This window comes from Salvelinus fontinalis, chromosome 7 (genome assembly GCF_029448725.1).
Source record: "Salvelinus fontinalis isolate EN_2023a chromosome 7, ASM2944872v1, whole genome shotgun sequence".
NCBI lineage: Eukaryota > Metazoa > Chordata > Actinopteri > Salmoniformes > Salmonidae > Salvelinus > Salvelinus fontinalis.
The window spans coordinates 61,996,075-62,140,253 of NC_074671.1; the positions used below are offsets into that span (position 1 = coordinate 61,996,075).

At 44.6% G+C, this 144,179-nt stretch overlaps 5 protein-coding genes across 9 annotated transcripts; 4 read left to right on the plus strand and 1 right to left on the minus strand.

Annotated features, from left to right (window-relative positions):
* Positions 1-447: 447 nt before the first annotated feature.
* Positions 448-19,201, plus strand: ace2 (angiotensin I converting enzyme 2). The gene is made up of 18 exons (XM_055930246.1): positions 448-690; positions 992-1,150; positions 2,991-3,084; positions 3,773-3,919; positions 4,857-4,969; positions 11,064-11,169; positions 11,276-11,373; positions 11,559-11,731; positions 13,307-13,533; positions 14,829-14,973; positions 15,198-15,296; positions 16,167-16,289; positions 16,398-16,576; positions 16,826-16,884; positions 16,998-17,098; positions 17,297-17,413; positions 17,707-17,901; positions 19,064-19,201. The coding sequence occupies exons 1-18, from the start codon at positions 499-501 to the stop codon at positions 19,158-19,160; spliced, it is 2,424 nt and encodes an 807-aa protein (XP_055786221.1). The 5' UTR covers positions 448-498; the 3' UTR covers positions 19,161-19,201.
* A 91-nt stretch (positions 19,202-19,292) lies between these two features.
* Positions 19,293-76,105, minus strand: LOC129859966 (uncharacterized). 3 transcript variants are annotated; one of them, XM_055930247.1, is made up of 9 exons: positions 75,996-76,105; positions 50,315-50,758; positions 49,985-50,097; positions 47,796-47,916; positions 34,638-34,786; positions 33,814-34,013; positions 31,307-31,444; positions 30,923-31,062; positions 19,293-19,980 (listed from the first exon to the last, which is right to left on the minus strand). In XM_055930247.1, the coding sequence occupies exons 2-9, from the start codon at positions 50,324-50,326 to the stop codon at positions 19,762-19,764; spliced, it is 1,092 nt and encodes a 363-aa protein (XP_055786222.1). In that variant the 5' UTR covers positions 50,327-50,758; positions 75,996-76,105; the 3' UTR covers positions 19,293-19,761. The 3 variants fall into 3 exon arrangements, with proteins under 3 accessions (XP_055786222.1, XP_055786224.1, XP_055786223.1); XM_055930249.1 differs by lacking the exon at positions 75,996-76,105 and having other exon boundaries at positions 31,346-31,444; positions 50,315-54,545; XM_055930248.1 differs by lacking the exon at positions 75,996-76,105 and having other exon boundaries at positions 47,796-47,892; positions 50,315-54,542.
* zgc:113276 (uncharacterized protein LOC553748 homolog) lies at positions 56,469-76,304 on the plus strand. The gene is made up of 10 exons (XM_055930255.1): positions 56,469-56,558; positions 58,953-59,140; positions 59,663-59,853; positions 60,826-61,041; positions 66,278-66,617; positions 68,665-68,801; positions 69,734-69,973; positions 71,232-71,402; positions 75,481-75,570; positions 76,014-76,304. Exons 2-10 carry the CDS (start codon positions 58,960-58,962, stop codon positions 76,188-76,190), a joined length of 1,743 nt encoding a protein of 580 aa, XP_055786230.1. The 5' UTR covers positions 56,469-56,558; positions 58,953-58,959; the 3' UTR covers positions 76,191-76,304.
* Positions 76,305-76,393: 89 nt separating this feature from the next.
* Positions 76,394-106,689, plus strand: pir (pirin). 2 transcript variants are annotated; one of them, XM_055930252.1, is made up of 10 exons: positions 76,394-76,622; positions 77,116-77,272; positions 77,405-77,497; positions 81,782-81,862; positions 90,593-90,799; positions 102,557-102,641; positions 103,673-103,717; positions 105,990-106,072; positions 106,155-106,221; positions 106,320-106,689. In XM_055930252.1, the coding sequence occupies exons 2-10, from the start codon at positions 77,180-77,182 to the stop codon at positions 106,436-106,438; spliced, it is 873 nt and encodes a 290-aa protein (XP_055786227.1). In that variant the 5' UTR covers positions 76,394-76,622; positions 77,116-77,179; the 3' UTR covers positions 106,439-106,689. The 2 variants fall into 2 exon arrangements, with proteins under 2 accessions (XP_055786227.1, XP_055786228.1); XM_055930253.1 differs by lacking the exon at positions 103,673-103,717.
* Positions 106,690-107,948: 1,259 nt separating this feature from the next.
* Positions 107,949-118,116, plus strand: vegfd (vascular endothelial growth factor D). Of its 2 annotated transcripts, none has more exons than XM_055930250.1 (7): positions 107,949-109,061; positions 113,388-113,640; positions 114,134-114,324; positions 115,207-115,340; positions 115,447-115,565; positions 117,337-117,525; positions 117,761-118,116. In XM_055930250.1, exons 1-6 carry the CDS (start codon positions 108,975-108,977, stop codon positions 117,471-117,473), a joined length of 921 nt encoding a protein of 306 aa, XP_055786225.1. In that variant the 5' UTR covers positions 107,949-108,974; the 3' UTR covers positions 117,474-117,525; positions 117,761-118,116. The 2 variants fall into 2 exon arrangements, with proteins under 2 accessions (XP_055786225.1, XP_055786226.1); XM_055930251.1 differs by lacking the exon at positions 107,949-109,061 and adding an exon at positions 110,862-112,695.
* The last annotated feature ends 26,063 nt before the right edge of the window (positions 118,117-144,179 follow it).

Here is a 144,179-nt window from a genome sequence, read left to right on the forward strand (position 1 = left end):
AGACAGACACACACACACACACACACACACACACACACACACACACACACACACACACACACACACACACACACACACACACACCTACAACATGTACATATTCACTGTCTCAGTGCAGAAGTTACAGCAAGACTTAGAAACTGTCAGTAACTTCAAGACAATGTTATAGTTGTAGAACAAAGACAATGTTATAGTTGTAGAACAAAGACAATGTTATAGTTGTAGAACAAAGGCAATGTTATAGTTGTAGAACAAAGACAATGTTATAGTTGTAGAACAAAGGCAATGTTATGTTTGAGATAGTAGCCCGTCCGCCGTGCGATAGCTGGCCCACTGACGTACACTGTACCCTTCTATCCACCAATCTGGGTATAAAGGACAAGATAAACCCTGGAGTTATGACTCTGACCAAAGGTCGAGGACAGCCATTAGAGTTAGATATACGTGAATAAGAAACTGAAGTGGTCTCAGTGTGGCCGTAGGGGATATTCATACAGGATGTCTATGACCAGGCTTCTTCTAGTGGGGCTGATTGCTGTGGCCTGTGTGGCAGCACAGTCGGACTTAGAGAGAAGGGCACAGGAGTTTCTGGACCAGTTTGATGGGAACGCTACTCATCTCATGTATCAGTATTCCCTGGCATCATGGGCGTACAACACAGATATTTCCCAGGAGAATTTAGACAAACTGGTGAGTTTTCTGGTCGATTTAAAGTGGCATTAATGAAAGGCAGAGTTTCAAAGCCATCTTCAGAGACCCCTATGGCCTATAGCTGGGGTCCACAAGACTGGACTGACAAACACGGTGGATCTATGGTTCTGGTTCTGAACAATGTTAATAATGGTATATTGCTGTCAATTTTGGATTGGTAGGCTACATCTCAACACATAACTCCAGACAGACAACTATTTATTTTATATTGTCTAGTGTATGGTATTGTTAATATTATGAATCAAATGTCATTTCTGTCAATGTTTTGTTATGGTTTCAGGGTGTACAGAGCGCAATCTGGGGGGAATACTACAGCAAAGTATCCAAGGAGTCGGAGAACTTTCCAATCGATCAGATCAGTAATCCATTGATCAAACTCCAGCTGACTTCCCTCCAGGACAAGGGCTCTGGGGTCCTGTCCGCAGACAAAGCGGCGCATGTAAGACACATTCTTTACTGCTGTCTCTGATCTTTTTCTTCTTCTTGATTTGAATGATTTAACCTTTTAAAATCACAATTCACCAACATGCGGGTACAATGCATTTAAAATCATTGACTAGAGGACTTCTTTCCATTGTGGTCCTCTTTCAGTCCACATGTAAGATAGCTTTGTTTTCTGTCCTCATCTCTTCTATTAGTCTGACTGTCCTCATCTCTTCAATTAGTCTGACTGTCCTCATCTCTTCAATTAGTCTGACTGTCCTCATCTCTTCTATTAGTCTGACTGTCCTCATCTCTTCTATTAGTCTGACTGTCCTCATCTCTTCTATTGGTCTGACTGTCCTCATCTCTTCTATTAGTCTGACTGTCCTCATCTCTTCTATTAGTCTGACTGTCCTCATCTCTTCTATTGGTCTGACTGTCCTCATCTCTTCTATTAGTCTGACTGTCCTCATCTCTTCTATTAGTCTGACTGTCCTCATCTCTTCTATTAGTCTGACTGTCCTCATCTCTTCTATTAGTCTGACTGTCCTCATCTCCTCTATTAGTCTGACTGTCCTCATCTCTTCTATTAGTCTGACTGTCCTCATCTCTTCTATTAGTCTGACTGTCCTCATCTCTTCAATTAGTCTGACTGTCCTCATCTCTTCTATTAGTCTGACTGTCCTCATCTCTTCTATTAGTCTGACTGTCCTCATCTCTTCTATTAGTCTGACTGTCCTCATCTCTTCTATTAGTCTGACTGTCCTCATCTCTTCTATTAGTCTGACTGACCTCATCTCTTCTATTAGTCTGACTGTCCTCATCTCTTCAATTAGTCTGACTGTCCTCATCTCTTCTATTAGTCTGACTGTCCTCATCTCTTATATTAGTCTGACTGTCACAGTAAATCTGTATAAAGGCCAAATACTAACGGGAACAGGCTAGTCAAATACTCACGGGAACAGGCTAGTCAAATACTCACAGGAACAGGCTAATCAAATACTCATGGGAACAGGCTAGCCAAATACTCACGGGAACAGGCTAATCAAATACTCATGGGAACAGGCTAGCCAAATACTCACGGGAACAGGCTAGTCAAATACTCACGGGAACAGGCTAGCCAAATACTCACGGGAACAGGCTAGTCAAATACTCACGGGAACAGGCTAGTCAAATACTCACAGGAACAGGCTAGTCAAATACTCACGGGAACAGGCTAGTCAAATACTCACGGGAATAGGCTAGTCAAATACTCACGGGAACAGGCTAGTCAAATACTCATGGGAACAGGCCAGTCAAATACTCACGGGAACAGGCTAGCCAAATACTCACGGGAACAGGCTAGTCAAATACTCACGGGAACAGGCTAGTCAAATACTCACGGGAACAGGCTAGCCAAATACTCACGGGAACAGGCTAGTCAAATACTCACGGGAACAGGCTAGTCAAATACTCACGGGAACAGGCCAGTCAAATACTCACGGGAACAGGCTAGTCAAATAGTCACGGGAACAGGCTAGTCAAATACTCACGGGAACAGGCTAGTCAAATACTCACGGGAACAGGCTAGTCAAATACTCACGGGAACAGGCTAGTCAAATACTAACGGGAACAGGCTAGTCAAATAGTCACGGGAACAGGCCAGTCAAATACTCATGGGAACAGGCTAGTCAAATACTCACGGGAACAGGCTAGTCAAATACTCACGGGAACAGGCTAGTCAAATCATTGTGATACCACAACATAGCATAACTTGTTTGTGTTGTTGTTGTTGTTGTTGTTAATGTTGTTGTTGTTGTTAATGTTGTTAATGTTGTTGTTGTTAATGTTGTTGTTGTTGTTGTATTTCATGTCAGCTGAACAAAGTGATGAATGAGATGAGCTCCATCTACAGTACAGGCACGGTGTGCAAGAGAGAAGACCCCTTCGACTGTCAAACTTTGGAACCAGGTAAAGGCCGGACTCCCACATGGCTCTGGGTGAAAGTAGGACACTAAGTAATGAAGTGGGTGACATTTGGTATGGGTACAAAGTACCAACTATCAGCAGCTGTGGCAACCTGACTTTACGACCGACTGCCCTTTTACGGATGTCCAAGGTAATTGACTGAGTCCCAAATGGCACTCTATTCCCTATATAGTGCACTACTTTTGACCAGGGCCCGAGTAGTGTCAAACGTAGAGCAAAATATAGGCTCAAAAGTAGTGCACTATTTAGGGTCAAAAGTAGTGTACTAAATTGTGTACCAGTGGGATGCAGACCCTAGACTTCTATAAAAACGGTAAATCTCAAGACTACTAGTCACTCTGTCAGATACTTCAACAACAAAAAGCCCTGCCAAAAAACTCCCCTAGTTTTGAAGGAATAGTATTTCTTGTAAAAGGTGTCTCCTCACTTCAGGTTTTGGTGCTTGGATGTCTTGGTGAGGGAGGTGGCTTCAGAAATCTGAGGTCAGATAGTGGTTTAATGTTGTGTATGAAAAAAGGAACCCCAGCTCAATGATATTCCTGTATGCGAGTACACATAAAAGAATAACAAAAATACAAGGGAATGGACAAAAATACTGGTGTACTGAGGTTCTATATCAAATATGAACTATCCTTATTTCAACTGGTTTACTGCTGTGTCTAATGTCTAGGGCTGGAGAGTGTAATGGCCAACATGGACAGTGACTACTATGAGCGTCTGCATGTATGGGAGGGCTGGAGAGTGGAGGTAGGGAAGAAGATGAGGCCTCTATATGAAGACTATGTGGACCTTAAGAACGAAGCTGCCAAACTCAATGGTAGACCTACTAATACTACTACTACTACCACAGCACCTCTACTATACTACTACTACTACTACTACTACTACTACTACTACTACAGCACCTCTACTATACTACTATTACTACTGCTATAATTACTACTACTATTATTACTATTACTACTATACTTATACTACTACTACTACTACTACTACTACTACTACTACTATACTACAGCACATCTCCTATACTACTATTACTACTGCTATAATTACTACTATTACTACTACTACTACTACTACCACAGCACATCTACTATACTACTACTACTACTACTACTACTACTACTACAGCACATCTACTATACTACTACTACTACTGCTATAATTACTACTACTATTATTACTAGTACTACTATACTTATACTACTGTTACTGTTACTACTACTACTACTACTACTACTACTACTACTACCACAGCACATCTATTATACTACTACTACTACTGCTATAATTACTACTACTATTACCACTACTATACTTATACTACTATTACTACTACTACTACTATACTTATACTACTAATAATATTATTACTACTATATCACTGCTACTACTACTACTACTACTACTATATTACTATTACTAATACTACTACTAAAACTACTACTACTACTGCTATAATTACTACTACTACTATTATTATTACTACTATACTTATACTACTACTATGACTACTACTAATACTATTACTACTATATTACTGCTACTACTACTACTACTATATTACGACTACTAAAACTACTACTACAACTACTATATTACTATACTACTACTATCTTACTATACTACAAATAATATATTACCAATATACCACTACTATACTACTACTATATTACTACTATACTACTACTGCACAACTACTATACTACTACTACAAACCTGTCCAACTACTACTATATCTATCGCCACAGGTTATGAGGACTACGGAGATTATTGGAGGTCCAACTATGAAACTACCGATGAGAGCCCGTACAACTACGCCAGGGGCCAACTGATGATCGATGTGAGGCGCATTTACAAAGAGGTATGTTGTCGACTGTTGGTGGTGGTGCTTCAACTACGCTGAGCTTTTCTCACATACAAATTAAATGTATCGTATGTAGCAAAAACACTGTTAATAAAATATTATTGATACTATTTTGTATTATTGGATGTATTTGTTATTGTATATATTACTTTTATTTATTTATTTTACCCCCTTTTTCTCCCCAATTTCGTGGGATCCAATTGTTAGTAGTTACTGTCTTGTCTCATCGCTACAACTCCCGCACTGACTTGGGAGAGACGAAGGTCGAAAGCCATGCGTCCTCCGAAACACAATCCAACCAAGCCGCACTGCCTCTTTAACACAGCGCGCATCCAACCCGGAAGCCAGCCGCACCAACGTGTCGGAGGAAACACCGTACACCTTGCGACCTGGTTAGCGTGCACTGCGCTAATTTTGACTCTGCAGCTGGCCCATATACCTGAAATCGCTCAGTTCTGCCTCCAGGACAAGACTCATCCCAATAAACGTCAACCTGCTTAAGCGGCATTAGAAGACAAAAAATAATATTACCTACTGAACAACATCCATTGCAGGATAAATCAATGTTAATGTTTACATAGCTCGCCATATATGGATGTTACATTCTACTTCATGGGTTGGTTATGTAGGCTTCTTTTAACCCATTGCTTTCTACTACTGTATAGATAATAATAGGATTAGGCTATATTTTTACATTAAACACCAGAGTCTGACAGATTTCCTGTCATTCCAATTCATTTAATACCCCTTGATCTTAAAGAATACTGATTGGGCTTTCTCGTGGTCATCTTAAATTATTTATTTATTTGACAATATGTAGAAAAATACCACGGGGGCGTTGAGAAGGGAGGAACTGCCTCAAACTTTTATTCCATAGGCTGGGATCCGCACTATGAAGCGGTTGCAAGAACGCATTTTATACTGGCTGTATACTGGAATATTCATTACGCCTATTCTGTTGCAAAACGTTTCTTAGACGGAAGCAAACTGGACGAAACGGGGAGGGACCTACCTGAATTTGTCCAATAGAAACTATTGTTTTGCTCTGTTTGCTTCCGTTTGGTTCTGTCATAAAAACCACGATTTATAGGCAGCTTAAACTTCTTATATTCAACCATTATTGGGTTAAAATACACATATACATTTGTGAACAGCCACCCACAACATCCACATTCACAACAACCACAATCCGTAAGGCGCTAATAGCTAAATGAGAGCGCAGCAGTCTATGCGCTATGCAGCCTAGATATCAGTAATAAGTGATATCCGTATCGCTGTAGACTACACCACTACTACTCAAGTTGGACAACCTTTGGATGCCGACAGCAGTCACTACATCGGAAGACATAGTTTGGACTGTAGCCTACAAAAGCATATTCCTGCGATCCATCAAACGCATTTGTTGTGTCATCATAGTGGTCTCTAATTTGTGGTCAGACTCGCTCAGGCAGAACAAATAAAAATGACCGAGGTAAAGACAGTTTCAAGTTGGATATTCGACGGATATTCGCGCATTCAAACCTCAATAGCTTTCAAATTACTTGAGCCACAGACTCCAAATAAGTGTCATGATGTTGGAAAAATTGCGCACACTAGATTTGGACATTAATTCGCTTTCCAAAGCTAATAAACATGTGGAAATGTGAGCAGCATTTTGTATTCCTAGTTGAATTAGTTAGGGAGCATAAACAAAGTACAAACTTTTTTTTTTTTTTTACATTTGAATTTCAATAGCTCCTTGGTCATGTGACCTACTGACTTCAAACAAGATTCAGGATGTCCACTCAGTGGGCCTACACATTGCACACCCTTTAGTTAGTCCATTTTCATCTCACATGTTTTTACATGAATTTTTCCAAATTTAAAATGTCAATAGCTCCTTGGTCATGTGACTTAATGACTTAAAACAAGGTCCAGAATGTCCACTGAAGACCCTTCTATATCGCACACCCTTTAGTTTGTCCATTTTCATCTCACAAGATTTTTCATACATTTTTCTAAATTAAAAATGTATATCTTACAGGCCTACATCTTCTCTCATTTCGTTGGGGTGTCACCTCACCAAATCTGAATACCATGATGTTGACATATTTGCTATATTTGCTAGGCCTTTTTTGTAATCTAAACATGTATTTCGATTTACACAACTGAAAGGTGCAGGTGGCCGAGGCACAGAAGTAAGGTGAGGCTTTTTTTCGGCTGTGACTAGCTTTGATATGCTGGTATTTGAATTCCAAGGTGCAGCATGGATTGACCTTATTAAATTCAGAATACAGCACGTCTGTCCACGGCTGTTGTAGATTTGAGGGACCTGGTAAGGGCTTTATTTTCTTCCACCTGTCCATCTTAATGGAAATGTAAAATGACTTTGCCCCTGGTCTGGTCATTGTTTTAGCATCACTCACTTGTTCTGGCCCTCTGTCTCTGGAGTACTCTTCATCACGTTGTGCTTGTATGTCATCTTTTCTGTCCTCTAGAGCCTCTTCCTCACCTTCTGGCCCTCTGTCTCCAGAGTACTCTTCATCACGTTGTGCTTGTATGTCATCTTTCCTGTCCTCTAGAGCCTCTTCCTCACCTTCTGGCCCTCTGTCTCCAGAGTACTCTTCATCACGTTGTGCTTGTATGTCATCGTTCCTGTCCTCTAGAGCCTCTTCCTCACCTTCTGTCCCTCTGTCTCCAGAGTACTCTTCATCACGTTGTGCTTGTATGTCATCTTTCCTGTCCTCTAGAGCCTCTTCCTCACCTTCTGTTCCTCTGTCTCTGGAGTACTCTTCATCACATTGTGCTTGTATGTCATCTTTCCTGTCCTCTAGAGCCTCTTCCTCACCTTCTGGCCCTCTGTCTCTGGAGTACTCTTCATCACGTTGTGCTTGTATGTCATCTTTCCTGTCCTCTAGAGCCTCTTCCTCACCTTCTGTCTCTCTGTCTCCAGAGTACTCTTCATCACGTTGTGCTTGTATGTCATCTTTCCTGTCCTCTAGAGCCTCTTCCTCACCTTCTGTCCCTTTGTCTCCAGAGTACTCTTCATCACGTTGTGCTTGTATGTCGTCTTTCCTGTCCTCTAGAGCCTCTTCCTCACCTTCTGGCCCTCTGTCTCCAGAGTACTCTTCATCACGTTGTGCTTGTATGTCATCTTTCCTGTCCTCTAGAGCCTCTTCCTCACCTTCTGTCCCTCTGTCTCCAGAGTACTCTTCATCACGTTGTGCTTGTATGTCATCTTTCCTGTCCTCTAGAGCCTCTTCCTCACCTTCTGGCCCTCTGTCTCCAGAGTACTCTTCATCACGTTGTGCTTGTATGTCATCTTTCCTGTCCTCTAGAGCCTCTGCCTCACATTCTGGCCCTCTGTCTCTGGAGTACTCTTCATCACGTTGTGCTTGTATGTCATCTTTCCTGTCCTCTAGAGCCTCTTCCTCACCTTCTGTCCCTCTGTCTCCAGAGTACTCTTCATCACGTTGTGCTTGTATGTCATCTTTCCTGTCCTCTAGAGCCTCTTCCTCACCTTCTGGCCCTCTGTCTCTGGAGTACTCTTCATCACGTTGTGCTTGTATGTCATCTTTCCTGTCCTCTAGAGTCTCTGCCTCACCTTCTGGCCCTCTGTCTCTGGAGTACTCTTCATCACGTTGTGCTTGTATGTCATCTTTCCTGTCCTCTAGAGCCTCTTCCTCACCTTCTGTCTCTCTGTCTCCAGAGTACTCTTCATCACGTTGTGCTTGTATGTCATCTTTCCTGTCCTCTAGAGCCTCTTCCTCACCTTCTGTCCCTCTGTCTCCAGAGTACTCTTCATCACGTTGTGCTTGTATGTCATCTTTCCTGTCCTCTAGAGCCTCTTCCTCACCTTCTGGCCCTCTGTCTCCAGAGTACTCTTCATCACGTTGTGCTTGTATGTCATCTTTCCTGTCCTCTAGAGCCTCTTCCTCACCTTCTGTCCCTCTGTCTCCAGAGTACTCTTCATCACGTTGTGCTTGTATGTCATCTTTCCTGTCCTCTAGAGCCTCTTCCTCACCTTCTGGCCCTCTGTCTCCAGAGTACTCTTCATCACGTTGTGCTTGTATGTCATCTTTCCTGTCCTCTAGAGCCTCTGCCTCACATTCTGGCCCTCTGTCTCTGGAGTACTCTTCATCACGTTGTGCTTGTATGTCATCTTTCCTGTCCTCTAGAGCCTCTTCCTCACCTTCTGGCCCTCTGTCTCTGGAGTAATGATCTAGTTGGTGTTGACTGAATTTCTGGCCATCATCAATATTTCCCTTTCCATTGTCATCTTTATTTGCCAGTTTCATGACACGCTCTGTTTCCAATGTGTTGTTAACTCAATAATTTTGTTGTTGTTGTTGTATGTTTTCTGTAATGACATTAAAAGTGAATTATTCACTATGTCGATACCTTTACGTCACTCAGAAATACAAAAAACTATAAAAATGTAAGTTGATCACTGTGTAACAGTACTGCTGCCGTCCCTCTCCTCACCCCTACCTGGGCTCGAACCAGGAACCCTCTGCACACATAGACAACTGACACCCACGAAGGATCGTTACCCATCGCGCCACAAAAGCCACGGCCCTTGCAGAGCAAGGGGAACAACTACTTCAAGGTCTCAGAGCGAGTGACGTCACTAATTGAAAGGCTATTAGCGCGCACCACCGCTAACTAGCTAGACATTTCACATCGGTTACAACTGCACAGGAAAAAAACTGTAGTTTCAAAGTGTAGTTGTGGTGTGAATGTTATACATTTTGGTGTTGCACAAAATATGTAGGAATGTATTTTTCCAGTTAGAAATAGTAGGCCATGCATCACATAACTATTTTCATCAGCAAAACGAACCCTCAAATGCACTATTGCATTTTGTAAGTTGTCTGCAGGTGGCTTGTTGTGAATGCACTCAGAAATCAAGTCATTATCAGGTGATGTAAACTGTGTGCTAATCCTCAACGTAGAAGGATTTGTCTTAATGTACAGTATATGAAAGTGATGCTACAAAAAGGATTCTTTCACATTATCAAGCTCACTCTGACTGACAAATCACTGCCTATTACTGTGATTAAAAAGAGCATATGAAACGTTGTTTTTCATGAGGTCTTCCTGTGCGCCTTCCTTTAATTTAAGCACCTCTGTTTGAACACCTCTCCTGTCCTTGTTCCATACCACATACAGCCATTTGCGGATATTTTCAGTGTCCATGTGAAAGCTAGTTATTGAGAGGCTGGAACATTTGTTAACTTCAAATTTTTTTTTTAACACCGATGTAAAATGAAGACCTGCAAAGCTTACAGATTTAATCTAATAGCATGAGATGAAACTAGACAAACATCAGAGTGTGCGATATGAAGGCAGAGTCAGTGGACATTCTGAACCTTGTTCGAGGTCGGTAGGCCACATGACCAAGTAGCTATTGACATTTTACATTTGGAAAAATTCATGTAAAAACGTGTGAGATGAAAATGGACAAACTAGAGGGTGTGCAATATACACGTGTATTCAATGGACATTCTGAACCTTGTTTAAGTCAGTAGGTCATATGACCAATGAGCTATTGAAATTCAAAAATGTAAAAAAATAATAAAAATTTAAAATAGTGCGAGATGTAAATCGACAAAAGAAAGTGTGTACAATGTGTGTCTATGCCATCGGGTTAGCTACAATCAGTTTTGAACGTTTTAGCAGTAATGGTTAAAGAGCTATTGAAATGTGAAAAATGTGATTTGTCACTATGTAGACGGTCCCTAATTGCTGTTGGTGGACTAAGGAAAACTACAGGCGAATATCCATGGAATATCCAACCTGAAACTGGCTTAACCTCGGTATAAAAATGTGCCCCTTTTATCAATGCTGATTTGAATGTCATTGAGAAACAAAAAGGTGTCAAATAATTTGTTTGTTTCCTTTCTGAATTTAAAAGTAATACTAGAAGTAATCATATCGGTATCGGTAATCTGATTACAATATTCTTGCTGGGAACATAACGAATTAGAGTTAGATTTTTGGAATCCGTTATATGTAATCCGTTACTCCCGACTTGCCACATGAATCCGACTTGCCACATGAAAGAAATTGTGTTTTTATGTTATATTGCACCTCTATTGTGTCTGTCCAGATCCTCCCCCTCTACATTGAGCTGCATGCCTATGTGAGGGCTAAGCTGCAGGCCAAACACCCTGAACACATCCACCCAGAGGGAGGCTTACCTGCACATCTACTGGGTAAGGTCACTGGACAGGGGTCAGCTTTTGCTCCAACACTGCTGGTACATGACGGATTCAGTTTATGAAGGTCTTCTCTCTCTCTCTCTCTAATGACCTTTTTCAGGTGACATGTGGGGAAGGTTTTGGACAGGTCTTTACCCCATCTCAACCCCTTTTCCAGAGAAAACCGATATTGATGTGACGGACACTATGATCGCACAGGTTGAGTGAAACTAAATAATGATCTGCTATTTTATGTATCCAATATAAACCTTGAAAATTGTAGACTAGGAATCGTGGGTTGGATCTGAAGGAAACAAGTTTGACTTTAATAGTGACTTCTGTTACTTTCAATTCTTACCCCCTAAAATACACCGTGAGTTAAACACATTTTCTGTAATTCCCAGAAATGGCCTAAGGACAGACTGTTCCAAGAAGCAGAGAAGTTTTTCATGTCGGTGGGTCTATACAAGATGTTCGATAACTTCTGGAAGGACTCTATGCTGGAGAAACCTACTGATGGCAGGAAGGTGGTGTGCCACCCTACAGCCTGGGACATGGGGAACAGAGAGGACTTCAGGTAACAGGAATCGTATTCATCCTGCATTTAACTAGCCTAGCGGTTAAGAGCATTGGGCCAGTAACCAAAAGGTCGCTGGTTTGACTCCCTGAGCAGGCAAGGTGGACAACTCTGTGTAACGGATGTGAAATGGCTAGCTAGTTAGCGGTGGTGCGCGCTAAGGCCTTTCAATCGGTGATGTCACTTGTTGATGTGTGCAGAGGGTCCCTGGTTCGCGCCCGGGTCGGGGCAAGGGGACGGACTAAAGTTAAACTGTTACATTGATGCTGTTGACCCGGATCCCTGGTTGCTGCGGAAAAGGAGGAGGTCGAAAGGGGGGTGAGTGTAACCGATGTGAAATGGCTAGCTAGTTAGCGGTGGTGCGCGCTAATAGCGTTTCAATCGGTGACGTCACTCGCTTTGAGACCTTGAAGTAGTGGTTCCCCTTGCTCTGCAAGGGCCGCGGCTTTTGTGGAGCGATGGGTAACGATGCTTCGTGGGTGACTGTTGTTGATGTGTGCAGAGTGCGCCCGGGTCGGGGCGAGGGGACGGAATAAAGTTAAACTGTTACATCTGCTGTTCTGCCTTTGAGCAAGGCAGTTAACCTCCAACAACAACTGCTCCCCGGGTGTTGATGACGTGGACGACGATTAAGGCGGCCCTCAGCACCTCTCTAATTCAGAGGGGTTGGGTTAAATCCGGAAGACACATTTTGGTTGAATGCATTCAGTTGTACAACAAACTAGGTATCCCCCTTTCCGTTCACTTAGCCCAGGACATGCAGAGTGACAAGCCTTAGGGAGGGACAGAGAGGACTCCAGGTAACAGGAATCATGTTCGTACTGTATTTATCCCCGGACACGCAGTAAGTAGAGCCTTAGAGAGGGACAGAGACATTGCATGCACTAACTACTGATATATAATTCATATCCTGTTAGTCACAGCAGCATGTCATAAAGATATGAAGGAATTCTGTTGTGAAACATAAGTCATCAAGGTCAAATCCTCAGCACGTTCAACTTCTTTTCAAAATGCTGTACACACATGTAGAATTACATCTGAGGGAGTTTATCTGATTTTGTAGGCTATACCGCCTTACACTCAGCATCAATTGTAATGATTAAATATTAATCATAAATATGAACTTATTATACGGTATTGTACTGTATTAAAATGTATTATACTGTATTATATACTGTATTACTGTATTATACTGTATTATGTATTATTCTTTATTATAACGTATTATACTGTATTATATACTGTATTATGTATTATTCTGTATTATACTGTATTATAACGTATTATACTGTATTATGTATTATTCTGTATTATACTGTTTTATAATGTATTATACCCTATTATACTGTATTATACTGTATTATGTATAATTCTGTATTATAACGTAGTATACTGTATTATACTGTATTATGTATTATACTGTATTATGTATTATTCTGTATTATATACTGTATTTTACATATTATAATGCATTATACTGTATTATATTGTATTATTCTGTATTATACTGTATTATACTGTATTATACTGTACTTCCCTGACTTTGTCTACTTCTTAAATTTCCCCCATTTCCAGGATCAAGATGTGTACGGAGGTGAACATGGACCACTTCCTGACAGCGCACCATGAGATGGGACACAACCAGTACCAGATGGCCTACAGGAATCTGTCCTACCTGCTGAGAGACGGGGCTAACGAGGGCTTCCACGAGGCCGTGGGGGAGATCATGTCCCTGTCTGCTGCCACCCCCAAACACCTGAAGGCCCTGGGACTCCTGCCAGACGACTTCGTCGAGGATAAAGGTGACACCTGAGTCAGGGGTAGGGGCAGGTAGTGGTAGAAGCAGATCTAGATCTGATGATAACAGTTAGACAACAGTTGTTGTTGTTATAGCTGGTCTATGGAATTCCTGAGTTACACCTGAACAGAGTCAGGGTCAGGGTCAGGGTCAGGGACAGGGTCTGGGACAGGGTCAGGGCCAGGGTCAGGGACAGGGTCTGGGACAGGGACAGGGTCTGGGACAGGGTCAGGGACAGGGACAGGGTCAGGGACAGGGACAGGGTCAGGGACAGGGTCAGGGTCAGGGACAGGGACAGGACAGGGTCAGGGACAGGGTCAAGGACAGGGTCAGGGACAGGGTCAGGGACAGGGTCAGGGTCTGGGTCAGGGTCAGGGTCTGGGACAGGGTCAGGGACAGGGTCAGGGACAGGACAGGGTCAGGGACAGGGTCAAGGACAGGGTCAGGGACAGGGTCAGGGTCTGGGACAGGGACAGGGTCTGGTACAGGGTCAGGGACAGGGTCAGGGTCAGGGACAGGGACAGGACAGGGTCAGGACAGGGACAGGGTCAGGACAGGGTCAGGGACAGAGACAGGGTCAAGGACAGGGTCAGGACAGGGACAGGGTCAAGGACAGGGTCAGGACAGGGACAGAGACAGGGTCAGGACAGGGTCAGGGACAGAGACAGGGTCAAGGACAGGGTCAGGACAGGGTCAGGACAGGGACAGGGACAGAGACAGGGTCAGGACAGGGTCAGGGACAGAGACAGGGTCAAGGACAGGGTCAGGACAGGGTCAGGGTCAGGACAGGGACAGGGTCAAGGACAGGGTCAGGGTCAGGACAGGGACAGGGTCAAGGACAGGGTCAGGGTCAGGACAGGGACAGGGTCAGGACAGGGACAGGGACAGGACAGGGACAGGGTCAGGGTCAGGGACAGGGTCAGGGACAGGGTCAGGGACAGATTCAGGGACAGGGTCAGGGACAGGGTCAGGGACAGGGTCAGGGACAGGGTCAGGGACAGATTCAGGGACAGGGTCAGGGACAGGGTCAAGGACATTGCCAGGGTTAGGGACAGATTCAGGGCCAACGCCAGGGCAGGTATGAGCAAATCTACATGTATATCTGATGAGGATAATTGACACTGAGTCAGACCATGTTGTAGGTTTAGTTTCACGTTGTTTCATCAAAATGGCTCCTCTAGTGACTTCCTGTCTCGGATAACCAGAGACCACTACACTTTATTTTCTATATAGTGTCACCATTTTAGATGTGCCCTCTCTCAAACAGCACTTCTTCCTCTTCCTCCCGCCCCAATGCAGAGACTGAGATCAACTTCCTGATGAAGCAGGCCCTGACCATGGTGGCCACCCTGCCTTTCACCTACATGCTGGAGGAGTGGAGGTGGCAGGTCTTCCTGGGGACCATCCCCAAGGACCAGTGGATGCAGCGCTGGTGGGAGATGAAGTAAGGAAGGACCTCTTCTGGAGCTTCTTCAGCTTGTCATAGGTCATAGTTGATTTAGCTTTAGGTGTTGGGAGATAAATAGTCAGAAACAATATGTCAGTGTTGTATATCAATGTAAAGAAGGAGCTCTAGTGGAGGCCTAGCGTTTTTACCTCATAGTTGGTTTTAGCTATACACTGTAGGGACATTACAATGCTAACTATTGATGCTAACTCTGTTACCAGGAGGGATATGGTCGGTGTAGTGGAGCCCTTACCCAGAGATGAGACATACTGTGACCCGCCTGCTCTGTTCCACGTGTCCGGAGACTACTCCTTCATCAGGTCTCATCTCAATACTTCTCACATCCAGCCATTCTCAATACCCCTCACATCCAGCCATTCTCAATACCCCTCACATCCAGCCATTCTCAATACCCCTCACATCCAGCCATTCTCAACACCCCTCACATCCAGCCATTCTTGTTGTAATGCCGTATCTGTCTCTGTGCAGATCTGGGTCCAATTGCAATTGAGGTTTCGCTTGATTTTAGATTTAGTATTTTGGGGACTATTAAAGTGGTTCCATTGTACCTGGTAAACTAAATCCCACTTAGCTCAGGAATTAGAACTATGTACAGTCCATGTATGAGGAAGGACCTATCCTGGAGCTTCTTCAGCTTGTCATAGGTCATTTAGCTTTAGGTGGTGGGAGATGATGAAGCATAGACATGTATTTGACCCAGGACTGTCTCTGTCTGTCATAGATACTTCACCAGGACATGTACTGTATTTGACCCAGGACTGTCTCTGTCTGTCATAGATACTTCACCAGGACATGTACTGTATTTGACCCAGGACTGTCTCTGTCTGTCATAGATACTTCACCAGGACATGTACTGTATTTGACCCAGGACTGTCTCTGTCTGTCATAGATACTTCACCAGGACATGTACTGTATTTGACCCAGGACTGTCTCTGTCTGTCATAGATACTTCACCAGGACATGTACTGTATTTGACCCAGGACTGTCTCTGTCTGTCATAGATACTTCACCAGGACATGTACTGTATTTGACCCAGGACTGTCTCTGTCTGTCATAGATACTTCACCAGGACATGTACTGTATTTGACCCAGGACTGTCTCTGTTTGTCATAGATACTTCACCAGGACATGTACTGTATTTGACCCAGGACTGTCTCTGTCTGTCATAGATACTTCACCAGGACTATCTATCAGTTCCAGTTCCAGAAGGCCCTCTGTGAGGCAGCTGGCCACTCTGGACCCTTATTCAAGTGTGACATCACCAACTCTACAGTAGCCGGGGACAAGCTCAGGTGCTCCTACCAAATCTGTTTGTTGTTGCGTCTGTCATGTCTACTTCTGAGAATGCTGAATGGCCAATGAACAAGTCAATAAACTAACAACCAAATCTCATTTTACAGGGCGATGCTGGAGTTTGGGAGGTCAGAGTCGTGGACCAGAGCCCTGGAGACGATTTCAGGAAATGCGAAGATGGACTCCGCCCCTCTCCTAGACTACTTCAAGGACCTCCATTTTTGGCTAATAGAAGAAAACAGGAAGAACAACAGGAAGCCAGGATGGAGAGCAGCTGAAGACCCATGTGAGTCCCTATAGAGTAGTGTCCCTATCCATACTAGGGCACTATCTAGTGTGCATAGCCAATATATCGCTTCACACAAAGTAGTACAAAAGTACAGAGGACCCATGTGAGTCCAGATTCTGTATCTAGCTCACTATCTAGTGTGCATAGCCAATATATCGCTTCACACTAAGTTCTATGCAATTTGAGATATAGTTAAAAGTTATATATTCTATATATAATAATGCATATTTTCTGTCTGTTCAACAGTCTCAAAGAATGCCTACAAAGTGAGGTTGAGTCTGAAAGCAGCTATGGGTGACAAGGCAGTGAGTACACTAAGCTGAGTTTACTGTGGTTGTAAAACAGCTCCACTACCTTTTCTTTTGGACAATCTCTTCATATAATCCAGTTGAACTGACTTGAATTGTCTCTCTTCCAGTACATTTGGAACGCCAACGAGATGTACCTGTTCAAAGCCAACATGGCCTACGCCATGAGACAGTATTACCTTGAGGTCAACAAGACGGAAGCTCTTTTCACGTAAGTGTTTCACAATAAAAGTCCACAGGTTGCTTCACAATAAAAGTTCACCTAGACATCACTCTCAGCTTTCCTTCTCTTTATGTCATTCACTCCCATCACATTCCAGAATGAAAATGTATATATATAATTGTATCAATATTATTTATTAGAATCTTCTTGTGACATCACATAATTGTATTATTATCTTTGTTCCAGGACAGAGAACATCCACACCTACAAGGAGACAGCCAGAATCTCTTTCTACTTTGTTGTGACTGACCCTGCCAACCCTGCCGTGGTCATTCCCAAAGCTGAGGTAGAGGCCGCTATCAGGTAAAGGAGTCGACCCTTGAACGTGAGCTGATTACACATGCTAAAACAAACTTTGCCCGATCATATCTGCCGAACTGATTGAGTGACACCACAAGACTGTCTGAAACAGAGTAATAACACTTTGTAGCATTCTTGATGTGGTTTCTGTAACTACAGCCGTAAACAAAGTTGCATTTTCCCGCCAGCATTCAGTAAATCCTCTTATGGGTGTTTTATTTGTATTGTATTTGTACTTGAAACACTCCTAACATTACCCATAACCCCATGACTCAAGCCATCGTCCATCTCACTAGGATGTCCAGAGGTCGAATCAACGACGCATTCAAACTGGACGATAAAACTCTGGAGTTCGAGGGTCTCCTAGCAACGCTGGCCCCGCCCGTGGAGCAGCCGGTCACCGTCTGGCTGGTGGTGTTTGGGGTGGTCATGGGACTGGTGGTCTGCATGGGCTGTTACCTCATTATCTCTGGCTTCAGAGACAGGAAGAAGTGAGTCTGGGCCGTATTCATAACAGGGTTGATTATCTCTGATTTCAGAGACAGGAAGAAGTGAGTCTGGGCCGTATTCATAACAGGGTTGATTATCTCTGGCTTCAGAGACAGGAAGAAGTGAGCCTGGGCCGTATTCATAACAGGGTTGATCATCTCTGATTTCAGAGACAGGAAGAAGTGAATCTGGGCCGTATTCATAACAGGGTTGATCATCTCTGATTTCAGAGACAGGAAGAAGTGAATCTGGGCCGTATTCATAACAGGGTTGATTATCTCTGATTTCAGAGACAGGAAGAAGTGAGTCTGGGCCGTATTCATAACAGGGTTGATTATCTCTGGCTTCAGAGACAGGAAGAAGTGAGTCTGGGCCGTATTCATAACAGGGTTGATCATCTCTGATTTCAGAGACAGGAAGAAGTGAATCTGGGCCGTATTCATAACAGGGTTGATCATCTCTGATTTCAGAGACAGGAAGAAGTGAATCTGGGCCGTATTCATAACAGGGTTGATCATCTCTGATTTCAGAGACAGGAAGAAGCGAGTCTGGGCCGTATTCATAACAGGGTTGATCATCTCTGATTTCAGAGACAGGAAGAAGCGAGTCTGGGCCGTATTCATAACAGGGTTGATTATCTCTGGGTTCAGAGACAGTAAGAAGTGAGTTTGGGCCGTATTCATTATAGGATTGCAAAATTCTTCCAACCAGGATTTCTGGAAAACCAGGGAATGTTGTCAAAGTTACCAGGATTTTGCAACCCTGTTCATAAAGCATACCAGAGTAGGTGTGCTGATCTAGGATCAGGTCCTCCCTGTCCATGTAATCATGTATTCATTATGATTTAAAAGGCAAACCTGATCCTAGGTCAGCACCAACTGAGATGCTATATGTTGTTTTAAGGAATGAAAAGAGTAAAGAGAGGTTCAAGTACAGTTTGAACCAAACTTAATCCTGAACTTAATCCTGAACTTAATCCTGCTATCTAGTCAACCTAAATCAACAACATCAAGTATTTGACACATGTATTCAACTCAGGTCTGGAAGAGACAAATTAGTTGCTACATCACTTGCAAATTGTGAGGTTGTTAATAAAATATGGAAAATGTGTCTTAAAATTGCTTAAATGAACATGACACAGTCCTTTCTCTTCTATATCGCCAGGAAATCTGCAGCGAAAGCTGAAGAGAATGCAGAGAACCCCTACGGCGTGACCAACAAAACATTTGAGGGAGAAGAGGATGAACAGACAGGATTCTGAGTCGGTGATTGTCAGTATGAAAGTTTGACAGACGACTTGACAGATCTGAAAACCCCCTACAACAACAGCACTTTCAAGAAGACCACATTAGAAGTTGGATCATTCGTTTAAATTATGCATAAATTCAAGACATTTGTAGAGTTTTAGAATACATTTTATTCTAAATAAAAATACTTAAGTCACAGAAAAAGAATATAAAAGCATTACTCATCTGACTAAACTATCAATAAGTGAAAAATACAAACAAATGCTAATTATTTGTGTATGATACATAGCTACTTCTCTCTGCAATAGCAGAATAGCAGGTCACTGCTGCATTATTGTATTACACATACGTATTGTAATATCAGTACACCCCCATACTTTTCCTGGGCTCTGTTTCTCTACATTCAATTCATCTACAGCACATTTATGGTAGCCAGTATAGTCCACTCAGCAATCATCATCGTTTTCCAGGGACTCATGGGATCAATAAAAAAATACAAATGACATGGTATAAAATGGTGGTATAAAATGGTGGTATAAAATGGTGGTATAAAATGACGGTATAAAATAAACTACATAGAGTAACATAACATGCAGAAACAACAAACCCTCTTCATCATTTATGGATGACAAAGAAGAATGACTGGTCCCCTGTCATCCCCTGGGGTTTCCCCAAAACTACTTTAGTCTCGTTAGGAGTGTGGATGAACCAGCCCTGGCAGTAGGCGGACTCAAACCGGCGCTGTTTGCTCATTTCAGCCTTCATGTAGAAGACAAACGCCTGGATCTCCTCATCATCCTTCCTGATGCTTTTCAGTCTGTGTTGGTCACAAGCCTGAAAGGACGTGTACATGTTAAAGCTATCATTATTATTATTATTATTATTCAACAATTCCTTTTAGTCCTTGTGCATATCTACCTAAATCTGCTTTTAAAGCCTGTACAGTATAGGTAACACTATTCACTACTCAAATTCAACATGAACATGGATTAACAATAACATGGAATAACAATAACATAACATGGAATAACATTACATGGGAATAACATTAACATCAGGGAATAACAACATGGAATAACATTACATGGGAATAACAAAAACATCAGGGAATAACATTAACAACAGGGAATAACAACATGGGAATAACATTAACACCAGGGAATAACATTAACAACAGGGAATAACATTAACAACAGGGAATAACAACATGGGAATAACATTAACAACAGGGAATAACAACATGGGAATAACAAAAACATCAGGGAATAACATTAACAACAGGGAATAACAACATGGGAATAACATTAACACCAGGGAATAACATTAACGCCAGGGAATAACATTAACACCAGGGAATAACATTAACAACAGGGAATAACATTAACAACAGGGAATAACAACATGGGAATAACATTAACAACAGGGAATAACATTAACACCAGGGAATAACATTAACAACAGGGAATAACATTAACAACAGGTAATAACATTAACAACAGGGAATAACATTAACAACAGGGAATAACATTAACACCAGGGAATAACATTAACAACAGGGAATAACATTAACAACAGGGAATAACATTAACAACAGGGAATAACATTAACAACAGGGAATAACATTAACAACAGGGAATAACAACACGGGAATAACATTAACAACAGGGAATAACATTAACAACAGGGAATAACAACATGGGAATAACATTAACAACAGGGAATAACATTAACAACAGGGAATAACATTAACACCAGGGAATAACATTAACACCAGGGAATAACATTAACAACAGGGAATAACATTAACACCAGGGAATAACATTAACACCAGGGAATAACATTAACAACAGGGAATAACATTAACACCAGGGAATAACAATAACAACAGGGAATAACATTAACACCAGGGAATAACAACATGGGAATAACATTAACAACAGGGAATAACATTAACAACAGGGAATAACATTAACAACATGGAATAACATTAACACCAGGGAATAACATTAACAACAGGGAATAACAACATGGGAATAACATTAACAACAGGGAATACCATTAACAGGGAATAACATTAACAGGGAATAACATTAACAACAGGGAATAACATTAACAGGGAATAACATTAACAACAGGGAATAACATTAACAACAGGGAATACCATTAACAACAGGGAATAACAACATGGGAATAACATTAACAACAGGGAATAACATTAACAACAGGGAATAACATTAACACCAGGGAATAACATTAACACCAGGGAATAACATTAACAACAGGGAATAACATTAACAACAGGTAATAACATTAACAACAGGGAATAACATTAACAACAGGGAATAACATTAACAACAGGGAATAACAACATGGGAATAACATTAACAACAGGGAATAACATTAACAACAGGGAATAACATTAACACCAGGGAATAACATTAACAACAGGGAATAACATTAACAACAGGGAATAACATTAACACCAGGGAATAACATTAACAACAGGGAATAACATTAACAACAGGGAATAACAACACGGGAATAACATTAACAACAGGGAATAACATTAACACCAGGGAATAACATTAACAACAGGGAATAACAACATGGGAATAACATTAACAACAGGGAATAACATTAACAACAGGGAATAACATTAACACCAGGGAATAACATTAACACCAGGGAATAACATTAACACCAGGGAATAACATTAACACCAGGGAATAACATTAACAACAGGGAATAACATTAACACCAGGGAATAACAATAACAACAGGGAATAACATTAACAACAGGGAATAACATTAACAGGGAATAACATTAACAGGGAATAACATTAACAACAGGGAATAACATTAACAGGGAATAACATTAACAACAGGGAATAACATTAACAACAGGGAATACCATTAACAACAGGGAATAACAACATGGGAATAACATTAACAACAGGGAATAACATTAACAACAGGGAATAACATTAGTCCTTGGTCTCATTTCCTTTACTGACTGCGATTAAGTTATTTGAAAAATATGCAATTAGTGGTGAACTAAAAATACATATAGTAGCAATTATATTGAACACATCTTAAATTCTTAAATATTTAAGTGTCATGTTCTGACCATAGTTCTTGTGTGTTTTGCTTGTTTTAGTGTTGGTCAGGACGTGAGCTGGGTGGGCATTCTATGTTGTGTGTCTAGTTTGTCTGTTTCTATGTTTGGCCTAATATGGTTCTCAATCAGAGGCAGATGTTTTGTGTTGTCTCTGATTGGGAATCATATATAGGAGGCTTGTTTTGTGTTGGGATTTTGTGGGTGTTTTTTTCCTGTCTCTGTGTTTTCTCTGCACCAGATAGGGCTGTTTCGGTTTGCCACGTTTGTTATTTTGTTATTTGTAAGTGTTCACAGTTTCGTCTTGTTTATTAAAAACATTTTGAAAACGAGCGACGCTGCGTCTTGGTCCGATCCCTGCTACACCTCAGACGAAGAGGAGGAAGGCTGCCGTTACATTAGTCTATTGATGTCTATTGATGCACATCTGTGTGTCAATCTAGTGAACGCAATAAAAAAAATCCCCATCAAAATCCATCAGTTTAAGCGAGAGATATTTGCATGAGTCTCAATCCACCACATCCTCCGATGTCGCCCTTCCTCATCTGCGGAGGAAGGTGGCCGAGCTCCAGCTGTGTTTATCAGACCATGAGACATCCCGAAAATCAGTTCTCTCACGAAAAACGTCTGTTTTTCGTGAGAGAGTCTGAGAGTCCACACAAGAGTCTGAGAATCGTCTGAAGGTAACCCATACAAATGAATGGAAGTATAGAAGTAGTTTTGTGCCAACAAAAATAAGGGGTTAAATATGTGTCTAAAAAAACTTAAATATTTCCTAAGCGTTCTTACATCTCGTAGATATAGGACCGATCACTTCAAAACAACGATGGTATAAAATGATGGTATATATATAAAACTAGAGAAACTAGAGTAACATAACATGCAGAAACAACAAACCCTCTTTTTATCATTTATGGATGACAAAGAAGAATGACTGGTCCCCTGTCAACCCCTGGGGTTTCCCCAAAACTACTTTAGTCTCGTTATCATCCTTCCTGATGCTTTTCAGTCCGTTTGTCACAAGACTGAAAGGATATGTACAGGTTAAAGCTTTCAAAAACATTCCTTATGATGTATTTTTTGACTGTCTTTGAATTTTTGTTTTTACCATTTCTGAATGTTATTCAATGTGTTTCTTTAAGCTATAATAGTAAAGTCCAAATTCAATATTTGATCAAATATACCTAAAGTCCTAAAATTCAAAATCAAATAGCTAAAATGATCCATGGTGTGACCCTCTTAAAACAATTCCATGTTAGTTTAGTAGATCCTGGATTAAATGTTGTGTTATTAAGGTAAACCCAGGAATGATCCTGGATAAAGTAAGGTACATCTGGGTGAGAACTCAAGGTAATAAATGTCAGAGTATGTATTTAAACATTTTTACTATGTATTTTGGGTGCTAGACCCATAGTAAATATCCCTTTATTATACTTTTTAGAAATTATTTTATGACCTGAACCTAAATATATGCAAATTATGTGAATACCAAATGCAAATACACCCAAAGCGCTCACCAACAATATAGTGCCATCTGTATGTCTCATTGAACTGAAATAGTGAAAATACACCTGAAGATCTCGCCAAACTTGTAAAATATATATTTTTTAAATCTGTTAAAAAAACATGGGAGCCTGTAATTGTAAAGAACAGGCTGTTGAGACTGAAGACAAATGGTCTCCGGACAACCAAGTAGCTCAGAGTTGTAGGACTTCTCTCAAGATGAGTAAATGGAGTATTTTCCTAAATCACAAGTTGACGGACACCATCTGGCCCAAGCGTGGTTCCCTGGACCGAGCAAGAATAAAACGCTGCCACAAAAAGTCATTTGAAATGAAACACGGTCGGGACCGTGACCAATGCCTCATGACATTAACATTATTTTACAGTTTGGCTCATTTGAAAACACCAGACTTCGGTGGTTGAATCTCACAAACATAACATCCAAAAACTAGATGAGGCACTAGAGTCACAAAGATCTCAAATTCAAGACCTCATCCAACGGGCCATATGCCTACCCCGACAGAACACGCTCCCCACTCCGTAGCAGGGGAAAACTAACCAGGTGCTGACATGGCTGCGAAAGCAGCAGCGGCCATGGTTCCTCCTCCCCTCACGGGACTCGCCCATGGTTCCTCCTCCCCTCACGGGACTCGCCCATGGTTCCTCCTCCCCTCACGGGACTCACCCATGGTTCCTCCTCCCCTCACGGGACTCACCCATGGTTCCTCCTCCCCTCACGGGACTCAACCATGGTTCCTCCTCCCCTCACGGGACTCAACCATGGTTCCTCCTCCCCTCATGGGACTCACCCATGGTTCCTCCTCCCCTCACGGGACTCACCTATGGTTCCTCCTCCCCTCACGGGACTCACCCATGGTGACTGTACATACTTATACTGATGCTGTTAATATGCAAAACAATGCCGATACCGTTGAAGTGGTGTTTGACGTCTTCAGGCTGAAAACCCGATGGCGACGGTGTCTGGCGCCACCCAGACGGCCGTACGGTGGCGCCACTCAGACGGCCGTACGGTGGCGCCACCCAGACGGCCGTACGGTGGCGCCACCCAGACGGCCGTACGGTGGCGCCACCCAGACGGCCGTACGGTGGCGCCACCCAGACGGCCGTACGGTGGCGCCACCCAGGCGGCCGTACGGTGGCGCCACCCATACTCCTTCCCTATCTTGTTCACATATAGTATCATGGAACGAGGCATGTGTCCAAGGAGAGATGTTAGGAATGTGTAGGAAAGAATGGTATTGTCCCGAATTTGGCCCAATTTGCAAAAACAAATGGTTAAAAACGGCCAGATCTGAAACAATATGAAAGAAACCAGTCCAGTTACTGGGAACCAGATCACTACCATGGGAACCAGATCACTACCATGGGAACCAGATCACTACCATGGAAACCAGATCACTACCATGGGAACCAGATCACGACTATGGGAACCAGATCACTACCATGGGAACCAGATCACTACCATGGGAACCAGATCACTACCATGGGAACCAGATCACTACCATGGGAACCAGATCACTACCATGGAAACCAGATCACTACCATGGGAACCAGATCACGACCATGGGAACCAGATCACTACCATGGGAACCAGATCACTACCATGGGAACCAGATCACTACCATGGGAACCAGATCACTACCATGGGAACTAGATCACTACAATGGGAACCAGATCACTACCATGGGAACCAGATCACTACCATGGGAACCAGATCCCTACCATGGGAACCAGATCCCTACCATGGGAACCAGATCACTACCATGGGAACCAGATCCCTACCATGGGAACCCTTTGGAAAGCTTCAAATCAATGTCATCTATTTACCACCAAGTAAAGGGTAAAAATATTGTTTGTTTGTATTAGATACGTTCTCCACGTGGGTTGAAGTCGCCCCCACTAGGAAGAATGATGCTCCCACTGAAGCTAAAACCCTGTTGAGAGACTATATTCCCAGATGGGGAGTGCCTGAGCACCTGGAAAGCGACCAGGGCCCAGAATTTATGACTGATAAACAGATGAACTGTCTCCTGTGAGTTTGATGTGTGATTGATAACCAAACAGAGAACTCGTCTTTCTCCTGTGAGTTTGATGTGTGATTGATAACCAAACAGATGACTGACTCGTATTTCTCCTGTGAGTTTGATGTGTGATTGATAACCAAACAGACGACCCGTCTTTCTCCTGTGAGTTTGATGTGTGATTGATAACCAAACAGAGAACTCGTCTTTCTCCTGTGAGTTTGATGTGTGATTGATAACCAAACAGAGAACTCGTCTTTCTCCTGTGAGTTTGATGTGTGATTGATAACCAAACAGACGACTCGTCTTTCTCCTGTGAGTTTGATGTGTGATTGATAACCAAACAGAGAACTCGTCTTTCTCCTGTGAGTTTGATGTGTGATTGATAACCAAACAGAGAACTCGTCTTTCTCCTGTGAGTTTGATGTGTGATTGATAACCAAACAGACGACTCGTCTTTCTCCTGTGAGTTTGATGTATGTGATAAAGAGTAGAGTTACACTCTTGTCAGAATGGAAAGGCACTCCTTTACCATTTGCTGATCGGGGGGGGGGGGGGGTGACTGCCAACTTGACCTTTGAGCCTAAGTGTTCCCGCCTCATCAATCAGACGGAGACCGCTCAGGGTCTGTGGGATGATAGTGCCACATGGTAACACTGACTTTGGGAGGGACAGATGTGGTAAAAACGTGGTATGCTAAAACTGTTAACACCCCTATCCTCTTCAGTTGTGACGCTGCATGTGATCGTGCTCTGTTACCACGTATGACACGGACAATTATAAAACTGGGTGGTTCCAGCCCTGAATGCTGATGGGGGGGGGGGGGGGTTGGTATATGGCCAATATACCACGGCTAAAGGCTGTTCTTAGCACGACGATTCGCGGAGTGCCTGGATAGTCATTAGCCGTGGTATATTGTCTATCTCCAACAAACCCTGAGGTGCCTTATTTTTATTATAAACTGGTTACTAAAGTAATTTTGTAATTTTAAACCTTTTGTCAAACCCGTGGTATACGGTTTGATATACCACGGCGGTCAACCAACCAGCATTCCGCGATGCGTCGTGCCTAAGAACAGCCCTTAGCCGTGGTATATTGGCCATATACCACACCTCCTTGTACCTTACTGCTTAATTATACCACCCCCTTTATCCAGAATCATCCCTGGCTAGCCTGGGGCGGTAACTTCTCAGATGATTGTAGTCACTGGAGGACGGCCCGTTTTAATGAAATGTCTTCCTCGAATAGGAATCTCACTAACCATTTGACAGTGATTGGTCCACACAGTCTAGATAAGGATGTGGTGGCGTGAAACTAAACGCAGGCCCCCACTTCCCCTTCTCACTGCTGGTCGAGAGCAAGACCGCCTTTATTCACTCACTCTTACATAATAATGATCCCACGAGTGACAAAGGTCTCTAGGAAGACTACTTGTCCTGCGACACGTGCTCCATCTCCATTCGGTTCAATTCCCATGTCGTTAGTGACCAGGGTAGGCTTTGTAACTGTCATTGTAAATAAGAATGTGTTCTTAACTGACTTGCCTTGTTAAATAAAGGTTAAAAAAAACATGTATTTAAAAAAAAACACATGGTTTCAGGTGTTTGATGCGGTTCTGTTCGCTCCAGCCATTGTTGTGAGCCGTTCTCCCCTCAGCAGCCTCCACTGTCTGTGGTAGAAGTTCCTATTGGAGACGGACTCCCGTGGAAGTGGTCACAGGGGAGGGCAATGCAAGTTGAGGGCTTGCCTCTAATCACTCCTGTACCTTTCAGCAACGCTACTCATGACCAGATTCTATACCACACTGTCTAACATCTACTGTTCTATTTCAAACCACCAGCTGTTTCCCATGAAGGAACTAATCTCAGCTGCATCCTGGACATGGGAGAGCCCCTCAGCTGGTAACGAACACAGACATGTAAAGTACCTATTGATTACTGTGTTGAAGTTATCTTTTCCCAACGACGCCACATTTTTTATTTAACCTTTATTTAACTAGGCAAGTCAGTTAAGAACAAATTCTTATTTTCAATGACGGCCTAGGAACAGTGGGTTAACTGCCTTGTTCAGGGGCAGAACGACAGATATTTACCTTGTGTGCTCAGGGATCCGATCTAGCAACCTTTAGGTTACTGGCCCAACGCTCTAACCACTAGGCTACCTGCCGCTCCGTTGTTCCCTAGAACACCTGAACATACCCAGTCACTAACAGCAATATATCTGTATATTTCCACTATCCTTGAAGAACTCGCTGAGTTGCACGAATTGACTGAGTCTGCCGTGCCCATACCACCCAGTTGAAGGCTATCTCCATGATCCATTCCTCTGTAAATGTCAAGGTGAAAGCTGCAATTGGTTCCTTTAGCAGTGAAAGGGTGATTGGTGAACAGACTGTGACCTCTGGTAAACAACAATACTGTATGTGGGACACAATCTGGTCCTGGAATGACTCACTGCTGGTGAATGCCTGTAAACTGACTGTAGTTGTGCGCCGTACCTTTCATATGGGTTTTGACCCGATGTCTGTGCTGCCTAGTGCCTGGCAGTTCAGAGGGCAGGTGTGATGATGTCACTACTGATTGTGAAAATGCTGGTAAAAGTGACCCTTTAACGATGTAGGGAGTGACGTCTCGGTCCCTTGTACCACTACAATAAGGAGCCAGAGGACTATAGTTCGCCTGAAACACCATAATGTCTATTAGAGGGCTTTGAACCACCTGACCCCAATGTCTATTAGAGGGCCTTGAACCACCTATCCCCAAAATATATATTAGAGGGCCTTGAACCACCTGACCCCAATATATATATTAGAGGGCCTTGAACCACCTAACCCCAATATCTATTAGAGGGCCTTGAACCACCTAACCCCAATATATATATTAGAGGGCCTTGAACCACCTAACCCCAATATATATTAGAGGGCCTTGAACCACCTAACCCCAATATCTATTAGAGGGCCTTGAACCACCTAACCCCAATATCTATTAGAGGGCCTTGAACCGCCTTGAATCACCTAAACCCAATATCTATTAGAGGGCCTTGAACCAACTAACCCCAATATCTATTAGAGGGCCTTGAACCACCTAACCCCAATATCTATTAGAGGGCCTTGAACCACCTAACCCCAATATCTATTAGAGGGCCTTGAACCACCTAACCCCAATATCTATTAGAGGGCCTTGAACCACCTAACCCCAATATCTATTAGAGGGCCTTGAATTAACTAACCCCAATATCTATTAGAGGGCCTTGAACCACCTAACCCCAATGTATATATTAGAGGGCCTTGAACCAACTAACCCCAATATCTATTAGAGGGCCTTGAACCACCTAACCCCAATGTATATATTAGAGGGCCTTGAACCAACTAACCCCAATATCTATTAGAGGGCCTTGAACCACCTAACCCCAATATCTATTAGAGGGCCTTGAACCAACTAACCCCAATATCTATTAGAGGGCCTTGAACCACCTAACCCCAATGTATATATTAGAGGGCCTTGAACCACCTAACCCCAATATCTATTAGAGGGCCATGAACCACCTGACCCCAATATCTATTAGAGGGCCTTGAACCACCTAACCCCAATATCTATTAGAGGGCCATGAACCACCTAACCCCAATGTCTATTAGAGGGCCTTGAACCACCTATCCCCAATATCTATTAGAGGGCCATGAACCACCTAACCCCAATGTCTATTAGAGGGCCTTGAACCACCTAACCCCAATATCTATTAGAGGGCCTTGAACCACCTAACCCCAATATCTATTAGAGGGCCATGAACCACCTAACCCCAATGTCTATTAGAGGGCCTTGAACCACCTATCCCCGATGTCTATGAGGGCCTTGAACCACCTAACCCCAATATCTATTAGAGGGCCTTGAACCACCTAACCCCAATATCTATTAGAGGGCCTTGAACCACCTGACCCCAATGTCTATTAGAGGGCCTTGAACCACTTGACCCCAATGTCTATTAGAGGGCCTTGAACCACCTAAACCCCAATATCTATTAGAGGGTCTTGAACCACCAACCCCAATGTCTATTAGAGGGCCTTGAACCACCTAACCCCAATGTCTATTAGAGGGCCTTGAACCACCTAACCCTAATGTCTATTAGAGGGCCTTGAACCACCTAACCCCAATATCTATTAGAGGGCCTTGAACCACCTAACCCCAATGTCTATTAGAGGGCCTTGAACCACCTAACCCCAATGTCTATTAGAGGGCCTTGAACCACCTAACCCCAATATCTATTAGAGGGTCTTGAACCACCTAACCCCAATGTCTATTAGAGGGCCTTGAACCACCTAACCCCAATATCTATTAGAGGGCCTTGAACCACCTAACCCCAATGTCTATTAGAGGGCCTTGAACCACCTAACCCCAATGTCTATTAGAGGGCCTTAAACCACCTAACCCCAATATCTATTAGAGGGTCTTGAACCACCTAACCCCAATGTCTATGAGGGCCTTGAACCACCTAACCCCAATATCTATTAGAGGGCCTTGAACCACCTAACCCCAATGTCTATTAGAGGGCCTTGAACCACCTAACCCCAATGTCTATTAGAGGGCCTTGAACCACCTATCCCCAATATCTATTAGAGGGCCATGAACCACCTAACCCCAATGTCTATTAGAGGGCCTTGAACCACCTAACCCCAATATCTATTAGAGGGTCTTGAACCACCTAACCCCAATGTCTATGAGGGCCTTGAACCACCTAACCCCAATGTCTTTTAGAGGGCCTTGAACCACATAACCCCGCTTTTGACACCTTGTAGAGTTCATGCCCCGACAGATTGAGGCTGTTCTGAGGACAAAAGGGGGGTCTGGGGGTGCAACTCAGTATTAGAAAGGTGTTCCTAATGTTCGGTATAGTCAGTGTATGCTCATCTGTGACCTTGTGAGGAGTTATTTGTGTATCTGTAGAAATATCCTCTCTTTAGGGAAGTACTATTGTACTGTTTTGGCGCAGACGCTCTCTCCTTGATGCGCTGCAATAAATATAATAAGAGAACCCAACTTGATACTCTCATTTTGTAGTTTCGTTTGTCAGGACCTTGCTAACATTAGTCTTAGCAGCAGAAAGCAGAAGGGTATGTGCTCACCTCAACACAGAGAGAGACTCTCTCTCCGTCCTTAACACACTTGAGGAAACAGTTAGAGCTGGTGAAGTTGAGGACCACAGGGACCCCCCGAAACTCTCCGTCCACACAGTCAGACTTGTAGTGATAGATGGTGATCTTCTCTGGAATAAATCAATCCAAAAACAAATCAATAATCAGTTATTACCATAGTAACAAAAAACATTGGGATAAAGTTAGCGTTCGCAGTCTGTAGTCTAGACAGTTTAGACTGTCCATCATCAAGTTAATATTTGTACACTAATTGCCATTGCAACGTTTAATAAACACAGTTGTATATTTTTTATCACGATAAAAGAATAAGAAAATCGACGGCATAATACAAAAACACATTATTCTATAACAAACCTGGAGTTGCTGACAAACTAGGAATACTCCACATCTTACGTGTAAGTTTACGCCGAAGGTACATGTGGTATAAATAGTTTTCAATAAAGATGTTGTCCAACTGTTGTACTTTTTCCAAGTTGCCCATTCCTCGTGACACTGAACACAAAAAGAGAGAAACAAACAGACAAAATGGTCATCAGAAAATACAATGAAGAAGATGAGGAAACATACCTCAACAAGCTCTTCGTTTGGATGATGTCATTGTTTGGGACCCATGGCAGAGCATTGGTGAAGCTACACAAGTGAAATAATCCCATGGTGCTAAGAGTGGAGGAGATGTGGAACGGATCCAGTCTAGTTTATAGCTATATAGAGATGTGGAAAGAATCCAGTCTAGTTTATAACTATATAGAGATGTGGAAAGAATCCAGTCTAGTTTATTACTATATAGAGATGTGGAAAGGATCCAGTCTAGTTTATTACTATGTGGAGGAGATGTGGAAAGGATCCAGTCTAGTTTATTACTATGTGGAGGAGATGTGGAAAGGATCCAGTCTAGTTTATTACTATGTGGAGGAGATGTGGAAAGGATCCAGTCTAGTTTATTACTATGTGGAGGAGATGTGGAAAGGATCCAGTCTAGTTTATAACTATATAGAGATGTGGAAAGGATCCAGTCTAGTTCATAACTATATAGAGATGTGGAAAGGATCCAGTCTAGTTTATCACTATGTGGAGGAGATGTGGAAAGATCCAGTCTAGTTTATTACTGTGTGGAGGAGATGCGGAAAGGATCCAGTCTAGTTTATCACTATGTGGAGGAGATGTGGAAAGATCCAGTCTAGTTTATTACTATGTGGAGGAGATGTGGAAAGATCCAGTCTAGTTTATTACTATGTGGAGGAGATGTGGAAAGATCCAGTCTAGTTTATTACTATGTGGAGGAGATGTGGAAAGAATCCAGTCTAGTTTATTACTATGTGGAGGAGATGTGGAAAGGATCCAGTCTAGTTTATAACTATATAGAGATGTGGAAGGAATCCAGTCTAGTTTATTACTATGTGGCGGAGATGTGGAAAGGATCCAGTCTAGTTTATAACTATATAGAGATGTGGAAAGGATCCAGTCTAGTTTATAACAATATAGAGATGTGGAAAGGATCCAGTCTAGTTTATAACAATGTGGAGGAGATGTGGAAAGGATCCAGTCTAGTTTATTACTATATTGAGATGTGGAAAGAATCCAGTCTAGTTTATTACTATGTGGAGGAGATGTGGAAAGGATCCAGTCTAGTTTATAACTATATAGAGATGTGGAAAGGATCCAGTCTAGTTTATAACAATGTGGAGGAGATGTGGAAAGGATCCAGTCTAGTTTATTACTATGTAGAGGAGATGTGGAAAGAATCCAGTCTAGTTTATAACTATATAGAGATGTGGAAAGGATACAGTCTAGTTTATTACTATGTGGAGGAAATATGGAAATTATAAAGTCTAGTTTATAACTATGTAAATAAGATGTGGAAAGGATCCAGTCTAGTTTATTACTGTGTAAAGGATCCAGTCTAGTTTATTACTGTGTAAAGGATCCAGTCTAGTTTATAACTATGTATAGGAGATGTGGAAAGGATCCAGTCTAGTTTATTACTGTGTAAAGGATCCAGTCTAGTTTATTACTATGAGGAGGAGATGTGGAAAGGATCCAGTCTAGTTTATTACTATGAGGAGGAGATGTGGAAATGATAAAAGTCAGGTTTATTAATATGTGGACATGGTGATTGTGATATGGTATTCATGACCAGGGTTTCACTTCTCTGTCGGAATGGCCATGAGAGATAGTGATGGTAATGAGGGAAGTGTATTTTACATTACACAAATGAACCTGTATTTACGTGATGAAATGGTTAATTCACAGTAATAAATGTGAAAGTAAAATATGATAGATTTTATAAGCGCCACTAGTCACGATTTGGAACCAGTTAGAGTTAAATTGTAATTATACAATAATAAAATATAAAAAATGTAAATATGATTGTTTCTACAAGCACCGCTATTGCCCACGATTTGGAACCAGGTCGAGTTGAGTAAGTAGTATCAGAAAGTATCTGTTGTCACCATACAATGTGGTGTTAAATGCCAGGCAAAAACCAGATAGAAGAGCAGAATAAAATGCTACAGCAGCACTGGCAGTACTGATACCATTAATAAAAGGAATAGCCTACTTACCAACCAGACGTGTTCTTTAGAAGTAAGGACCAGAACATGCCCAGGGTAGACCCTTGTTAAACGAAAATGAAGGCTGGCCTGCTGTGTTCTAGCTTGTGGTTATATGCTGCCACACCCCAGTGCTCATGTCTCGTGTCTGCCTGGGTACAAAACCATCCCACTATCTATTGAACACAATCTTCTCCTGTCTTTCCTGTCCCCTCTACTCACTGTCCTATCAATTAAAAGATAGTCAAAAAATACAAGTGGGCTGGGAACTGCCCCCACTGCTTAAAAATACATAATATTATTAAATCTTACGCAAGGTGACTTTGCTGGACTCTGCGACCATGACAACCTCGTTGAAGTTACAATCCGACTTGCCACAGTTGTGACAAGAGCTCCCGTCACCGCAGCCACGCCCCCTCACCACGGAGATTCTGGTGTTCGTCATGGCAACCAGGAACAGATCGTCAACCTCACCATCAGCCTTGTTGTCATCCTCTTCTGTGAGGTCTTCCCTGGGGCGATAGGAGTCACTTTATTCAGGGACGATACATGACCTTATACATTTTTATGTAGATTCGTGTAAGGCCAGTGGTCCATTAAAACAGCGTTTCTCAAACTCGGTCCTGGGGCCCACCTGGGTGAACGCTTTGGTTTTTACCCTAGCACTACAAAGCTGATTCAAATCATCAAAGCTTAATGATGAGTTGGTTATTTGAATCAGCTGTGTAGTGCTAAGGCAAAAACTAAATGTGCACGTGTTTGGGAAACATTAAAATACATTATACACTAAATTTAATATGGGTGTCAACACACGTTCCAGGAATATACAGTGAGCTGTGAGGTTAAATTGCAGACTGTCAGCTTTAATACAGCTAATGTATTATTTACTATTAATTTCTAATTGGGCACAAAATTATCTAAAACAACCAAAACAAACAGCAAATGCATCCAACAAATTTGTAAAGTCACAAGCTTCATGTAAATCATAACGTGCTAGGAATATGGGACCAAATCCTTAAATATGTATTAAAGTAGTAAAAAGTTAAGTAAATTTGTCCCAATACTTTGGTCCCTTAAAATGTGGGGACTATGTACAAAAACAGTTCATGGATGATTGATTGATTGATTCAGCCCACCTCTCCAGGTCATCCAGGTCGTCCTCTCGTCTCATCTCCAGGCTGAAGCTGAGCATGGTGGTCTCCTTGGAGACCGGGTGGAGAGCCCTGGCCTCAGCCCCCTCTGGGCATCTCTCTGGTGGAGGAGCCCTGCTGGCTTGGTGGACAGTCTAGAGAGATGGGAAGAGAACAGACAAGACTGAATAACAACACTGATGACCTTCCTCTTTCTACCTGGAGAGGTGAAGAAAACTGTACCATAAACAATGGCATCATCGCTGTCAATTTAAGGGGCTTTATTAGCATGGGAAACATATGTTTACATTGCCAAAGCAAGTGAAATTGTCACGTTCCTGACCTGTTTTCTGTTGTTTTGTATGTGTGTGATGGTCAGGGCGTGAGTTTTGGGTGGGCAGTCTATGTTTTCTGTTTCTATGTTGGTTTTGGGTTGCCTGGTACGGCTCTTAATTAGAGGAAGGTGTTTTGCGTTTTCCTCTAATTGAGAGTCATATTAAGGTAGGGTGTTCTCACTGTTTGTTTGTGGGTGATTGTCTTCCGTGTCAGTGTATGTGCGCACCATACGGGACTGTTTCATTGTCGTTAGGTATTTGTAGTCTGTTCCTGTTCGTGCGTTCTTCACGTTGTATGTAAGTTCGTGTCCAGGTCTGTTTACTTCGTTTTGTTGTTTTGTAAAGTATCAAGTGTTCTTCGTGTGTTTAGTTTTGTCTTGTTTATTAAAATTCATTATGTATTCACAACCCGCTGCATTTTGGGTCTTTCGATCCTTCTCTCCTCTCCTCGTTTGAGGAGGAGGATTACGCCACCCGTTACAGAAATAGATAAAACAAAATTAAAATAAACAATTTAAAAAATGAACAGTAAACTTTACTCACAAAAGTTCCAAAAGGATAAAGACATTACAAAAGTCATATGTCTATATACAGTGTTATAATGACGTGCAAATAGTTAAAACTTCTTGACACTAGGGGGGCGCCATTTCGACTTTGTAAAAATTCGTTCCCAAATTAAACTGCCTCGTACTCAATTCTTTCTCGTACAATATGCATATTATTATTACTATTGGATAGAAAACACTCTCTAGTTTCTAAAACCGTTTGAATTATTTCTCTGAGTGAAACAGAACTCATTCTGCAGCAAATTTCCTGTCAGGGAGTGAGATTTCAGAAATCTAGGTCCCTGTTCTGAGGTCAGTTTATAAGTCCCCATGTAAGCCATCGGGCTACATGCACTGCATACGCCTTCCTCGAGATGTCAGTAAGCGGGGAGAATTTGAATGGAGTGGATTGCGCAATCTGGGCCACTATAAATGATCATGGAACGGAAGTACCATTCTTTTCAACGGGACATCTGGCGCAAGAGGACATCACAATGGCGTCCTGCAAACGCTTTCGTTTTAGCAGTTCTATATCTCCGGTCATGTTTTTATTCGTTATAGGTGTTAAAGACATCATAAGGTAGTTAATTTAAACTGACTTATAGCAGTTTATATCAGTTTATTGCGATTTTCCTGGATTTCTTTGTGACGCGCTTTCACTAGTTGGGCACCTCTCCAGTGGGTGGTTATCGTTAGCTGCTTTTTCCACATGAGAAGAGGACATCTTCCTTTTTTTTTTTTTTTTTTTTTTTTTATCCCATTTTCTCCCCAGTTTTCGTGGTATCCAATCGCTAGTAATTACTATCTTGTCTCATCGCTACAACTCTCGTACGGGCTCGGGAGAGACGAAGGTCGAAAGCCATGCGTCCTCCGAAGCACAACCCAACCAAGCCGCACTGCTTCTTAACAGAGCGCGCCTCCAACCCGGAAGCCAGCCGCACCAATGTGTCGGAGGAAACACCGTGTACCTGGCCCCCTTGGTTAGCGCGCACTGCGCCCGGCCCGCCACATGAGTCGCTGGAGCGAGATGAGACAAGGATATCCCTACCGGCCAAACCCTCCCTAACCCGGACGACGCTATGCCAATTGTGCGTCGCCCCACGGACCTCCCGGTCGCGGCCGGCTGCGACAGAGCCTGGGCGCGAACCCAGAGACTCTGGTGGCGCAGTTAGCACTGCGATGCCCTAGACCACTGCGCCACCCGGGAGGCCCTGAAGAGGACACCTTTCAACCAAAAGACGATAGTTCTGGAGAAAGGACACCTTGCCCAAGATTCTGATGGAAGCTCGGCAAATAGTAAGCAATCTTTTTGTTGTTAATTCGTATTTATGTTGACAAATGTCAAATAATAATTTCGCCATGAATTTCGGTGCGGTCTCGCTTTAGCGCACGCTGTATGCTGAAGTAACGTTAATTTAAAAAATGTAACACAGCGATTGCATTAAGAACTAATTTGTCTTTCATTTGCTGTCCAACTTGTATTTTTTAGTCAAGTTTATGAATAGTTTTCGATTAGAATAGGTGCCTCTCCAAGATGGCGCAGGACAGATTGCTTGAAGTTTTGGCCACTAATCACATTGTATAACCACGATTTGTGCCGCTAAATATGCACATTTTCGAACAAACTCTATATGCATTGTGTAATATGATGTTATAGGACTGTCATCTGAAGAATTCTGAGAAGGTTAGTGAAAAAAATAATATATTTTGGTGGTTTATACGTTATCGCTATTTTTTGCTTGAATCAATGCTGTTGTGATGTTTGCTATTGTGGTAAGCTAATATAACGCTATATTGTGTTTTCGCTGTAAAACACTTAGAAAATCTGAAATATTGGCTGGATTCACAAGATCTGTGTCTTTCATTTGCTGTACGCTGTGTATTTTTAAGAAATGTTTTATGATGAGTAATTAGGTAATACACAATGGTCTCTGTAGTTATTCTAGTCGCTTTGGTGAGAGTTGTGATGGTGGCTGCAATGGTAAACTATGATTTATACCTGAAATATGCACATTTTTCTAACAAAACATATGCTATACAATAAATATGTTATCAGACTGTCATCTGATGAAGTTGTTTCTTGGTTAGTGACTATTTATATCTTTATTTGGTCGAAATTGTGATAGCTACCTATGCAGGAAAAAAATGGTGGACAAAAAAAGTTGTGTCTTTTGCTATCGTGGTTAGCTAATAGATTTACATATTGTGTCTTCCCTGTAAAACATTTTAAAAATCAGAAATGATGGCTGGATTCACAAGATGTGTATCTTTCATTTGGTGTCTTGGACTTGTGATTTCATGAACATTTTATTATATGATATATGATATATGATATGATATATGATATATGATATCCCTGTGGCTTTAGGCTAGGCTATGCTAGTCAGCTTTTTTGATGGGGGGGATCCCGGATCCGGGTTTGTGAGGCGTTAGAGGTTATTAAAGTACAAAATGGAAAATCAATCAGCATAAATATGGGTTGTATTTACAATGGTGTTTGTTCTTCACTGGTTGCCCTTTTCTTGTGGCAACAGGTCACAAATCTTGCTGCTGTGATGGCACACTGTGGTATTTCACCCAGTAGATATGGGAGTTTATCAAAATTGGATTCGTTTTCGAAATCTTTGTGGTTCTGTGTAATCTGAGGGAAATGTGTGTCTCTAACATGATCATACATTTGGCAGGAGGTTAGGAAGTGCAGCTCAGTTTCCACCTCATTTTGTGGGCAGTGTGCACACAGCCTGTCTTCTCTTGAGAGCCAGGTCTGTCTACAGCGGCCTTTCTCAATAGCAAGGCTATGCTCACTGAGTCTGTACATAGTCAAAGCTTTCCTTAAGTTTGGGTCAGTCACAGTGGTCAGGTATTCTGCCACTGTGTACTCTCTGTTTAGGGCCAAATAGCATTCTAGTTTGCTCTGTTTTTTTGTAAATTCTTTCCAATGTATCAAGTAATTATCTTTTTGTTTTCTCATGATTTGGTTGGGTCTAACTGTGTTGCTGTCCTGGGTCTCTGTGGGGTGTGTTTCTGTTTGTGAACAGAGCCCCAGGACCAGCTTGCTTAGGGGACTCTTCTCCAGGTTCATCTCTCTGTAGGTGATTGATTTGTTTCCTTGTAACTGCTCTTTTCTGGATTTTGATTATTAGCGGTATCAGCCAAATTCTGCTCTGCATGCATTATATGGTGATAGGTTTGCAGAATTAAGCATGCAGAGTCTGAATTTTCTGTTTGTCACATTTTGTGAATTCTTGGTTGGTGAGCGGGTAATGTGTTCTATAACTGAGTATTTTTAGCCAGATGCTAACTGGTATGCCGAATTGGATGTTCCTTTTGATGGCACATGTTCTTTGCCTTGTCTCTCAGATTGTTCACAGCTTTGTGGAAGTTACCTGTGGTCCTGATGTTAGGCCGAGGTATGTATAGTTTTTATGTGCTCCAGGGCAACAGTGTCTAGATGTAATTTGTGTTTGTTGTCCTGGCAACTGAACATCTTTTGGAACACCATTCTTTTTGTCTTACTGAGATCTACTGTCAGGGCCCAGGTCTGACAAAATTCCCCCGTCTCTATCTCTCTCTCTGACTAATATTCAGATGAATGGGTTCAAACGATGACTCAAAACAAAACATCAATGTTGGTCACTCAGAGGTGGTTTAAACTGCATTCTAATGAGGACTTTGCTTATGGAAAAACATACTGTATGAAGCGAAGAGTAGACATTTGAAATGGAAGTTAAGGAATTCCCCCGTCTCTATCTCTCTCTGACTAATATTCAGATTAATGGGTTCAAACGGTGACTCAAAACAAAACATCAATGTTGGTCACTCAGAGGTGGTTTAAACTGCATTCTATTGAGGACTTTGCTTATGGAAAAACATATTGTATGAAGCGAAGAGTAGACATTTGAAATGGAAGTTAAGGAACTCCCTCGGCTGCTTCTGTTATGTAATTTTCATTGAACTTTTCCCCATTAAAATGTGGAGAATGATACATTTGCATCTGTTGGCCAACAATTAGTGATTTCTATGCCTATGTAGGCTACTGTAGCCTACCATTTTATACAATAAATTCATTGAAATGACAATATCACTGGAGCCATTGCAAATCAATTAGTTTTTTATTTATGGATAGCCAGGGGCTATCTCCAACACTCAGATATCATTTAGAAATTAAGCATGTGTGTTTAGTGAGTCTGCCAGATTAGAGGCATTAGGGATGACCAGGGATGTTCTCTTGATACAGTTTTTTATTTATTTTATTTATTTTACTGTTATTTTACCAGGTAAGTTGACTGAGAACACGTTCTCATTTGCAGCAACGACCTGGGGAATAGTTACAGGGGAGAGGAGGGGGATGAATGAGCCAATTGTAAACTGGGGATTATTAGGTGACCATGATGGTTTAAGGGGCCAGATTGGGAATTTAGCCAGGACACCGGGGTTAACACCCCTACTCTTACGATAAGTGCCATGGGATCTTTAATGACCTCAGAGAGTCAGGACACCCGTTTAACGTCCCATCCGAAAGACGGCACCCTACACAGGGCAGTGTCCCCAATCACTGCCCTGGGGCATTGGGATATTTTTTAGACCAGAGGAAAGAGTGCCTCCTACTGGCCCTCCAACACCACTTCCAGCAGCATCTGGTCTCCCATCCAGGGCCTGACCAGGACCAACCCTGCTTAGCTTCAGAAGCAAGCCAGTAGTGGTATGCAGGGTGGTCAGAAGTCAGAAGTTCACATACACCTTAGCCAAGTATATTTAAACTGTCACGCCCTAAACATAGAGAGCCCTCAGGGTTCTCTATGGTGTTTTAGGTCAGGGCGTGACTAGGGGGGTTTTCTAGTATTTGTTTTTCTATGTTGGTGTATTAGTATGGATCCCAATTAGAGGAGGCTGTTTATTGTCTCTAAGTGGGGATCATACTTAAGTGGTTCATTGTTCCCACCTGCTTTGTGGGATATTGTTTCAGTTAGTGCCTAGTGCTCTCTGTACTTCACGTTCGTTGTTTGTTTATTTTTTTATTTTTTAAGTTTCACTTTAATTACAATTATGTGGAACTCAACTCACGCTGCGCCTTGGTCCATTCATTTTGACGAGCGAGACAAACTCAGTTTTACAATTCCTGACATTAAAATCCCAGTAAATATTCCCTGTCTTAAGTCAGTTAGGATCACCACTTTATTTTAAGAATGTGGAATAATAGGAGATAGAATTATGCATTTCAGCTTTTATTTATTTCATCACATTCCCAGTGGGTCAGAAGTTTACATACACTCAATTAGTATTTGGTAGCAATGCCTTTAAAATTGTTTAACTTGGGTCAAACGTTTCACGTAGCCTTCCACAATAAGTTGGGTAAATTTTGGCCCATTCCTCCTGACCTCCTGGTTGGGATGGTGTTCTTCAGCTTGCAAGCATCCCCCTTTTTCCTCCAAACATAACGATGGTCATTATAGCCAAATAGTTATATTTTTGTTATCAGACCAGAGGACATTTCTCCAAAAAGTACGATCTTTGTCCACATGTGCAGTTGCAAACCGTAGTCTGGCTTTTTTTATGGCGGTTTTGGAGCAGTGGCTTCTTCCTTGCTGAGCGGCCTTTCAGGTTATGTCGATATAGGACTCATTTCACTGTGGATATAGACACTTTTGTACCCGTTTCCTCCAGCATCTGCACAAGGTCCTTTGCTGTTGTTCTGGGATTGATTTGCACCAAAGTACATTAATCTCTAAGAGACCGAAGGTGTCTCCTTCCTGAGCAGTATGACGGCTGCGTGGTCCCATGGTGTTTATACTTGCGTTTTACTGTTTGTACAGATGAACGTGGTTCCTTCAGGCATTTGGAAGTTTTCCCAAGGATGAACCAGACTTGTGGAGGTCTACAATTCTTTTTTCTTCTTGGCTGATTTCTTTTGATGTCAAGCAAAGAGGCACTGAGTTTGAAGGTAGGCCTTGAAATAGATCCACAGGTACACCTCCAATTGACTCAAATGATGTCAATTAGCCTATCAGAAGCTACTAAAGCCATGACATAATTTTCTGGAATTTTCCAAGCTGTTTAAAGGCACAGTCAACTCAGTGTATGTAAACTTCTGACCCACTGGAATTGTGATACAGTGAATTATGAGTTAAATAATCTGTCTGTAAACAATTGTTGGAAAAATTACTTGTGTCATGCACAAAGTAGATGTCCTAACCAACTTGCCAAAACTATAGTTTGTTCACAAGAAATTTGTGGAGTGGTTGAAAAACAAGTTTTAATGACTCCAACCTAAGTGTATGTAAACTCCTGACTTCAACTGTAAGTGCTGAATTGGACAATTTTTCAAAATGTAACGAGTACTTTTGTCAGGGAAAATATTTGGTGTAAAAGTACCTACTTTTTTAAAGGAATGTAGTGAAGTAAAAGTTGTCAAAAATATAAATAGTAAAGTACAGATACCCTAAAAAAACTACTTAATACTTTTAATTATTTTTACACCACTGGATTAAGTAAATAGGTTATATTATAACTTCAGTGTATTGTTGTTGTATCCTTATCTTATTATACAATTATGAATGGCCATGTTTAGTTAATGAAATTGGATGTTATCAATTGTGATCATGGTCGCAGTGCTAACGCAATTGCCAATCAGCTGTTTGTTGGAATTGATTAGATTGAAGGTAACAGTCAGTCAGATTAGACTTCAGGTAAATAAATAAAAACACTGGCTGTTGACAAGCATAGGCCTATTGTTCACATTTGGTTCAGTGATTGAAATTACGACCCCATCCTCAGTAGCCTATTCGGCAACGGAAGCACTTACTACCTTGAAATCGCCTCGATATTCATGTCGAATTAATTAGTCTGTAAATTTGAACTAAGCAAGCTGCTAAATCGTTCATGTTACATCTTGTCGAGGCTACTGTAGGCTGTCTGAAATGAGATGTAGGCCTATCAGGGGCTATAGGCTACCTGCATCCAGCTAACCAAACCATGGCAAAGTTGAATCACAATCATAAACCTGGATTTTAGTCAGTAGGCCTAGGCTACGCTGATTGAAATGACAAGTCAATCTCGCAAATAGGCCATTTATAATGGTTTGTAGTCTAAACATCTGGCACATTTTCCAGAAAATAGCCAAACATTCGTTTTTTAAGTTTAATAAGGGCAAATTATCTTTTCTCTCGCAAAATATAAGATGGCGCCGAGGAGGATGGCGAACGTTTTACATGCTCCTAACCAACTGTGCTATTTTGTTCATTTTTTTGCATTGTTTGTAACTTTTTAATTTTTTATTTATTTTGTACATAATGTTGCTGCTACCGTCTCTTATGACCAAAAATAACTTCTGGACATCAGAACAACGATTACTCACCACGAACTGGAAGAAGCTTTTTCCTTTAACGAGTCCGACAAAAAGGATATACTGCTTTCCCGGGAACAGGCCCAAACCCCTGTTATTTGCGTGAAGAAACGACGGAGGAAAAGAAGGTGCTGAGAATCCGTAGGCCGAGCGAGTAAACTCCCACTGTTATCCGTTCTACTTGCTAACATGCAATCATTGGAAAATAAAATGAATGACCTACGATTACGTTTATCCTACCAACGGGACATTAAAAACTGTAATATCTTATGTTTTACCAAGTCGTGGCTGAATGACGACACGGACATATAGAGCTGGCGGGATTTTCCATGCACCGGCAGAACAGAGAAGAAGCTACGTCTGGTAAGACAAGGGGTGGGGGTGTGTGTCTTTTTGTCAATAACAGCTGGTGCGCGATGTCTAAAATATTAAAGAAGTCTCGAGGTATTGCTCGCCTGAGGTAGAGTACCTTATGATAAGCTGTAGACCACACTATCTACCAAGAGAGTTCTCATCTATATTATTCGTAGCCATCTATTTATCACCACAGACCGATGCTGGCACTAAGACACCAAGACCGTAAGCAAACAAGTAAATGCTCATCCAGAAGTGGCGCTCCTAGTGGCCGGGGACTTTAATGCAAGCATACTTAAATCAGTTTTACCAAATTTTTACCAGCACGTCACATGTGCAACCAGAGTGGGGACAGTCATGCCCAGTCATGCCCTCTTCATGACTGTCTTGGTGTGTTTGGACCATGATAGTTCGTTGGTGATGTGGACACCAAGGAACTTGAACTCTTGACCCTCTCCACTACAGCCCCGTCAATGTTAATGGGGGCCTGTTTGGCCCTCCTTTTCCTGTAGTCCACGATCAGCTCATTTGTCTTGCTCACATTGAGGGAGAGGTTGTGTCCTGGCACCACACTGCCAGTTCTCTGACCTCCTCCCTATTGGCTCCCTTATCGTTGTCGGTGATCAGGCCTACCACTGTTGTGTCGTCAGCAAACTTAATGATGGTGTTGATGTCGTGTTTGGCCATGCAGTCGTGGGTGAACAGGGAGTACAGGAGGGGACTAACTACACCGCCTGGTATGGCAACTGCTCGGCATCTGACTGTAAGGCGGCACAGGTTCACTAACTACTTCTCGCCTGGTGCACTAACTACTTCTCAGATAGAGTTCAGTGTGTCAAATCGGAGGGCCTGTTGTCCGGACCTCTGGCAGTCTCTATGGGGGTGCCACAGGGTTCAATTCTCGGGCTGACTCTTTTCTCTGTATATATCAATGATGTCGCTCTTGCTGCGGGTGATTCTTTGATCAACCTCTACGCAGATGACACCATTCTGTATACATCTGGCCCTTCTTTGGACACTGTTAACAAACCTCCAGACGAGCTTCAACGCCATACAACACTCCTTCCGTGGCCTCCAGCTGCTCTTTAATGCTAGTAAAACAAAATGCATGCTCTTCAACCAATCACAGCCCGCACCCCCGACTAGCATCACTACTCTGGACGGTTCTGACTTAGAATATGTGGACAACTATAAATACCTAGGTGTCTGGCTAGACTGTAAACTCTCCTTCCAGACTCACATTAAGCATCTCCAATCCAAAGTTAAATCTAGAATCGGCTTCCTATTTCGCAACAAAGCCTCACTTCACTCATGCTGCCAAACATACCCTCGTAAAACTGACTATCCTACTGATCCTCGACTTTGGTGATGTCATTTACAAAATAGCCTCCAACACTCTACTCAGCAAATTGGATGCAGTCTATCACAGTGCCATCCGTTTTGTCACCAAAGCCCCATATACTACCCACCCCTGCGACTTGTATGCTCTCGTTGGCTGGTCCTCGCTACATATTCGTCGCCAAACCCACTGGCTCCAGGTCATCCATAAATCTTTGCTAGGTAAAGCTCCGCCTTATCTCAACTCACTGGTCACCATACCAACACCCACCCGTCACACGTGCTCCAGCAGGTATATTTCACTGGCCATCCCCAAAGCCAACACCTACTTTGGCTGCCTTTCCTTCCAGTTCTCTGCTGCCAATGACTGGAACTAATTACAAAAATAAATAAATAAAAATCACTGAAGTTGGAGACTTATATCTTCCTCACTAACTTTAAGTGTCAACTGTCAGAGCAGCTTACCGATCGCTGCAGCTGTACACAGCCCATCTGTAAATAGCACATCCAATCAACTACCTACCTCATCCCCATATTTGTTTTTCTGCTCTTTTGCACACCAGTATTTCTACTTGCACATATCACTCCAGTGTAAGTTGCTAAATTGTAATTACTTCGCCACTATTGGCCTATTTTTTGCCATACCTCCTTACTTCATTTGCACACAGTGTACACAGATTTTTCTATTGTGTTATTGACTGTACGTTTGTTTATCCCCTGTGTATCTGTGTTGTTTTTGTCGCACTGCTTTGTTTTATCTTGGCCAGGTCGCAGTTGTAAATGAGAACTTGTTCTCAACTGGCCTACCTGGTAAAATAATGGTGAAATAAAAAAATAATAAAATACAGAGGTAGTGCGTACGGCCCAGTACATCACTGGGGCCAAGCTTCCTCCCACCCAGGACCTATATACCAGGCAGTGTCAGAGGAAAGCCCATACAATTGTAGGAGACTCCAATCATCCAAGTTATAGACTGTTTTCTCTGCTACCGCACAGCAAGCGGTACCGGAGCGCCAAGTCTAGGACCAAAAGGCCCCTCAACAGCTTCTACCCCCAAGCCATAAGACTGCTGAGATATTTTCTTCTTGAACTGCACTGTTGGTTAAGGGCTTGCAAGTAAGCATTTCACGGTAAAGTCTACACTTGTTGTATTCGGCGCATGTGACAAATAAAATTTTATTTAATTTTGTACACTGCTGCTACTCGCTGTTTGTTATCTATGCATAGTCACTTCAACCCTACCTACATGTACAAATTACCTCAACTAACCTGTACCCAGCACACTGACTCGGTACCGGTACCCCCTGTATATAGCCTCGTTATTGTTATGTTGTTATTGTGTTACTTTTTATAATTTTTTTACTTTAGTTTATTTTGTAAATATTTTCTTAACTCTTCTTGAACTGCACTGTTGGTTAAGGGCTTGTAAATACTAATTTCACGGTAAGGTCTACAATTGTGATTGATTTGATATTCAAATTCCTTAGCTAGTCATATTAGTTCACAATAATTATTATTTTGATGGAAAACAGAATTTTGCTTCTTAAGTCTTTAGAAGTTAAGTCAATATTCACTCGATAACGTTTTGAAAAATGGTTTATTGGCTAAATGTGCCAATGTAACAGTATAACTTTAGTACGTCCCCTCGCGCGAACCAGGGACCCTCTGCACACATCAACAACAGTCACCCACGAAGCATGGTTACCCATCGCTCCACAAAAGCCGCGGCCCTTGCAGAGCAAGGGGCAACACTACATCTAGGTTTCATAGCAAGTGACGTAACTGATTGAAACGCTACTAGCGCGTACCCACTAACTAGCTAGCCATTTCACATCCGTTACACTCACCCCCCTTTCAACCTCCTCCTTTTCCGCAGCAACCAGTGATCCGGGTCAACAGCATCAATGTAACAGTATAACTTTAGTACGTCCCCTCACCCCGACATGGGCGCGAACCAGGGACCTTCTGCACATATCAGCAACAGTCACCCACGAAGCATCGTTACCCATCGCTCCACAAAAGCCGCGGCCCTTGCAGAGCGAAAGGGGCAACACTACATCTAGGTTTCAGAGCAAGTGACGTAACTGATTGAAACGCTACTAGCGCGTACCCGCTAACTAGCTAGCCATTTCACATCCGTTACACCAACTCCTTTCTTGCTGCGAAAAAACAAACAATTGGGCTAGTTTTTAGGCCTTGTTTAGGCCTCGTTTTGAGTAATCAATTTCTGCCAGACCTGGCAACCCTGACCGGGGTACCGGTATAGTAGTGCCCTAAAGTCGCGATAAACCCAGTCATTCTGGACAGAGGGTACGGCTGTTTAGTCTAAATTACACTATAGTGCCTGGAAATAAGATGACATTGCTAAACGAGTCAAATATTTAGTAGTAGGGCCTCCCGGGTGGCGCAGTGGTCTAGGGCACTGCATCGCAGTGCTAACTGCGCCACCAGAGTCTCTGGGTTCGCCCCCAAGGCTCTGTCGCAGCCGGCCGCGACCGGGAGGTCCGTGGGGCGATGCACAATTGGGCCAGCGTCGTCCGGGTTAGGGAGGGTTTGGCCGGTAGGGATTTCCTTGTCTCATCGCGCTCCAGCGACTCCTGTGGCGGGCTGGGCGCAGTGCGCGCTAACCAAGGGGGGCCAGGTGCACGATGTTTCCTCCGACACATTGGTGCGGCTGGCTTCCGGGTTGGAGGCGCGCTGTGTAAAGAAGCAGTGCGGCTTGGTTGGGTTGTGCTTCGGAGGACGCATAGCTTTCGACCTTCGTCTCTCCCGAGCCCGTACGGGAGTTGTAGCGATGAGACAAGATAGTAATTACTAGCGATTGGATACCACGAAAATTGGGGAGAAAAGGGTATAAAAAAATTATTAAAAAAAATAAAATAAAAAAATATATATTTAGTAGTAAACAACTAAATGTCATTAGCTAGCAAAGTTCGTCAAAGATAGCTAGCAATGCTAAACGGCAGCTACCTCAATTTCAGCTAACGTTATACTGCATCTAAAGTCAAACGGGCGACATCAAAATGAGGACAAAAAGTTTTGCTACTAATTATTTGCATCCTTTTGAATGGCATTGTATTTCTAAGCCACTTTAATGCACTTTTGATTAAATCTTAATCAGTGCTCATTGACGATACAGTTTAGTAGAATGCTCAGTTGGGCATTAGTTCAAAACAATATTGTGATGAAACATGCAACCCACGAAGAGAGTGAAGTAATATAAGAACTCTCCTCCAGCGATATCACTCACCAACATGGGGTTTCCTTCCGTCAGAATCTTGGCGAAGGCCTCTGGGGATAGATCCTGTAGGGCCACTCCATTGATCGTCAGGAGCTTGTCTCCTTCTCTGAGGATCAACAACACCACACATCTGTTTGTATTAGATATAGATTTTATCTTTTTGCATTGCAACTGCCAACCACAGGAGGAATCTCAATGAGTGTAGACTGCCTGCTGCCGCTCTGCTCATCATCAGATGGGGGACGGAGAGGAGGTAGAGGGCCCACGTGGGTAACTGTTGGTGCCCTGCCTTGATTGGGTAACTGATTAATAAAACAATTAAAATAAACTGCATAATTAATAAATGTGACTGGTCAATATGTCGGTATGACATTTTTGTATTATTATAATTTTTTAAATATTTTTTTTATCCAACCACCAGATCCCGATCTCAATGTTCAAAATAGACCAGAGATTTAGCTACCGAAAATCAATAGTTTATAAAAAAATAACTGTGAATTAAGTTTTTATCACAAGCACATACAGGTGTCTGCCAAAATAAAGGAAACACCAGCATAAAATGTCTTGAAGGGTGTTGCACCACCAAGCTGCCAGAACAGCTTCAATGAGCCTTCGCATAGATTCTACAAGTGGACCTAAACCGCGGCAGGAAATTGCACCTGACACCATAACATGTCATTTGTAGCCAACTATAGGCCACAGATTGTTGCTTGTGTGCATAGACATACAATCCATAGATGGATTTTGTCACCTCTTACCCTGACAATTTGACTGTTAAACTCATGGGTACTCTAGCAATGGATGCCAGTCCTGACTTGAATGGGAACTGCCATCTATGGATTATATTTCTATGTTTGGTTACGACTGTCAGTTTGCCTTCCGCAGATTTCAAAATACAATATTGCGGGAAAAACGTACAGTTTGGAAAGCAAATGAAAAGAGAAGTGCTGAAAAGAGAAGACTCATCTCTCTGTAGAACCAATAGAACAATTTTTACTCAACAACACCCAATGTGTAGCTCATCTTGAGATAGGCTTTTGCTACGACGGGCGCAACGGTCATCACCGTGAGTAGCCTATGGCTTCATCTTCATCATTAGGAAAGTCAGTGTGCCACTGGAAATTGTCTTTAGCAGCCTACTGTAGCCTATGATATATATATATACTGTACATTGCCTCTATTGTACAATCTGTGTGTCGCTTCATTGGCCGGGGCTATTGTTTGCTTGAATTCAAGACCAGTTTGATCTCAGTTTGTCAGTGTCAGAGTAGCCAGACATTTCGGTCATTTGTGTGGTATTTAAAAAGATTCAGCTAATGTCTTCTGGCATGTAAATTATGTAGAATTGCATGATATGCATTTTTAAAAGGCAGATTTTTTAAAAGGGGATCTATAAAAATAAAACGAAGCCCTGGGGCCTATGATTTCTTAATTTGGCCCTGCACAGACCCCGTGGTTCAATCTACACAGACCCCGTGGTTCAATCTACACAGACCCCGTGGTTCAATCTACACAGACCCCGTGGTTCAATCTACACAGACCCCGTGGTTCAATCTGCACAGACCCCGTGGTTCAATCTACACAGACCCCGTGGTTCAATCTGCACAGACCCCGTGGTTCAATCTACACAGACCCCGTGGTTCAATCTACACAGACCCCGTGGTTCAATCTGCACAGACCCCGTGGTTCAATCTACACAGACCCCGTGGTTCAATCTACACAGACCCCGTGGGTCAATCTACACAGACCCCGTGGTTCAACCAACACAGACCCCGTGGTTCAATCTACACAGACCCCGTGGTTCAATCTACACAGACCCCGTGGTTCAATCTACACAGACCCCGTGGGTCAATCTACACAGACCCCGTGGGTCAATCTACACAGACCCCGTGGTTCAATCTACACAGACCCCGTGGTTCAATCTACACAGACCCCGTGGTTCAATCTACACAGACCTGGAGAAAAACAATACATCTTTTTTATGACATTCAGGGGTGGAATTACCAAATTAAATAACTCTGTGACCCCACCCCTGACATTAAACCAAAAACAATTTCCTTACATCATAAAGGGGTTTTACTATGGGAAGTCCCTCTTGTTTCCCCCTAAAATGTCTCAACTCCTCTATCCTTAAAAGGTTTCAACCTACAGTATATTCAAATTCTTCACAGATAAACAGAGAGGTTATCAGAGGTTACCTGGCGAAGGCTCCTCCTCCGTTCTTGAACTTGAGGATCTTCTCCACTTCATAGTGGTGTTTCCCATCCTCCTCTGTGTGAAGTATAGAGATACCCCCCTTCACAGGTGAATCCTATGGACCGGAATGGAAAACATAGCAACTCACATTACCATACATAGTTGAAAACAAAGCCTTAGCCTCCACATGACGACTACTACTGTATACATTGTTGAAAAGAACAAAGAGCATATCCCTGATCCCTCACATTTCTACTCCCCTACATTGTTACAATTCAAATAGAAAACTACAACATAAACTGGAAGGGAAGTGATGCAGTCATATCACTTACTTTGATATCCATATCCTTCTCTAGGTCTCCCCACTGGTAGTATGTAGGCAGTCTTCCCACTGGTAGTATGTAGGCAGTCTTCCCACTGGTAGTATGTAGGCAGTCTTCCCACTGGTAGTATGTGGGCAGTCTTCCCACTGCTAGTGAGTGTTAGCAGTCTTCCCACTGGTAGTATGTGGGCAGTCTTCCCACTGCTAGTGAGTGTTAGCAGTCTTCCTACTGGTAGTGTGTAGGCAGTCTTCCGACTGGTAGTGTGTAGGTAGTCTCCCCACTGGTAGTGTGTGGGCAGTGCCACAAGTCCTGACTTAAATAGCTTTGTATTGGAGGCACTTCTGACCAGGCACTTCTGCATCATGTGACCCGAGCAGCCAGAGAGGAAGTAGGTACACTCACACAAGAGGGACTATTATTTTGCGAAAAGAGGATCTTCTGCAGAACGAGGAACTGGTCATGAGTTGTAAAATGGAAAAACAATAGATTACAAGGACACAGCTGTTTGAGTTTTAAATGGACAATTCACAGTATGCTTGTGTACTAGCTATCCACTCATTAAACTCCTGCCATGTCCTGTGTAGAAAATATTGGCTTTCCAGGTATGCCATGGCATCAACATCATCACCACACACAGATCTGTGGCTTCGGTAGCTCCTTGTTAGGCTGGTCCCTAATCACTTTGTGCCGTCAGGCCCAACTCATATCGTCATTGTTTGGCAAGACAGCACACACAGACCTGGAAGCAGGGTAGCTCTCTGTTGCAACAGGAAGAAATGACTCACTACATACAGTTGAAGTCGGAAGTTTACATACACTTAAGTTTGAGTCATTAAAACTTGCTTTTCAACCACTCCACACATTTCTTGTTAACAAACTATAGTTTTGGCAAATCGGTTAGGACATCTACTTTGTGCATGACACAAGTAATTTTTCCAACAATTGTTTACGGACAGATTATTTCACTCATAATTCACTGTATCACAATTCCAGTGGGTCAGAAGTTTACATACACTAAGTTGACTGTGCCTTTAAACAGCTTGGAAAATTCCAGAAAATTATGTCATGGCTTTAGTAGCTTCTGATAGGCTAACTGACATCATTTGAGTCAATTGGAGGTGTACCTGTGGATCTATTTCAAGGCATACTTTCAAACTCAGTGCCTCTTTGCTTGACATCATGGGAAAATCAAAATAAATCAGCCAAGACCTCAGAAAAATAATTGTGGACCTCCACAAGTCTGGCTCATCCTCGGGAGCAATTTCCAAACTCCTGAAGGTACCACGTTCATCTGTACAAACAATAGTACGCAAGTATAAACACCATGGGACCACGCAGCCGTCATACCGCTAAGGAAGGAGACGCGTTCTGTCTCCTAGAGATGAATGCACCTTGGTGCGAAAAGTGCAAATCAATCCCAGAACAACAGCAAAGGACCTTGTGAAGATGCTGGAGGAAGCAGGTACAAAAGTGTCTATATCCACAGTAAAGCGAGTCCTATATCGACATAACCTGAAAGGCCGCTCAGCAAGGAAGAAGCCACTGCTCCAAAACCGCCATAAAAAAGCCAGACTACGGTTTGCAACAGCACATGGGGACAAAGATCGTACTTTTTGGAGAAATGTCCTCTGGTCTGATGAAACAAAAATATAACTGTTTGTCCATAATGACCATCGTTATGTTTGAAGGAAAAAGGGGGACGCTTGCAAGCCGAAGAACACCATCCCAAACGTGAAGAACGGGGGTGGCAGCATCATGTGTTGGGGGTGCTTTGCTGTAGGAGGGCCAGGTGCACTTCACAAAATAGATGGCATCATGAGGCAGGAACATTATGTGGATATATTGAAGCAACATCTCAAGACATCAGTCAGGAAGTTAAAGCTTGGTCGCAAATGGGTCTTCCAAATGGACAATGACCCCAAGCATACTTCCAAAATTGTGGCCAAATGGCTTAAGGACAACAAAGTCAAGGTATTGGAGTGGCCATCACAAAGCCCTGACCTCAATCCCATAGAAAATGTGTGGGCTGAACTGAAAAAGCGTGTGCGAGCAAGGAGGCCTGCAAACCTGACTCAGTTACACCAGCTCTGTCAGGAGGAATGGGCCAAAATTCACCCAACTTATTGTGGGAAGCTTGTGGAAGACTAACCAAAAACATTTGACCCAAGTTAACAATTTAAAGGCAATGCAACCAAATACTAATTGAGTGTATGTAAACGTCTGACCCACTGGGAATGTGATGAAAGAAATACAAGCTGGAATAAATCATTCTCTCTACAATTATTCTGACATTTCACATTCGTAAAATAAAGTGGTGATCCTAACTGACCTAAGACAGGAAATTTTTACTAGATTTAATATCAGGAATTGTGAAAAACTGAGTTTAAACGTATTTGGCTAAGGTGTATGTGTCACGCCCTGACCATAGAGGGCCCTTGGTTCTCTATGGTGTTGTAGGTCAGGGCGTGACTAGGGGGGTGTTCTAGTTTTTTCCTATTTCTATGTTGGTGAGCTTGGCATGGTTCCCAAGTAGAGGCAGCTGATTATCGTTGTCTCTAATTGGGGATCATACTTAAGTTCTCCATTGTTCCCACCTGGATTGTGGGATATTGTTTGTGTTAGTGTGTTTGGGCACTACGTCTTCACGTTCTTTGTAGTTTTGTAGTTTTGTTTCTAGTTTCACTTTGTATTAAAAAGATGTGGAACTCAATTCACGCTGCGCCTTGGTCCGCTCATTTTGGAGAACGTGACAGTATGTAAACTTCCGACTTCAACTGTACATCACAATAGAGATGGCCGTTGAAGTGAACCCATGAAAGACCACATGTTTTTGGTTGAACGAGCTTCCTCAAAACATCTATTGACATGATGCTCGATTACAGTTGTTTACACATTGAAATGCATCCCGTTAGTAACTAGACGTTGGCTGTTTAAAAGCAGAGTGCATTGTTGTTATTTCCAGAAGTGGGATTTTAAAAAAGCAGAAGCATTTGAAGTTCTAGATCATTGAAGGTACAGGTGGTGGCTGAATTAACGTACAGAACTGAAGATTAGGGATGTTGATTTAAACAATAAAAGGTTTATGCATATAGGTGAGTGAACACACATCCGCACATGCACTGACACATACAAACACAATGACACACTGCCTCACTACCACAATACAGAGACGTTCCTTCACCTCCATGGGAAAGCCTAGAAAGGGGAACAGAGAGGGGAACTGAGATGATGACCCTGTAGACAGGAAGTCACATCACAATCACAGCTTCCTCTGTGAAGTCAACTGAAAATATGGGGTTCTACCAGATTAATGACCATTCACGGTGTGTGTGTCTGTGTGTGTCTGTGTAAGATACTTAACCTACTGTTCAACAGTTTGTGATCACTTAGAAATGTCCTTGTTTTTTAAAGAAAAGCACATGTTTTGTTCATTAAAATAACATCAAATTGATCCGAAATACAGTGTAGACATTGTTAATGTTGTAAATTACTATTGTAGCTGGAAACGGCTGATTTTTTAATGGAATATCTACATAGGCGTACAGAGGCCCATTATCAACAACCATCAATCCTGTGTTCCAATGGCACGTTGTGTTAGCTAATCCAAGTTTATCATTTTAAAAGGCTAATTGATCATTAGAAAACCCTTTTGCAATTATGTTAGCACAGATAAAAACTGTTGTCCTGATTAAAGAAGCAATAAAACTGTCCTTCTTTAGACTAGTTGAGTATCTGGAGCATCAGCATTTGTGGGTTCGATTACAGGCTCAAAATGGCCAGAAACAATGCACTTTCCTCTGAAACTCTTCAGTCTATTCTTGTTCTGAGAAATGAAGGCTATTCCATGCGAGAAATTGCCAAGAAACCAAAGATCTCGTACAACACTGTGTACTACTCCCTTCACAAAACAGCGCAAACTGGCTCTAACTAGAATAGAAAGAGGATTAGGAGGCCCCGGTGCACAACTGAGCAAGAGGACAAGTACATTAGTGTCTAGTTGTAGAAACAGACGCCTCACAAGTCAACTGGCAGCTTCATTAAATAGTACCCGCAAAACTCCAGTCTCAACGTCAACAGTGAAGAGGCGACTCTGGGATACTGGCCTTCTAGGCAGAGTTCCTCTGTCCAGTGTCTGTGTTCTTTTGCCCATCTTAATCTTTTCTTTTTATTGGCCAGTCTGAGATATGTCTTTTTCTTTGTAACTCTGCCTAGAAGGCCAGCATCCCGGAGTTGCCTCTTCACTGTTGACGTTGAGAATTGAGCCTAAGGGAGAGGTGCGCGTAGTATGCACCAGATCTCCAGCGCTCACCCACAGCCCGTTCAACCTGTGCCTGCACTCTGGAGGGTCTGGGCTAGAGTAGTCATCCAGCCTGGGGGAGTGGTGCCAAGGCTGCGCACCAGAGCTCCAGTGCTCCCCCACAGCCCGGTCCTTCCGGTGCCTCCTCCAAGCACCAGGCCTCCTGTAGGTCTCCCCAGCCTGGTGGGTCCTGTGGCAGCCCCACGCACCAGGCTGTCCCTCCGTCTCCTCCCTCCAGGTTCTCTCTCCAAGCCAGAGCCGCCCGTCTGTCCTGAGCCGCCTGAGCCGCTCTTCAGTCAGGAGCCGCCTGAGCCGCCCTTCAGTCAGGAGCCGCCTGAGCCGCCCGTCAGTCCAGAGGCGCCCGTCAGTCCAGTGCTGCCCTCTACTAGGGTCTCCAATTCGGGGTCGGTGGCGAGGGTCGCTACTTCTAAGGTGCCACATAAGTGGGCCGAGACTATGGTGGAGTGGGGTCCACGTCCCGCTCCAGAGCTGCCACCGCAGTAAATGCCCACCCAGACCCTCCCCTATAGGTTCATGTTTTGCGGCCGGAGTCCGCACCTGTGGGGGGGGTACTGTCACGTTCTGACCTTAGTTCCTTTTTTATGTCTTTATTTTAGTTTGGTCAGGGCGTGAGTTGGGGTGGGCATTCTGTTGTTTTTCTATGTTTTGTTCTAGTCGTTATATTTCTATGTGTTTAGCCTAGTATGGTTCTCAATCAGAAGCAGGTGTCGATCGTTGTCTCTGATTGAGAATCATACTTAGGTAGCCTGTTTTCCCACTGTGAGTTGTGGGTAGTTATTTTCTGTTTAGTGTTTTTGTTTGCACCTTTCAGAACTGTTGGTTTGTCGGTTTGTTGTTTTTGTTCAGTATTCATTCTTTATTAAATTATTATGAATACGTACCACGCTGCACTGTGGTCCTCTTCTCCTTCCACCAACGACAACCGTTACAATCATGCTAAATGGAATGTCTCGGACTTACGCAAAGAATAATATGAAATGCTCTGAGACCAGGTTGTGTGTTTACACATGTATCATATTTATAGGACGTCTCTATAGTGCAATTGGTAGGTAGCCAATAGGTTCGAGCCTAATAGCCAGAAGGTCGCTGGTTCAAGTCTAGTGGTCTAAAAAATGACTAAAGTGCTGTTATATTTTTTTCAATATCAATCCTATGATGTTATAGGTTCAGGGAGCACCATTGGTGGACAGTATCAAGTTAGTTTAGATAACAGTGGTAATAAGCTGTGAGAGTGTGAGAGAGTTCAGAGCACCCCGCCCCCCCTCCCACCCCCCACCCTGCCCTACGGCAAGGCTATTTTGAGAGCCCTCCCGGTAGCCAATGACACTCAACTGTGTCTATAGATGATGCCTGGGGTAGATAGGGTTACAGCCCTGAACCAGCTGTGGGCTGGCTACCACCATTTTCATCTTTAGTTGTTTTCAGCCTTAGTTGTTTTCAGCCTTAGTATATGTTGTTTTCAGCCTTAGTATAAATTGTTTTCAGCCTTAGTATAAAGCCTTAGTATAATTGTTTTCAGCCTTAGTATAAATTGTTTTCAGCCTTAGTATAATTGTTTTCAGCCTTAGTAGAAATTGTTTTCCGCCTTAGTATAATTGTTTTCAGCCTTAGTATAAATTGTTTTCAGCCTTAGTATAAATTGTTTTCAGCCTTAGTATAATTGTTTTCAGCCTTAGTATAAATTGTTTTCAGCCTTAGTATGAATTGTTTTCAGCCTTAGTTTGTTTTTAGCCTTAGTATAAATTGTTTTCAGCCTGAGTATAATTGTTTTCAGCCTTAGTATAAATTGTTTTCAGCCTTAGTATAAATTGTTTTCAGCCTTAGTTTGTTTTTAGCCTTAGTATATGTTGACTGTTTTATGTTGACACACTGTGACTGTTGGAGGCTTTACGTATTTTGACAAGCTGAATTGACAGACACTGGAATCTTAATAAGGTACTGTGTTTTGTGTTTTGTTTTTGTGTTTGACAAACTGAGTTGACAGATACTGAAAGTTCAACGAGGTACTGTTATGTGTTTACTTTGTCTTGGTGCTTTTTAGGTAGCTAAATGACTAACTAGCCTATGGTAAGTGAAAATATATCTGAAGCAGTAGGCTTGTAGTGTTGGCAGGAAATGTTAAACTGCCACACATTCCTGTAGGGCAGAGATCCTTCTGGAAGGCTTAGTGGTTTAACATCACTCACTGTTTTGCTCGGTTGTACTTTACAGTGGAGAGTTAAGAGATTGACAGTGTGTTTGAGTGTGTGTGTGTGTGTTTGAGTGTGTGTGTATGTGTGTGTGTGTGTTTGTGTGTGAGTGTGGTTGTGTGTGAGTGTTTGTGTGTGTGTTATATGAACAGTTTTTACTCCCAAGCCATAAGACTGCTAAATAGTTAGCTAAATAGTTAGTTAAATAGTTAGTTAAATAGTTAGTTAAATAGCTACCTGACTATCTGAAATAACTATTTTTACACTAACTCTTGAATCATCACTGCTGCTACTGTTTACTATCTATCCTGTTGACTAGTCACTTCAAACCTACCTATATGTACGTATCTACCTCAATTACCTCGTACCTGTGCACATGGACTCGTACTGGTACTCTGTGTATATAGCCAAGTTATCATTGCCTCAGTACTGGTACTCTGTGTACAGCCAAGTTATTATTGACTCTGTACTGGTACTCTGTGTATGTAGTCAAGTTATCATTGACTCAGTACTGGTACTCTGTGTACAGCCAAGTTATTATTGACTCTGTACTGGTACTCTGTGTATATAGTCATGTTATCATTGACTCAGTACTGATACTCTGTGTATATAGCCAAGTTATCATTGACTCAGTACTGATACTCTGTGTATATAGCCAAGTTATCATTAACTCTGTACTGGTACTCTGTGTATATAGCCAAGTTATCATTGAGTCAGTACTGGTACTCTGTGTATATAGCCAAGTTATCATTGAGTCAGTACTGGTACTCTGTGTATATAGTCATGTTATCATTGACTCAGTACTGATACTCTGTGTATATAGCCAAGTTATCATTGACTCAGTACTGATACTCTGTGTATATAGCCAAGTTATCATTGACTCAGTACTGGTACTCTGTGTATATAGCCAAGTTATCATTGACTCAGTACTGGTACTCTGTGTATATAGCCACATTATCATTGACTCAGTACTGGTACTCTGTGTATATAGCCAAGTTATCATTGACTCAGTACTGATACTCTGTGTATATAGCCAAGTTATCATTGACTCAGTACTGGTACTCTGTGTATATAGCCAAGTTATCATTGACTCAGTACTGGTACTCTGTGTATATAGCCAAGTTATCATTGACTCAGTACTGGTACTCTGTGTATATAGCCAAGTTATCATTGACTCAGTACTGGTACTCTGTGTATATAGCCAAGTTATCATTGACTCAGTACTGGTACTCTGTGTATATAGCCAAGTTATCATTGACTCAGTACTGGTACTCTGTGTATATAGCCAAGTTATCATTGACTCAGTACTGGTACTCTGTGTACAGCCAAGTTATCATTGACTCAGTACTGGTACTCTGTGTATATAGCCAAGTTATCATTGACTCAGTACTGATACTCTGTGTATATAGCCAAGTTATCATTGACTCAGTACTGGTACTCTGTGTATATAGCCAAGTTATCATTGACTCAGTACTGGTACTCTGTGTATATAGCCACATTATCATTGACTCAGTACTGGTACTCTGTGTATATAGCCAAGTTATCATTGACTCAGTACTGATACTCTGTGTATATAGCCAAGTTATCATTGACTCAGTACTGGTACTCTGTGTATATAGCCAAGTTATCATTGACTCAGTACTGGTACTCTGTGTATATAGCCAAGTTATCATTGACTCAGTACTGGTACTCTGTGTATATAGCCAAGTTATCATTGACTCAGTACTGGTACTCTGTGTACAGCCAAGTTATCATTGACTCAGTACTGGTACTCTGTGTATATAGCCAAGTTATCATTGACTCAGTACTGGTACTCTGTGTATATAGCCAAATTATCATTGACTCAGTACTGGTACTCTGTGTATATAGCCAAGTTATCATTGACTCAGTACTGGTACTCTGTGTATATAGCCAAGTTATCATTGACTCAGTACTGGTACTCTGTGTATATAGCCAAGTTATCATTGACTCAGTACTGATACTCTGTGTATAGTCTACACCTGTTGTATTGGTGGGAAGGACCGTCAGGAAGCATTTCACTGTTAGTCTACACCTGTTGTTTACCAAGGATTAGAATGTTTTTTACATTTGATTTAGATTTTGTCACTTTTTTTCTGTGCGTGTGTGTGTCTCATGCCAGCCGTGTGATGTTGGACGTCCTAATAATAGGTGGAGGACCCCATGCCCTGACCCTGGCCACCCTGCTGTCCTGTCCAGACCAGGCCCTGTCCCCACCTCCCCCCAACACAGACATCCTCCAGGGGATCCAGCTCAGCCAGGGCAGGGCCAAGACCAGCCGCTCTAAGAACAAGAGAGGAGGAGCTACCAGTGAGGATAACTACACTACAGCTCAATGTTTTTACATGAGCTTTTCATAAAGGGCCCAGATGAAGCCTGTTCCCAGACTAAAGAGTGAATGTTTATTAAAAGGGCTTTTAGTCAGGGGCTAGACGTCGGCGTGATCTGGGTCCAGGAAAACATCCCATAAAGTAGACAGATGTTTTCCCTCACATTTTGGCCTTTCTTGATTTCAGTTAGGAGAGACATTCCTCTCTAATCTCTCTACACACATAGTGTATAGCATGCTGTTAGTGCTCTCTGTTTGACAGGTCTCTAATGTCTCCCCATCCCCAGGACAACAGCCAGCTGAGGAGCCGGCCGCTCCAAGCCTTGCCCAGACCCAGTCTCTAGACTAAAAAGAACATCTCCATTGAAAGTGCTTTTTTAGTCGAGGTTGAAGGTGTAGGCTTAATTTGAAGTAGACACAGTATAGACTGTATTTTAGTCTCTCCAGTTCACACCATTCTGCTGGTGATGCTGTCTGGTTGACAGGTGTGTATTATGTCCCAGGACAGCAGACAGCCGAGCCCGCGGAGCAGACCACTCCAGACCCAGAGTCAGTTTCATCCTGCCCTCCGCTGGCCTTCAGAGTGGTGGACTCATACGGAGCATGGACCTCACTGTGGGAGAGCCAGTTCAGAGCACTCAACATCCCTCACCTTCGCTCACACACCCTGGTGCACACAGACCCACTCAATAAGGTACATCCATCACCTCTGCCCACACACCCTGGAAGTGGTGTTGGAGGGCCAGTAGGAGGCACTCTTTCCTCTGGTCTAAAAAAATAATAATAATATCCCAATGCCCCAGGGCAGTGATTGGGGACACTGCCCTGTGTGTAGGGTGCCGTCTTTCGGATGGGACGTTAAACGGGTGTCCTGACTCTCTGAGGTCATTAAAGATCCCATGGCACTTATCGTAAGAGTAGGGGTGTTAACCCCGGTGTCCTGGCAAAATTCCCAATCTGGCCCTCAAACCATCATGGTCACCTAATAATCCCCAATTTACAATTGGCTCATTCATCCCCCTCCTCTCCCCTGTAACTATTCCCCAGGTCGTTGCTGCAAATGAGAACGTGTTCTCAGTCAACTTACCTGGTAAAATATCGGTAAAATTAAAAATTTAAATTTAAAAAACCCTGGTGCACACAGACACACTCAGTAAGGTACATCCATCACCTCTGCTCACACACCCTGGTGCACACAGACCCACTCAATAAGGTACATCCATCACCTCTGCCCACACACCCTGGTGCACACAGACCCACTCAATAAGGTACATCCATCACCTCTGCTCACACACCCTGGTGCACACAGACCCACCCTGGTGCACACAGACACACTCAATAAGGTACATCCATCACCTCTGCTCACACACCCTGGTGCACACAGACCCACCCTGGTGCACACAGACACACTCAATAAGGTACATCCATCACCTCTGCTCACACACCCTGGTGCACACAGACCCACTCAATAAGGTACATCCCTCACCTCTGCTCACACACCCTGGTGCACACAGACCCACTCAACAAGGTGATGGTCCCTGCTGTAGGGTTGAATGAATGGTTCCTTCTGGACAACGCGAGTTGAGGTCACTTCAGTTTTCAATCCAGTCAATTCAGGCAGTGTACTTGTTTTTGCCTATAATCCCTTTGTGTTGGTTCCCCCCAGAGGGCTTTGCAGGAGTTTGTTCTGGAGAAGGATCGGACAGCGGAGCTACACTGCCTCCCTGACCACACCTTCATTCTGGATGAGAACGCCTTCTTCAACGACATGCGCCTGGGCAAGAAGGACAGGAGGAGACTGAGCAGCAGCAGAGGCCTGCAGAAGAGCCTGTACTTTAGCCTGCCAGGCACCAGGCTCAGTGTGGACTTCTTCAGGCAGCAGGTCGGAGATGGAGATGCACGCTGGCCGTGGCTTGAGTTGAAGTGAAAAGGCACCATACCAGGGTTGGGGTGAATTCCATTTCTATTCAGTCAATTCAGGAAGTACACTGAACTTCCAATTGGAATTGAAATGGAATTCACCCCAACCCTGCACCATACTAAACATAGTGTGTGAGTCCCTCCACTACACCAAATTGTGCAATAACAGGGATGCTTCTCTGTGTGACACAAGTAGGACTTAACTGGGAGTGGTCAACTAACCCTCCTGCTGGAGAGCTACTGGGGTTGCAGGCTTTTGTTCCAGACCTGCACTAATACACGTGATGACTACTAATGATAGTGAATGTGAGTTTTACAGTGAATGCTTGCTCTATTGTAGGGTTTATGTACAGCTGCAAGAAAAAGTATGTGAACCCTTTGGAAATACCTGGATTTCTGCATAAATTGGTCATAAAATGTATTCTGATCTTCATCTAGGTCACAACAATAGACAAACCGGTCTGCTTAAACTAATTAAACACAAACAATTAGACGTTTTCATGTCTTTATTGATCACACCGTGTAAACATTCACAGTGCAGGGTGGGAAAAGTAAGTGAACCCTTGGATTTAATAACTGCTTGACCCTCCTTTGGCAGCAATAACCTCAACCAAACGTTTTCTGTAGGTGCAGATCAGACCTGCACAATGGTCAGGAGGAATTGTGGACCATTCCTCTTTACAAAACTGTTTCAGTTCAGCAATATTCTTGGGACGTCTGGTGTGAACCGCTCTCTTGAGGTCATGCCACAGAATCTCAATCGGGTTGAGGTCAGGACTGTCACGATAGTCAACGGGACTGAGAGAGGACCAAGGCGCAGCGCGTGGAAAGTACATCTTCTTTATTAAAGAAAGAAGACGAAAAAAAGACACGAACACTATACAACAAACCCATACACTACACCCAACACTCCCTTTTCCATATAACCACCCTAGACACTACAAAAACACATACATTCCCCATGTCACACCCTGACCTAACTAAAATAATTAAGAAAACAAAGAATACTAAGGTCAGGGCGTGACATAACCCCCCCCCTTAAGGTGCGAACTCCGGGCGCACCAGCACATAGTCTAGGGGAGGGTCTGGGTGGGCGTCCGTCCACGGCGGCAGCTCCGGCACTGGTCGTGGTCCCCACCCCACCATAGTCACTACCCGCCTCCGTAGCTTCCTCCAAATGGCCACCCTCCACATTAACCCCACTGGATTAAGGGGCAGCACCGGACTAAGGGGCAGCACCGGACTAAGGGGCAGCACCGGACTAAGAGGCAGCACCGGACTAAGAGGCAGCACCGGACTAAGGGGCAGCACCGGACTAAGGGGCAGCACCGGACTAAGGGGCAGCACGGACTAAGAGGCAGCACCGGACTAAGAGGCAGCACCGGACTAAGAGGCAGCACCGGACTAAGGGGCAGCACCGGACTAAGAGGCAGCACCGGACTAAGGGGCAGCACCGGACTAAGGGGCAGCACCGGACTAAGAGGCAGCACCAGGATAAGGGGCAGCACCAGGATAAGGGGCAGCTCCGGACTGAGGGACGGATCCTGGCTGGCTGGCGGATCCTGGCTGGCTGGCTCTGGCAGATCCTGGCTGGATGACGGCTCTGGCGGATCCTGGCTGGATGACGGCTCTGGCGGATCCTGGCTGGACGGCTCATGGCTGGCTGACGGATATGGCTGCTCATGGTTGGCTGACGGATCTGGCTGCTCATGGCTGGCTGACGGATCTGGCTGCTCATGGCTGGCTGACGGATCTGGCTGCTCATGGCTGGCTGACGGATCTGGCTGCTCATGGCTGGCTGACGGATCTGGCTGCTCATGGCTGGCTGACGGATCTGGCTGCTCACGGCTGGCTGACGGATCTGGCTGCTCATGGCTAGCTGACGGATCTGGCTGCTCACGGCTGGCTGACGGATCTGGCTGCTCACGGCTGGCTGACGGATCTGGCTGCTCATGGCTGGCTGACGGATCTGGCTGCTCACGGCTGGCTGACGGATCTGGCTGCTCACGGCTGGCTGACGGATCTGGCTGCTCATGGCTGGCTGACGGATCTGGCTGCTCATGGCTGGCTGACGGATCTGGCTGCTCATGGCTGGCTGACGGATCTGGCAGATTCTGTCTGGTTGGCGGCTCTGGCAGATCCTGTCTGGTTGGCGGCTCTGGCAGATCCTGTCTGGTTGGCGGCTCTGGCAGATCCTGTCTGGTTGGCGGCTCTGGCAGATCCTGTCTGGTTGGCGGCTCTGGCGGATCCTGTCTGACGAATGGCTCTAGCGGCTCCTGACTGACGAACGGCTCTGACGGCTCGGGACAGACGGGCGGCTCTAATGGCTCGGGGCAGACGGATGGCTCAGATGGCGCTGGGTAGACGGATGGCTCAGATGGCGCTGGGTAGACGGATGGCTCAGATGGCGCTGGGTAGGCGGATGGCTCAGATGGCGCTGGGTAGACGGATGGCTCAGATGGCGCTGGGTAGACTGATGGCTCAGATGGCGCTTGGCAAACGGGCAGTTCAGGCATCGCTGTGCAGATGGCAGACTCTGGCCGGCTGAGGCGCACTGTAGGCCTGGTGCGTGGTGCCGGAACTGGTGTTACCGGGCTGGGGACACGCATCTCAGGGCTAGTGCGGGGAGAAGGAACAGGGCCTACTGGACCCTGGGAGCGCACATTAGGCCTAGTGCGTGGTGCCGGAACTGGTGGTACCGGACTGGGAACACGCATCTCAGGGCTAGTGCGGGGAGCAGCAACAGGATGCACAGGACTCTGGAGACACACAGGAGGTTTGGTGCGTGGTGCCGGAATTGGTGGTACCGGGCTGGAGACACGCACCATAGGACGAGTGCGTGGAGGAGGAACAGGGCTCTGGAGACACACTGGAAGCCTGGTGCGTGGTGTAGGCACTGGAACTGGACTGGGGCGGGGAGGTGGCGCCGGAAATACCGGACCGTGCAGGCGTATTGGCTCCCTTGAGCATTGAGCCTGCCCAACCTTACCTGGTTGAATGCTCCCCGTCGCCCGACCAGTGCGGGGAGGTGGAATAACCCGCACCAGGCTATGTAGGCGAACCGGGGACACCATGCGTAAGGCTAGTGCCATGTAAACCGGCCCGAGGAGACGCACTGGTGGCCAGATATGTAGGACCGGCTTCATGACATCCGGCTCAATACTAAATCTAGCCCTGCCAGTGCGGGGAGGTGGAATAACCCGCACCGGTCTATGCACACGTACAGGAGACACCGTGCGCTCTACTGCGTAACACGGTGTCTGCCCGTATTCTCGCTCTCCACGGTAAGTACAGGGAGTAGGCGCAGGTTTCCTACCTGACTTCGCCACTCTCCCTTTAAGCCCCCCCCCCCCCCCAAGAAATTTTTGGGGTTTTCTCACAGGCTTCCTACCGCTTCGTCGTGCTGCCTCCATACGCCGGTATCCCTCCTCGCACTGCGCCAGAGAATCCCAGGCGGGCTCCGGCACTCGCCCTGGGTTGATCGCCCACCTGTCGATCTCCTCCAACGTAGTGTAGCCCAGATCCTTTTCATGCCTCCGAGCTAGCTCCTCATATCGCCGCCTCTCTGCTTTCGCTGCCTCCAGCTCAGCTTTGGGGCGGTTATATTCTCCTGGTTCTTCGCGGTCCAGAATTTCCTCCCATGTCCATGAATCCTTGATGCCTTGCTCCTGTTGCCGCTTTTCGCGCTGCTTGATCCCGCATTGGTGGGGAATTGTCTATGTCGAAGAGTTTTGTGTCAGCACTCATGTTTGTATAGCTTCACGGTCGTTTGTTGTTTTTGTATGGTTTGTAATAGTGTTTCGTTTCATGTTCATCTTCGTAGAAAAATAAAAGAAGATGGCTTATTTTCCACATGCTGCGTTTTGGTCCGTCTCTCCTCCACACGATCGTGACAAGGACTGACTGGGCCCCTCCAGAAGGCGTATTTTCTTCTGTTGAAGCCATTCTGTTGTTGATTTACTTCTGTGTGTTGGGTCTGTTGCATCACCCACCTTCTGTTGAGCTTCAATTGGTGGACAGAGCCTTACATTCTCCTGCAAAATGTCTTGATAAATTTAGGAATTCATTTTTCCGTCGATGATAGCAAGCTGTCCAGGCCCTGAGGCAGCAAAGCAGCCCCAAACCATGATGCTTCCTCCACCATACTTTACAGTTGGGATGAGGTTTTGATGTTGGTGTGTTGTGCCTTTTTTCTCTCCACACATAGTCTTGTGTGTTCCTTCCAAACAACTCAACTGTAGTTTCATCTGTCCACAGAATATTTAGCCAGTAGCGCTGTGGAACATCCAGGTGCACTTTTGCAAACTTCAGATGTGCTGCAATGTTTTTTTCGGACAGCAGTGGCTTCTTCCGTGGTGTCCTCCCATGAACACCATTCTTGTTTAGTGCTTTACGTATCGTAGACTCGTCAACAGAGATGTTAGCATGTTCCAGAGATTTCTGTAAGTCTTTAGCTGACACACTAGGATTCTTCTTAACCTCATTGAGCATTCTGCTCTGTGCTCTTGCAGTCATCTTTGCAGGACGGCCACTCATGGGGAGAGCAGCAACAGTGCTGAACTTTCTCCATTTATAGACAATTTGTCTTACCGTGGACTGATGAACATCAAGGCTTTTAGAGATACTTTTGGAACACTTTCCATCTTTGTGCAAGTCAACAATTAGGTCTTCTGAGATCTCTCTTGTTCGAGACATGGTTCACATCAGGCAAGGCTTCTTGTGAATAGCAAACTCAAATTTTGTGAGTGTTTTTTAAAGGGCAGGGAAGCTCTAACCAACATCTCCAATCTTGTCTCATTGATTGGGCTTCAGGTTAACTGACTCCTGACTCCAATTATCTTTTGGAGAAGTCATTCGCCTAGGGGTTCACATACTTTTTCCAAACTACACTGTGAATGTTTAAATTATGTATTCAATATAGACAAGAAAAATACAATAATTTGTGTGTTATTAGTTTAAGCACACTATGTTTGTCTATTATTGAGACTTAGATGAAGATCAGATCTAAATTTATGACCAATTTATGCAGAAATCCAGGTAATTCCAAAGGGTTCACATACTTTTTCTTGCCTCTGTAGTTGTTCATTAAAATCTATGAACTTGTGAAATATAATGTAATGTGTGTGTGCATGTAATCTATTAGCCATCAACTCAAATCATCCTGAACAAAATAACTACAACGACATGGCTCTATCCAGGTGGACAAATATGGCCTGGACAGTGTCCTGACAAAGGGCACAGTGGATAGACTGACCCCTGTCATGTCAGAAGGAATTGTGACATCATTCAGGGTGTTCCTTCAGAACGGGGACGTCCTCGAGGCAAGGCGGGTAGTCATGGCGACTGGGCCGACCCGTGCCCAGATGGCCAACATTCCATTCTGGGTGTCGTCCATAGCGGAGAGCTACCCTGAGGAACGCCTGCAACACACCGTGCAGCTCATGCACCACCACCACCCCGCCTCACGGTCAGCACGGCAACAGGAACCAAGAAGCCAGAACCAGGAACAGGAAGAGAGTTCTTCTTCTCTCTCATCAGGTGGGTTGAGATGAGAATCCTCTGGTATTGAAAGCTATGGAAGTCACATCTGTTTAGATGGACCATATGTCTCCACATGATACTGTACTATATAGCCCTCTCCTGGTGTTGAGGTGACATGACATGACACTGTACAATAATGTCCTCTCCTGGTGTAGAGATGACATGACATGACACTGTACTATAATGCCCTCTCCTGGTGTAGAGGTGACATGACATGACACTGTACTATAATGGCCTCTCCTGGTGTAGAGATGACATGACATGACACTGTACTATAATGCCCTCTTCTGGTGTAGAGGTGACATGACATGACACTGTGCTATAATGGTCTCTCCTGGTGTTGAGGTGACATGACATGACACTGTGCTATAATGGTCTCTCCTGGTGTTGAGGTGACATGACATGATACTGTACTATAATGCCCTCTCCTGGTGTAGAGGTGACATGACATGACACTATACTATAATGGCCTCTCCTGGAGTAAAGGTGACATAACATGACACTGTGCTATAATGGCCTCTCCTGGTGTAGAGGTGACATGACATGCTGTCAAGCCAAAGGCTGCAATACTGTAATATCACACTGACTAATTACTTGACACGTTGGAAAGAATTAACAAATAAACTGGCCCTAAACAGAGAGTACACAGTGGCAGAATACCTGACCACTGTGACTGACCCAAACTTAAGCTTTGACTATGTACAGACTCAGTGAGCATAGCCTTGCTATTGAGAAAGGCCGCCGTAGGCAGACATGGCTCTCAAGAGAAGACAGGCTATGTGCTCACTGCCCACAAAATGAGGTGGAAACTGAGCTGCACTTCCTAACCTCCTGCCAAATGTATGACCATATTAGAGTCACATATTTCCTCAGATTACACAGATCCACAAAGAATTCAAAAACAAACCCAATTTTGATAAACTCCCATATCTACTGGGTGAAATACCACAGTGTGACATCACAGCAGCAAGATTTGTGACCTGTTGCCACAAGAAAAGGTCAACCAGTGAAGAACAAACACCATTGTAAATACAACCCATATTTATGATTATTTATTTTCCCTTTTGTACTTTACTATTTGCACATTGTTACAACACTGCAGATAGACATAATATGACATTTGTAATGTCTTTATTGTTTTGAAACTTCTGTATGTGTAATGTTTACTGTTCATTTTTATTGTTTATTTCACTTTTGTATATTATCTACCTCACTTGCTTTGGCAATGTTAACACATGTTTCCAATGCCAATAAAGCCCCTTGAATTGAATTGAAATTCACTTATTTACTTAGTACTTATTTGTGTTGGACATTCTGTTCCTGTTAAGAGTCAGTGTGGTGTCACTAACTCTGTCTCCATTCAGCAGGTCTCTATGTGGTGTCACTAACGCTGTCTCCATCCAGCAGGTCTCTATGTGGTGTCACTAACTCTGTCTCCATTCAGCAGGTCCCTGCATGGTGTCACTAACTCTGTCTCCATCCAGCAGGTCTCTATGTGGTGTCACTAACTCTGTCTCCATCCAGCAGGTCCCTGCATGGTGTCACTAACTCTGTCTCCATCCAGCAGGTCTCTATGTGGTGTCACTAACTCTGTCTCCATCCAGCAGGTCTCTATGTGGTGTCACTAACTCTGTCTCCATCCAGCAGGTCCCTGCATGGTGTCACTAACTCTGTCTCCATCCAGCAGGTCCCTGCATGGTGTCACTAACTCTGTCTCCATCCAGCAGGTCTCTATGTGGTGTCACTAACTCTGTCTCCATCCAGCAGGTCCCTGCATGGTGTCACTAACTCTGTCTCCATCCAGCAGGTCTCTATGTGGTGTCACTAACTCTGTCTCCATCCAGCAGGTCTCTATGTGGTGTCACTAACTCTGTCTCCATCCAGCAGGTCCCTGCATGGTGTCACTAACTCTGTCTCCATCCAGCAGGTCTCTATGTGGTGTCACTAACTCTGTCTCCATCCAGCAGGTCCCTGCATGGTGTCACTAACTCTGTCTCCATCCAGCAGGTCTCTATGTGGTGTCACTAACTCTGTCTCCATCCAGCAGGTCCCCATGTGGTGTGTGAGCCTGGCCAGAGGGTGGTGGTGGTTGGTGGAGGCCTGACCAGCGCTCATGTCATCTCCATCGCTCTGCAACAAGGAGCCAGTCATGTGACCTGGGTGATGCGCAAACACTTACAGGTCTGTTTCTGTTTAGATCTATGGCCATGTCCCAACTATCTTCCCTTCCTCCTGAAGTGGAAACTTGTTAGTTCTGGAAATTATCACATAGAAACCTCATTTGGAGGATCAAGGAGGTTTTAATATGCTTTTACATAAGTAGCACAAACCATTGTTTTGAAAATCTTGTTGAAAATGGCCTTTTTCGACCTATACATGCCTCCTGTCAGACCCTATGATCTGTGAACCATACATGATACAGACAACATCTTGGTGTCATTACACTCTTCATAGAGTGCTCTAAAATATGGACTACTTTTATATATATTTAATATAGTTTGTCTATATTGTGAAATACAAATATACACATGAGTTTATTCAACATTCAAACTAATAATATGAATATCTCAAAAGTACCCTTTTTGATTTTGTTCATTTTTAGACATGTTTAAAAAAATATACTCTAGAAGTACATCACATTTCCAGTGTGCCCCCCCCCCCCCCCCCTCCCAGCTGAAATAGTTTGATGTTAAGAGACTGTTATAGTCAGACCACCATGATCTCCAACCCCAAACCCCTCTGCCTCGGCCCTCTCCCCCAGCTGAAGCAGTTTGATGTTAAGAGACTGTTATAGTCAGACCACCATGATCTCCAACCCCAAACCCCTCTGCCTCGGCCCTCTCCCCCAGCTGAAGCAGTTTGATGTTAAGAGACTGTTATAGTCAGACCACCATGATCTCCAATCCCAAACCCCTCTGCCTCGGCCCTCTCCCCCAGCTGAAGCAGTTTGATGTTAAGAGACTGTTATAGTCAGACCACCATGATCTCCAACCCCAAACCTCTCTGCCTCGGCCCTCTCCCCCAGCTGAAGCAGTTTGATGTTAAGAGACTGTTATAGTCAGACCACCATGATCTCCAATCCCAAACCCCTCTGCCTCGGCCCTCTCCCCCAGCTGAAGCAGTTTGACGTGGGTGACGTGGAGAGCCTGGTGGGGCGGTACTCCCATGTGGAGCATGGCATCAAGATGGACGGCCTGGCCTACCTGCGCCAGTTCTACAACGAGAGCAGCGTCCATAAGAGACTGGCCATGATCAGACAGGCCAGGAAGGGAGGGGCAGTTACACCTGAGGCCTACGCAGCTCTGCAGCCCTACATCCAGACTGGACAGCTGTCTGTCCAAGCATACTGCCAGGTACAGAAATAACAGCAATATTGTAATAGTACTAGTCAGAATAATACTGCCAGGTACAGAAATAACAGCAATATTGTAATAGTACTAGTCAGAATAATACTGCCAGGTACAGAAATAACAGCAATATTGTAATAGTACTAGTCAGAATAATACTGCCAGGTACAGAAATAACAACAATATTGTAATAGTACTAGTCAGAATAATACTGCCAGGTACAGAAATAACAACAATATTGTAATAGTACTAGTCAGAATAATACTGCTAGGTAAATAGATATCAATAATATTAATACTACTGTGACCCCCAGGCTCACACAACCTCTGTTCACCCTCTCTACTGCGACCCCCAAGCACACACTACCTCTGTCCACCCTCTCTACTGTGACCCCCAGGCACACACGACCTCTGTCCACCCTCTCTACTGTGACCCCCAAGCACACACTACCTCTGTCCACCCTCTCTACTGTGACCCCCAGGCACACACGACCTCTGTCCACCCTCTCTACTGTGACCCCCAGGCACACACAACCTCTGTCCACCCTCTCTACTGTGACCCCCAGGCACACACGACCTCTGTCCACCCTCTCTACTGTGACCCCCAGGCACACACGACCTCTGTCCACCCTCTCTACTGTGACCCCCAGGCACACACGACCTCTGTCCACCCTCTCTACTGTGACCCCCAGGCACACACAACCTCTGTCCACCCTCTCTACTGTGACCCCCAGGCACACACGACCTCTGTCCACCCTCTCTACTGCGACCCCCAGGCACACACGACCTCTGTCCACCCTCTCTACTGTGACCCCCAGGCACACACAACCTCTGTCCACCCTCTCTACTGTGACCCCCAGGCACACACGACCTCTGTCCACCCTCTCTACTGTGACCCCCAGGCACACACAACCTCTGTCCACCCTCTCTACTGTGACCCCCAGGCTCACACGACCTCTGTCCACCCTCTCTACTGTGACCCCCAGGCACACACGACCTCTGTCCACCCTCTCTACTGTGACCCCCCAGGCACACACGACCTCTGTCCACCCTCTCTACTGTGACCCCCAGGCACACACGACCTCTGTCCACCCTCTCTACTGTGACCCCCCAGGCACACACGACCTCTGTCCACCCTGGGGGTCGCAGTGGAGAAGTAACATTTGGAAACATAAAATAATACAATCTGGTGAAAGAGAGAACGTAGAGTCAAGGTATTCACGGTGAACAGTGGCTATGGATTCATGACCTGTTGTGTTCTACAGGTGACTGAAGCTAAGTGGTGCTATGAAAGCCAGGTGTGGAGACTGTCACTGTGTGGACAGAATGGCTGTGAGACTTGGACTGGGGACAGGATATGGCTGGCTACAGGATGCAAACTGGACGTCAACCAAGACCCTATGCTCTCTTCTGTCATCAAGGAATTCCCTATTCAGGTGTGCTGCTATCATATCATATCTCAACCTCTGCAAGAATCTTTCATGTGTCTTTAATAAAATCAGTGTCCACAAAATGACTATACTACTATACTATACTACAGTGGTGTAAAGTACTTAGGTAAAAATACTTTTTAGTTTTTGGTGTATCTGTACTTTACTTTACTATTTATATTTTTTACTACTTTTACTTTTACTTCACTACATTCCTATAGAAAATATTCTACTTTTAAAAAAAGTACTTGATACATTTTGAATGCTTAGCAGGACAGGAAAATAGTCAAATTCACGCACTTATCAACCGAACATCCCTGGTCATCCCTACTGCCTCTGATCTGGAGGACTCAACAAAACAGAGAACATCCCTGGTCATCCCTACTGCCTCTGATCTGGAGGACTCACTAAACACACATGATTTGTTTGTACATTTTGACTGAATGTTGGACAAGAAAATGGTGCCTTCTGGTTTGCTTAATATAAGGAATTTAAAATATTTTTTTTAACTTTTTATACTTAAGTATATTTTAAACCAAATACTTTTATAAATTTACTCAAGAAGATTTTACTGGGTGACTTTTACTTTTACTTGAGTTATTTTCTATTAAGGTATTTTTACTTTTACTCAAGTATGACAGGGTACTTTTTCCACCACTACTATAATACCATACTATACTACACAACAATACTACAATACTACTATACTATATATTTCTACTGTGATATACTACTATACTATGGGGTACTACTATATTATACTGATATACCATAGGCTGCTACTGTACTATATTGCTACACTATAGGCTACTACTATACTACATTGTACGAATATAGGCTACTATTATACTATACTACTATAATATACTAATATAGGCTACAACTATACTATACCACTATGGGCTACTACTATACTATATGCTACTACTATACTATGCTACAATACTACTACACTATAGACTACTACTATACTTTACCACTATACAATAGGCTGCTACTATACTATACTCCTATAGGATACTGCTATACTATACTTTAGGCTAGTAGAGCCTAGTAGAGCCTATAGGCTACTACACTGATATAGGCTACTACTATACTTTAGGCTAATAGCATACTATGCAACTATACTATACTACTATAACATACCACTATACCATACTATACCACACTATACTATACTACTGTGGGGTACTGCTATACTATACCATACTACACCATACTATACTACTATAGGTTACCACAATACTATAATATAGGCTGCTGCCATACTATGCTACTATACTATAGGCTGCTACTATACTACCATGCTATACTATAGGATACTACTATACAACGATGTTATGCCATATTAATATAGGCGGTTGCTATACTATGTCATACTATACTACTATACTATACTATTGTACTATAGGCCGCTACCATACCATACTACACTATGATACTATACTATTATACTATAGGCTACTACTATAATATACTACTATGCCATAGGATATTACTATGCTACTATACAATAGGCTACTACTATACTATACTACTATAGGATACTACTATACTACTATACCACACTGATATGCTATTAATAGGCTACTACTATACTATACTACTAATGGCTACTGATTTACTATACTACTATATGCTACTACTATACTGCTATACTATAGGCTACTACTATACTACGCTACTATACCATACTACTATGGGCTATTACTATACCATGCTATACTACTATAGTCTACTGCTATACCATACCATACTACACTACTATACTACTACAGGCTACTACTATACTATACTACTATAATATAGGCTACTACCATAGTATACTACTAAGCTATAGGCTACTACTATATCATACTACTATAATATAAGCTAATACTATACTACTATACTATACTAATATAGGCTACTACCATGATATAGGCTACTACTATACTATACCATACTATACAATACTACTATAATATTATATTACACTATAGACTACCACTATACTATACCATACCATACTATATTACTATAGGCTGCTACTATACTACTATAGGCTACTACTATACTATACTATAGGCTACTACTATACAACTATGCTATACTACTATAGGCTGCTACTATACTATACTACTATAGGATACTACTAAACTATAATACTATAGGCCACTACTGTACTATAATACCATACAATAGGTTACTACTATACTACTATATTATACTATTATTCTATAGGCTACTAATATTCGACAATACTGTAGGCTACTACTATACTATACTACTATACTATAGGCTGCTGCCACACTATACTCCTATACTAAACTATTATACTATAGGCTACTACGATACTATGCAGCTATACTAATTTGGGCTACTACTATACACCTGTACTATACTACTATAGGCTGCAACTATATTATACCATAGGCTACTACTATAATATGCTACTATACTATACTCATATAGGCCACCACTATGCTATGCCATACTACTATACTATGCTGTACTTTACTATATTACTATAATATACTACCATACTATGGGCTACAACTATACTATTCTATGATTCTATAGGCTACTACTATACTATACCACTGTACTATGCTACTATACTATGTGCTGCTACTATATTACTATAGGCGCTACAATACTATATGCTGCTACCATACCACACCACAATGCTACTATACTACTATAGTATAGGCTACTACTATACTACTACACTACGTGCTGCTATACTATAGGATATACTACATGCTGCTACAATACTACACTACAGTACTACTATACTATGGGCTACTACTAGCCTAGACTAAAGCACTACTATAGGCTAATGCCATACTATACTACTATACTGCACCACAATACTGCTATGCTATAGGCTACTACTATTCTACTATATAATGGGTTACTACTATACTATAGGCTACTACTATACTATAGGCAACTACTATACCACTGTAGACCACTATTATACTATAGACTACTACTCTACCATACTATTGTGCTATACTACTACTATACCATAGGCTACTGCTATGCTACTATACTCTATTATAGTACTATGGGCTGCCACTATACTATAGGCTACTACTACGGTACACTACAATGCTACCATGCGACCATACTGTAGGCTACTACAATACTACACTACTATAGGCTACTGCTATACAATAGGCTACACCTATACTATAATACTGCTATACTGTGGGCTACTGCTATATGCTACTACTATACTACTATACTATAGGCTATTACTATGCTACTATACGATAGGCTACTACTATATGCTACTACTATACTACACTGCTATGCTATTAATAGGATACTACTATACTTTACTACTAATGGCTACTGCTTTACTATACTAATATAGGCTACTACTATACTGCCATACTATAGGCTGCCATTATACTACTATACTATACTACTGTGCTATGCTACTGTACTATAGGCTGCTACTATACTGCTATACTATATGCTGCTACTATACCATCCTACTACATGCTACTACTATACTATACTACTATTGGCTGCTACTATGCTACTTTACTAGTCTACTATACTACTACTATGCAACTACTATACTACTGTAGGCTGCTAATTTAATATACTTCTATAGGATACTACTATATATTACCACCATACTACTATACTATACTGCTATACTATTAATAGGCTACTACTATATGCTGCTAATTTAATATTCTACTATAGGCTACTACTATACGACTATACTGTAGGCTACTACTATACTATAATACTGTAGGCTACTACTATACGACTATACCGTAGGCTACTACTATACTATAATACTGTAGGCCACTACTATACTATAGGCTACTACTATACAATAATACTGTAGGCTACTACTGTAGGCTACTACTATACTATAGGCTGCTACTATACGACTATACTATAGGCTACTACTATACTATAGGCTACTACTATACTATAATACTGTAGGCTACTACTGTAGGCTACTACTATACTACTATGGCCTACTACTATGCTACTATACTATACTATGGACTACTACTATACTACAGTTACCTGCATTTGATCCAAGTCTAATTACAATGTATCTCAACTTTAGGTCCTGGATGGCTGGCCTTGTATATCTGAGAGCTTGCAGTGGGCTCCAGGCTGTCCTCTGTACCTGATGGGACAGTACGCAGCACTTCAGGTATATTGGCATTTTTTGCTAATCACACAATGAAGACCTTTTGTATAAAAATATTAGAATGGAATGTCAGAGAGAGAATATTTCATTCATATAGCTGGGAATCTGTCAAAGCATTGACAGACACATGTAATGAAAAAATGCTGATATGGATTAAAATAAAAGTAGCTTTTCTGGGTTTTGGATGGGTGGAAAGATCATCAAATAGAGTGTTGGCAAAAACGCAGCAGAGGAGGGATAGCCTTTTGATATATTTATAAACGTGTCTTTCAAGGCCGCAATATAGGCTCTGAAATATAGCAGCAAATACCTACAAAATATGGCTTGGAAAGTAGACCTATGTGAGAATCTCTTTTGTAAGGTACTTGTCGATAGAGACTCAGTTGGTTATGTAACATGGTACAGTCAGTGTGACTCAGCTGTATTACCTTTGTTGTCACAAACAGGTTGGTCCGCACGCGCTGAATCTGGCAGGAGGACAGGCGGCAAGCGCGCGCATCGCGAAGGACATAATATTCCAGCACAGCCAGAGTGGTTACGGAGGGACAGGGACACAACCCACCGGGGAGAGAGCACACACCGAAGAATACATTCAACAGATGCACGGGCTGATGTGGTTATGATTAAAGACCTTAGCGCAAATAATGTTGTGATGTCAAAGGGAGATTTACGCAGCGATAGATCATGGATTCGGCTGCCTTCCTAGTTGAGAATAAACTACACTTCACCCCTTCCTAGCTCAGAATAAACTATCCCCCCTTCCTAATAAACTACACCTCACCCCTTCCTATCTGAGAATAAACTAACCCCCCTCTTTTTTTATTCAAATTAATCCCTTGTGGTCAAGCCACGCCCTTCATGTCCGTACATGCGCAACAGATGCAGTGTTGCCAACCGCGACAACAACATGACTGCGCTTGGAAGATGACAGGCTTCTAATTCTGTTGTTGCCTACACACTGGGAGGATTTGATAGCCTACATTACGTGCTTGTCTGATTGTAGTTGATATTCGGAGTAAATTAGTCTTGTTGAGTCCACATCCAACTTCTGCCAGGTTAGTGACATTGACTTTCATGTATCAAAGTAAACTCCACTCCACGGAGAAGGAAGTTTTTCTTCACCATTGAGTGGAGTTTAGTCCGATAAACTTAATTTATCCTAGCTAGAGACCGATGCTGTTATTGCTCTGTCATGTTGTCTTTTTACTCCATATTATCCCAATAAAAGTCTTAGCAAAATAAGAAATATTGTAACATCTAATAACAAACACTCGTTGTGGTGTTTGGTATTTACGTGATGTTTTGTATTGACGTGATGTTTGGTATTGACGTGATGTTTGGTATTGACGTGATGTTTGGTATTGACGTGATGTTTGGTATTGACGTGATGTTTTGTATTGACGTGATGTTTGGTATTGACGTGATGTTTTGTATTGAGGTGATGTTTGGTATTGACGTGATGTTTGGTATTGACGTGATGTTCTGTATTGACGTTGAACAATAACGTGGGTATTTGAATAATGCAGTTCTTTTTCCTTTTCTCGTCAGTATTTTTGTTCAAGGTGTACCATAATAAATAAGGTACTACTAGTAAATAACCCTATCCTCTACGATGAGGATAAGAAGAGTTGTGAAGACCGTTTTGAGTGTGGAGCAGGTGGAAGGTGTGGGAGCCCATGTCCGCAGAAGCATAGGAAGAAAGGAGGTGCGTTACTGTCATACTGTCTGTCTTACATCTGCCTAGTTTATCATGTTCAATAATATCCTTTTAAAACACCAAACTAAACCACATGTTATGACATGGTAGGCTGATATCTTGTCCATCCATTTATTTCAGCTGATTAACCTGGATCCATTCTTGATGTTGGATGAGTTCAAAGTCAAAAAGCCGTCTGGCTTCCCTGATCACCCCCACAGAGGCTTTGAGACTGTGAGTAGGCTCTCTATTCTCTCTCTCTCGCTCTCTCTCTCTCTCGCTGTCTCTCTATTCTCTCTCTCTCTGCTCTCTCTCTCTATTCTCTCTCTCTCTCTATTCTGTCTCTCTCTCTCTATTATGTCTCTCTCTGCCTCTGTCTCTTTCTCTCTCTCTCTCTCTCTCTCTCTCTCTCTCTCTCTCTCTCTCTCTCTCTCTCTCTCTCTCTCTCTCTCTCTCTCTCTCTGTGTCTCTCTCTCTCTCTCTCTCTGTCTCTCTCTCTCTCTCTCTCTATTCTGTCTCTCTGCCTCTGTCTCTCTCTATATATATATATATTCTCTCTATTCTATGCCTCTGTCTCGCTCTCTCTCTCTCTCTCTCTCTCTCTCTGTCTCTCTCTCTTTCTCTGTCTCTCTCTCTCTATTCTCTCTCTCTCTGTCTCTCTTTCTCTCTCTCTCGCTCTGTCTCTCTCTGTCTCTCTCTATTCTCTCTCTCTCTCTCTCTCTCTATTCTGTCTCTCTATTCTGTCTCTCTGCCTCTGTCTCTCTCTCTCTCTATATATATATTCTCTCTATTCTATGCCTCTGTCTCGCTCTCTCTCTCTCTCTCTCTCTTTCTCTCTCTCTCTCTATTCTCTCTCTCTGTCTCTCTTTCTCTCCCTCTCCCTCTCGCTCTGTCTCTCTCTATTCTCTCTATTCTCTTTCTATTCTCTCTCTCTCTCTCTCTCTCTCTCTCTCTCTCTATTCTGTCTCTCTCTCTCTCTCTCTCTCTCTCTCTCTCTCTCTCTATTCTGTCTCTCTATTCTGTCTCTCTGCCTCTGTCTCTCTCTCTCTCTATATATATATTCTCTCTATTCTATGCCTCTGTCTCGCTGCCTCTGTCTGTCTAGCTAGCATGATGCAGCATCTATACTGTCTCTCTATCTGGAGTGATTGTAAGGACTGGGTGTCGGAGTGCGAAGTCAAGTGCAGGAAACAGCAGGTGCAATAACAAATGTTCTTTAATGAACACTGAGAAACTAGGCCACCCTTCTATACACTGGATGTTCTCATAAAACAACCCCAGACACGGGGGGGAACGAAAACAGTCCAGATACAACGTAGATCGAAAACAAACACCACTCTTACCAACTAACAATCCCGCACAAAGGAACGGGCGGGCCAGCTGACTGATAAGCCCAACTAATTACAAACCTAATACAAAACAGGTGTAACCAATAAACACATAAGGAGGGGGAGAAAAGGATCAGTGGCAGCTAATAGGCCGGTGACGACGACCGCCGAGCGCCACCCGAACGGGAAGGAGAGTCTGCCTCGGTCAGAGTCGTGACAGTGATACAATGTTGTGTTCTGACTGAAACCCTGGCAGGTTCATATGAGGCCGTTGAGGGAGAGTGAGGTACGTACACCATTAATGATGAGGGAGGATGAGGCACGTACACCATTAATGATGAGGGAGGGTGAGGCACATACACCATTAATGATGAGGGAGGATGAGGCACGTACACCATTAATGAGGGAGGGTGAGGCACGTACACCATTAATGACGAGGGAGGATGAGGCACGTACACCATTAATGATGAGGGAGGATGAGGCACGTACACCATTAATGATGAGGGAGGATGAGGCACGTACACCATTAATGATGAGGGAGGGTGAGGCACGTACACCATTAATGATGAGGGAGGAGGAGGCACGTACACCATTAATGATGAGGGAGGAGGAGGCACGTACACCATTAATGATGAGGGAGGAGGAGGCACGTACACCATTAATGATGAGGGAGGAGGAGGCACGTACACCATTAATGACGAGGGAGGGTGAGGCACGTACACCATTAATGATGAGGGAGGGTGAGGCACGTACACCATTAATGACGAGGGCGGGTGAGGCACGTACACCAATTAATGACGAGGGAGGGTGAGGCACGTACACCATTAATGACGAGGGAGGGTGAGGCACGTACACCATTAATGACGAGGGCGGGTGAGGCACGTACACCATTAATGATGAGGGAGGGTGTGGCACGTACACCATTAATGATGCGGGAGGGTGAGGCACGTACACCATTAATGATGAGGGAGGGTGAGGCACGTACACCATTAATGATGAGGGAGGATGAGGCACGTACACCATTAATGATGAGGGAGGGTGAGGCACGTACACCATTAATGATGAGGGAGGATGAGGCACGTACACCATTAATGATGAGGGAGGATGAGGCATGTACACCATTAATGATGAGGGAGGAGGAGGCACACATACACCATTAATGATGAGGGAGGATGAGGCACGTACACCATTAATGATGAGGGAGGGTGAGGCATGTACACCATTAATGATGAGGGTGAGGCACGTACACCATTAATGACGAAGGAGAGTGAGGCATATACCCCATTAAAGATGAGGGAGGGTGAGGCAGGTACACCATTAATGATGAGGGAGGGTGAGGCAGGTACACCATTAATGATGAGGGAGGGTGAGGCAGGTACACCATTAATGATGAAGGAGGGTGAGGCATATACCCCATTAAAGATGAGGGAGGGTGAGGCAGGTACACCATTAATGATGAAGGAGGGTGAGGCATATACCCCATTAAAGATGAGGGAGGGTGAGGCACATACACCATTAATGATGAGGGAGGGTGAGGCATGTACACCATTAATGATGAGGGAGGAGGAGGCAGGTACACCATTAATGATGAAGGAGGGTGAGGCATATACCCCATTAAAGATGAGGGAGGGTGAGGCAGGTACACCATTAATGATGAGGGAGGGTGAGGCAGGTACACCATTAATGATGAGGGAGGGTGAGGCAGGTACACCATTAATGATGAAGGAGGGTGAGGCATATACCCCATTAAAGATGAGGGAGGGTGAGGCAGGTACACCATTAATGATGAGGGAGGGTGAGGCAGGTACACCATTAATGATGAAGGAGGGTGAGGCATATACCCCATTAAAGATGAGTGAGGGTGAGGCTCATACACCCTTAGTGATGAGTGAGGGTGAGGCACATACACCATTATTGCACTTCCTGCTAACGCCAGCAGATGGCACTAACATGCCTACTGCAGTGTAAGCCTCGTCCAGAGAAAGCTTTTCAATAGGTTTGTTATACATAGCATTAGCTTGCTTTTGGATACTGGGGTTTGAATGAAAACCCACCAATATCACATATTTAGACAGAGGGGAGGAAGGAAATTAAACTTCTGCTTTGGAAGTGGTGTTGGTGAATCACGGTTTACTCAACCATAAAGGCGATGGTCCACAGTGGGAATTTATAGAGTCAAAACAAGTTTTTAATAGAAAAGTGTTTGATACTGTAGATACATGTGTAATCTAACATAGCGTCTATCATGGCCTAGACCAGATGAGGCCATAGGCCCAGCTGATACTGTAGATACATGTGTAACCTAGCCTAGTGTCCACCATGGCCCAGACCAGATGATTCTGTAGATACATGTGTAACCTAACATAGCATGGCCCAGACCAGATGAGGCCATAGGCCCAGCTGATACTGTATATGTGTAGCTTAGTGTCCAACTGGCCGCAGACTGGACCAGACCTGACGGGGGCGGGGCTGAAGCGCCCACGGCCCAGCATGCCATGCAGCAGGTGTGTTGGCTCACGGTTACATCTCAGAGCTCATAGCCACGTGCGCTGCCAGATCAGAGAGAGGCTCTCGCCCCCCTGGCTGGAGGTTTGGAAGCCTCTCTGAGAGACAGATGTGTACCTCTAACCTCTACAGCTTTCTACTTCCTGTCCGTTGTGACCTCAGTCCATGTGGCAGTGGAATGGACACGGAGTGACCACGTGCTCTTGTCTGTCCTGCTCAACGGACACTGCATTACACACACACACACACACACACACACACACACACACACACACACACACACACACACACACACACACACACACACACACACACACACACACACACACACACACACACACTGTACATATTTAATCTGTTAGACTTGCATGAGGAAAATATGAAATCAATTCTTTACCATACTATGTTTTCCAGTCTTACAAGCTTTATGATGAGATTTCCTTCCGAAACCATTCATGTTTCCAACTGAGAGTCATTCATCTCTTTCCTAACCTCAACCTCATTTGGCAAAGGCTTAGAGAAAGTTGTTTTCCAGTTGTTTCTCCAGACATGATTGGTATTCGGGGGAGGGATAACTGCAGAGCACAGTGAATGTTTTGTTTTGCCTCTCAGCTGTTATATAAAATCAGCAGTGGCTCATCTATGGGTTTGTGAACATATTTTGATCTATTTTGTCTTTGTTTAGGTGACCTACGTTTTGAAAGGCGTTTCAGCCCATGAGGATTTCTGTGGCCACTCTGGACTCCTGAAACCAGGGGATTTACAGGTATGGAAACATCTTGTGACACTCACACTACTGTATGTAGGTTCCTACTCTTCACCATACTCCCACCAGAACCAATGAAGCATGGTGCCTTCAGGGCATTTCCTGTGTTTTTCCCGTGCAGCAGTCGTAAAGCTGTTGTCCCTGGTCAGTCAGTCAGCATCAACCAGGAAGTGGTCTAATAGACACTAATGCCACTGGCATTAAACAAAGCATGTGTCCATGTATGCTGATGATTCAACCATATACACATCAGAAACCACAGCTAGTGAAGTCACTGAAACCCATAAAGAGTTGCAGTCTGTTTTGGAATGGGTGGCCAGTAATTAACTGGTCCTGAACATCTCTAAAACTAAGAGCATTGTATTTGGTACAAATCATTCCCTAAATTCTAGACCTCAGCTGAATCTGGTAATGAATGGTGTGGCTGTTGAATAAGTTGAGGAGACTAAGTTATGTCATGTTTTGTGTGGACCCAGGAAGAGTAGCTGCTGCTTTCGCAACCTAATAAAATACTACTACAAGAGACTTTGTGTGTGTGTGTGTGTGTGTGTGTGTGTGTGTGTGTGTGTGTGTGTGTGTGTGTGTGTGTGTGTGTGTGTGTGTGTGTGTGTGTGTGTGTGTGTGTGTGTGTGTGTGTGTGTGTGTGTGTGTGTGCGAGAGAGAGAGACGAACACCATTGGGGGGGCTGGAGCTACTAACTCAGGGCAGACGGGTTTCCTCACAGTGGAACAGGAAGGGGAAAGCTGCTGACAACTTTAAGTGTTATTGCTCAATTAGCTTCCCACGGCAATGCTGCATCACCCTCAGGGCACTGAAAAGTTGCATCAGAATTGGCTCCCTATTCCCTATGTAGTGCACTACTTTTGGCTAAAACCCCTATTCCCTGAGCCCTTATTCTCTAGACCAGGGGTACTCAACTCTTACCCTACGAGGTCCAGAGCCTGCTGTTTTTCTCTTTTACCTGATAATGATTTGCACACACCTGGTTTCCCAGGACTAAATCAGTCCCCGATTAGAGGGGACAATGAGAACATGCAGTGGAACTGGCTTCGAGGTCCAACGTTGAGTTGGAGGGCTCTAGACCCTATTTAGTGCACAGCTTAGACCCTAGACCAAAAGTAGTAGCAGCCATTTTGAACACAACCTTCCAGTGTGTTATTTTGATGTTAGTGGAGCTTTGAGAAGAACAATGGACATCCACTAGGTACATATCACAGCAGTGGGGCAGATGGGATATCCACTAGGTACATATCACAGGAGTGGGGAAGATGGACATCCACTAGGTACATATCACAGCAGTGGGGAAGATGGACATCCACTAGGTACATATCACAGCAGTGGGGAAGATGGACATCCACTAGGTACATATCACAGCAGTGGGGAAGATGGGATATCCACTAGGTACATATCACAGGAGTGGGGAAGATGGACATCCACTAGGTACATATCACAGCAGTGGGGAAGATGGGACATCCACTAGGTACATATCACAGCAGTGGGGAAGATGGGATATCCACTAGGTACATATCACAGGAGTGGGGAAGATGGGATATCCACTAGGTACATATCACAGCAGTGGGGAAGATGAACATCCACTAGGTACATATCACAGCAGTGGGGAAGATGGACATCCACTAGGTACATATCACAGCAGTGGGGAAGATGGGATATCCACTAGGTACATATCACAGCAGTGGGGAAGATGGGATATCCACTAGGTACATATCACAGCAGTGGGGAAGATGGGATATCCACTAGGTACATATCACAGCAGTGGGGAAGATGGACATCCACTAGGTACATATCACAGCAGTGGGGAAGATGGGACATCCACTAGGTACATATCACAGCAGTGGGGAAGATGGGATATCCACTAGGTACATATCACAGGAGTGGGGAAGATGGGATATCCACTAGGTACATATCACAGCAGTGGGGAAGATGAACATCCACTAGGTACATATCACAGCAGTGGGGAAAATGGGATATCCACTAGGTACATATCACAGCAGTGGGGAAGATGGGATATCCACTAGGTACATATCACAGCAATGGGGAAGATGAACATCCACTAGGTACATATCACAGCAGTGGGGAAGATGGGATATCCACTAGGTACATATCACAGCAGTGGGGAAGATGGGATATCCACTAGGTACATATCACAGCAGTGGGGAAGATGGGATATCCACTAGGTACATATCACAGCAGTGGGGAAGATGGGATATCCACTAGGTACATATCACAGCAGTGGGGAAGATGGACATCCACTAGGTACATATCACAGCAGTGGGGAAGATGGGATATCCACTAGGTACATATCACAGCATTGGGGAAGATGGGATATCCACTAGGTACATATCACAGCAGTGGGGAAGATGGACATCCACTAGGTACATATCACAGCAGTGGGGAAGATGGGACATCCACTAGGTACATATCACAGCAGTGGGGAAGATGGGACATCCGCTAGGTGCATATCACAGCAGTAGGGAAGATGGGATATCCACTAGGTACATATCACAGCAGTGGGGAAGATGGACATCTACTAGGTACATATCACAGCAGTGGGGAAGATGGGATATCCACTAGGTACATATCACAGCAGTGGGGAAGATGGACATCCACTAGGTACATATCACAGGAGTGGGGAAGATGGGATATCCACTAGGTACATATCACAGCAGTGGGGAAGATGGGATATCCACTAGGTACATATCACAGCAGTGGGGAGGATGGGATATCCACTAGGTACATATCACAGCAGTGGGGAAGATGGACATCCACTAGGTACATATCACAGCAGTGGGGAAGATGGGACATCCACTAGGTACATATCACAGCAGTGGGGAAGATGGACATCCACTAGGTACATATCACAGCAGTGGGGAAGATGGGATATCCACTAGGTACATATCACAGCAGTGGGGAAGATGGATATCCACTAGGTACATATCACAGCAGTGGGGAAAATGGGATATCCACTAGGTACATATCACAGCAGTGGGGAAGATGGGATATCCACTAGGTACAAATCACAGCAGTGGGGAAGATGGACATCCACTAGGTCCATATCACAGCAGTGGGGAAGATGGGACATCCACTAGGTACATATCACAGCAGTGGGGAAGATGGACATCCACTAGGTACATATCACAGCAGTGGGGAAGATGGGACATCCACTAGGTACATATCACAGCAGTGGGGAAGATGGGACATCCGCTAGGTACATATCACAGCAGTAGGGAAGATGGGATATCCACTAGGTACATATCACAGCAGTGGGGAAGATGGGATATCCACTAGGTACATATCACAGCAGTGGGGAAGATGGACATCCACTAGGTACATATCACAGGAGTGGGGAAGATGGGATATCCACTAGGTACATATCACAGCAGTGGGGAAGATGGGATATCCACTAGGTACATATCACAGCAGTGGGGAGGATGGGATATCCACTAGGTACATATCACAGCAGTGGGGAAGATGGACATCCACTAGGTACATATCACAGCAGTGGGGAAGATGGGACATCCACTAGGTACATATTACAGCAGTGGGGAAGATGGACATCCACTAGGTACATATCACAGCAGTGGGGAAGATGGGATATCCACTAGGTACATATCACAGCAGTGGGGAAGATGGATATCCACTAGGTACATATCACAGCAGTGGGGAAAATGGGATATCCACTAGGTACATATCACAGCAGTGGGGAAGATGGGATATCCACTAGGTACATATCACAGCAGTGGGGAAGATGGACATCCACTAGGTCCATATCACAGCAGTGGGGAAGATGGACATCCACTAGGTACATATCACAGCAGTGGGGAAGATGGACATCCACTAGGTACATATCACAGCAGTGGGGAAGATGGACATCCACTAGGTACATATCACAGCAGTGGGGAAGATGGACATCCACTAGGTACATATCACAGCAGTGGGGAAGATGGGACATCCACTAGGTACATATCACAGCAGTGGGGAAGATGAACATCCACTAGGTACATATCACAGCAGTGGGGAAGATGGGACATCCACTAGGTACATATCACAGCAGTGGGGAAGATGGGATATCCACTAGGTACATATCACAGCAGTGGGGAAGATGAACATCCACTAGGTACATATCACAGCAGTGGGGAAGATGGACATCCACTAGGTACATATCACAGCAGTGGGGAAGATGGGATATCCACTAGGTACATATCACGGCAGTGGGGAAGAAGGGATATCCACTAGGTACATATCACAGCAGTGGGGAAGATGGGATATCCACTAGGTACATATCACAGCAGTGGGGAAGATGGACATCCACTAGGTACATATCACAGCAGTGGGGAAGATGGGATATCCACTAGGTACATATCACAGCATTGGGGAAGATGAACATCCACTAGGTACATATCACAGCAGTGGGGAAGATGAACATCCACTAGGTACATATCACAGCAGTGGGGAAGATGCGATATCCACTAGGTACATATCACAGCAGTGGGGAAGATGGGATATCCACTAGGTACATATCACAGCAGTGGGGAAGATGGGACATCCACTAGGTACATATCACAGCAGTGGGGAAGATGGGACATCCACTAGGTACATATCACAGCAGTGGGGAAGATGGGATATCCACTAGGTACATATCACAGCAGTGGGGAAGATGGACATCCACTAGGTACATATCACAGCAGTGGGGAAGATGGGATATCCACAAGGTACATATCACAGCAGTGGGGAAGATGGGATATCCACTAGGTACATATCACAGCAGTGGGGAAGATGGACATCTACTAGGTACATATCACAGCAGTGGGGAAGATGGATATCCACTAGGTACATATCACAGCAGTGGGGAAGATGGGACATCCACTAGGTACATATCACAGCAGTGGGGAAGATGGGATATCCACTAGGTACATATCACAGCAGTGGGGAAGATGGACATCCACTAGGTACATATCACAGGAGTGGGGAAGATGGGATATCCACTAGGTACATATCACAGCAGTGGGGAAGATGGAATATCCACTAGGTACATATCACAGCAGTGGGGAGGATGGGATATCCACTAGGTACATATCACAGCAGTGGGGAAGATGGACATCCACTAGGTACATATCACAGCAGTGGGGAAGATGGGACATCCACTAGGTACATATCACAGCAGTGGGGAAGATGGACATCCACTAGGTACATATCACAGCAGTGGGGAAGATGGGATATCCACTAGGTACATATCACAGCAGTGGGGAAGATGGATATCCACTAGGTACATATCACAGCAGTGGGGAAGATGGGACATCCACTAGGAACATATCACAGCAGTGGGGAAGATGGGATATCCACTAGGTACATATCACAGCAGTGGGGAAGATGGACATCCACTAGGTCCATATCACAGCAGTGGGGAAGATGGACATCCACTAGGTACATATCACAGCAGTGGGGAAGATGGACATCCACTAGGTACATATCACAGCAGTGGGGAAGATGGACATCCACTAGGTACATATCACAGCAGTGGGGAAGAAGGGATATCCACTAGGTACATATCACAGCAATGGGGAAGATGGACATCCACTAGGTACATATCACAGCAGTGGGGAAGATGGGACATCCACTAGGTACATATCACAGCAGTGGGGAAGATGGACATCCACTAGGTACATATCACAGCAGTGGGGAAGATGGGATATCCACTAGGTACATATCACAGCAGTGGGGAAGATGGATATCCACTAGGTACATATCACAGCAGTGGGGAAAATGGGATATCCACTAGGTACATATCACAGCAGTGGGGAAGATGGGATATCCACTAGGTACATATCACAGCAGTGGGGAAGATGGACATCCACTAGGTCCATATCTCAGCAGTGGGGAAGATGGACATCCACTAGGTACATATCACAGCAGTGGGGAAGATGGACATCCACTAGGTACATATCACAGCAGTGGGGAAGATGGACATCCACTAGGTACATATCACAGCAGTGGGGAAGAAGGGATATCCACTAGGTACATATCACAGCATTGGGGAAGATGGGATATCCACTAGGTACATATCACAGCAGTGGGGAAGAAGGGATATCCACTAGGTACATATCACAGCAATGGGGAAGATGAACATCCACTAGGTACATATCACAGCAGTGGGGAAGATGAACATCCACTAGGTACATATCACAGCAGTGGGGAAGATGGACATCCACTAGGTACATATCACAGCAGTGGGGAAGATGGGATATCCACTAGGTACATATCACAGCAGTGGGGAAGATGGATATCCACTAGGTACATATCACAGCAGTGGGGAAGATGCGATATCCACTAGGTACATATCACAGCAGTGGGGAAGATGGGATATCCACTAGGTACATATCACAGCAGTGGGGAAGATGGGACATCCACTAGGTACATATCACAGCAGTGGGGAAGATGGGACATCCACTAGGTACATATCACAGCAGTGGGGAAGATGGGATATCCACTAGGTACATATCACAGCAGTGGGGAAGATGGACATCCACTAGGTACATATCACAGCAGTGGGGAAGATGGGATATCCACTAGGTACATATCACAGCAGTGGGGAAGATGGACATCTACTAGGTACATATCACAGCAGTGGGGAAGATGGATATCCACTAGGTACATATCACAGCAGTGGGGAAGATGGGACATCCACTAGGTACATATCACAGCAGTGGGGAAGATGGGATATCCACTAGGTACATATCACAGCAGTGGGGAAGATGGACATCCACTAGGTACATATCACAGGAGTGAGGAAGATGGGATATCCACTAGGTACATATCACAGCAGTGGGGAAGATGGAATATCCACTAGGTACATATCACAGCAGTGGGGAGGATGGGATATCCACTAGGTACATATCACAGCAGTGGGGAAGATGGACATCCACTAGGTACATATCACAGCAGTGGGGAAGATGGGACATCCACTAGGTACATATCACAGCAGTGGGGAAGATGGACATCCACTAGGTACATATCACAGCAGTGGGGAAGATGGAATATCCACTAGGTACATATCACAGCATTGGGGAAGATGGATATCCACTAGGTACATATCACAGCAGTGGGGAAGATGGGACATCCACTAGGAACATATCACAGCAGTGGGGAAGATGGGATATCCACTAGGTACATATCACAGCAGTGGGGAAGATGGACATCCACTAGGTCCATATCACAGCAGTGGGGAAGATGGACATCCACTAGGTACATATCACAGCAGTGGGGAAGATGGACATCCACTAGGTACATATCACAGCAGTGGGGAAGATGGACATCCACTAGGTACATATCACAGCAGTGGGGAAGAAGGGATATCCACTAGGTACATATCACAGCAATGGGGAAGATGAACATCCACTAGGTACATATCACAGCAGTGGGGAAGATGAACATCCACTAGGTACATATCACAGCAGTGGGGAAGATGGGACATCCACTAGGTACATATCACAGCAGTGGGGAAGATGGACATCCACTAGGTACATATCACAGCAGTGGGGAAGATGGGACATCCACTAGGTACATATCACAGCAGTGGGGAAGATGGGACATCCGCTAGGTACATATCACAGCAGTAGGGAAGATGGGATATCCACTAGGTACATATCACAGCAGTGGGGAAGATGGACATCTACTAGGTACATATCACAGCAGTGGGGAAGATGGGATATCCACTAGGTACATATCACAGCAGTGGGGAAGATGGACATCCACTAGGTACATATCACAGGAGTGGGGAAGATGGGATATCCACTAGGTACATATCACAGCAGTGGGGAAGATGGGATATCCACTAGGTACATATCACAGCAGTGGGGAGGATTGGATATCCACTAGGTACATATCACAGCAGTGGGGAAGATGGACATCCACTAGGTACATATCACAGCAGTGGGGAAGATGGGACATCCACTAGGTACATATCACAGCAGTGGGGAAGATGGGATATCCACTAGGTACATATCACAGCAGTGGGGAAGATGGGATATCCACTAGGTACATATCACAGCAGTGGGGAAGATGGGACATCCACTAGGTACATATCACAGCAGTGGGGAAGATGGGATATCCACTAGGTACATATCACAGCAGTGGGGAAGATGGACATCCACTAGGTACATATCACAGCAGTGGGGAAGATGGGATATCCACTAGGTACATATCACAGCAGTGGGGAAGATGGACATCTACTAGGTACATATCACAGCAGTGGGGAAGATGGATATCCACTAGGTACATATCACAGCAGTGGGGAAGATGGGACATCCACTAGGTACATATCACAGCAGTGGGGAAGATGGGATATCCACTAGGTACATATCACAGCAGTGGGGAAGATGGACATCCACTAGGTACATATCACAGCAGTGGGGAAGGAAAGGTGTAAATGTGAAGTTAATTTCCTCCTAGAAACCAGTTACTTCCACTATTAAGTCCACATGGGTGATTTATTATGGAAATCATATCAGGCAACATTGATTTCATGGATATTATACTGTACAATTCTCCTTTATGTGGTTAGTAATTGTGTTTTGTGTGTGTGTGTGTCTATGCCTCTCTGTATCTGTGTGTGTGTGTTTCTGTGTCCGTCTCTGTGTGTCTATGCCTCTCTGTATCTGTGTGTGTGTGTTTCGTGTCCGTCTCTGTGTGTCTATGTCCATGTCTCTTCATAAGTGGATGACGGCAGGCCGAGGGGTGGTCCATGCAGAGATGCCTGTGTCTGAGGAGCCCGTTCAGGGCCTGCAGCTGTGGGTCAACCTGAGGAGGGAGGACAAGATGGTGGAGCCTCAGTACCAGGAGCTGAAGGACAGCCAGGTCCCCAAGCCCAGCAGGGAGGGGGTCACTGTGGCCGTCATCTCTGGACAGGCCCTGGGTGTACAGGTCAGGAGCACCATACTAACCATAACCCTGGGTGTACAGGTCAGGAGCACCATACTAACCATAACCCTGGGTGTACAGGTCAGGAGCACCATATTAACCATAACCCTGGGTGTACAGGTCAGGAGCACCATACTAACCATAACCCTGGGTGTACAGGTCAGGAGCACCATACTAACCATAACCCTGGGTGTACAGGTCAGGAGCACCATACTAACCATAACCCTGGGTGTACAGGTGAGGAGCACCATATTAACCATAACCGTGGGTGTACAGGTCAGGAGCACCATACTAACCATAACCCTGGGTGTACAGGTCAGGAGCACCATACTAACCATAACCCGGGTGTACAGGTCAGGAGCACCATACTAACCATAACCCTGGGTGTACAGGTCAGGAGCACCATACTAACCACAACCCTGGGTGTACAGGAGCACCATACTAACCATAACCCGGGTGGTGGTAGTGGGTGTGGCCAGTGGTGCGGTTTTAGAGGCCCTCTTCTTGGCCGCAGAGACAAACTGCTGCTGTTTTAAAGCACATTTCCTGCAATTCTACACATTTTGCCGTGGAGCAGAGAGAACATTGTACTGTTTTTTAAAGCTAATTTCATGCCATTCAAAAAAAATGTGCCATTGGGCTGAGAGAAGATTTTAAAGCTAAATTCCTTAAATTCTACACATTTTGCCGTGGCTTCTTCCTTGTTCTTATGCTATCTGCATGACTCAACCATTATAACAAAATCAATGTGGGGCCCCGTGCCATGACATTTTAAAAATGTTAGATTCTCCCTGACTGTTTCATTTTTATTTTGGGGATTGTTAGTTCTCAGAGGTAATCTTTAAAAAGTATATATTGCTCTATTATATTTTCTACATATTTAACTGGATTTTAGTTATTTAAGTTTATACAAGTTCTTATGTTTGTTCTGACTTCCACATGACATCAACCAGTGTTTCCCCTATATGCACTTAGCAGCGGTGCACCACGTGATGGTCAAATTATTTCTTATTTTTATATATTTTTTGGTGGCGTCCACGAATTAGCAACGGCTTTGCGCCGCTGCTAAACGCATATAGCGGAAACACTGGTTGATGTCATGTGGAAGTCGTAACAAACATAAGAACACTTAAAACAACTAAAAATAGATTCATATATTTCTCACCCTACAAAGTAACGCATTTGTAATCACAGGTCCAAAACCACAGTGGATGAAGAAGGGGGGGAGTTTATTATCGCCATCATTGTCATTATCATTGTTCCTTTGTCACTGTGTTATACAGAATGAATACCGTACTTAGTGTCGGCTGTTGATATGATGTGCTGGGGTCTTGCCCATATCAAGCCAGAAAACCTTATACAATACAATGACTGAGATGTTGAAAGCCTCAGGCCTAGATACGCCTCGCCAGAAATCCCAACCAACCACAAGACATTCAGCTTCATCATGTGACGTTTGCAGATAATTACATCTTCAGGATTATCCACCCCCCCCCCCCCCCCCTTCTCCTCCTTATTTTCTCTGTGTCTGTCTGCTGAGTTAGACGAGACAGGAAATGAGTAGCAGGTTTCTGGGGAAGTGGGTTTGTCATGTTTCAGATGTAAATTTGACCAGGGCCGGTTGGGTAGGGGTTACTCTAGGGCAGGAGAGGAGACTGACAGACAGTTTCTCATGACGTCTATAAGGTTTGTCATGTTTCAGATGTAAATTTGACCAGGGCCGGTTGGGTAGGGGTTACTCTAGGGCAGGAGAGGAGACTGGCAGACAGAGTTTCTCATGACGTCTATAAGGTTTGTTATTTTACAGATGAAGATGTGTTGAAACTGGGAAAGGGGCGGGGCATCACTGGGTCCGCTGGTATGTTAGCTAGCTACCTAATGTTAGTTGGCTACTAATACATTGAACTTTCCAGTATATTAACTATATGCTATCTAACTACCTACCCAACATTTATTAACTTGATTATTCACGCTTAGCTACTAAGTGGTATAGTCTTGGTGCGTTCTCAATGGACATTGTTAATGAAGTCGTAAGATGTCTAGCTATTCATTTGTTATCTATGCTAACAGACTAGCAAGAAGTTGCATAGCAACAGCATCAACTTCCGGTAGACAGGCGAAGCGCTACTACACTCAACTGAAAGGATACCGTTTGTTTACAGTATACTAAAGTGAACTAATATTATGTAGTATAGATACTCATTAAGTATGTAGTTTACAGTATACTAAAATGAACTAATATTATGTAGTATAGATACTCATTAAGTATGTAGTTTACAGTATACTAAAATGAACTAATATTATGTAGTATAGATACTCATTAAGTATGTAGTTTACAGTATACTAAATTGAACTAATATTATGTAGTATAGATACTCATTAAGTATGTAGTTTACAGTATACTAAAATGAACTAATATTATGTAGTATAGATACTCATTAAGTATGTAGTTTACAGTATACTAAAATGAACTAATATTATGTAGTATAGATACTCATTAAGTATGTAGTTTACAGTATACTAAATTGAACTAATATTATGTAGTATAGATACTCATTAAGTATGTATTTTAAAGTATACTAAAATGAACTAATATTATGTAGTATAGATACTCATTAAGTATGTAGTTTACAGTATACTAAAGTGAACTAATATTATGTAGTATAGATATTCATTAAGTATGTAGTTTACAGTATACTAAAATGAACTAATATTATGTAGTATAGATACTCATTAAGTATGTAGTTTACAGTATACAAAAAAGAACTAATATTATGTAGTATAGATACTCATTAAGTATGTAGTTTACAGTATACTAAAATGAACTAATATTATGTAGTATAGATACTCATTAAGTATGTAGTTTACAGTATACTAAAATGAACTAATATTATGTAGTATAGATACTCATTAAGTATGTAGTTTACAGTATACTAAAGTGAACTAATATTATGTAGTATAGATACTCATTAAGTATGTAGTTTACAGTATACTAAAGTGAACTAATATTATGTAGTATAGATATTCATTAAGTATGTAGTTTACAGTATACTAAAATGAACTAATATTATGTAGTATAGATACTCATTAAGTATGTAGTTTACAGTATACTAAATTGAACTAATATTATGTAGTATAGATACTCATTAAGTATGTAGTTTACAGTATACTAAAGTGAACTAATATTATGTAGTATAGATACTCATTAAGTATGTAGTTTATAGTATGTTATTATGGGTATTCAAACACAGCTATGGTGGTTGTATTCATCCATTTTCTGTCCTGTGGCCTTCACCAAGTGACATCCTAAGCGATTATGTTATCATTACAATTGTATTATTTAACACAATACAACACATCATTCATAAGGCCTTATTTTTGAGGGCTTAGTTTTACCATAATACAGTGGCCTGAAACTCATGGTTTACAGGAAAAATGTAGGCCTGCAAATCACATTATGCTGGCTTGCAAAGTGATGTGTAATTCCTATTGGAATCCAGCCAGAGTGGCGATATCCAACATTTAGAATTTTTATTCACCTGCAACCTGATTCCGAATGACTGCCGGGATGGGAAGACTAAGGTATGAGAATACCTTAAGCATCTAAACTGGATCAACCATTTCAGTAATGGGTGCAGTGAATCGATATAACAGATTGGATTAGCTTAGAAAAATGTATGTTATTTATATTTAATTAATAAATAAATGTACATTCAAAACATTAGATATTGAAACAAACAATTCAAAAAATCTAACTGCAGTAGAGCATGCTGGGAAATATGATAATGACGGGCGTGGTTTTTGTTCAACATTTACATTTACATTTAAGTCATTTAGCAGACGCTCTTATCCAGAGCGACTTACAAATTGGTGCATTCACCTTATGACATCCAACACTGGGTATTAACACCAACACTAGGTATTAACACCAACACTGGGTTTCTTCTAAACCAATGAGTGTTTTAACACTTACAGAGCTACTTTAACACCTTAATCAACACTAGAAATGTTACACTGAAAAATCAACACTAGGTAACACTGGCTAACACCCTGATTTAAACAACAGGATTTTTTAACAACAGCTTAAAACGCAACACCAGCTGGGCGTTCAGTCCGTTCATAGTAACACAAAGTAACACTACATCAACACCTAAACTGCTTAGACCAGGATATGAACCCTGACCATTTACTGTGGGGTAGAGTTACTCTAGGATGGGAGAGGATACAGACAGCGAGACAGAGTAATGACTTCCAACAGGGGTTAATACAGCTGGGTTTGGCCTGCTGCTGACTGACAGGGTTACAGAGTAATGACTTCCAACAGGGGTTAATACAGCTGGGTTTGGGCTGCCGCTGACTGACAGGGTTACAGAGTAATGACTTCCAACAGGGGTTAATACAGCTGGGTTTGGGCTGCCGCTGACTGACAGGGTTACAGAGTAATGACTTCCAACAGGGGTTAATACAGCTGGGTTTGGCCTGCCGCTGACTGACAGGGTTACAGAGTAATGACTTCCAACAGGGGTTAATACAGCTGGGTTTGGGCTTCCGCTGACTGACAGGGTTACAGAGTATTGACTTCCAACAGGGGTTAATACAGCTGGGTTTGGCCTGCCGCTGACTGACAGGGTTACAGAGTAATGACTTCCAACAGGGGTTAATACAGCTGGGTTTAGCCTGCTGCTGACTGACAGGGTTACAGAGTAATGACTTCCAACAGGGGTTAATACAGGTCAGACAGATAGACTGCCCATTGAGTTTGACTGGAACCTGGACTAGTCTAGCGGATGAAACATTCACGTATGTACAGCTGGTCTGGTCCTCCCTCACAGTAGGGCTGGTCTGGTCTTCCATCACAGTAGGGCTGGTCTGGTCTTCCATCACAGTAGGGCTGGTCTGGTCTTCCATCACAGTAGGGCTGGTCTGGTCTTCCATCACAGTAGGGCTGGTCTGGTCTCCCATCACAGTAGGGCTGGTCTGGTCTCCCATCACAGTAGGGCTGGTCTGGTCTTCCATCACAGTAGGGCTGGTCTGGTCTTCCCTCACAGTAGGGCTGGTCTGGTCTTCCCTCACAGTAGGGCTGGTCTGGTCTTCCCTCACAGTAGGGCTGGTCTGTTCTTCCATCACAGTAGGGCTGGTCTTCCCTCACAGTAGGGCTGGTCTGGTCCTCCCTCACAGTAGGACTGGTCTGGTCTTCCATCACAGTAGGGCTGGTCCTCCCTCACAGTAGGGCTGGTCTGGTCTTCCATCACAGTAGGGCTGGTCTTCCATCACAGTAGGGCTGGTCTGGTCTTCCATCACAGTAGGGCTGGTCTTCCCTCACAGTAGGGCTGGTCTGGTCTTCCATCACAGTAGGGCTGGTCTTCCCTCACAGTAGGGCTGGTCTGGTCTACCCTCACAGTAGGGCTGGTCTGGTCTCCCATCACAGTAGGGCTGGTCTGGTCTCCCATCACAGTAGGGCTGGTCTGATCTCCCATCACAGTAGGGCTGGTCTGGTCTTCCCTCACAGTAGGGCTGGTCTGGTCTTCCATCACAGTAGGGCTGGTCTGGTCTCCCATCACAGTAGGGCTGGTCTGGTCTTCCCTCACAGTAGGGCTGGTCTGGTCTTCCATCACAGTAGGGCTGGTCTTCCCTCACAGTAGGGCTGGTCTGGTCTTCCCTCACAGTAGGGCTGGTCTGGTCTCCCATCACAGTAGGGCTGGTCTGGTCTCCCATCACAGTAGGGCTGGTCTGGTCTCCCATCACAGTAGGGCTGGTCTGGTCTCCCATCACAGTAGGGCTGGTCTGGTCTCCCATCACAGTAGGGCTGGTCTGGTCTTCCATCACAGAAGGGCTGGTCTTCCCTCACAGTAGGGCTGGTCTGGTCTTCCCTCACAGTAGGGCTGGTCTGGTCTCCCATCACAGTAGGGCTGGTCTGGTCTCCCATCACAGTAGGGCTGGTCTGGTCTCCCATCACAGTAGGGCTGGTCTGGTCTCCCATCACAGTAGGGCTGGTCTGGTCTCCCATTACAGTAGGGCTGGTCTGGTCTTCCATCACAGTAGGGCTGGTCTTCCCTCACAGTAGGGCTGGTCTGGTCTTCCCTCACAGTAGGGCTGGTCTGGTCTCCCATCACAGTAGGGCTGGTCTGGTCTCCCATCACAGTAGGGCTGGTCTGGTCTTCCCTCACAGTAGGGCTGGTCTGGTCTCCCATCACAGTAGGGCTGGTCTGGTCTCCCATCACAGTAGGGCTGGTCTGGTCTCCCATCACAGTAGGGCTGGTCTGGTCTTCCATCACAGTAGGGCTGGTCTTCCCTCACAGTAGGGCTGGTCTGGTCTTCCCATCACAGTAGGGCTGGTCTGGTCTCCCATCACAGTAGGGCTGGTCTGGTCTCCTATCACAGTAGGGCTGGTCTTCCCTCACAGTAGGGCTGGTCTGGTCTCCCATCACAGTAGGGCTGGTCTGGTCTCCCATCACAGTAGGGCTGGTCTGGTCTTCTCATCACAGTAGGGCTGGTCTGGTCTTCCCTCACAGTAGGGCTGGTCTGGTCTTCCATCACAGTAGGGCTGGTCTGGTCTTCCATCACAGTAGGGCTGGTCTGGTCTTCCATCACAGTAGGGCTGGTCTGGTCTTCCATCACAGTAGGGCTGGTCTTCCATCACAGTAGGGCTGGTCTGGTCTTCCATCACAGTAGGGCTGGTCTGGTCTTCTATCACAGTAGGGCTGGTCTGGTCTTCCATCACAGTAGGTCTGGTCTGGTCTTCCATCACAGTAGGGCTGGTCTTCCATCACAGTAGGGCTGGTCTCGTCTTCCATCACAGTAGGGCTAGTCTGGTCTTCCATCACAGTAGGGCTGGTCTTCCCTCACAGTAGGGCTGGTCTGGTCTTCCATCACAGTAGGGCTGGTCTGGTCTTCCTTCACAGTAGGGCTGGTCTTCCATCACAGTAGGGCTGGTCTTCCATCACAGTAGGGCTGGTCTGGTCTTCCATCACAGTTGGGCTGGCCTGGTCTTCCATCACAGTAGGGCTGGTCTGGTCTTCCATCACAGTAGGGCTGGTCTTCCATCACAGTAGGGCTGGTCTGGTCTTCCATCACAGTAGGGCTGGTCTTCCCTCACAGTAGGGCTGGTCTGGTCTTCCCTCACAGTAGGGCTGGTCTGGTCTCCCATCACAGTAGGGCTGGTCTGGGTCTCCCATCACAGTAGGGCTGGTCTGGTCTTCCCTCACAGTAGGGCTGGTCTGGTCTCCCATCACAGTAGGGCTGGTCTGGTCTCCCATCACAGTAGGGCTGGTCTGGTCTCCCATCACAGTAGGGCTGGTCTGGTCTCCCATCACAGTAGGGCTGGTCTGGTCTTCCATCACAGTAGGGCTGGTCTTCCCTCACAGTAGGGCTGGTCTGGTCTTCCCATCACAGTAGGGCTGGTCTGGTCTTCCCATCACAGTAGGGCTGGTCTGGTCTCCTATCACAGTAGGGCTGGTCTTCCCTCACAGTAGGGCTGGTCTGGTCTCCCATCACAGTAGGGCTGGTCTGGTCTTCCATCACAGTAGGGCTGGTCTTCCCTCACAGTAGGGCTGGTCTGGTCTCCCATCACAGTAGGGCTGGTCTGGTCTTCCATCACAGTAGGGCTGGTCTTCCCTCACAGTAGGGCTGGTCTGGTCTTCCCATCACAGTAGGGCTGGTCTGGTCTCCCATCACAGTAGGGCTGGTCTGGTCTCCCATCACAGTAGGGCTGGTCTGGTCTCCTATCACAGTAGGGCTGGTCTTCCCTCACAGTAGGGCTGGTCTGGTCTCCCATCACAGTAGGGCTGGTCTGGTCTCCCATCACAGTAGGGCTGGTCTGGTCTTCCCATCACAGTAGGGCTGGTCTGGTCTTCCCTCACAGTAGGGCTGGTCTGCTCTTCCATCACAGTAGGGCTGGTCTGGTCTTCCATCACAGTAGGGCTGGTCTGGTCTTCCATCACAGTAGGGCTGGTCTGGTCTTCCATCACAGTAGGGCTGGTCTTCCATCACAGTAGGGCTGGTCTGGTCTTCCATCACAGTAGGGCTGGTCTGGTCTTCCCTCACAGTAGGGCTGGTCTGGTCTTCCATCACAGTAGGTCTGGTCTGGTCTTCCATCACAGTAGGGCTGGTCTTCCATCACAGTAGGGCTGGTCTGGTCTTCCATCACAGTAGGGCTAGTCTGGTCTTCCATCACAGTAGGGCTGGTCTTCCCTCACAGTAGGGCTGGTCTGGTCTTCCATCACAGTAGGGCTGGTCTGGTCTTCCTTCACAGTAGGGCTGGTCTTCCATCACAGTAGGGCTGGTCTTCCATCACAGTAGGGCTGGTCTGGTCTTCCATCACAGTTGGGCTGGCCTGGTCTTCCATCACAGTAGGGCTGGTCTGGTCTTCCATCACAGTAGGGCTGGTCTTCCATCACAGTAGGGCTGGTCTGGTCTTCCATCACAGTAGGGCTGGTCTTCCCTCACAGTAGGGCTGGTCTGGTCTTCCCTCACAGTAGGGCTGGTCTGGTCTCCCATCACAGTAGGGCTGGTCTGGTCTCCCATCACAGTAGGGCTGGTCTGGTCTTCCATCACAGTAGGGCTGGTCTTCCCTCACAGTAGGGCTGGTCTGGTCTTCCCATCACAGTAGGGCTGGTCTGGTCTTCCCATCACAGTAGGGCTGGTCTGGTCTCCTATCACAGTAGGGCTGGTCTTCCCTCACAGTAGGGCTGGTCTGGTCTCCCATCACAGTAGGGCTGGTCTGGTCTCCCATCACAGTAGGGCTGGTCTGGTCTTCCCATCACAGTAGGGCTGGTCTGGTCTTCCCTCACAGTAGGGCTGGTCTGGTCTTCCATCACAGTAGGGCTGGTCTGGTCTTCCATCACAGTAGGGCTGGTCTGGTCTTCCATCACAGTAGGGCTGGTCTTCCATCACAGTAGGGCTGGTCTGGTCTTCCATCACAGTAGGGCTGGTCTGGTCTTCCATCACAGTAGGTCTGGTCTGGTCTTCCATCACAGTAGGGCTGGTCTTCCATCACAGTAGGGCTGGTCTGGTCTTCCATCACAGTAGGGCTAGTCTGGTCTTCCATCACAGTAGGGCTGGTCTTCCCTCACAGTAGGGCTGGTCTGGTCTTCCATCACAGTAGGGCTGGTCTGGTCTTCCTTCACAGTAGGGCTGGTCTTCCATCACAGTAGGGCTGGTCTTCCATCACAGTAGGGCTGGTCTGGTCTTCCATCACAGTTGGGCTGGCCTGGTCTTCCATCACAGTAGGGCTGGTCTGGTCTTCCATCACAGTAGGGCTGGTCTTCCATCACAGTAGGGCTGGTCTGGTCTTCCATCACAGTTGGGCTGGCGTGCCGTGTCTTCTTCACAGACTATCCTTATGACTTCCTATGACTCTTCCTATGATTGCTGGTGATAAAGGGCAACTCCTCCACTTTCAACCTCATGTTTATTATCTCCAGCACCATACCAGTGTCTACACATGTGAAGACATCACATGAATATGAGGTTGAAAAGTTGTGGAATTGCCCTTTAAAAGAGGCTGTGGGAAGGGTAACACCAACAGATCAGGGTGCTAGGTGTTAAAAGAGGAAGTGGGAAGGGTAACACCAATGGATCAGGGTGCTAGGTGTTAAAAGAGGAAGTGGGAAGGGTAACACCAACAGATCAGGGTGCTAGGTGTTAAAAGAGGAAGTGGGAAGGGTAACACCAACAGATCAGGGTGCTAGGTGTTAAAAGAGGAAGTGGGAAGGGTAACACCTACAGATCAGGGTGCTAGGTGTTAAAAGAGGAAGTGGGAAGGGTAACACCTACAGATCAGGGTGCTAGGTGTTAAAAGAGGAAGTGTGAAGTGTAACACCGACGGATCAGGGTGCTAGGTGTTAAAAGAGGAAGTGGGAAAGGTAACACCGACGGACCAGGGTGCTAGGTGTTGGAAGTGGGAAGGGTAACACCAACAGATCAGGGTGCTAGGTGTTAAAAGAGGAAGTGGGAAGGGTAACACCTACAGATCAGGGTGCTAGGTGTTAAAAGAGGAAGTGTGAAGTGTAACACCAACGGATCAGGGTGCTAGGTGTTAAAAGAGGAAGTGGGAAGGGTAACACCAATGGATCAGGGTGCTAGGTGTTAAAAGAGGAAGTGGGAAGGGTAACACCAATGGATCAGGGTGCTAGGTGTTAAAAGAGGAAGTGGGAAAGGTAACACCGACGGACCAGGGTGCTAGGTGTTAAAAGAGGAAGTGGGAAAGGTAACACCAACAGATCAGGGTGCTAGGTGTTAAAAGAGGAAGTGGGAAAGGTAACACCAACAGATCAGGGTGCTAGGTGTTGAAGTGGGAAAGGTAACAGCAACAGATCAGGGTGCTAGGTGTTAAAAGAGGAAGTGGGAAGGGTAACACCAACAGATCAGGGTGCTAGGTGTTAAAAGAGGAAGTGGGAAAGGTAACACCAACGGATCAGGGTGCTAGGTGTTAAAAGAGGAAGTGGGAAAGGTAACACCAACAGATCAGGGTGCTAGGTCTTAAAAAAGGAAGTGGGAAAGGTAACAGCAACAGATCAGGGTGCTAGGTGTTAAAAGAGGAAGTGGGAAAGGTAACACCAACAGATCAGGGTGCTAGGTGTTAAAAGAGGAAGTGTGAAAGGTAACACCGACGGACCAGGGTGCTAGGTGTTAAAAGAGGAAGTGTGAAAGGTAACACCGACGGACCAGGGTGCTAGGTGTTAAAAGAGGAAGTGGGAAGTGTAACACCAATGGATCAGGGTGCTAGGTGTTAAAAGAGGAAGTGTGAAGTGTAACACCAATGGATCAGGGTGCTAGGTGTTAAAAGAGGAAGTGTGAAGTGTAACACCAATGGATCAGGGTGCTAGGTGTTAAAAGAGGAAGTGTGAAGTGTAACACCAATGGATCAGGGTGCTAGGTGTTAAAAGAGGAAGTGGGAAAGGTAACACCAACAGACCAGGGTGCTAGGTGTTAAAAGAGGAAGTGGGAAGTGTAACACCAATGGATCAGGGTGCTAGGTGTTAAAAGAGGAAGTGTGAAGTGTAACACCAATGGATCAGGGTGCTAGGTGTTAAAAGAGGAAGTGGGAAAGGTAACACCAACAGACCAGGGTGCTAGGTGTTAAAAGAGGAAGTAGGAAAGGTAACACCAACAGATCAGGGTGCTAGGTGTTAAAAGAGGCTGTGGGAAAGGTAACACCAACAGATCAGGGTGCTAGGTGTTAAAAGAGGCTGTGGGAAAGGTAACACCAATGGATCAGGGTGCTAGGTGTTAAAAGAGGAAGTGTGAAGTGTAACACCAATGGATCAGGGTGCTAGGTGTTAAAAGAGGAAGTGGGAAAGGTAACACCAACAGACCAGGGTGCTAGGTGTTAAAAGAGGAAGTGGGAAAGGTAACACCAACAGATCAGGGTGCTAGGTGTTAAAAGAGGCTGTGGGAAAGGTAACACCAACAGATCAGGGTGCTAGGTGTTAAAAGAGGCTGTGGGAAAGGTAACACCAATGGATCAGGGTGCTAGGTGTTAAAAGAGGAAGTGTAAAGTGTAACACCAACAGATCAGGGTGCTAGGTGTTAAAATAGGAAGTGGGAAGTGTAACACCAATGGATCAGGGTGCTCACAATTTGTCTCACAATTTGCAGACAGAGTATATAGACAAAGAATTTACACAAATAACATACAGCAATAAACACTATTCTTTGTAACACTCCATGCCCATGAGAGAACTCGATGAGTGGGGTGCTGCCTGGGGGTCAATGAAACTCACAAATACTATAAATGTCTTGTCCTTTTTTTCTGTCCAGTCAAAAATCTTCACCAGGACTCCAACACTGTATCTGGACTTCAAGCTGGATGGAGGAGCCAAGCATGTCCAACCAGTTCCTTCAGGTAAAACCATCTTTACTGAGTAGGCCTTCTGTGGCCCTGGTCCAGGGCATTACGTGCTCCTTGAAGAAGGCTCAAGCTGCATGTAACACCATGGACCAGAACTTGGCCTTCTGTAGCTATAGTGTTCTGTGTGCTCCATTCATCCACAATCTGGCACCAAATCTGTTGACCTTTTCAGTAAAGTTAGCAGAACCTTTCAACTCAAACCCGAGCTAAGTGCTAGGGTTTGAGTATGACACAAGCTTTCTCATTCTGGGAACTGTACTGCACCTGACGTTGGTTTGTGGTGGGAGAGAGTTGCTATCTACTGTCTGTGCCAAACAGAAGTCCTCCAGGGGTTGGGAGTCTTCTAAAGTTTATACAACTGGCTTGGTTTCCATGGTCACCCTGCCTGTTCTCTATGGAGTCTGGTTCTGTGTGGTTGCTATGGAGTCAGTGGTGTTGTGTGGTTGCTATGGAGTCAGTGGTGCTGTGGGGTTGCTATGGAGTCAGTGGTGCTGTGTGGTTGCTATGGAGTCAGTGGTGCTGTGTGGTTGCTATGGAGTCAGTGGTGCTGTGTGGTTGCTATGGAGTCAGTGGTGCTGTGTTGAATGGTCACACTATACAGTGCGAAAGACGTTAAGTTGTGTGTGTGTGTGTGTGTGTGTGTGTGTGTGTGTGTGTGTGTGTGTGTGTGTGTGTGTGTGTGTGTGTGTGTGTGTGTGTGTGTGTGTGTGTGTGTGTGTGTGTGTGTGTGCGTACACACAGGCAGTGTTGGTGTGTTGAATGGATGGCTCCCACGTCATCGTACTACAGGGCTCTATGGTGGATTAGATAGTAGACCATCTCAGTGTTATGGCCCACAGCTCACATGGCAAGATGTTGGTATACCAAGTGGTCAGACTCCCCCACCAAGTCACATCATTTAGAATATGATGCTTTATAAATGTCATGATTGTTGTGTATACTGTGGCAGTTAACTTGTTAATGAGGTGACAAAATGCATTATCAATGCCAGCCCAAAACAACCGTTTTTCTATCATCTCTGCTAGGATGGACCTCGTTTATCTACACACTGGCAGGATCTGTTTGTGTTGGTGAGTTTCCTCTATTTAGTTTGTGTTGACCAGTTTTCCATTAGGTCCTAACTGCCCTGCAGCCTCATGTTGACGGTCATCCAGAACAGTGTTGTGTTTGGTAGTGGTTCAGAAACACTCTGCATCTTGTTGCTGTGCCTCGTCCAGAGAGAGGGACAATCAAACAGAGCAGGTGCATTTATTTATTTATTTTCCCTTCCTCGTCTCCACCGTCCTCTCTGGGATGTTCCCTTCCTCCTCTCCTCCGTCCTCTCTGGGATGTTCCCTTCCTCCTCTCCACCATCCTCTCTGGGATGTTCCCTTCCTCCTCTCCTCCGTCCTCTCTGGGATGTTCCCTTCCTCCTCTCCTCCGTCCTCTCTGGGATGTTCCCTTCCTCCTCTCCACCGTCCTCTCTGGGATGTTCCCTTCCTCCTCTCCACCGTCCTCTCTGGGATGTTCCCTTCCTCCTCTCCACCGTCCTCTCTGGGATGTTCCCTTCCTCCTCTCCTCCGTCCTCTCTGGGATGTTCCCTTCCTCCTCTCTGGGTTGTCATGTCAACGTTGGGATGTAGCCTTGTGATCTGAAGCCAATAGCAACTCTAGGAATGGTTTAGGAATGAGACACAATCACACTGGAACCCTTCATGTTGTGGTTCATGTTCTAGGGAAACCTTTTCCCTATATAGTGCCCTATGGGGCCTGGCCAAAAGTAGTGCACTATGTAGGGAATAGGGTGCCATATGGGACGCAAGCCTTGTCTTATGGTACAATACCTGTAACAAATGGTTTCACCTACAGTCCTGTGACACCCTGCTATACAGAGTTGAACTGTTCCCTACAGTCCTGTGACACCCTGCTATACAGAGTTGAACTGTTCCCTACAGTCCTGTGACACCCTGCTATACAGAGTTGAACTGTTCCCTACAGTCCTGTGACACCCTGCTATACAGAGTTGAACTGTTCCCTACAGTCCTGTGACACCCTGCTATACAGAGTTGAACTGTCCCCTACAGTCCTGTGACACCCTGCTATACAGAGTTGAACTGTTCCCTACAGTCCTGCTATACAGAGTTGAACTGTCCCCTACAGTCCTGCTATACAGAGTTGAACTGTCCCCTACAGTCCTGTGACACCCTGCTATACAGAGTTGAACTGTCCCCTACAGTCCTGTGATACCCTGCTATACAGAGTTGAACTGTCCCCTACAGTCCTGCTATACAGAGTTGAACTGTCCCCTACAGTCCTGTGATACCCTGCTATACAGAGTTGAACTGTCCCCTACAGTCCTGTGACACCCTTCTATACAGAGTTGAACTGTCCCCTACAGTCCTGTGACAGACACCCTGCTATACAGAGTTGAACTGTTCCCTACAGTCCTGTGACACCCTGCTTTACAGAGTTGAACTGTCCCCTACAGTCCTGTGACACCCTGCTATACAGAGTTGAACTGTCCCCTACAGTCCTGTGACACCCTGCTATACAGACTTGAACTGTCCCCTACAGTCCTGTGACACCCTGCTATACAGAGTTGAACTGTCCCCTACAGTCCTGTGACACCCTGCTATACAGAGTTGAACTGTCCCCTACAGTGTTTGTCTGTACAGGACACGTTAGGCCTGTCCATTTTCATGTGTAAAAATAAACGTTTCTTTTGTTTGTCAATGGGAAGCACATATTTGAGTAGGAGGAGTTGTATTTTCATTATGATAGATGTTAGCTAGCGTGAGAAGGAGTTACTTAACACTCCTCACTCATTTAGAAAGGGCTTTTGTTACATTTCATACATAGTTGATATTTGTTTCTACAGGAAACAAGCATTATGATCTGATTAAAAGGAATTGTTGCTTCGTAGGATCTCACGGAAAGCTCCTTTTTTAATTGTAGACAGATGTTTTGAAACCAGAATAAAGTTGAACCGTTTGCTGGAACTAAGATTACGGTGGGTTTGAACCGAGATGCCACTGAATCGACGGAGTGTAGTCTGTGAGGCAAATCAAGCACAGCTGTGTCTGATAAATATATCCACCACAACTTGAAGCGTTTGGCGTTTCAGCATTTCTTTTGACTATAGTATTCAGATGAAGGAAGCAGATTTAACCATGTCAGATGGAGAGGAAATGCACATTTTCTTTGGTTCTTTATTTCAGTGTTTCCCTCGGGTTAAAATCTGACAGAAATTCCTCAAATGAATGTTGTTTTGTTTGCCATTTCTTTTGAGGTAATAAACTGTAGAGTTCTGTAGAGTTCTGTAGAGTTCTGTAGAGTTCTATTCTGTTTTCCATTGCTCTTTCAGGCCCAGATGCAGAGCAGCAGAAAGTGGAGCCACATCACACCATAGTGTTTGATGATGGAGACTGCATAGCAGTAGAAAATCAGGTAGGCTGTCTGAGCTTCTTACAGACTCTAACACAGTTTTCAGGAATTGTCCATTCATTACAACTCCAGTTCCTTTCTCCAGACATCAGAGGTCTCCCATTTTGTCTTGATTGCGGGACAGCCGATCAATGAACCGGTGGTCCAACATGGTAAGACCTTCCTTTCTTTACATTACTGAACTCCAGTCAGTTACCACAATATTGGATTGTTCTTGTGTGACACACCACACGTTCCTCTTTCTCTCCAGGTCCGTTTGTGATGAACACGGAAGAGGAGATCAACCAGGCAGTCAGAGACTACAGGACAGGGACCAATGGGTTCGAGAGGGCGAAGGCTTGGAGGTCTAAGATCAGCGATTCCTTCTAAGAATCAGAAGACATCTTCTAATCATGTTATAGGTCTTGTCTTTTTAGGATCATGTGACCAAAGTCTATTTTAATAATCAACCAGCTTGATGTGTGTTTGTCTCTTTTTAAATCATTAAGTTCTCATTTTATACAGATTTTCTTGTTGCTCAAATATATGTTTTGTCACAGTGCCTCCAAGCCATTAAACTGAAATGTAAATGATGAAAAAGGCACTTTTAATTCAACCTCAATAAAACTATCCTGCCGTGACTCCAGAAGCTATCTAATGGAACCACTGATTAGTTCCAGTCATTATGTCTTTAGACAGACCTCAGAGGAGATGCAAGTATCCATTACAGGAAGGAGGGAAACCAACCACGTCTCACATTTCAAGGCCATTTGCATCTGGCAGAATGACGTCTCAGGCTGCGAAACAGCGAGTCTCCCCTCCCTCCTCTCTCTCACAGCTCCTGTTTCTCCCTCTCTATCACATCTCCTGTTTCTCCTCTCCCTCCATCCCTCCTCCCTCTCTATCACATCTCCTGTTTCTCCTCTCCCTCCATCCCTCCTCCCTCTCTATCACATCTCCTGTTTCTCCTCTCCCTCCATCCCTCCTCCCTCTATCACATCTCCTGTTTCTCCCTCCTCCAACCCTCCTCCCTCTCTATCACATCGCCTGTTTCTCCCTCCTCCAACCCTCCTCCCTCTCTATCACATCGCCTGTTTCTCCCTCCTCCATCCCTCCCTCCGCAGACAATCAAACCCCTGGGCACACACTGGTTGAATCAATGTTGTTTCCTCGTAATTAGACGTTGAGATGAAGTCTGTTCCCAGTGGGAAGTGAGTTTTGGCTGGGATGGGAAAGGGGTGGGGTGGAGAGTGGGAGCGTCCCTCCCTGGCCCATGTATCCATGCTGCGTAGCTGAGGTCTGGATCACATTTAAAACACATGTTCATGCTGCTCCAGATAAGCTGAACTCTGTGGAAATACAGTGGCATTGGATTTAACAGCCAAGGCAGGGGCAGACAGAACAGACTTACAGACAGACAGAGCAAGGCAACATCAGACAGACAGACAGAGCCAGGGAGACAAGGCAGGGACAGAGACAGACGGACAGAGCCAGGCAGCAAAGGTATGGACAGAGAGACAGACAGACCCAGGGAGACGGGACAGAGACAGACGGACAGAGCCAGGCAGCAAAGGTAGGGACAGAAAGACAGACAGACCCAGGGAGACAAGGCAGGGACAGAGACAGACGGACAGAGCCAGGCAGCAAAGGTATGGACAGAGAGCCAGACAGACCCAGGGAGACAAGGCAGGGACAGAGACAGACGGACAGAGCCAGGCAGCAAAGGTAGGGACAGAAAGACAGACAGACCCAGGGAGACAAGGCAGGGACAGAGACAGACAGACAGAGCCAGGCAGCAAAGGTAGGGACAGACAGACAGAGCCAGGGGGACAGACAGAGCCAGGGAGACATGGTGGGGACAGACAGAGCCAGGGAGACAAGGTGGGGACAGAGAGACAGGGAGACAAGGTGGGGACAGACAGAGCCAGGGAGACAAGGCGGGGACAGACAGAGCCAGGGAGCCATGGCGGGGACAGACAGAGCCAGGGAGACAAGGTGGGGACAGACAGACAGACAGAGCCCTCTCAACCCTGAAGGACAGGAACTAAGTGCGGGGCCATGCTCGCTCGATGTGACAAGCAGGCCCTTCAACGCAGAGGCTGAGACACAGTAGATAATGAGATCTGAAGAGGTCTGGACTAACTGGGGAGAAGAGGGGATAGTCAAGAGAGGCAAAAGAAAGAGAGACAGTCTTAAGAGTCCTTGCTTGTAGTTGTACCAATAGAGAGACAGTCTTGAGAGTCCTTGAGGCAGTCTCAAGTGACTGAGTGAAACTTTAAGTGTCCTTGCTGTGTGTAACCAGGGAGAGAGAGAGAGAGGTCTGTGACCAGAGAGAGAGAGGTGTCTGTGACCGGGGGGAGAGAGGGAGAGGTCTCTGTGACCAGACGGAGAAAGAGAGGTGTCTGTGACCAAGGGGAGAGAGAGAGGTGTCTGTGACCAGACGGAGAGGGAGAGAGGTGTCTGTGAACAGACGGAGAGGGAGAGGTGTCTGTGACCAGACGGAGAGGGAGAGGTGTCTATGACCAGACGGAGAGAGAGAGAGGTGTCTGTCACCGGGGGGAGAGGGAAAGAGGTGTCTATGACCAGACGGAGAGAGAGAGAGGTGTCTGTGACCAGGGAGAGAGAGAGAGGTGTCTGTAACCACAGGGACCGTGACAGGAGCTTGTGTGTGGTCTGAGGAGTCAGCGCCGGTCTGAGAGGGGCTGGTCTGTAGTGAGGAGACTCCTTCCTCTGGCTCTGCTCTCTATTATAGAGGATTACCCAATACAGAAACATCTCTCTGTTACAGGGGATTACCCATTAGAGAAACGGCTCTCTGTTATAGAACGTCTGTCCAGAGACTGAAGGATTGACCGTACAGAGACAGAAGGAGAACTTTGAACACAAGAGAGATTGAGATACAGCATTGAACCAGAAGATACAGAGAATGCTTGCTGCCAGTGTTGGAATGATGCTGGTGTTGGTGAAGTTGGGAATGCCAGAAAAGGTTCAGGATGATCCAAGCTCTCTCAGGGTAAGTGTCCAGTGTCTATGTACTTCATTTCTTTATGGCTTCAATGTCCAGACCAGACACTGTTTCATCTGCTAACTCATATTCTGCTCAGGCTCTCATTCTGTGGATTCAATGCACGAGTCATCACCATCATCAAGAGGCTATTTATTAATGACCAGTATGTCATGAAATGCAGACGCGTGTCTCCCTCTGGAGACACCGGGTCTGAGTCCATCTTTGTGTTCTTATGAACTGAATCAACTCACCATGTGAGCTAATAAAACTAGCGCTGACCAGTTGACAGGGGGCGTAGAGAAACCACACACACACCACCTGTGAGATGTCCATGAAGATCAGAGCTGACATGGTCTAATGAGCAGTGTGTGTGTGCCTCTTATGTAAACGGTGCATATGTATTGGAAGTGCGTCACCGGTAACAAGATCTCACTGACCTGGAGAGAGGAGCGTTTGAACTTCCTAAATTATCAATCACTTCTTTCTCTTGCTCTTCTTCGCTCTCTCCTCTCTCTTGTTCGCTGTCTGTCTCTCGCCCCCCTCACTCACTCTCTCTCCTCTCTCTTGTTCACTGTCTGTCTCTCTCCCCCCTCACTCACTCTCTCTCTTGTTCGCTGTCTGTCTCTCTCCCCCCTCACTCACTCTCCTCTCTCTTGTTCACTGTCTGTCTCTCTCCCCCTCACTCACTCTCTCTTGTTCGCTGTCTGTCTCTCTCCCCCCTCACTCACTCTCTCTCAATCTCCCGATATCTCCCCTTGGGCCCTGCTTTCCCCCGGGTCTAAATTGCAGAAGAGGGAAAAGAAAACTCCTTGTCTGTCTGGTTTAAGAGGAAGCAGCCAGCTCCCTCTAACGTCACAATCCTCACATAGAGGAAGCAGCCAGCTACACTCTAACGTCACAATCCTCACATAGAGGAAGCAGCCAGCTACACTCTAACGTCACAATCCTCACATAGAGGAAGCAGCCAGCTACACCCTAACGTCACAATCCTCACATAGAGGAAGCAGCCAGCTACACTCTAACGTCACAATCCTCACATAGAGGAAGCAGCCAGCTACACCCTAACGTCACAATCCTCACATAGAGGAAGCAGCCAGCTACACTCTAACGTCACAATCCTCACATAGAGGAAGCAGCCAGCTACACCCTAACGTCACAATCCTCACATACAGGAAGCAGCCAGCTACACTCTAACGTCACAATCCTCACATAGAGGAAGCAGCCAGCTACACCCTAACGTCACAATCCTCACATAGAGGAAGCAGCCAGCTACACACTAACGTCACAATCCTCACATACAGGAAGCAGCCAGCTACACTCTAACGTCACAATCCTCACATACAGGAAGCAGCCAGCTACACTCTAACGTCACAATCCTCACATAGAAGAAGCAGCCAGCTACACTCTAACGTCACAATCCTCACATACAGGAAGCAGCCAGCTACACTCTAACGTCACAATCCTCACATAGAGGAAGCAGCCAGCTACACCCTAACGTCACAATCCTCACATACAGGAAGCAGCCAGCTACACTCTAACGTCACAATCCTCACATACAGGAAGCAGCCAGCTACACTCTAACGTCACAATCCTCACATACAGGAAGCAGCCAGCTACACCCTAACGTCACAATCCTCACATACAGGAAGCAGCCAGCTACACTCTAACGTGACAATCCTCACATACAGGAAGCAGCCAGCTACACACTAACGTCACAATCCTCACATAGAGGAAGCAGCCAGCTACACCCTAACGTCACAATCCTCACATAGAGGAAGCAGCCAGCTCACTCTAACGTCACAATCCTCACATAGAGGAAGCAGCCAGCTACACCCTAACGTCACAATCCTCACATAGAGGAAGCAGCCAGCTACACTCTAACGTCACAATCCTCACATACAGGAAGCAGCCAGCTACACCCTAACGTCACAATCCTCACATAGAGGAAGCAGCCAGCTACACACTAACGTCACAATCCTCACAAAGAGGAAGCAGCCAGCTACACACTAACGTCACAATCCTCACATAGAGGAAGCAGCCAGCTACACCCTAACGTCACAATCCTCACATACAGGAAGCAGCCAGCTACACCCTAACGTCACAATCCTCACATAGAGGAAGCAGCCAGCTACACACTAACGTCACAATCCTCACATATTGAACAGATCAGTGGCGGCTCATGTCGTTACAACGACTGGAAGAAATTAATGAAAACCGTTTCTGTTTGGCAAGTTTTATATTGCATGACAGTCCTTTTCTCTGCCTCTGACCCGGCCTCTCCTCTCCGTTGTTTATTAAACTTTCCATCTGTTCTGTGGGTTTCCCTTCCCATCTCATAAATTAATGGAAGTCCCTTATTCCCTCGCTATTCGTCTTTCTCAACAAATCCGACCGCACACTTTTTATATTGTAAATGTATAAAAGGTTATTATGATTTTGAACTTTTACAATTGGCAACAATAGACCATTTAAATTGCAACATTTCGTTGTTATATTTACAATACACCAGCACAGTCATAATGTAATGTCTTAGTTTTTTGGGTAATTAAGATATGATTTAGAGGGTGAATTAAGATATGGTTTGAACACTATAAGTGGAGGCAGGGAAGAAGCCACAGCTCCATAGGACTGGTCAGCTGTAATACCAGACTCAGAGGGGTTTCCTCCAATGTGTTTGGAGCTGTACACGTGACTGTTCCCATTCTCCATGTTGGCCTGTAGGGCACTGAGAGAGACCACACAAGTTTCTGAATTATTGTGGTCTGATTTTCCTACCTGCTTGTTATCTGCAGTAGTACTGTATATTAGTTAGTGATCTACCTGCTTGTTATCTGCAGTAGTACTGTATATTAGTTAGTTAGTGACCTACCTGCTTATTATCTGCAGTAGTACTGTATATTTGTTAGTTAGTGACCTACCTGCTTATTATCTGCAGTAGTACTGTATATTAGTTAGTTTGTGACCTACTTGCTTGTTATCTGCAGTAGTACTGTATATTAGTTAGTTAGTGACCTACCTGCTTATTATCTGCAGTAGTACTGTATATTAGTTAGTTTGTGACCTACCTGCTTGTTATCTGCAGTAGTACTGTATATTAGTTAGTTAGTGACCTACCTGCTTATTATCTGCAGTAGTACTGTATATTTGTTAGTTAGTGACCTACCTGCTTATTATCTGCAGTAGTACTGTATATTTGTTATTTAGTGACCTACCTGCTTGTTATCTGCAGTAGTACTGTATATTTGTTAGTTAGTGACCTACCTGCTTGTTATCTGCAGTAGTACTGTATATTTGTTAGTTAGTGATCTACCTGCTTGTTATCTGCACTAGCATGTGCAGCAGCAGTTGTTAGCTTGTCTCTGTGGGAAACAGTAGCTAGGTTTCCTGATGTTCTGTGTCTCTCCTCCACCCTCTGCTCCATGGGAAGGAGGAAGCTTGTCTTCTCAGAGCTCCTAGAGCTCCTCAACAGGTGGACCCTGGGAACTCCTGCCCCCCACTACCCCTTAATGCCACCCCAGCCAACTCCACATTCCCAGCTGTTATGTTGTCTATGGGCTGATGCCAGGGGATCTACTGTGCATTTGGGGTACAATGGGCATCCTCTCATCCCAGCTATAAACAGTCATGGGAATGAGAAGAGGTAATGATTACACACGTAGTAGTACAATACTGCAGTACTATAAAACTGTAGTACTATAATACTATTACACTGTATTACTATAATACTGTAGTACTATACTACTGTAGTGCTATAATACTGTAGTACCATAATACTACAATACTGTGGCACTATAATACTGTAGTACTATAATACTATAATACCATAGTACTATAATACTGTAGTACTATACTACTGAGGTGCTATAGTACTATAATACTGTGGTACTTAAATACTATAATACTGTAGTACTATAGTAATGTAGTGCTATAATACTATAATACACAGAAGCACTGATTGTTTTTGTATCTGTTGTGATCTAAATGATGATAGTCTAAATCTTAAATCCCAGGACAGCTGTTAATGGTCTGTGGGACCTGGCTTTGGGCAATAATAGCACAGTCAGAGGTGGATGTGAGTGTGAGGAATCAGACTGACCTGCATGTATCATCAGCTCAGTCCAGTCCTTGTAAGCCGGCCTCAATGGCATCTACAGTTTATCCTGACTTGAATGTAAGAGTGCTGCCCTCTTGTGGTGAGACTGTTGACTCTCACAAACCAACTAACAATGTTTTTCAACACTTTACCAGCGTGTTGGAGCTTATTTTCTATCCTGTCTTTAAAACAACATATATCATTAAATGATTTGTGTCCTCCTCCTCTCCTCCCTGCAGGTGATCAACCAGGAGAAGTGGGAGAGGGATGTGCGCTCGGCCTCCAGTCTGGACGAGCTGCTCATGCTGACAGATTTCCCTGACTGGAAGCTGTGGAAGTGTCGTCTACAACTCAAACACCTGGAGACGTCGCCCTCATCCTCTTCCTCTCAGCAGCCCAACCACCGTTCCTCCTCCTCCTCCTCCGCTGGATCTGGGTCACACCGCTCCACGCGCTACGCTGTAGCATCCTACAGCCTGGAGATACTCAAAGGTATGTGGGGTCGAAACCTGGGTCTCCTCAAACTGTGTTGGCTCTCTAAGCTAAAGCCAAGACATTAATTCCAGGTTGCTAATGCATGTTTTGAGGTTAGAATGTGAGTGTACCCAGACGGTACCCAAAGCAAGTCTCTATAGTGGCTATTAGTTTTGTTCTGTGTGTAACTACCCTACATTACCCTACATTACTCATCTCATATGTATATACTGTACTCTATACCATCTACTGCATCTTGCCTATGCCGTTCTGTACCATCACTCATTCATATATCTTTATGTACATATTCTTTATCCCTTTACACTTGTGTGTATAAGGTAGTAGTTGTGGAATTGTTAGGTTAGATTACTCGTTGGTTATTACTGCATTGTCGGAACTAGAAGCACAAGCATTTCGCTACACTCGCATTAACATCTGCTAACCATGTGTATGTGACAAATAAAATTTGATTTGATTTTAACTGTTGGTGTTGTGTGTATGTGATCATCAGCTATAGACGATGAGTGGCAGAAGACCCAGTGCATGCCCAGAGAGACGTGTGTCGACGTGGCAAAGGAACTGGGCACCACGACCTCCATGTTCTTCAAGCCCCCCTGTGTGTCCGTCTTCAGGTGTAACGGATGCTGCAACAAAGAGGGTGTCTCGTGCAGAAACACAAGTACTGCCTATGTTAATAAAACAGTGAGCATTTCCTCTTTAAATATCTGTTAGAAAGTGTATTACAAATAAAATGCATTATTAATATTATTCTTAATAAATGGCAATGATTTATGGCAGGGGTCGGCAACGGGCAACAGGCAGTCGACGGGCCCAAAGTTGTTAGTAAATAAATATACTTTTTTTTAAATATGATTTTAGTTTTTGGTCTAAAAAATACCTTTAAAATCACCAGGAATTCAGCTAAAATGTGTTTAATTTAGGAAATCTGTTCCCACGTATTCCTACCAATAAAATAAAAAATATTTAATTGTGTCTCAATGTAATCAATGTATGAAATTGTCTATTTTCAAATACAACCTCTTTTTGGATGTTTGCCGTGTACAAATGATTGTAATTATGTTCCGGCCCCTCGACCATCCGCTCCAACAAAAATCGTCCTGCGGCCATAGTTGGGGACCCCTGATGTAGTTGGGGACCCCTGATGTAGTTAGGGACCCCTGATATAGTTGGGGACCCCGATATAGTTGGGAACCCCTGATATAGTTGGGGACCCCTGATGTAGTTGGGGACCCCTGATGTAGTTGGGGACCCCTGATGTAGTTGGGGACCCCTGATGTAGTTGGGGACCCCTGATGTAGTTGGGGACCCCTGATGTAGTTGGGGACCCCTGATGTAGTTGGGGACCCCTGATTTATGTTTTAAGACAATTGTGATTATGATAAGTGCTCCTAAGTTACAAGGATTTTGGAGAATGTGAATATATACAGAACGTACAGACTATGTAATGTACACTATGCACATCATTGGGCCATCAATGAGTCAAATAAAACACATCTCTCTCTACAAAATGGATCGCTGACTCCAGAAACGGACTAATGTGTTCTGACACTTTTCGTCCTGCAGCTGCTGAGTGTGATACCGTTCAAATACGGACCTGAGCCGGTGTTGATAAAGGTAGCCAATCACACAGAGTGTAAGTGTATGGAACCACCCCTGATCCGACGGCAAGCCCATATACGCTCTCACAGGAGGAACGGGTGAGTCCAGATGTACAGATACACACACACACACTAACATAAACACACACACTCTCTCTCTAGTCGTACCCTTATAGCACTAACCAGGCTGTGTGTTTGGCTGCAGGTGCTCTCCGATGCGTCAGCTCTCTAAATCAGAGAACTCCAGGCGCCTGTGTGCCAGTGGGTTGATCTGGGACTGCATGGCCGACCGTTGTGTGTCCTACCCCTCCACTGACCAACCAGGTTAGTCTACCACTGTGTCCTACCCCTCCACTGACCAACCAGGTTAGTCTACCACTGTGTCCTACCCCTCCACTGAACAACCAGGTTAGTACCACTGTGTCATACCCCTCCACTGTACAACCAGGTTAGTCTACCACTGTGTCCTACCCCTCCACTGAACAACCAGGTTAGTCTACCACTGTGTCCTACCCCTCCACTGAACAACCAGGTTAGTCTACCACTGTGTCCTACCCCTCCACTGAACAACCAGGTTAGTCTACCACTGTATCCTTCCCCTCCACTGAACAACCAGGTTAGTCTATCACTGTGTCCTACCCCTCCACTAAACAACCAGGTTCGTACCACTGTGTCCTACCCCTCCACTGAACAACCAGGTTAGTCTACCACTGTGTCCTACCCCTCCACTGAACAACCAGGTTAGTCTACCACTGTGTCCTACCCCTCCACTGACCAACCAGGTTAGTCTACCACTGTGTCATACCCCTCCACTGAACAACCAGGTTAGTCTACCACTGTGTCCTACCCCTCCACTGAACAACCAGGTTAGTACCACTGTGTCCTACCCCTCCACTGAACAACCAGGTTAGTCTATCACTGTGTCCTACCCCTCCACTGACCAACCAGGTCAGTCTACCACTGTGTCATACCCCTCCACTGAACAACCAGGTTAGTACCACTGTGTCCTACCCCTCCACTGAACAACCAGGTTAGTCTATCACTGTGTCCTACCCCTCCACTGAACAACCAGGTTAGTCTACCACTGTGTCCTACCCCTCCACTGAACAACCAGGTTAGTCTACCACTGTGTCCTACCCCTCCACTGAACAACCAGGTTAGTCTACCACTGTGTCCTACCCCTCCACTGAACAACCAGGTTAGTCTACCACTGTGTCCTACCCCTCCACTGACCAACCAGGTTAGTCTACCACTGTGTCCTACCCCTCCACTGAACAACCAGGTTAGTCTACCACTGTGTCCTACCCCTCCACTGACCAACCAGGTTAGTACCACTGTGTCATACCCCTCCACTGAACAACCAGGTTAGTACCACTGTGTCATACCCCTCCACTGAACAACCAGGTTAGTACGACTGTGTCCTACCCCTCCACTGACCAACCAGGTTAGTACCACTGTGTCCTACCCCTCCACTGAACAACCAGGTTAGTCTACCACTGTGTCCTACCCCTCCACTGAACAACCAGGTTAGTCTACCACTGTGTCCTACCCCTCCACTGAACAACCAGGTTAGTCTACCACTGTGTCCTACCCCTCCACTGAACAACCAGGTTAGTACCACTGTGTCCTACCCCTCCACTGTACAACCAGGTTAGTCTACCACTGTGTCCTACCCCTCCACTGAACAACCAGGTTAGTCTACAACTGTGTCCTACCCCTCCACTGAACAACCAGGTTAGTCTACCACTGTGTCCTACCCCTCCACTGAACAACCAGGTGAGTCTACCACTGTGTCCTACCCCTCCACTGAACAACCAGGTTAGTCTACCACTGGTAGATATATCAACTATCCAGCCCAATAGATGTACTAGATTTAGCTGGTATGCAGCACCGGTTTGGGCCGTGTTTGCACTTTGGGGACCATTCCATTGTAATGCGCTGGGGATGCTAAATCAGGGTGTTATTCAGGATATTATATAGCCTCTGTAGGAAGTCGTTATTCTCATGTTTTGTTTTGTTCTCGCTCCATTTTCCCTGGTCTGGTCCCTGTAGTAATATTAAGCCATTCCTATGTTTTTCTCTCTGTTTGTTCCAGACTTCTCTCCCAAAATCAGAACGGTGGACTGTGACATAGATGTTGACAGGTGTGACTGTGTCCCAGACCGCACTAACCTGTCCCCACAGCCCACCCTAACCCAGGACTCAGACAATCCTACCCTGCATGTCACCTGAACCATACTGCCTGTGCTAACAACAAACAGCACTTCAACCATGCCTCTTGCAGGTAGAGTGCAACTTGAGACACACCCCTTTTGACTCGTTAGTTTGATCGTTTTGATAGTAGTTAATTGATAAATGTATGCCATTACTTGGCCAGAGAGTCCACTCAGCTGATGTTCAAGGTCTGAATGAATCCGTCCCTTGATGTACATCAGAAATGTTTGTGTCCTCAGAGACCGTGGTTGAACAGCCATATTACAACACATGTAATAACACCTTTTCATTCATTTGATCCACAGATGCCAGTGATACTAAGAAGAATATAACCTTTGACATCGGCTTGGCTTTGAAGTTTGGAAGCAGAGAAAAAGTTAATAATTTATTTATATCGCTATTTATATATCTAACTTCAAATAAAATAGTTTATCTTTCTAATCTACATACATGACCCTGTTACGTTTGATCTTTTTTACGCTTTACATGTTTTATTTACATGTGTAAATTATTAGTATTTCTATGCACTGAACATGTATTTTAAGCTAAAGAACGATATTTTTGTAATAATTGCTTCCAACATTTGTAAATATAATCGAAGTTTGTCCTTTTGGTGTCTATCCTTCATATTTATAATTAAAGTTTTAACAGTTTTGTTCAACGTTCTCTCACCTTGTTTAGTATGGGTCGCGACCGGACCTGTTAATGGTGGGTCGCGACGTGTTAGAGCAAATATATCATTATTTCATTAATTACTGGAACTGATTTGGCCAAGTACAAATGGCCTCTGTTCATTGCGCTCTCTGCTTAGCAGCTGTGTCAGTTCGGCAGCTGCGCGAGGGAGAGGGAGAAGACGATGTGCTTCGCGGTTTACCGGATCTTTTTTCTGCAGTTTTCTTGAAGATCACTCCGCGACCCTCACGATGCAGCGCTGTCGTTCAGCAGCAGATGATGCGCTGTCAGCCAATGACTTGTTATTTTCACTCGCCGCTGTCATCAAATGTAGTCAAGCTAGCCATAAGTTCTGACAGCTCAATCGTCATTAAACGCAAATACAGCGATACGTTTCTCTCTCTTGGTTTCATACAAACTTTGAGAAATAACGAGGAGCGCCCACCAATGTATTTTGTGCGGGGAAGTGCTAGTGTAACGGATGTGAAATGGCTAGCTAGTTAGCGGGTACGCGCTAGTAGCATTTCAATCAGTTACGTCACTTGCTCTGAGACTTAAGTAGTGTTGCCCCTTGCTTTGCAAGGGCCGCGGCTTTTGTGGAGCGATGGGTAACGACTGTGCTTCGTGGGCGACCGTTGTTGATGTGTGCAGAGGGTCCCTGGTTCGCGCCCGTGTCGGGGCGAGGGGACGGTTTAAAGTTATACTGTTACATTGGTGCCGTGACCCGGATCACTGGTTGCTGCGGAAAAGGAGGAGGTTGAAAGGGGGGTGAGTGTAACGGATGTGAAATGGCTAGCTAGTTAGCGGGTACGCGCTAGTAGCATTTCAATCAGTTACGTCACTTGCTCTGAGACTTAAGTAGTGTTGCCCCTTGCTTTGCAAGGGCCGCGGCTTTTGTGAAGCGATGGGTAACGACTGTGCTTCGTGGGCGACCGTTGTTGATGTGTGCAGAGGGTCCCTGGTTCGCGCCCGTGTCGGGGCGAGGGGACGGTTTAAAGTTATACTGTTACACTTAGTAAATGAGTCTCTCAAAACGAACACATTAAAACAACACATTCTGACCAAACATCCACAGCATGATGGTAAACCCAGGGAGTTCTTTCAGAGAAGGGCAGAATGCTTCAGGAAACAGTGCTCCGACAGTGGAAAAGTAAGTCAACTAGCTTGTTGTCATTTTATAACAGGTAAGCAGAAATAAGGGAGTACAATCTCTCAAAGTAGTAACTTGGATGTGAGTTTCCCTTTCAAACAATTCCATTGTACACAGCTATTAACGTTAGTTAGATTGCTAATATTAGCCAAAGCAAGCTAGCTAGCTACTGTGCAACCCTTAAGTTACAGTACTGTATATTTTGAAGATAAAATGATCGGGCCTACTGTACAACTTAGTGTAGAAAGGATTGTTGAAAACAACAAGTCTAGGTTGGAACTGTTGCTGTTAAAATACAAGTAATCATTTTGATTCTGAACTGGAATAAACTGATTGATGCTGTTTGAGGCAAACCCACACACAGTTCTGGGTTGCTCATCTACAGCAGGAAGTGGTCTCCTGCCTGACTGAGATAGCAGTAGATGTTCTGGTCCTGTTTGGCACCACATACCGATGTGAGTCAGGGTTCTCAACTCTGGCATACTTAAAAAACAAGTACAGAAACAGACTCCATGCTGAGCATGACCTCTGGGTTGCACTGTTAAATACTGAACCCGGAATAGAAATGCTTGTTGAAAGCTCCACCAGCCACACACCTCTCATTAGGACTGTGTGTGTTTTCTGCTCTACATCTGTGTGATGTGATCAATCAGCTTATTCCAGTTCAGAATGAAAATAATTTCTTATATTTTAACAGCAACAGTTCCAACCTAGACAGATGAGTACAGTGAATTTGGAAAGTATTCAGACCCCTTCCCTTTCCCACATTTTGTTAAGTTACAGCCTTAGTCTAAAATTGTTTAAATAAATAAAAATCCTCATCAATCTCTACCAATACCCCATAATGACAAAGCGAAAACAGGTTTTTAGAAATGTAAATGTATGAAAAACAACGGAAATACCTTATTTGCATAAATATTCAGGCCCTTTGCGATGAGACTCGAAATTGAGCTCAGGTGCATCCTGTTTCCATTGATCATCCTTGAGATGTTTCTACAACTTGATTGGAGTCCACCTGTGGTAAATTCAATTGATTGGACAATTGTCTATATATAAAGACCCACAGTTCATGTCAGAGCAAAAACCAAACCATGAGGTCAAAGGAATTGTCTGTAGAACTCCAAGACAGGATTGTGTCGAGGCACAGATCTGAGGAAGGGTACCAAAAAATGTCTGCAGCATTGAAGGTCCCCAAGAACTGTCACGACTTCTGCCGAGGTCGGTCCCGCACCTTGTTCGGGCGGTGTTCGGCGGTCAGCCTTACCTCAGGTTTTCACCCCGAGAGTAACGGGCAGGTGGAGAGAGTTAACCAGGATGTGGGTAGGTTTCTGAGGTCTTATTGCCAGGACCGGCCGGGGGAGTGGGCGGCGTTCGTGCCCTGGACAGAAATGGCCCAGAACTCGCTCCGCCACTCCTCCACAAACCTTCTCCCTTCCAGTGTGTCTTGGGGTATCAGCCGGTTCTGGCTCCTTGGCATCAGAGTCAGACCGATGCTCCTGCGGTGGACGACTGGTTCCGGCACGCGAAGGAAACATGGGACGCCGCACATGTCCACCTTCAGTGCGCCGTACTACGCCAGAAAAGGGTTGCAGACCGTCACCGCAGTGAGGCCCCGGACGGGGTCTGAAACCGAAACCTGCCCCTCCGCCTGCCCTGTCGGAAGCTGGGTCGGTTTGTGGGGCCATTTAAAGTCCTGAGGAGAGTGAACGAGGTATGTTACAGGTTACAGCTTCCCCCCGATTACCTCATTAACCCCTCGTTCCATGTGTCTCTCCTCAGGCCGGTGGTGGCTGACCCGCTCCAGGAGTCTGAGGTGCGGGAGGTTCTTCCACCCCCTCTGGACATCGAGGGGGACCCGGCGTACTCCTTTCATTCCATACTGGATTCGAGACGTCGGGCGAAGGGCCTTCAGTACCTCGTGGACTGGGAGGGGTATGGTCCGGAGGAGAGATGCTGGGTTCTGGTGGACGACGTGTTGAATCCTTCTATGCTGCGAGATCTACACCGTCTCCATCCGGATCGCCCTGCGCCTCGCCCTCCGGGTCGTCCCTGAGGTCGGTGCCGATGCGCGGCTGGAGCCGCGGTTCAAGGGGGGTACTGTCACGACTTCTGCCAAAGTTGGTACCGCTCCTTGTTCGGGCGGTGTTCAGCGGTCGACGTCACCGATCTTCTGGCCATCACTAATCAGTTTTTCATTTTCCATTGTTTAAGTCTTGTCTTCCTTCATACCTGGTTCATATCCCATCAATTACATGTTGTGTATTTAACACTCTGTTTCCCCTCATGTCCTTGTCGGAGATTGTTTGATTGAATGTTAGTGCTAGTATGTGTTGGTGCAACGGGTTTTGTACCCATTTTATACATTTGTGTATATTTTGGTTTTTGGAGTTTGTTTGTAAGTTCTTATTAAATGACTCCGTTTATACCAAGTTCGTTCTCCTGCACCTGACTTCCCTGCCACCAACACGCACACCTTACAAGAACACATTGGCCTCCATCATTCTTAGGTGTAAGAAGTTTGGAACCACCAAGACTCATCCTAGAGCTGGCCACCCGGCCAAACTGAGAAATCGGGAAAGAGGAATACCTAGTCAGTTGTACAATTGAATGCATTCAACTGAAATGTGTCTTCCGCATTTAACCCAACCTCTGAATCAGAGAGGTGTGGGGGGCTGCCTTAATCGACATCCACATCATCGGTGCCTGGGGAATATCATCAGCTCGGTGATTCAATCCAGCAACCTTTCTGTTACTGGCCCAAAGCTCCTACCCGCCAGGCTACCTGCCGCCCCAGGGGAGAAGGGTTTCGGTCAGGGAGGTGACCAAGAACCCGATGGTCACTCTGACAGAGCTTCAGAGTTTCTATGTGGAGATGGGAGAACCTTCCAGAAGGATAACCATATCTGCAGCACTCCACCAATCAGGCCTTTATGGTAGAGTGGCCAGACGGAAGCCACTCCTCAGTAAAATGCACATGACAGCTCGCTTGGAGTTTGCCAAAAGGCACCTAAAGGATTCTCAGACCATGAGAAACAAGATTCTCTGTTCTGATGAAACCAAGATTGAACTCTTTGGCCTGAATGACAAGCGTCACGTCTGGAGTAAACCTGGCACCATCCCTACGGTGAAGCATGGTGGTGGAAGCATCCCAGAGACTGGGAGACTAGTCAGGATCGAGGCAAAGATAAAGAGAGCAAAGTACAGAGAGATCCTTGATGAAAACCTGCTCCAGATCGCTCAGGACCTCAGTCTGGGACAAAGGTTCACCTTCCAACAAGACAACAACCCTAACCACACAGCCAAGACAACGCAGGAATGGCTTCGGGACAAGTCTCTGAATGTCCTTGACTGGCCCAGCCAGAGCTCTGACTTGAACCTGATTGAACATCTCTGGAGAGACCTGAAAATACATTTGAAGTCGGATGTTTACAAACGCTTTAGCCAAAAACATTTAAACTCAGTTTTTCACAATTCCTGACATTTAATCCAAGTAAAAATTTCCTGTCTTAGGTCAGTTAGGATCACCACTTTATTTTACGAATGTGAAATGTCAGAATAATAGTTGATAGAATGATTTCTTTCAGCTTTTATTTCTTTCATCACATTCCCAGTGGGTCAGAAGTTTACATACACTCAATTAGTATTTGGTAGCATTGCCTTTAAATTGTTTAACTTGGGTCAAACGTTTCGAGTAGCCTTCCACAATCTTCCCACAATAAGTTGGGTGAATTTTGTCCCATTCCTCCTGACAGAGCTGATGTAACTGAGTCAGGTTTGTAGGCCTCCTTGCTCGCACACGCTTTTTCAGTTCTGGCCACACATTTTCTATAGGATTGAGGTCAGGGCTTTGTGATGGCCACTCCAATACCTTGACTTTGTTGTCCTTAAGCCATTTTGCCACAACTTTGGAAGTATGCTTGGGGTCATTGTCCATTTGGAAGACCAATTTGCGACCAAGCTTTAACTTCCTGACTGATGTCTTGTGATGTTGCTTCAATATATCCACATACATTTCCTACCTCATGATGGCATCTATTTTGTGAAGTGCACCTGTCCCTCCTGCAGCAAAGCACTCCCACAACATGATGCTGCCACCCCCGTCCTTCACGGTTGGGTTGGTGTTCTTCGGTTTGCAAGCCTCCCCCTTCTTCCCTCAAACATAAAAATGGTCATTACGGCCAAACAGTTCTATTTTTGTTTCATCAGACCAGAGGACATTTCTCCAAAAAGTACGATCTTTGTCCCCATGTGCAGTTGCAAACCGTAGTCTTGCCTTTTTAGGGCGGTTTTGGAGCAGTGGCTTCTTCCTTGCTGAGCGGCCTTTCAGGTTATGTCGATATAGGACTCATTTCACTGTGGATATAGACACTTTTGTACCTGTTTCCTCCAGCATCTTCACAAGGTCCTTTGCTGTTGTTCTGGGATTGATTTGCACTTTTCGCACCAAGGTGCATTCATCTCTAGGAGACAGAGCGCGTCTCCTTCCTGAGCGGTATGACGGCTGCGTGGTCCCATGGTGTTTATACTTGCGTACTATTGTTTGTACAGATGAACGTGGTACCTTCAGGCGTTTGGAAATTGCTCCCAAGGATGAACCAGACTTGTGGAGGTCCACAATTGTTTTTCTGAGAACTTGGCTGATTTATTTTGATTTTCCCATGATGTCAAGCAAAGAGGCACTGAGTTTGAAGGTAGGCCTTGAAATAGATCCACAGGTACACCTCCAATTGACTCAAATGATGTCAGTTAGCCTATCAGAAGCTACTAAAGCCATGACATAATTTTCTGGAATTTTCCAAGCTGTTTAAAGGCACAGTCAACTTAGTGTATGTAAACTTCTGACCCACTGGAATTGTGATACAGTGAATTATAAGTGAAATAATCTGTCTGTAAACAATTGTTGGAAAAATTACTTGTGTCATGCACGAAGTAGATGTTCTAACCGACTTGCCAAAACTATAGTTTGTTAACAAGAAATTCGTGGAGTGGTTGAAAAGCGAGTTTTAATGACTCCAACCTAAGTGTATGTAAACTTCTGACTTCAACTGTATCTGTGCAGCGACGCTCCCCAGCCAACCTGACAGAGCTTGAGAGGATCTACAGAGAAGAATGGGAGAAACTCCCCAAATACAAGAGTGCCAAGCTTGTAGCGTCATACCCAAAAAGACTTGAGACTGTAAATCACTGCCAAAGGTGCTTCAACAAAGTACTGAGTAAAGGGTCTGAATGCTGATGTAATAAGGCTGTAATTTAACAAATGTGGAAAAAGTCAAGTGGTCTGAATTCTTCCCGAATGCACTGTAAGAGTGTTTTTAATGGTGAAAAATAAACATATGAATAGCTATTTATATTATTATATATCATTATTATTTGCTATTTGTCTATATTGCATTTGTTTTCTGCATAAGGGCAGTGAAAATTACCAAATATTTATGTATAGTTGCATGTTTTCATAAGCGTAAATTGGGTCCCAGGCTGAAAAGGTTTAAGAAACCCTGATTTAGAGATTACATAACAACCACTCAATGGCGTTGTTCATGCCTCCGTGATACAGGGGTTTTTAATGGTTGTTTTTTAAACAGAAGAAACATTTTGATGTTGCTACGGAAACCAATTATTTCACAGAGACGATTTCAGAGCACTCGCCTGTGTGCCAAAGTGCAGAACAAATTATGAATTTACAAATGCTCAACACCTGTTGAATATGGCCGGTGTCAGTAAACGTTGGCAAAAAAGCGTCATTAAATTGTTGCCAGCAAAGTTACAGTCACCAACGCTCTAGATAACTTGAAAACAGCCTAACCAGCTCTGCTACGCTGAGTAACATGGTCAGAGTGAGGTGTTCTCTCATTTGTGTCTGGAAGTAGCTAGCAAGCTAGCCAAATGGACAATCTGACAACGCTCTGAATTTACAAACGTCCAGAGCGCACTCTGAGCGCACTCTGGCACTCCATATTGAATTTACCAACACACCACTTCTCTGAACAAATTTGTGGAATGTTGCTCCATGTAATTAGAAACTAGCCTGGGTACCAGTCTGTTTGTGCTAACATTCCACTCGTTGTACTCTTTATCCCATGCCAAACATGACTAGCTAGAAACCGAGGATGGAGCCACTTTGTTCTGCTCCTAGTCATCCCATCTGTTCAAATATAGTTAGAATGTTCTCATCTGTTTAAATATAGTTAGAATGTCCCCATCTGTTCAAATATAGTTATAATGTCCCACTCTGTTCAAATATAGTTATAATGTCCCACTCTGTTCAAATATAGTTATAATGTCCCCATCTGTTCAAATATAGCTATAATGTCCCCCTCTGTTCAAATATAGCTATAATGTCCCCATCTGTTCAAATATAGGTCTAATGTCCCCATCTGTTCAAATATAGTTAGAATGTCCCCATCTGTTCAAATATAGTTAGAATGTCCCCCTCTGTTCAAATATAGCTATAATGTCCCCCTCTGTTCAAATATAGCTATAATGTCCCCATCTGTTCAAATATAGGTCTAATGTCCCCATCTGTTCAAATATAGTTAGAATGTCCCCATCTGTTCAAATATAGTTATAATGTCCCCCTCTGTTCAAATATAGGTATTTTCTCCCCCTCTGTTCAAATATAGTTATAATGTCCCCCTCTGTTCAAATATAGTTATAATGTCCCCATCTGTTTAAATATAGTTATAATGTCCCCATCTGTTCAAATATAGTTATAATGTCCCCATCTGTTTAAATATAGTTATAATGTCCCCATCTGTTCAAATATAGTTATAATGTCCCCATCTGTTCAAATATAGTTATAATGTCCCCATCAGTTCAAATATAGTTATAATGTCCCCATCAGTTCAAATATAGTTATAATGTCCCCATCAGTTAAAATATAGTTATAATGCCCCCATCAGTTCAAATATAGTTATAATGTCCCCATCAGTTCAAATATAGGTATTTTCTCCCCATCTGTTTAAATATAGTTAGAATGCCCCCATCTGTTCAAATATAGGTCTAATGTCCTAGCCTGGGTACCAGTCTCTTTAGCTAATCCACTCCCTGTACTCCATGTCATTGTGTCAAAGTGAATGGCTTTATTGCCATCTTGAAATATGAGCATTTAATGAGCCCGAGGAGAACAGAGGAGTTGATCCTGATTTGATCACCCTCACAACTATCCTCCAATCACAATGATTTTATGCAAATTTTGGAACTCTATCCTTTTTTTCTCCCCAGAACACTTTTGTATCCGGTTGCTCAGCAACAATGTTTTTGTTTCTCCAGAGGAAACTAGTACATCAATAGTTGCTAGCTCATATCTACAATTCTCTAACAAAATACATACTGCAATTCCAACCACAAAACACATTTTTAAACCTCAAAATACAACAACTTGCCTAGCTAACAGCTAAATGTTTTTTTTTTAATTTGTTATACATTCTAATCATATTTGAGGCTCCACATGTTGTCCTGGAAAATATGAATGTTATTTCAAACAACCAATGAGCAACTGAGGTAAATGCAGCGCATATTGAACGTTGAGATTGCCGAAAGGCCAGTATCATTGGCAATGACAAGGAGTAGCAAGGAGTGAAATGTTAGCTGAATAGACTGGTACAGACTACTAATGTCCCCCTCTGTTGAAATACAGAGATATAAACCCCTCTGTTCAGATATAGCTAGGTCAAATCAAATTGCATTTAAGTCATTTAGCAGACGCTCTTATCCAGAGCGACTTACAAATTGGAAAGTTCATACATATTCATTCTGGTCCCCCCGTGGGAATTGAACCCTGGTCCCCCCGTGGGAATTGAACCCACAACCCTGGCGTTGCAAGCGCCATGCTCTACCAACTGAGCCACACGGGACCGTGTGTATGTGTCACGTGCTTGGTAAACAACAGGTGTAGACTAACAGTGAAATGCTTCCTTACGGCCCCAGTCTGTGCTGCGAAACAGTCCTGTAGACTAACAGTGAAATGCTTCCTTACGGCCCCCAGTCTGTGCTAGCGAAACAGTCCTGTAGACTAACAGTGAAATGCTTCCTACGGCCCCCAGTCTGTGCTAGCGAAACAGTCCTGTAGACTAACAGTGAAATGCTTCCTTACGGCCCCCAGTCTGTGCTAGTGAAACAGTCCTGTAGACTAACAGAGAAATGCTTCCTTACGGCCCCAGTCTGTGCTAGCGAAACAGTCCTGTAGACTAACAGTGAAATGCTTCCTTACGGCCCCCAGTCTGTGCTAGCGAAACAGTCCTGTAGACTAACAGTGAAATGCTTCCTTACGGCCCCAGTCTGTGCTAGCGAAACAGTCCTGTAGACTAACAGTGAAATGCTTCCTTACGGCCCCAGTCTGTGCTAGCGAAACAGTCCTGTAGACTAACAGTGAAATGCTTCCTTACGGCCCCAGTCTGTGCTAGCGAAACAGTCCTGTAGCTTCCTCTGTATCGGACCACTTCCATATTGAGCGTGTCACTGGTTCTTCCTATTAGAATGTTTTTCTTGTAAACTGGAGTTATGGTCTAATTTGCCAAAGGGAGGGCGAGTGTCACGTTCCTGACCTGTTTTCTGTTGTTTTGTATGTGTTTAGTTGGTCAGGACGTGAGCTGGGTGGGAATTCTATGTTGTGTGTCTAGTTTGTCTGTTTCTATGTCAGCCTAGTGTGGGTTCTCAATCAGAGACAGATGGTAGTCGTTGTCTCTGATTGAGACTCATATATAGGAGGCTTGTTTTGTGTTGGGATTTTGTGGGTGTTTGTTACCTGTCTCTGTGTTTGTGTTCTGCACCAGATAGGTCTGTATCGGTTTTGCACATTTGTTATTTTGTAGGTTGTTTGTAGTGTTTCACTTGTGTTTGTATTAAACATGTTTAACACTAGCCGCGCTGCATTTTGGTGCTCTCCTTCACACCTGGAAGAAAGCCTTTACAGCGAGGAAGTGTATGCATTTCTGTGTGGGGAGTAAAGTAATCTAGTTTATGCATTTCTGTGTGGGGAGTAAAGTAATCTAGTTTATGTATTTCTGTGTGTGGAGTAAAGTGATCTAGAGGTTATGCATTTCTGTGTGGAGCGTAAAGTGATGTAGAGTTTTTCACCTCTAGTTGCACAGGTGACATGCTGTTCGAAATGAGGTAAAAACATATTTCAGTTTCCCTGCATTAAAATCACTGGCCAATCACTCGTGTGTGTTTTCTGAATGTGTCTGTGCTCAGTCGCACCTGTACCAAGTAAATGTCTGTGATAGCTTGGAGAAACCACTGACCTTCCAGCATCCATAGCTGGTTATGGTGTTTCAGGTTACAACAGGGGGGTAGGAGACACATGTATAGGTTGTAGACATGTTCCTATAAATGACTATGTTCAGCTGTCTAAACCAGATAACACATGGATTTCTACTGTGTAGATTGTGTGTATTATACCACATACGACTGATGTGTTTTAGTTGTCTGAACCAGATGAGACCTTGATGTTTACGGTAGCCTGTACATTCTCTCTTTTCCTTAGATTCCTGGTGAGGAGATTGTTGTTTAAGTCATAATCATGTCTTAATTACAGTATGTCATAAATTAACAATTTGGAGGCTAATTTCTTGGTTTTCGCCGTGTGCATTGTTTTCACCAGTCTTGGAAAATTAAAGCTTTATCCAAACTAGTTATTCTTATAAGTCAAGACTTTAAGCCCCTAGAGTTGATTGACTCACCCTCGGATCATGTAAACACACAAGAAATGGAAGAATGCGTAGAATTGCAGGAAATGTGCTTTAAAACAAAACAAAAAAATCATTGCCCCATGCAAAATGTGTAGAATTGTGGGAACTTAGTTTTAAAACTGCAACATGTGCAGAATTGTTCAACATGTTCTCTCCGCCAACAAGAGGGATGTGAACAGTTTGGGGTGACATGGAACATGCCTTAGCATCCAGAACATCCTCTCTCAAACACTTCCTGTGTGAACTTATGTGACTTCATAAGCTGCTCACAGATAGATTGAGCAATATTAACAGCTGCTCTGTTCTGCTTTAAGACCAGCCACGCACTGCGGGTTAGTCATATCAGAGCTGTTGTTCTGTTGTCTCGTCCTCCAGCCATTTCTCCCTCTCCATCTCCCTCCTTTTCCCCTGGTTATTGTTCTGTTGTCTCATCCTCCAGCCATTTCTCCCTCTCCATCTCCCTCCTTTTCCCCTGGTTATTGTTCTGTTGTCTCGTCCTCCAGCCATTTCTCCCTCTCCATCTCCCTCCTTTTCCCCTGGTTATTGTTCTGTTGTCTCGTCCTCCAGCCATTTCTCCCTCTCCATCTCCCTCCTTTTCCCCTGGTTATTGTTCTGTTGTCTCGTCCTCCAGCCATTTCTCCCTCTCCATCTCCCTCCTTTTCCCCTGGTTATTGTTCTGTTGTCTCGTCCTCCAGCCATTTCTCCCTCTCCATCTCCCTCCTTTTCCCCTGGTTATTGTTCTGTTGTCTCGTCCTCCAGCCATTTCTCCCTCTCCATCTCCCTCCTTTTCCACTGGTTATTGTTCTGTTGTCTCGTCCTCCAGCCATTTCTCCCTCTCCATCTCCCTCCTTTTCCCCTGGTTATTGTTCTGTTGTCTCGTCCTCCATCCATTTCTCCCTCCCCATCTCCCTCCTTTTCCCCTGGTTATTGCTCTGTTGTCTCGTCCTCCAGCCATTTCTCCCTCTCCATCTCCCTCCTTTTCCCCTGGTTATTGTTCTGTTGTCTCGTCCTCCAGCCATTTCTCCCTCTCCATCTCCCTCCTTTTCCCCTGGTTATTGTTCTGTTGTCTCGTCCTCCAGCCATTTCTCCCTCTCCATCTCCCTCCTTTTCCCCTGGTTATTGTTCTGTTGTCTCGTCCTCCAGCCATTTCTCCCTCTCCATCTCCCTCCTTTTCCCCTGGTTATTGTTCTGTTGTCTCGTCCTCCAGCCATTTCTCCCTCTCCATCTCCCTCCTTTTCCCCTGGTTATTGTTCTGTTGTCTCGTCCTCCAGCCATTTCTCCCTCTCCATCTCCCTCCTTTTCCCCTGGTTATTGTTCTGTTGTCTCGTCCTCCAGCCATTTCTCCCTCTCCATCTCCCTCCTTTTCCCCTGGTTATTGTTCTGTTGTCTCGTCCTCCAGCCATTTCTCCCTCTCCATCTCCCTCCTTTTCCCCTGGTTATTGTTCTGTTGTCTCGTCCTCCAGCCATTTCTCCCTCTCCATCTCCCTCCTTTTCCCCTGGTTATTGTTCTGTTGTCTCGTCCTCCAGCCATTTCTCCCTCTCCATCTCCCTCCTTTTCCCCTGGTTATTGTTCTGTTGTCTCGTCCTCCAGCCATTTCTCCCTCTCCATCTCCCTCCTTTTCCCCTGGTTATTGTTCTGTTGTCTCGTCCTCTAGCCATTTCTCCCTCTCCATCTCCCTCCTTTTCCCCTGGTTATTGTTCTGTTGTCTCGTCCTCTAGCCATTTCTCCCTCTCCATCTCCCTCCTTTTCCCCTGGTTATTGTTCTGTTGTCTCGTCCTCCAGCCATTTCTCCCTCTCCATCTCCCTCCTTTTCCCCTGGTTATTGTTCTGTTGTCTCGTCCTCCAGCCATTTCTCCCTCTCCATCTCCCTCCTTTTCCCCTGGTTATTGTTCTGTTGTCTCGTCCTCCATCCATTTCTCCCTCTCCATCTCCCTCCTTTTCCCCTGGTTATTGCTCTGTTGTCTCGTCCTCCAGCCATTTCTCCCTCTCAATCTCCCTCCTTTTCCCCTGGTTATTGTTCTGTTGTCTCGTCCTCCAGCCATTTCTCCCTCTCCATCTCCCTCCTTTTCCCCTGGTTATTGTTCTGTTGTCTCGTCCTCCAGCCATTTCTCCCTCTCCATCTCCCTCCTTTTCCCCTGGTTATTGTTCTGTTGTCTCGTCCTCCAGCCATTTCTCCCTCTCCATCTCCCTCCTTTTCCCCTGGTTATTGTTCTGTTGTCTCGTCCTCCAGCCATTTCTCCCTCTCCATCTCCCTCCTTTTCCCCTGGTTATTGTTCTGTTGTCTCGTCCTCCAGCCATTTCTCCCTCTCCATCTCCCTCCTTTTCCCCTGGTTATTGTTCTGTTGTCTCGTCCTCCAGCCATTTCTCCCTCTCCATCTCCCTCCTTTTCCCCTGGTTATTGTTCTGTTGTCTCGTCCTCCAGCCATTTCTCCCTCTCCATCTCCCTCCTTTTCCCCTGGTTATTGTTCTGTTGTCTCGTCCTCCAGCCATTTCTCCCTCTCCATCTCCCTCCTTTTCCCCTGGTTATTGTTCTGTTGTCTCGTCCTCCAGCCATTTCTCCCTCTCCATCTCCCTCCTTTTCCCCTGGTTATTGTTCTGTTGTCTCGTCCTCCAGCCATTTCTCCCTCTCCATCTCCCTCCTTTTCCCCTGGTTATTGTTCTGTTGTGAGACCAGCTGTCAGCCAATGAGCAGTGAGTCAGTGACCTTCTCCTAACAAGCCCCTGCATCTCTGCCCGGAGACCCCTGCTGGCCATGGGAGGGTTCTTTGAGGTCCAATCAGACTGAAGGACAGACAGTACTAATGTGTTGGGCGCTGAGGGCAGTGGAGATGGTGTGAGGGAGGTGAGCCTTCACACTACTACCACCAACACTGTCAGATCCTTCACGTCAAACCCTCCCTCCATGCATCTGAGTCACCCCAAAGCAATCGGCTAGGTTTGATGTGTGGGCTATGTTACATTCAGCTAGGTTTGAGCTATGTTACATTCAGCTAGGTTTGAGGTGTGGGCTATGTTACATTCAGCTAGGTTTGATGTGTGGGCTATGTTACATTCAGCTAGGTTTGAGCTATGTTACATTCAGCTAGGTTTGAGGTGTGGGCTATGTTACATTCAGCTAGGTTTGAGGTGTGGGCTATGTTACATTCAGCTAGGTTTGAGGTGTGGGCTATGTTACATTCAGCTAGGTTTGAGGTGTGGGCTATGTTACATTCAGCTAGGTTTGAGGTGTGGGCTATGTTACATTCAGCTAGGTTTGAGGTGTGGGCTATGTTACATTCAGCTAGGTTTGAGGTGTGGGCTATGTTACATTCAGCTAGGTTTGAGGTGTGGGCTATGTTCGGACCCATTTTTTTTTTTATTTATTTTTTGCTGCAGATACGGAGCCCCACCGGGGCTTCACGATTGACTGCCGACGTTATCTGCCCGAGGGAGTTATCCAACTGGCACCTCCGTCGCGACGTTACCTGAACGCTCACCTGGGGCCCGCTAATCGTTAGCTGTCTTATCGGCTGCTATCTTAATAAGTATTTCGGACAATTTCTTTTTTTATTTTTTATTTTTTCTTGGGTCACTATATCTATTTTGCCAATTGGATTGATCCCCTCAACAAGACACGGAACCCCACTAATCTACCGACGGAAACGCACGAGGTGTCTAAAAATAGACCTCCATCCTATGCTATCTTGCTACCGATAGCCATCTACCCGGCCAGCTGTCTGGATCGCCGTGACCCCAACCAACCTCTACTCACTGGACCCTTATTGATCACTCGATTAAGCATGCCTCTCCTTAATGTAAATATGCCTTGTCCATTGCTGTTCTGGTTAGTGTTTATTGGCTTATTTCACTGTAGGGCCTCTAGCCCTGCTCACTATACCATATCCAACCTTTCATTTCCACCACCCACATATGCGATGACATCACCTGGTTTCAATGATGTTTCTAGAGACAATATCTCTCTCATCATCACTCAATACCTAGGTTTACCTCCACTGTATTCACATCCTACCATACCTTTGTCTGTACATTATTCCTTGAAGCTATTTTATCTCCCCCAGAAACGTCCTTTTACTCTCTGTTCTAGACGCTCTAGACGACCAATTCTCATAGCTTTTAGCCGTACCCTTATCCTACTCCTCCTCTGTTCCTCTGGTGATGTAGAGGTGAATCCAGGCCCTGCAGTACCTAGCTCCACTCCTATTACCCAGGCGCTCTCTTTTGATGACTTCTGTAACCATAATAGCCTTGGTTTCATGCATGTTAACATTAGAAGCCTCCTCCCTAAGTTTGTTTTGTTCACTGCTTTAGCTCACTCTGCCAACCCGGATGTTTTAGCCGTGTCTGAATCCTGGCTTAGAAAGACCACCAAAAATTCTGACATTTTCATCCCCAACTACAAGATTTTCAGACAAGATAGAACGGCCAAAGGGGGCGGTGTTGCAATCTACTGCAAAGATTGCCTGCAGAGTTCTGTTTTACTATCCAGGTCTGTTCCCAAACAATTTGAACTTCTACTTTTAAAAATCCACCTCTCTAAAAACAAGTCTCTCACCGTTGCCGCCTGCTATAGACCACCCTCTGCCCCCAGCTGTGCTCTGGACACCATATGTGAACTGATTGCCCCCCATCTATCTTCAGAGCTCGTGCTGCTAGGCGACCTAAATTGGAACATGCTTAACACCCCAGCCATCCTACAATCTAAGCTTGATGCCCTCAATCTCACACAAATTATCAATGAACCTACCAGGTACCACCCCAATTCCGTAAACACGGGCACCCTCATAGATATTATCCTAACCAACTTGCCCTCCAAATACACCTCTGCTGTTTTCAACCAAGATCTCAGCAATCACTGCCTCATTGCCTGCATCCGTAATGGGTCAGCGGTCAAACGACCTCCACTCATCACTATCAAACGCTCCCTGAAACACTTCAGCGAGCAGGCCTTTCTGATCGACCTGGCCGAGGTATCCTGGAAGGATATTGATCTCATCCCGTCAGTAGAGGATGCCTGGATATTTTTTAAAAATGCCTTCCTCACCATCTTGAATAAGCATGCCCCATTCAAGAAATTTAGAACCAGGAACAGATATAGCCCTTGGTTCTCTCCTGACCTGACTGCCCTTAACCAACAGAAAAACATCCTATGGCGTTCTGCATTAGCATCGAACAGCCCCCGTGATATGCAACTTTTCAGGGAAGCTAGAAACCAATATACACAGGCAGTTAGAAAAGCCAAGGCTAGCTTTTTCAAGCAGAAATTTGCTTCCTGCAACACAAATTCAAAAAAGTTCTGGGACACTGTAAAGTCCATGGAGAATAAGAACACCTCCTCCCAGCTTCCAACTGCACTGAAGATAGGAAACACTGTCACCACCGACAAATCCACTATAATTGAGAATTTCAATAAGCATTTTTCTACGGCTGGCCATGCTTTCCACCTGGCTGCCCCTACCCCGGTCAACAGCACTGCCCTCCCCTCTGCTACTCGCTCAAGCCTTCCCCATTTCTCTTTCTCCCAAATACAGTCAGCTGATGTTCTGAAAGAGCTGCAAAATCTGAACCCTTACAAATCAGCCGGGCTAGATAATCTGGACCCTTTCTTTCTAAAACTATCTGCTGAAATTGTTGCCACCCCTATTACTAGCCTTTTCAACCTCTCTTTCGTGTCGTCTGAGATTCCCAAAGATTGGAAAGCAGCTGCGGTTATCCCCCTCTTCAAAGGGGGGGACACTCTTGACCCTAACAGCTACAGACCTATATCTGTCCTACCCTGCCTTTCTAAGGTCTTCGAAAGCCAAGTCAACAAACAGATTACCGACCATTTCGAATCCCACCATACCTTCTCCGCTATGCAATCTGGTTTCAGAGCTGGCCATGGGTGCACCTCAGCCACCCTCAAGGTCATAAACGATATCTTAACCGCCATCGATAGGAAACAATACTGTGCACCCGTATTCATTGACCTGGCCAAGGCTTTTGACTCTGTCAATCACCACATCCTCATCGGCAGACTCGACAGCCTTGGTTTCTCTAATGATTGCCTCGCCTGGTTCACCAACTACTTCTCTGATCGAGTTCAGTGTGTCAAATCGGAGGGTCTGTTGTCCGGGCCTCTGGCAGTCTCTATGGGGGTGCCACAGGGTTCAATTCTTGGACCGACTCTCTTCTCTGTATACATCAATGATGTCGCTCTTGCTGCTGGTGATTCTCTGATCCATCTCTACGCAGACGACACTATTCTGTATACTTCTGGCCCTTCTTTTGACACTGTGTTAACAACCCTCCAGGCGAGCTTCAATGCCATACAACTCTCCTTTCGTGGCCTCCATTTGCTCTTAAATACAAGTAAAACTAAATGCATGCTCTTCAACCGATCGCTGCCTGCACCTGCCCGCCTGTCCAACATTACTACTCTGGACGGCTCTGACTTAGAATATGTGGACAACTACAAATACCTAGGTGTCTGGTTAGACTGTAAACTCTCCTTCCAGACTCACATCAAGCATCTCCAATCCAAAGTTAAATCTAGAATTGGCTTCCTATTCCGCAACAAAGCATCCTTCACTCATGCTGCCAAACATACCCTTGTAAAACTGACCATCCTACCAATCCTCGACTTCGGTGATGTCATTTACAAAATAGCCTCCAAAACCCTACTCAATAAATTGGATGCAGTCTATCACAGTGCCATCCGTTTTGTCACCAAAGCCCCATATACTACCCACCACTGCGACCTGTACACTCTCGTTGGCTGGCCCTCGCTTCATACTCGTCGTCAAACCCACTGGCTCCAGGTCATCTACAAGACCCTGCTAGGTAAAGTCCCCCTTATCTCAGCTCGCTGGTCACCATAGCAGCACCTACCTGTAGCACGCGCTCCAGCAGGTATATCTCTCTGGTCACCCCCAAAACCAATTCTTCCTCCTTACAGTTCTCTGCTGCCAATGACTGGAACGAACTACAAAAATCTCTGAAACTGGAAACACTTATCTCCCTCACTAGCTTTAAGCACCAGCTGTCAGAGCAGCTCATAGATTACTGCACCTGTACATAGCCCATCTATAATTTAGCCCAAACAACTACCTCTTTACCTACTGTATTTATTTATTTTGCTCATTTGCACCCCATTATTTCTATCTCTACTTTTTTCTACCTCTACTATCTCTACTTTTTTTACTTTTTTTTTTACTTGCTATATTGTATTTACTTCGCCACCATGGCCTTTTTATATTTTTATTTATTTATATATATATTTTGTTTGCCTTCACCTCCCTTATCTCACCTCACTTGCTCATATTGTATATAGACTTATTTTTCACTGTATTATTGACTGTATGTTTGTTTTACTCCATGTGTAACTATGTGTTGTTGTATGTGTCGAACTGCTTTGCTTTATCTTGGCCAGGTCGCAATTGTAAATGAGAACGTGTTCTCAATTTGCCTACCTGGTTAAATAAAGGTGAAATAAAATAAAAATAAATATGTTACATTCAGCTAGGTTTGAGCTATGTTACATTCAGCTAGGTTTGAGGTGTGGGCTATGTTACATTCAGCTAGGTTTGAGCTATGTTACATTCAGCTAGGTTTGAGGTGTGAGCTATGTTACATTCAGCTAGGTTTGAGGTGTGGGCTATGTTACATTCAGCTAGGTTTGAGGTGTGGGCTATGTTACATTCAGCTAGGTTTGGGGTGTGGGCTATGTTACATTCAGCTAGGTTTGAGGTGTGGGCTATGTTACATTCAGCTAGGTTTGGGGTGTGGGCTATGTTACATTCAGCTAGGTTTGGGGTGTGGGCTATGTTACATTCAGCTAGGTTTGAGGTGTGAGCTATGTTACATTCAGCTAGGTTTGAGCTATGTTACATTCAGCTAGGTTTGAGGTGTGGGCTATGTTACATTCAGCTAGGTTTGGGGTGTGGGCTATGTTACATTCAGCTAGGTTTGAGGTGTGGGCTATGTTACATTCAGCTAGGTTTGAGCTATGTTACATTCAGCTAGGTTTGGGGTGTGGGCTATGTTACATTCAGCTAGGTTTGAGGTGTGGGCTATGTTACATTCAGCTAGGTTTGAGGTGTGGGCTATGTTACATTCAGCTAGGTTTGGGGTGTGGGCTATGTTACATTCAGCTAGGTTTGAGCTATGTTACATTCAGCTAGGTTTGAGGTTTGAGCTATGTTACATTCGGCTAGGTTTGAGGTGTGGGCTATGTTACATTCAGCTAGGTTTGAGGTGTGGGCTATGTTACATTCAGCTAGGTTTGAGGTGTGGGCTATGTTACATTCAGCTAGGTTTGAGGTTTGAGCTATGTTACATTCAGCTAGGTTTGAGGTGTGGGCTATGTTACATTCAGCTAGGTTTGAGCTATGTTACATTCAGCTGGGTTTGAGCTATGTTACATTCAGCTAGGTTTGAGGTGTGGGCTATGTTACATTCAGCTAGGTTTGAGCTATGTTACATTCAGCTAGGTTTGAGCTATGTTACATTCAGCTAGGTTTGAGGTGTGGGCTATGTTACATTCAGCTAGGTTTGAGCTATGTTACATTCAGCTAGGTTTGAGCTATGTTACATTCAGCTAGGTTTGAGGTGTGGGCTATGTTACATTCAGCTAGGTTTGAGCTATGTTACATTCAGCTAGGTTTGAGGTGTGGGCTATGTTACATTCAGCTAGGTTTGAGGTGTGGGCTATGTTACATTCAGCTAGGTTTGAGCTATGTTACATTCAGCTAGGTTTGAGCTATGTTACATTCAGCTAGGTTTGAGCTATGTTACATTCAGCTAGGTTTGAGGTGTGAGCTATGTTACATTCGGCTAGGTTTGAGGTGTGGGCTATGTTACATTCAGCTAGGTTTGAGCTATGTTACATTCAGCTAGGTTTGAGCTATGTTACATTCAGCTAGGTTTGAGGTGTGGGCTATGTTACATTCAGCTAGGTTTGAGGTGTGGGCTATGTTACATTCGGCTAGGTTTGAGGTGTGGGCTATGTGACATTCGGCTAGGTTTGAGGTGTGGGCTATGTGACATTCGGCTAGGTTTGAGGTGTGGGCTATGTTACATTCAGCTAGGTTTGAGGTGTGGGCTATGTTACATTCAGCTAGGTTTGAGGTGTGGGCTATGTTACATTCAGCTAGGTTTGAGCTATGTTACATTCAGCTAGGTTTGAGGTGTGGGCTATGTTACATTCAGCTAGGTTTGAGGTGTGGGCTATGTTACATTCAGCTAGGTTTGAGGTGTGGGCTATGTTACATTCAGCTAGGTTTGAGGTGTGGGCTATGTTACATTCAGCTAGGTTTGAGGTGTGGGCTATGTTACATTCAGCTAGGTTTGAGGTGTGGGCTATGTTACATTCGGCTAGGTTTGAGGTGTGGGCTATGTGACATTCGGCTAGGTTTGAGGTGTGGGCTATGTTTATGAGACAAGCGTGTTTTTGGACTACAGGGGGCCAGTGTCTGAAGGGAGGGAGGGATGGATGGAAGGAAGGAAGGAAGGAAGGCAGGAAAGAAAGAAAGAGAAAGAAAGAAAGAAGGGAAGATTTGGCTGCTGTTTCTAAATGAGTGTGAGGTATTATGAGATGCATGCCACCTTCCTCTGTTGGTTCCTGACCAGAGATGATACGATGTGGGCTGTAGCAGAGGTCACGTCGGAGGGATGGATGGAGGGAGGGAGGGCTGTGACAAGGGACTGTGTGATCTTTATTCTCTGTCACGCTGTGACAAGGGACTGTGTGATCTTATTTTCTGTCATGCTGTGACAAGAGACTGGGTCTTTAGCCCCCACTCCTCCAGTTGTCAAAGAGAAAGTGAAAAGGTCATGCTCTAGTCCAGTCTCTCTACATTCTGGTGCTGAGGTCGCTGAGCACCATGGACAACATCTGGAATACTGTTGAAATGGTCCTTTTTATTTGCTCCTCCAGTGCATTTACTCAGCTAATAATAGAATTCAAGTTGAAATTCAAAGGACAAGAATAGTAATTTGTTTGCTGAGATGTTTCTGTACTCTAGGTTGGTTAAATGTAGTCCATCTGCTGAGATGTTTCTGTACTCTAGGTTGGTTAAATGTAGTCCATCTGCTGAGATGTTTCTGTACTCTAGGTTGGTTAAATGTAGTCCATCTGCTGAGATGATTCTGTACTCTAGGTTGGTTAAATGTAGTCCATCTGCTGAGATGATTCTGTACTCTAGGTTGGTTACATGTAGTCCATCTGCTGAGATGTTTCTGTACTCTAGGTTGGTTAAATGTAGTCCATCTGCTGAGATGATTCTGTACTCTAGGTTGGTTAAATGTAGTCCATCTGCTGAGATGTTTCTGTACTCTAGGTTGGTTACATGTAGTCCATCTGCTGAGATGTTTCTGTACTCTAGGTTGGTTAAATGTAGTCCATCTGCTGAGATGATTCTGTACTCTAGGTTGGTTAAATGTAGTCCATCTGCTGAGATGATTCTGTACCCTAGGTTGGTTAAATGTAGTCCATCTGCTGAAATGATTTTGTACTCTAGGTTGGTTAAATGTAGTCCATCTGCTGAGATGATTCTATACTCTAGGTTGGTTAAATGTAGTCCATCTGCTGAGATGATTCTATACTCTAGGTTGGTTAAATGTAGTCCATCTGCTGAGATGATTCTGTACTCTAGGTTGGTTAAATGTAGTCCATCTGCTGAGATGATTCTGTACCCTAGGTTGGTTAAATGTAGTCCATCTGCTGAAATGATTTTGTACTCTAGGTTGGTTAAATGTAGTCCATCTGCTGAGATGTTTCTGTACTCTAGGTTGGTTAAATGTAGTCCATCTGCTGAGATGATTCTGTACCCTAGGTTGGTTAAAGGAAGTTCAGACATGAAAATGATTCATCCTTGTCAAATAAAATGTAATTCAGTTCATATTTAGTTTGCATTTCTTTTTGCAGGTTTTTCTGTGCTTGAAAACCACTAGACCCTGACCTATTCCCATTAAAAGCCCAGCAGTGCGTTCTATTTGAAGTCATTATTGACTGGATAGGTTTATTCATTGAAAACTGTAGCTATAGCAACAGACTATTCTTTTTACAAATGGTACTAAATCAAGGAGACGACGTTCCATTAGTCATTCTCTTTAAGGGAAACTGGGTAGCCAAAGGTCTACCATGACGACAAATCCCCGATGGATGTAATCGCCATAGGTGTAGGTTCTGTGAAATGTTCTACTCTGTCATTACCCACAGCAAGGTTCATTTTAATAGCAATGAGAACAAGAAACCTAATTAAAACACTGGTAGTGTCACGCCCTGACCATAGAGAGCCCTCGGCGTTCTCTATGGTGTTTTAGGTCAGGGCGTGACTAGAGGGGTTCTAGGTATTGTGTTTCTATGTTGGTGTGTGGGTATGGTTCCCAATTGGAGGCAGCTGATAATCATTGCCTCTAATTGGGGATTATACTTAGTTTGTCCTTTTTCCCACCTGGGATGTGGGATATTGTTTTGTTTCGTTTTAGTGCCTATGTGCGCTACATATTGCACGTTCATTAATTCTTTGTTGTTTTGGAAAGTTTCACTATAATAAAAATGTGGAACTCTACTCACGCTGCGCCTTGGTCCACTTATTTATACAACGATTGTGACAGAATATCCCACCAAGTAATGACCAAGCAGCGTGCCCAGGAGGTAAAAGAGAGTTGGTCATGGTAGGAAATATTAGGTGGATGCGAGACCCTTCCTTGGCGGGAGTCGCCAAGGAGTAAAGGAGGACAGCGACGACGCCGGGGTCCGCGGCCACAAACAGCCCAAGGGCAACCCCAATATTTTTTTGGGGGGGGGGGGGGTCACAAGGGGCGGTCGGCCGAGCCGAGGAGAGAGCCAGAGACCGTCTGGGAGTCGATGGAGCAGTGTGAGGAGGGAGATTAGAGAGAGATGTTGGTTAGGTGTATTCTGCACCGCACTTGTCCTGAAGAGCGCCTTCCCAGCCCGGTACGTCCTGTGCCGGCTCCCCGTATTCGCCCTAAAGAGCGTGTCATCAGTCCGGTGCCACCTGTGCCGGCTCCACGCACCAGGCCTCCAGTGCGCCTTCCCAGCCCGGTACGTCCTGTGTCGGCTCCCCGCACTCGCCCTAAAGAGCGTGTCATCAGTCCGGTGAAACCTCTGCCGGCTCCACGCACCAGGCCTCCAGTGCGCCTTCCTAGCCCGGCACGTCCTGTGCCGTCTCCCCACTCACTCGTCCACCAGTGCGTGTGTACAGTCCGGAGTCTCCAGCGACGGTCTACAGCACCGAACCTCCAGCGACGGTTCACAGTCCGGAGCTTCCAGCGACGTCCACGGCCCGGAGCTTACTGCGCCGGTGCCATGGCCGGAGCCTTCCACTGCGCCGATGCCCAGTCCAGGCACGGCGTCCAGTCCCGCTCCATGGCCGGAGCCTTCCTCTGCGCCGGTGCTCGGTCCAGGCACGGCGTCCAGTCCCGCTTCATGGCCGGAGCCTTCCTCTGCGCCGGTGCTCAGTCCAGGCACGGCGTCCAGTCCCGCTCCATGGCCGGAGCCTTCCTCTGCGCCGGTGCTCGGTCCAGGCACGGCGTCCAGTCCCGCTCCATGGCCGGAGCCTTCCTCTGCGCCGGTGCTCGGTCCAGGCACGGTGTCCAGTCCCGCTCCATGGACGGAGCCTTCCTCTGCGCCGGTGCCCGGTCCAGGCACGGCGTCCAGTCCCGCTCCATGGACGGAGACTTCCTCTGCGCCGGTGCTCGGTCCAGGCACGGCGTCCAGTCCCGCTCCATGGACGGAGCCTTCCTCTGCTCCGGTGCCCAGTCCGGGCACGGCGTTCAGCAATAACAATATGTGTTACATAATGAATACCTCTTCAATATGTGTTACATAATGAATACTGTATATTAATATGTTACCTCTTCAATATGTGTTACATAATGAATACTGTATATTAATTAATATGTTACCTCTTCAATATGTGTTACATAATGAATACTGTATATTAATATGTTACCTCTTTAATATGTGTTACATAATGAACACTGTATCACAGAATGGTTTTAATAATGGTTAAATAAGGATTTTAATTATGTTTCATTTGTATAATATTGAACAGGGAGAGAAGACAGGCACAATAAGCACATCAATGTATTGAAGCTCCTGGACACTGGTGGAGCAGGACAATAGTCGGTTGTTATGGTCACTGAATATCATTCATGATATTACATTCAGCTCAGCATGAAATCAAATCAAATTGTATTTGTCACATGCACCAAATACAACAGGTGTAGACCTTACGGTGAAATGCTTACTTACAGTACCAACAATGTAGTTTTAAGAAAAATAAGAGTTAAGAAGACATTTAATGAATTAACTAAAGTTTTTTTTTAAATAAATAAGAATACCGAGGCTATATACAGGGGGAGTACCGAGTCAATGTGCAGGGGTACAGGTTAGTCCAGGTAATTGTGGTAATATTTACATGTAGGAAGTGGTAAAGTGACTATGCATGGATAATAAACAGAGAGTAGCTGCAGCGTAAAAAAGGGGATCAATGCAAACTGTCCGGGTGGCAATTTGATTAGCTGTTCAGCAGTTTTATGGCTTGGCGGTAGAAGCTGGACCTAGAATTGGCGCTCCGGTACCGCTTGCCATGCGGTAGCCGAGAGAACAATCTTTGACCAGGGTGGCTGGAGTCTTTGGCAACTTTTAGGGCCTTCCTCTGACACCGCCTGGTATAGAGGTACTGGATGGCAGGAAGCTTAGCCGCCAGTGATGTATGAGCCGTACGTACTACCCTCTGTAGCGCCTTGCGCTCTGATGCCAAGCAGTTGCCATACCAAGCGTTGATGCAACCAGTCAGGATGCTCTCGATGGTGCAGCTGTAGAACTTTTTGAGGATCTGAGGACCCATGCCAAATCTTTTCAGTCTCTTGGGGGGGAATAAGCGTTGTTGTGCCCTCTTCACGACTCTGTTGGTGTGTTTGGTCCACATCACCAACAAACTATCATGGTCAAGTTTCAAACAGCGACCCACCCACAGAGAGACAACTGAGGCAAACCTTCATTTCAGTTAGATACAGTGAGCTCTAAAAGTATTGGGACTGTGACCATTTTTTGTTTTGGCTCTGTACTATTTTTAAATCATACATGTGCAGACTGTACGCTTTATTTTGAGGGTATTTTCATCCATATCGGCGGAACCGTTTCAGAAATGACAGCACTTATTGTGCATAGTCCCTCCATTTTAGGGGACCAAAAGAATTGGGACAAATTCACTTATATGTGTATTACAGTAGTAAAAAGTGAAGTATTTGGTCCCATATTCATAGCACATAATGACTACATCAAGCTTGTGACTCTACACATTTGTTGGATGCACTTGCTGTTAGTTTAGGTTGTGTTTCAGATTATTTTGTGCCCAATTAGAAATTAATGGTAAATAATGTATTGTGTCATTTTGGAGTCACTTTTATTGTAAATAGGAATAGAAAATGTTTTCCAAACACTTCTACATGAACGTGGATGCTACCATGATTACGGATAATTCTGAATGAATCGTGAATAATGATGAGTCAGAAAGATACAGATGCACAAATATCATACCTCCCACAAGACATGCTAACCTCCCATGTTATTGTAGTGCGAGGTTAGCATGTCTTGGGGGTATGATATTTTTGCGTCTGTAACTTTCTCACTTATCATTATTCACGGTTCATTGAGGTCTATCCGCAGTGCACTATAAAGGGAATAAGGCACTATTTGGGACACAGTCAGACGAAAGATTTGAGCTTTTCAGGCAGCGACCCTCTGAAAGAAAACCCGAGGTAAACCTCCATGGACCCAAATTGTCTAGCTATAAGCTCGTGTCTGTATTTTAAAGAGAGGTTTTTGTGTTTGACATAGAAATGCTGTGTTATCTGTGTGGTGTCCTGTTTTGCATATTTCACATAAAACACCACCTTCCTCCTCGACTGCTTTTCTCTGAAGTCTATCCATGTTTTTTCTCGCTTTCTCTTTTTGGACAGGGAACACAGTAACAATTTTGTACATTTTCTGGCAAAAAGATCGTCAGGACGTTGCAGCTTTTCAACTGAGAGACACGGACAATTGATATATATATTTCATATAAAATACCTCCATCTCCAACTGCTTTCTCCTAACTCTACCTCTGTGTTAACATGAAGGCATGTGAAGCCCTGTTATAGTCTGATTACCTACACCTAACAGCCCTGTTCTAGTCTGATTACCTACACCTATCAGCTAACAG

What these genes read in the sequence shown, in the direction of transcription:
- ace2 (XM_055930246.1), top strand. Translation starts at nt 499, where the DNA reads ATGTCTATGACCAGGCTTCTTCTAGTGGGGCTGATTGCTGTGGCCTGT. An exon ending in CTTACCTGCACATCTACTGG is followed by an intron (nt 11,170 to 11,275) that starts GTAAGGTCACTG and finishes GACCTTTTTCAG; the next exon opens with GTGACATGTGGGGAAGGTTT. An exon ending in GAGAGCAGCTGAAGACCCAT is followed by an intron (nt 16,577 to 16,825) that starts GTGAGTCCCTAT and finishes TCTGTTCAACAG; the next exon opens with TCTCAAAGAATGCCTACAAA.
- LOC129859966 (XM_055930247.1), bottom strand. An exon ending in GGAGGAGGAGCCTTCGCCAG is followed by an intron (nt 47,917 to 49,984) that starts GTAACCTCTGAT and finishes TAATACAAACAG; the next exon opens with ATGTGTGGTGTTGTTGATCC. An exon ending in TAGTTTGTCAGCAACTCCAG is followed by an intron (nt 31,063 to 31,306) that starts GTTTGTTATAGA and finishes GATTTATTCCAG; the next exon opens with AGAAGATCACCATCTATCAC.
- zgc:113276 (XM_055930255.1), top strand. Translation starts at nt 58,960, where the DNA reads ATGTTGGACGTCCTAATAATAGGTGGAGGACCCCATGCCCTGACCCTG. An exon ending in ACACAGACCCACTCAATAAG is followed by an intron (nt 59,854 to 60,825) that starts GTACATCCATCA and finishes GGTTCCCCCCAG; the next exon opens with AGGGCTTTGCAGGAGTTTGT. An exon ending in TCAAGGAATTCCCTATTCAG is followed by an intron (nt 71,403 to 75,480) that starts GTGTGCTGCTAT and finishes TCTCAACTTTAG; the next exon opens with GTCCTGGATGGCTGGCCTTG.
- pir (XM_055930252.1), top strand. Translation starts at nt 77,180, where the DNA reads ATGAGGATAAGAAGAGTTGTGAAGACCGTTTTGAGTGTGGAGCAGGTG. An exon ending in CCCACAGAGGCTTTGAGACT is followed by an intron (nt 77,498 to 81,781) that starts GTGAGTAGGCTC and finishes GTCTTTGTTTAG; the next exon opens with GTGACCTACGTTTTGAAAGG. An exon ending in TGAACCGGTGGTCCAACATG is followed by an intron (nt 106,222 to 106,319) that starts GTAAGACCTTCC and finishes CTTTCTCTCCAG; the next exon opens with GTCCGTTTGTGATGAACACG.
- vegfd (XM_055930250.1), top strand. Translation starts at nt 108,975, where the DNA reads ATGCTTGCTGCCAGTGTTGGAATGATGCTGGTGTTGGTGAAGTTGGGA. An exon ending in CAGCCTGGAGATACTCAAAG is followed by an intron (nt 113,641 to 114,133) that starts GTATGTGGGGTC and finishes TGTGATCATCAG; the next exon opens with CTATAGACGATGAGTGGCAG. An exon ending in CTGCCTATGTTAATAAAACA is followed by an intron (nt 114,325 to 115,206) that starts GTGAGCATTTCC and finishes TTCGTCCTGCAG; the next exon opens with CTGCTGAGTGTGATACCGTT.